At 37.8% G+C, this 144179-nt stretch overlaps 2 protein-coding genes across 3 annotated transcripts; one reads left to right on the forward strand and one right to left on the reverse strand.

Annotated features, from left to right (window-relative positions):
• The first annotated feature begins 4954 nt into the window (after positions 1 to 4954).
• LOC140153632 (pecanex-like protein 1) lies at positions 4955 to 82427 on the forward strand. Of its 2 annotated transcripts, none has more exons than XM_072176427.1 (37): positions 4955 to 5221; positions 34326 to 34600; positions 35354 to 35453; positions 36271 to 36475; positions 39384 to 39512; positions 40537 to 41880; positions 43172 to 43324; positions 43826 to 43960; positions 44657 to 44833; positions 46601 to 46750; positions 47537 to 47693; positions 48341 to 48709; positions 49855 to 50008; positions 50703 to 50735; positions 51375 to 51528; positions 54632 to 54742; positions 55543 to 55634; positions 56984 to 57093; positions 57513 to 57615; positions 59007 to 59099; positions 60180 to 60330; positions 60830 to 60965; positions 62089 to 62296; positions 63713 to 63821; positions 65292 to 65421; positions 66535 to 66593; positions 67397 to 67612; positions 67899 to 67958; positions 68642 to 68835; positions 69971 to 70201; positions 70776 to 70879; positions 71392 to 71542; positions 72581 to 72732; positions 73982 to 74060; positions 75765 to 76173; positions 76727 to 76962; positions 79338 to 82427. In XM_072176427.1, the coding sequence occupies exons 1-37, from the start codon at positions 5069 to 5071 to the stop codon at positions 79605 to 79607; spliced, it is 7092 nt and encodes a 2363-aa protein (XP_072032528.1). In that variant the 5' UTR covers positions 4955 to 5068; the 3' UTR covers positions 79608 to 82427. The 2 variants fall into 2 exon arrangements, with proteins under 2 accessions (XP_072032528.1, XP_072032529.1); XM_072176428.1 differs by having other exon boundaries at positions 47576 to 47693.
• Positions 82428 to 98125: 15698 nt separating this feature from the next.
• Positions 98126 to 125717, reverse strand: LOC140153633 (uncharacterized). Its single transcript, XM_072176429.1, has 4 exons — positions 125519 to 125717; positions 112827 to 113145; positions 110326 to 110484; positions 98126 to 99957 (listed from the first exon to the last, which is right to left on the reverse strand). The coding sequence occupies exons 1-4, from the start codon at positions 125593 to 125595 to the stop codon at positions 99841 to 99843; spliced, it is 672 nt and encodes a 223-aa protein (XP_072032530.1). The 5' UTR covers positions 125596 to 125717; the 3' UTR covers positions 98126 to 99840.
• Positions 125718 to 144179: the final 18462 nt, after the last annotated feature.

Genomic DNA, 144179 nt, shown 5'->3' on the forward strand with positions numbered 1-144179 from the left:
TGACGATGATGTAAGCATTATGTCACAATGGTATTTTCTAATTGCCAGAGAGGGCGCTTTTCACTTGCACAATTTTTTTTGAGACAGGCTGTATTTGCCTTCTTAAAGTCATAATGTACGATCTTATAATATGAATTTGGTTAATTTTTTCAAACCTGATTTTTTGGCATATTTGTAATGTTTACACATGTCACAACTTGCACCTAAATGGAATCAGCCAAATTTGTTGTGTTTGTAGGTAAACAGAGTTAAAGTTCGACATAAAGTCATAATTCAAGAAATTATGACTTTATCTCCGCCCATAGAACTGCGTGTTAAACGGCCAAAATAACAAGCAAGTTCTTTCACGTTACCTCGTTATTTCAGCTCAAAATGGACAGAAACCATTCCCGATCATTATTACTAGTATTATTTCAGCATTTTGAGTATATAATGACAAATTTAAAATTTGAAGGAAATCGTACATTAAGCCTTTAAAGACACGGACGTTTTTGGAGGATTTGATATGCTCAGGAAGTGAATTCCATAACGGATGTCATTATCTTTAGAAGGGGGGTCATGAATAATTATGTCGGTGACCGGAGTTTTATGTTTTATGACCCCTCTATTGCAGGCTAAAAATTGTTATGCCCACCCCCTTCGCCAGACAGGCTCAAGACAAATTATTTGGACCTATGGGCGGAACTTTGATTGTAAGTGTGAAGAAAGTGCGTGTTACTAGCGTGTGAAAATATTAGTATTATAACTGGCACACATTTTGGTTGTAAGTCAAAAGGAATTTTGAGTTGCCAGCCCTTAGTAGTTTTATAACCCCCTATTTTTGGTGTTAGAAAATTATGAACCCCTTTGGTATAAAAATGCTATGATCCCCAGTATATTCATGACCCTCCCCCCTTTCCGAAGAAAATCATGCACAGCCCCTAAACGCGGTGCAGCTACTGCACTAAAAAGATCTGTATAATAGGCCCCCTGTTCATAAAGAAGATGGAGCGCATGGCAACTTATTCAAACTACCTCTCTTTTGTTTCTTCCTTTTTTCCGCTCTAAATTATTTATTCAAACTTCCTCTCTCTCTCTCTCTCTTTTCCTCTTTTTTCTCTCAAACTTTTGCACCTCAGATCCTGGCCCCTGGGCCCGGGCCCACTACCCGGCCCCAAACTCAACACAAAAGTTGACAACCTTGAGAGTTACCAAATCTTTCAAAGACCCCCTTTGCAATGATTTTTCATCAAATTTACCCCCTTTTTCATGCAAAAGCGAGGACAAAATTTGACCAAAAACAAACCCTTTTTTGTAGTTTTTAATGACCAGAATTTCAAACACCCCTTTTCAATGATTAGAATTTCAAACACCCCATATCAATGACACTAAATATTGACATAAAATTTCTGGGTTTTCTCAAGTGCCCCTTTTATCCAAATTTCACGGACAGTGCAAATTAAATACCCCTATTTTGCTGATTTCACTGTCAAATTTCACGGACATTGCAAATTAAATACCCTCTATTTTGCTAATTTCGCGGTCCTTGCTACTGGTAAAAAAATAACCCCTTTTCTGCGCAATTTGGTAACTTTCATGGTTGTCAACTTTTGTGTTGAGTTGGGGGCCGGGGCCCACTAGTGCCCTGTAGGCATAGCAAACCCGGCCATGGTATAAAAGTACAAATGAAAAAAAACCCAAAAACAAGCAAAAAATAAAAATAAGAAAAAACCCATCCCAATGCTTCCAAAGCATAATGCACAATATAGGGAAAAACAAAAATTAATTAAATATGTAATGTAAAAGAGTGAAAAACTCACTCCCAAAAACAGTGATTCACTTATAAAAACCACTAAAAAAAGGGGTTTTTATACTTAATTTAAACCACTCTAAAAGACTGAAACCATTCTAAAAGAGTGATTTCAACTCGTTCACGGAGTTAAATGCATGAACACGTTTTTAGAGCTGTCCTTCATTTAATTTCTTGAAAGAGTAATAATTCACTCTTATAAGCTCTTATATAGTTATAGTGGTTTTCACTCTTTTTAGAGTGGTTTTAAAGTTAATAAAAAACCCACACATTTCACTCTTTTTACTAGGTGGTTTTATAAGTGAATCACTCTTTTGGGGAGTGAGTTTTTCACTCTTGTACATATAGAGAGAGATGCAATGCATCGTGTGGTGCTGAAATAGGAAATTTGCCGGGGCAATTTGGTTTGACTCATAGCTTCCGCACAATATTTTTTGACTTTTTCTATATTATCTGATACCGCACTGCAAAAAAAAGTGTTCTGAATTAGAACACTAAAAATTGTAACACTTATTGAACATATAAAAGTGTACTGATTGTGAACACCAAGTGTTCCAGACTTTAACACAACAGTATAATTTGTGAACACTTGTGTTCACCTTTTGAACACTTGATGTTAACATATTGTCGTCATTTTGTGAACATGGTGTGTTCATGTTTTGAACACCTAATGTTAAAACTTTGAACACAAAGTGTTCCAAATCCTAACACATTTACATGTTCAATGCCATGTAACACTTTAAGAACACATTTACATGTTCAAAATCAAATGTGTTCAGCTTTAGAACACTTGTGTTCTAATCATTTAGAACACTTGTGTTCTAATCTTTGAACACTGAGTTGTGTTCACAAATGTCATACACTTAGTGTTCAAGTCTGGAAAATATGACACTTAGGCCTACATATGTTCAATAAGTGTTACAAAAAGGGATGCAATACGCCTACTCAAAGCAAAGTACAATGGGTCAATGTATAAATGTACACCTTTGTCCGAAATTTAATTGTAACAACAGACTCAGTAGTAAATTACAGCAAACCTAGGGCTAGGCCTATGCATGTTTGACTAGTGCAACATCGCAATTACATCTATTCCATCAGGCATGCCATGGCATGAAATCGACCCGCATACTGACCAGTTGTAAGACACACTCGTCAGAGGTTTAGGCCTACAGTATAATTCACATTAGGCCTATATCAAATTGCAGATTTGCACACTGTCTGACCATGTGACTATTGCATGGTCATGATTGATAAGCTTACTGGGCATTCATTAATGCACTAAAACCACGCAATACAAAAACGATGAATTTACATTTTTAATCTCGTTGTTCTATGATATGTGGAGAACACGTTCGATATATTTGTTTTTAAATAAAATGGTATTTTGTGGGTAAAATCTCACCTCCAAATCCCCGTCCAAATCGCGGTTTCTCACTCCGATGACATCGTCTGTTCTATTATACGGTGCAACGACGCATGCGTGGCCCAGCACGTGGTAAATATAGCCTACATACATACAGTGTTCAAAACGAACACATTACATGTTCATTCAGTGTAAAAGTTGTGAACACCTTTATGGGCGTGCACCCAGAGTTATTTGGAGTGTACGGTATAGGCCTAAATTTCAATATTCGACGTTCTTTCATTCCGTGCAAGCTGCAGGCCTGTGTAAAATAAAATGAGAACAACTGATGATCTCCATAAATAATAGTAACCAATTATAAAAATGGTTTTACAATCAGGTGAGCATTTTATGCTAGGCCTATATGCCTATTAATAGTGTTGTGAAAATTGTAGATTAAACATACAGTGTTCATTTTATGAACATTTAGTGAATGATCAAACACTATGTGTTTAAAAGTTTCCTCTGACGTTATGTTACGAACAATAAGCATTACAAAATTGAATGCAGTATGTCAAATAGGCCTATATGTCGAATTTGAACAGGTGGTGTTCTAATGCTGAACATTTCAAACACTATGTGTTAAAAGTTTCCTCTGACATTATGTTACGAACACTAAGCATTCTGAAATTGAATACAGTATGTCAACATTTGAACAGGTGGTGTTCTAATGCTGAACACTTCAAACACTATGTGTTTAAAAGTTTCCTCTGACGTTATGTTACGAACACTAAGCATTATGGTTACGAACACCAAGCATTATGAAATTGAATACAGTGTGTCAAATTTTGCACAGGTGGTGTTCTAATGTTGAACACTTTTTTTTGCAGTGCGGTAATCTGAGACCTACATGTACATATTCAGCTGGATGCCACTGTGGCACCTTTGGGCATTTTGAAATAAATGACCCCAAAATGACCCCTATTAGGGTTATTATGACCTTAAAACATTTAAAGTGTTCAAAATATTACTTCAATAGGTCTCAAAAAACAAACAAAGGTCTCAAAAAACAAACAAAGGTCTCAAAAAACAAACAAACGTCTCAAAAAACAAATAAACGTCTCAAAAAACAAACAAAGGTCTCGCTTGTTTGTTTTTTGAGACCTTTGTTTGTTTTTGAGACCTAACATACCGTTGTTTGTTTTTTGAGACGTTTGTTTGCTTTTTGAGACGTTTGTTTGTTTTTTGAGACCTTTGTTTGTTTTTTGAGACCTTTGTTTGTTTTTTGAGACGTTTGTTTGCTTTTTGAGAATTTTGTTTGTTTTTGAGACCTTTGTTTGTTTTTTGAGACCTATTGAAGTAATATTTTGAACACTTTAAATGTTTTTTATAAAAGCGGTACCCTGAAAATTATTGGTCCAAGGGGGGGCTGAAAAATATGTGATTTTTTTTTTTTTTACATCAGGCCCACGCGACGTCTAACAAGCGTTTGTGTTTGTGAACAGTAGGCCTAACTAATGATTGGGAGTGCAAGTGCTTCTCAAAGCTTCTCAAAAAGTCCCGGGCCCTTCTTTGCTTTAAAAAAAATTTATTTCTTGACTATTTTTTCTTTTTCATATGATCTATGGTGAAATCAATCCTAAACCCTATTAACAGCTCCTAACATGTAGCTGAGTCAAGTTCATCTGTATCATCAGAGCTTTCAGCTTAGGGTCAAGTTTACTGTCAATCAATTAACCACGTTCTCACGGTCTCGACCTCAGCAATGCATTGTGGGTATTTGACAAACAAGGATATTGCGATCTATGGTATCCTGTGTAAAAATATGGCCGACTATGTTACACGACGAACGTAAATGGGTTAGCAATGAACATTGAAACAGAGCGGAAATATCAGTGGTATAACTCCAATTCTCCGCCTAGAATGGTGTACATACGATGGGGTCACATACTTTAGAAGTAGTACGACAGGGTTTATGGGGTTCTATCACTGGAGGATGGTATTTTGACCCACATCAGAGCATCTTTTGCAACACTCTTCACTTGTATCTGTGGCTTTTCCTCTTGTGTTTCCCATTGGCACTGTATCTGGTAAGTATTCGATTCTCGTTTTTCAGCTTTAAACTAAACGTATATTGAACCATATAAGAAGTTAGTTCGTAAAAACAGTGTACTAGTTAATAATAATGACATTTATATTAACTTGCATAGTTGTCAAGACTTTTCTGATCGACTGTCACTGTGCAGCTGAAATTTATTTCAACTGACAACTCAAGCAAAAAGCATGCAATTGCAAGATTGATCAAAATACAAATTTGAAAAACCTGAAATTACGGTACATGTAATCTGCAGAGTGAGATACTCTCAGTCAGACTGGTGTACCGGGACAGAATCAATTATTGTTTGCCGATTTGTTGGATGCATGGGCAAAACTACAGTCACAATAATAACTAAATTCATACACATGCTATACATCGCGCGCAATTGGTCGAGAGCCGGGCATAAACAGCGTTTATGCCCGGTGTCCCGGATGTGAGATCACCGGGTAGGAAAAAAAAGGAAAATTGTGTTTTTTAATATAATGTTTTTCCTGGCAGTTTTTTGTTATTATTTTGATGAAATAAGAATCACAAAATGTTCTGGTACCGGTATGTACATGTGGGCAAGAATGCTGGACGGTTCGCACCCTTTCAATTTCGGACCCGTGCACTTTCGCCCCCTTTCTATTTCGCACCCGTGCACTTTCGCCCCCTTTTAAACCACGGGTATTGTGCTGCTGTTGATTGATGCACGATCGATTGCTTGAACTCCGGCGGTGCGGCGTAGTATGTTTATAGTGCTGGGCCGTCGGGCATGCACTTATTAAGTCATGATAAACCCGGGAAGGAAGGAAAGAAAGGATATTTTATAACAAAATAGAGGAACGATTTTTTTTTTCTCAGTATAGGCCTATATTACAGGCCAGATATTTTAGCAGCAGGCTTACCCAAAATAATGAAATAATTAGAATTCAATGATAAAATTGTAATAATAATAAATAGTAAAAAAGAAGCTAAAAGGGAAATGTAAGGGAGAACAGAATTAGAAAATAATGAGAACGGCTTTTGACTAACACAGCGTCGCGTCACGCCACGTCACGTCACGTCACGTCACGCCACGTCACGTCGCGTCACGTCACGTCACGTTGATATCTTCTTAAAAGTTACAAACAAGTCATACGGTTGAGATCCAATTTGACCTTGACCTCTATCAAACTGGGGGCATTGGGTGAATGCACCCGAGGTGGGCCACATAACACCCGCCCAACGAACTGGGTACCGTTGGGTCCCTCAATTCTCTGTTTTCAACTCCTATTTTCCTATTTTATTTTTATTTGATAAAAACTTTCCGGAAACTTTTTCCCTTCGCCACTTAGTTTGTATTTCTTTTGCCAATTGAGAATGCTTGACAACCACCTGTATTTACTGCCTTTTTGACAACCCGATCCAATCACCCAAAACAAGCCAGAACTCAACATGACCCTTGTTTGCACCCCAATCAATGTTTCGCTAGCACATACCATGAACATGCACTAGGAACTTCCATTGAAAAGACCCGATATGAATGCATGGGATACGCGTGGCTATTTTTAAACTGTGGAAAATACCCGGGCCGTATTCTCGCAAAGGGGCTAACACCCGTCCCAGGACACACCCGCCCCATAGAAAAACCCGCAGACGCCACGAAACAAGAAATGTCATTAAATAAGCCAATGCCTCGAGGTTACCAGTGGGCACCTTTTGTTATTAGTTAAGGAGACACTTATAATGCTAGCTTTAAGGTAACGCTATTGGATATAGATTTTTGTCTGATTGAAATATGTGAGTCCATTCTCTCCTGATTACAAGACTGAAAATTTTATTTTAATCGGATATTCGGTTACCAAAATATATGGCCTGTCAAAATGGCGCTAAACCAAGAAGTTGGCGACAAATTTCTTTTATTTTTGATATGCAATGATGTCAGGTAGGCCTTATTTTCTAATTATATATGCAAGAATTGTACAAAGTAGAATGTTCAGATCGGCTACAAAATAAGATATAAAACCCATGAATGTTTTTCCATGCAAATTTCCATTTGCATAATTAATTAGGGCCCTAATCAACTTTTCTAATAAGTGGCCCAAATTAATTATGCAAATTGAAATTTGCCAAAACGCTAACCGTAATTTTGTAGTAGGTCTACAGTGTGTGTTCTACCCATGTACCATGCCTCAGTAGGCCTACTATAGCTCTTTTAATTGTATCTGAAATCTTTACTTTGCATAATTCATACATGTAATTAGAAAATCATCTGGCAACTGGACTTGTCAAAAATATAGAAAAAAAAGAAAGTTGTTGCCAATTTTTTGTTTTGGGTTCGCACCATTTTGACAGGCCATATCTCAAGAACCGAATGTAATCTACAGGGCATAAGCTTTAACATATTATTTAAATAGAAAGAAAATCTAAATTTGTGCATTAGCCAATAGGGCCACGGTCACCTAAAGCCATCTTGCAATCTTGCAGATAATTCTGATGTATGAAATAAGACCTTCAAACTTTCAGATATGAAGAGTTCCAGATCCTATCAAGAGTCATTTCTCGTGGATTTTTTGACTGAAAATTACGATTGTAACGTTTCAGATTTTTTTAATGCTTGTTTATTATATTTTGTATTCAGGACTAAAATAATATTAATATTATTATATTTAGGGGGTCTTTTTATAGGTCATTACTCTTTTGTATGTGTAATTGAATAAAAATAAAAAACATTGTTTTGTTTTGTTTCCTTCATTTGTGCTTTGTCTTGCATCGAAAGGGCCAATATCAACACCTTGTTTGTAAGAAGTATTGTGTGGGGAAAGATGATTCTTGCATTTTATTTTTGATTTTTATCTTAACAAACAAAAAGCAAATTTCTCAGTCAAAGTCTTGAAACGGTCATGGGTATGCATGCAAAAATATTGCAACAGTACTCAGTAGAACATAAAACACAACCACGCATGGGAATTGGGGAAGCAAATACTTTAAAACGAATTATTCTGAATTATATCAAAGCAATAAAATTGCAATACTTTAGTACATGTATTTGAACAGCAATGCCGGGCAGCAATGAAGCCGCCATAGGCGCGGCTAGGCGATATCATACCATACATTGCAGTTCAAATGCATCGGATCATGATTGTGGCCTAGTCGAGCCTAGCATGCATGCCAGTCGGCCTGCTGACTCGCCGAGGCACAAAAATACCTCCAATTTTGCACAAAACAATCCATGATGTCAAATTATCACATCCAAAGTGTCGCCATGAACGCCAGCTTCAACTTCTCCAGCCAAAGTTTTTGCATTTATAATCAGGTTTCATGTAATCATGAAATTAAACCTTGTTTGAGGTGTATTCCCATTGCCACAGCATAACGGGTTACCAACTTGTCTTCAACGATAAAGCTGCTGATCACAATCGAAGGCATTGAGGTGGTGTGGCTGCTGATGAGCGCTGAGGTACAACCTATAATTAAAGACCGAATTAAAAAAGACTAGTTTGCGCCTGACGTCATGACAAAGGCGCGCCGTGATTGGTTGCTGACCTGCGCAGTATGGCATTTTTGGTCTGGTTTACAGGACGGCATACGCAAGCTAGTCTTTTTAATTCGGTCTTCAATTATACAACATATGAGCCTGAAAATATTCTAATGCATAATTCATTAACTTGATAGACCCACGCCATTGGCGCCACGTGCTAAGCGTTTCTAGAAGCCCTCTAGAATAAGATTAATTTTAATGCTAATTTATTGCACATGCTGAGGAAGCGTGATTACCTTTTTGAACATTCGGAAATGGCGATAGGCGAATTTATGTATGGCGCAAAGAGGTGGGGATATATATTGGGCTCTCGATATTGGGCGGAAATTAGAGTACTTGTCAGAATATAAATTTGTACAATCGGCCTACATGCCGCGCAATGTGCGGCATTTTAGGTGTAAATTTCAAAGCATACTACCTCCTGCGGAGGCAGAAAAATGAACAACACAACCGCGCAATAACATGACCCAGCCCACCCCACCATGGCCAAAGAGCCTCCCAGGCCTAAGGTTGACCCGTCTTCAAGAATACGACCTCAGAGTTTTCAATGGAAAATTCCATACAGCTGTGTTTGTTTTACTTGGTCACGTTGTTGCACACGTGTTTTCCATGGCCTGCTCTATTGCATATGATACACACATGCTGATATCGACAGCTGAACGAACTTGCACCCGCTGGGCCTGTTGAAATCAAAACAAATCTTTGCCGGGGGTCCACTCTTGCAGTAGATGGGGCACTTGGGGTTCTTTTTAGACGGTATTGGGAGCCTCCGTGAGGGTAATTTGTGGAGTTTCCTGGGCCTGATTGAGTGGGATTTTTGAACCCAGAGAACCCATTAAATGGGGTCGGATTTGACATGAACATTACTGCAAGAGTGGACCCCCGGCAAGATTTGTTTTGATTTCAACAGGCCCAGCGGGTGCAAGTTCGTTCGCTCATGAAGATATCAACGTGACGTGACGTGACGCGACGTGACGCGACGTGACGTGACGTGACGTGACGTGACGTGACGCGACGCGTGTGTTAGTCAAAAGCCATGAGAACGGGGTTAAATAAACAAATAACATGGAAACGGAAAATCATAAGCTAAGCAGAAGAAACTAAAAAAGAAAATGTAAGAAGAGACAGATTTAGATAAATAAAATGTACCTTTTCAATGATTCTACCTGTTCAGTAATTCTTCCTGTTATAGTGAACGCTCCTATTTACTCATCTAGCGGGGACCCGCGCGAAGCGCGGGTATCCCGCTAGTAATAATAAATTTATATTTAATTATTAATTATAATATGTATAAAAACAGTGAAAATTTGTTCCAACTGACGACCAAAGGATGGATCCAAAAGGATACAAGTGTCAACAAGCAATGGATAAAATTAAAAACAATGAAAGTATGACACAACGTCCAATGGGGGAGTAACACAAAACATATAAACAAAGTTAATTTAATAATATAATATGATGATAATAATAATAATATGATAATAATAATAACAATGTTAATAATATAAACAAAGTTTATTTAATAATATAATATAATGATAATAATATGATAATAATAATAATAAGAAGAAGAATAACAATGATATGAGGATGAATGCAGATTATTTTTATCATATTCATTTATTATAAATTTTTTGTCTCTTAGTGAAATATTGTATTAGTCTATGTACATTTTGCATTATAATTATCTTTTAACAAACTTTTATATTTTATATTTTAGTAATGTTTTAATATAAACACGGACATGTGGAAGATCAATATTGTATTGAACATGTTTTACCGTGTATAAATAAAGTTATTATTATTATTATTATTATTATTATTATTATTATTATTATTATTATTATCCCCTCACTTTTCTCAAAAAAATTGAGATTTTTATACCACTGGAAACCTCTGGCTACATAATGTTTATGTCCAAAAAATAATTCTTGCAGATTTAATTCGTCTAGCAAAAATATCGTCAATTTTGAATTACGTTCTGGTGTACCAGAACGAAATTACAACAGTGGCCTATGGAGCAGTGTAATACACATAGTCATGCATAACTCGCATTTAAATGCAAAATCGGAATCAACTGAAATTTTGGGAATAAGATTTTTTATCCAAAGAAATTAAGATGAACTGAACAAATCTAATTTATAGAAATAAATTGATTGTTTAAAACTGTTTATTATGTGCAGCAACATCCAAAAACAAAACAGGGTTCAAAAGACAAAGCAGCTTTCTTGATTTAAAAAAAAAAAGGAAAAGGGCACTATAAAAACGAAAAAAAAGGAAAAAGAAAAGAAAAAGAAAGAAAGAAATGCATCTCCTTTACACGATCTTTATTATCTCAGAAATAGATGCTATATTACATTATTATTGACATCTTCGAGTTCAAACATCCCGCCTTAAAATTGTCGGCATATTTAGCAGATTAAGATATAAGATGTGCCGTGGTGTTAATAAAGCATCGTCATAATGAGTCCGTGATTGACAGGCCAGTAAACAAAATGAATCATGAACACATAAATGTCAATCATTTACAATGCAGAATTGGATAGCATTTTTTCCACAAATTTGTTTATTTACTTTATGTTATTTATTAAAACCATATTTATACAGGGCTACCTTTCAGATAAATCTGCTATTACAGGGGCTCTGTGTCATAAAAACAATATACATGTACATAACAATTTGTAGAATTATACATAAGCCTATTATGTAAGAATTTTTTAAAAACATAAATGTGCATAAACATCAAAAAATCATACATCAAATATATCAAAATTCATTAAAAGTATTTACATTTCTTTGTTTTATACAATTTACGTAACACTTGTAGAAATATATATTAAATTAATTAAGAACACAGACAAAATACATATGTACATCATTCATTAAAAGACATAAAAGTTAAAACATTTGGTTCATTATTTACATTTCTCATTAAAACGAACAGAAAACTTTCCTGATTAATAATATTTTACGATCGTACATCAAGAGGCATATGGCACTTTTGCGTGTCTGTTTACGGTACCCTACCATTGATTGGACCCACACCATACCCGGCGCTTTTCGCGTAAGTCATTCATTACATAATGGGTTGAAGGAGTCACACTTTATACAATCACGCGGCAAGCGTGGCCCGGAGACTTGTCAAGTAATCGATCCGGTACGGGTGTGTTCTGGGACGAATATATGCGTGCTACTGCCTAGTCACCGTAGGCTACAATTGCATTGATTGAACCCATGTCACGCCCGGCGCTTTCGCATACTAGTGGCAGCTAATACTCGCGGTGAAGAAAGGTGGTGAAAGTCGGCACAGCATTATCGCAAAGCTGCTGCAGGCATTTGTTTTGCTTGTGCGCATTTGTCTTTGAGAAATTTGCTAAATTTTTTTTTTCCATTAGTGTCATGTCAAAGAAGATCAATTCGGCAACATAAAGATGGGATAAAATTATAAATTATAAGCCATCATATTTTTGGCCATATCAATATTAGGCCCTAGAAATGTTATACTTTATAGGCCATAAATAATTGAATACTAAATTATATAGCCTATTATAAACTACTAATAAGGTAACATAATTCTAATAACAATAATATAATAATAATTAATATAATAATAATAATAATAATAATAATAATAATAATAATAATAATAATAATAATAATAATAATAATAATAATAATAATACAATGAAATAATTAATAGGCTTAAAATAAAATAAAATAAAATAGAAATGAAATAAAATAAAATAGGCCTAAGTAAAACAAAATAACAAATCAAAAACATAATGAATACCAATCTTTAGTCGAAGCACATTTAGATCGTAATAATAAAGGCCTATTAAATTCAGTCGAACCGGAGAGTCCATCAACATACTATTTGCTTTTGTACACGCTGGACCCAGTACCGGTACTGCAAACACAGACAATCAACACTCAAAAGTCAACCAATACTATACACATACAACACCCCACTGTACCGCCGGGAGTTGAAGCGATCGATCGTGCATCATCAATCAACAGCAGCACATTAACCGCGGTTTAAAAAGGGGGAGAAAGTGCACGGGTGCGAAATTGAAAGGGGGCGAAAGTGCACGGGTCCGAAATTGAAAGGGTGCGAACCGTCCTGTTTCCGTGGGCAATTCCAAGCAAAAGTGGACATGACTCAAAAAAATGAAATTGCCAATATATATTTCTTTTAACTTTTATATTATTCCAAACAGATGTAAGGTTCAAGTTATAAACTTTTTTCGGCATTTTTCTAACATTTTGGTTTTTTTTTAAAAGTTTCTATGGAGAGTGTATTTTAAGTGAAAAACTCCTGTTCAACTTGGATATTTTCCAAGTGGGCCTATTTTATTAAACATGGGCACTTTTCTTTTAAATTTGATACATTTTATATCTCTGAAATATGGTCTTCAAGAAACATCCAACACATTTTAAATAATCCCCCACTAATTTTTTTTCTTTCATTGCGTTTTCATAGCACTAAATATGGCGTGAAAGCACGAGTTACCGAAAGATGCATTTTTTATGTATTTTCAAAATGTTGGCAATGTAATTGATGCCACTTATTATTTTCCTTCTACTAGTAGTGCCTTGAGTAAAAATAAGAAATTAATATACAAAACACTATCCATCACATAATAATGAGCCATTAAAAACTGTAGCACGAGTTACCAGTAGCACGAGTTACCGATGTAGCACGAGTTACCATAGCCCACTTCCCCCTGTACCAGCAAAGGTAATGCAAAATCTACCACTTGGCAGCAATAGAGGATCTCCCAACTACATGAATATGCATTTATATGTGACCATGGTATTGGTAACTATTTTTTTTCTTTCATTATGCGTTTTCATAGCACTAAATATGGCGTAGCACGAGTTACCGAAAGATGCATTTTTTATATATTTTCAAAATGTTGGCAATTTAATTGATGCCACTTATTATTTTCCTTCTACTAGTAGTGCCTTGAGTAAAAATAAGAAATTAATATACAAAACACTATCCATCACATAATAATGACCCATTTAAAACTGTAGCACGAGTTACCAGTAGCACGAGTTACCGATGTAGCACGAGTTACCATAGCCCACTTCCCCCTGTACCAGCAAAGGTAATGCAAAATCTACCACTTGGCAGCAATAGAGGATCTCCCAACTACATGAATATGCATTTATATGTGACCATGATATTGGTAACAGCTTTCAGCAGCAGTGTAGCCAGTGTGGGGGAGCCTGCCCCATGACAAACTAGAATTATGCAGTTCGTAATTAAGGTGCCCATACACACACACACACAAAAGTGTGTAAATAACAAAGGTTTGTAAAGAAAAAATAATATGCAATATGCAAATAAGCTCATTAATATTCATAAATATGCAAATAACATGACACAAAATTATACAGCACATTAGGCCACCATATCCAACCAAACCAAGTTTGAAGTTGATTGGTTATTGTGTTTATAATGCTGCAAAGTGGATTAATGAAAATGTAGGCAAAATTTGTAAATAAGCTCATTAATATTCATAAATATGCAAATAACATAACACAAAACTACACAGCACATCAAGCCACCATTATTCTATCACCATACCGGTACCAAGTTTGTAGTTATTGTGTTGGAGCTGTACAGTGGATTAATGAATTTGCTTCCACCCGGACAGCCAAACAAAGAAAGAAAGAAACAAACAACCAGGCAACCACACATGTGTGGGGCCAAAAATTAAAGGAAAAGTGACCTCCTGTCGCAGGAAAATTAAAGTAAAAATATGGAAGGCAAAGATAGAGATAAGATTCAAGGAGCTAGTTTCCACCCCGATCATGTGCCAAAATAGTGTAAATTTATTTATACCAAATTTTTGCACACACCAATAAAGTCCTTTTTTTTTAAGCTCAAAGACTTTACATTGTACAGTCTCTCTAAAAAAACATGCTATTTAGCATATATCCCACTATCAATACCTGGTCAAAATGATGCAACCAAAATTTTTAGCCCTCCACCCCCTAGGATCTAGCCTAAGAACCAATCAATTAATATGGGCCTCATGGAAGAACAGAGGATACCTTAAAACATCCACTGAATGAGTAACCGAGGCAAAAGAAGAAATAAAACAAACAAAATAGATACTGGAAATCCTGAGATTAACAGCCACAGTGACATTGTTGATACTGAGATTGGTATAGTTCTGAGATTTGTATTGGAAATTGGTTTGTTGTTGAGTGTAATGAGGCTCATTTTCCAGCTTAGTGAAGTGATTGAAATCGGGCAAACTAGAGTATTTGCACCAAGCAGGAAATGGTCTCAACCAAAAGATGACCAAACATTCTATAACTCAGAAAGCAATTTTAAAAAACTTACAGAGCAAATAACCATGAACATTACAAGTTTTGTGAGGGAATTTAGAGTCAAATAACATGGAAGTAAAAGTTTTATCAATTGTTGACTGTTCAATTTAACTGTTTAAATTTAAGCCCTAGAATAAAATATCCAAACAGGATCAAGCAAAGGCGTATGTAAGGCTGGGATGTTTGTATGTAATGTGTGTGGTACATTGTATGCTGGTACATGCACTGAATAGTGTTATTTGTACATAGATGGGTTATTTGGGGGGTTATTTGTACATAGATTGAGTTATTTGATCATTACACCAGTTGTTGAGGAATTGTTATCAAAAAAAATTGACATTTAGATGAACAATACCATTTTATATATGGCGGACAAACTGTAGCACGAGTTACCGTAGTACGAGTTACCATGTTTTTGCCAGTCAATGTAAAACTATGAGGGGCACAACTTTTTAAGGTATACCAAAACAAACCTTATTACAGCAATTACTTATCATATAATCAATAAGGCTTTAGTGTTTTTGTTTTAGCACACCATCAAAATAAAAATGAGTGATTTTTAAGCATGTCCTCTGCTCGTAGCACGAGTTACCGATTTTTACAGCTGTCCCATACATACAAAAGTTGATATCCTGAATTAGCAATACTATGAGGATCTAGCCTTGAATGTTGGGTATTAAAATACAAAAAATACATATTCCAATCAAATCAATTTAAAAGCTGGAGCACAAAGTATGTAAAAGGACGCCATAAAGTGTAGCACAAGTTACCGTGGAATTGCCCATGTATGAACAGGGTTCATTCATATATATTTTCATGACTGAACGCCAGTGAACGGTTGTTTATGCCCTCTGGCCGCTCGGGCATAAACAACCGTTTAGTCATGAAAATATATATCATTATATGAATGAACCCCGAATTAGTAATGTTTCGAATTTCAAATTTCGAATGTTTGACTCATGGGGACTTGTTCTCGAGTCAAGTCAAGTTGTAGGAAGTGCTGGGGTGTCTCCAGTGAACTACAATGTAAACTGTTTTTGTTAGTATTATGTCACAAAATATTAATATTGACAATAATTGACAACCTGTTTGACCTATCCATTGCTTTATCTGCATGATCTGTAACATTGTAGTGTGTGATGAAAAATGATTACAAATGTGTATTTTGCAATAATTTGCAGAGCAAAGATTCCCTCGTTACAACAGGCCGGCGGCTAAGTACAAATGTCTATAAAGTGCACACTAAACCATGGCGAATGGCGATAGGCCTATACACAGCACTTCTTGGAACTCCTGGTCGGAGCCGGGACGTTTCAATTATTGTAATTACATCAAAATGCTTTTCAAACAACAAACAATACACTTAGAAATAAAATCCAATGTTAACATAGTGCGCAAGGGCATGAGTGACTGGCTATCTTTTATGGTGATGCTTTCAGGCTTTTGTTAGCAACAAATGAAAATCGTCCCAACCCCAAAGTAAAGATTTAAATTGTGAAATTGATCGCCACATCTTAATGGATTCACAATCCTCTGGCAGAAATTAATGTCAAACGTCTACATGCTAATGAATACCGGTACTGTAAAAAGTGTTAAAGTACGGTACTACATATTTATCCAAGAAATTTGGGGCTTGTGCATTACAAATGTACACATCTCAGCATGTGTGTATTATTTTGTACAATTTCACTCCCAACAAGTGATATGCACTTTTATTTAAAACCCATGGTTCCCACACGTGACACAGCTACAATAGTCTATCGACCCGAAATCTTGGATCATTTTATCGTCCACACTTCAATGGAAGACGGTACATATGTATACATGTACCGGTACGTAACTTAAATGGTGAGCAGTCAGAAATTTTGAGCCATATTATATTATGGTGAACTATTTTAGATTTATGTCATCAATTCATGATACCATACATGTGTATTGACAGTGCAATAATGTACATACAGGGTTGCCAAAACTTTTTAGCCCAAGTCGCGGGTATTAGCCATGAAATGTCGCCCAAATAGCCAAAAAAATCGCCCAAATTTTTAAAGTCGATTTAGGGGGGTTCTACACCCCCGTTTTATTTTATTTTGAAAATGTTGAAATAAATTCTAAAAAACAACAAAAAATGAAAAAACTGGAAAAAAATAAAATTTTAAAAAAGTTGAAGAAAAATTTTAAGTCGATTTGAGGGGGTTCTATACCCCCCTTTATTTTGGAATTTTTGGGAAAAGCTGAAATAAATTATAAAAAACTAACAAAAAATGAAAAAAGTTATAAAAAAAAAGAGAAAAATTTAAAGACGGCTCAGGGGGTTCTACACCCCTTTCTTTCTATTTTTTTTAATGCTGAAAAAACTAACAAAAACTTATTTTTTGTTATAGGCCTAGGCCTACTGTAAGGAAAATTTATTTGTGAATGTTTGCGGAAATATTGAAATAAATTATAAACTAACAATAGGCCTATTGAACAAAAATTATTTTAAACTGCAAATTGAAATAATGAAAAACTAACAAACATTTTCAAAAATGTAAGAAAAAAATTAACTGCAAGGAAAATAAAATGTTGACTTTTGACGAGGTTCTGCACTATCTTTTTAATTTTTGGGAAATGCTGAAACAAATTACAAACAAAGGAACAAAAATTATTTTAAAAAATGCCAGGAAAACAAACATAGGCCTACAAATATTTGCCTTCAGCTGAGTGATAACAACATGTACATGTACTATTTTTAATCAAATTCAAAACGGCCGGGTTTTTTTTTTGATCATCATGCCGTTTTAAAAGAAAATGTGCGATAGGCCTAGGTGTTTACACATTTTTATTTCAAAAGAACTGCCAACGAAAAAAACACACCAAAAACTTATGTTGAGGTAGACTGAACTTGGCACCCCGCTGACACTAAGAAGCTACTAAAGTCGAAAGTTGTCTTAAACCACTTGTGAGTATTTAGATGGGAATATTCTAAGGATAATCCTCCAGCTCAAGTGGTCTTTAGTAACAACATGTGATACGATTAACCAGCCCCCTCCCTGTGCGTCTCATTGTCATAGGAAGCACACTGACCACAGAGTGTTTTGTAACTTTTGCTTATTGAATTACCGTATTGGTCCGAGTATAGTCCCACCCGTTTTTTATGTGAAAATTTTTCACAATTGGGGGTGGGATTATACTCAATTTCAAAAAAAATTAAAAAAAAGATGCTAGGATCATTCATGGTTGACCTAAAAAAATAAAATATAAAAAAAATTTCAAGAGATTTTGTATTTTTAATATGAAAATTGATACTTTGTTTTCATGTCATACTCTATTAATGATTTCAAAATGCATTCAAATTCAATGCATTTTGAAATCATTAATAGAGTATGACATGAATACAAATTATCAATTTTCATATTAAAATACAAAATACAAAATTTTTTTTTAGGTCAACCATGAATGATCCTAGCATCTAGGTCTAGGTCCAGGGACACTCCAAAACCGAAAAAAATAATGGGGGGTGGGATTATACTCGAACGTGGGACTATACTCGGACGAATACGGTAGTTGTTTGTTGCTTTTGTTGAATGACCATTGAAAGAATTGGCAATCATGATCAAAAATTAAGTTTTCAAGTCGGCTTTGTCACAAATCGCCCAACATTTAATACATTTCATGGGTGAGATTTTCAAAGTAGCCCAAATGTCGCTAAATCATGGAGCACTTTTTTTGTCGCGGGACGAAGTTGAAAATCGCCCAATTAGGCCCCGAAATCATGGGTTTGGCAACCCTGTGTACATACATGTATAATCCTTATTTTGGTCATGTGACGTAGTAGCAAACTATATCCTACATGTACGGCTAGCCAGGATTCAGGTTACTGTAGTGACAGTCCTTTTAAAAAAAAAAGCAAATTATTAAGGGATCTGGAAGGAGCGTTTTGAGCGTTTCGACAGTATTTTTTTGTGGGACATGAGAGCATATCAGACATATCGAATTGCATTCTGAATACGAAGATTCGAAGAATATCTTTCTGATATCAAATAATTTTCATTTTTGGCTCTTAGCGGAGCTAATGGGCCTAAGGACTCCAGCTCGATGGTAGCCATATTTTATCTCATTTTTCGGCAACTTCCGGCGCTGCTTGTTTATACTAAGGCTTTTTGTGTGTGTGATATTTAGATATCAAATTGGGTTCTAAGCTTTGCTGAGTTATTTTTCAATCGATTGCACTCCTTTAGAGGTGAATTTGGAGTGGGGAAAGTACTTATTTTGAAGTGAGAAAAGTCAAAAGTCGGCACGAGAAACAAGTCATTTCTATCTTTTGCTTGGTTCCCTGTATGCGCTAGAGATTATTTTGGTCTGAGTAATTTAAGTTGCGAGATCATGGCGGGAATTGACGGATTGCACTATTTTTCTTTGGGAAAGTGACCTTTTATCATGAATTTTTGCGGTGATCTCACATGGCTAGAAACGTGATTGGATGATTCCTTTGTCCAGATTGTTTATTGAGTTCTCGGGAGTTTCGTCACCATGGGACAACACTTCAAAATATTTAGAGACCAGTGGCGTAGTAATTTAGTTAAATTAATGCTAAATAACCAGGGTTGCCAAAAAAAAATCAGCCCGAATCAAATAATCGAAAAGTCGCCCAATTTTTTTCTTTACCCTTTGTATTCTATGGGGCAGGAAATTGTCCCGGTTAAAATCTTCAAAAGTCGCCCAATTGGGCTACCAAATCGCGGGTTTGACAACCCTGAAAACAACGTCTCGCCAGCGAAGGTCACAGCTGGCATTGTTTGTGTGGCACGCTTTCTTCCAGCGTGGGGTTGGGAGTTATGAAAATCTGTAAAAAGGGTGGGGGTTAAAATTTTGTGGAATAAATGGTGGGTTTCTAAAAAGCGTGGGAGCAATATATAAAGCGTGTGGGTAACGCTACCAATTGAAAAAATATATATGATAAAGTAATTTGATGATCTGTTGAAAACATTCATATTTTCTTCATAAATCTCGAAAGAAAATGTCGGAAATTAATTTGCTGCTGTTTTCAATTGCATGCGACGTCACCCATAGTAGAATCGACGCTACCGTGAATTTTATGAATGAATCAGGAATGAATATAATTTTCAGTCTCTACACCAGCCGCTTTGGTCCGCTCGCTCCACACTAGAAGTGAAGGGACCGGAACCACAGCGGCTGTGTAGAGAGTGATGACTGATGAGCATGACGTAATGCAATTAATTCAGGATGTCAGCCCTCTACCATTCGCACATGTGTTCACAATAAACAATTCTAATGGCGAAAGTCGTAGTTTTTGGAAAGATTAAATTGCAGTGATTCAGTTGTGCAAATAATGTCGCAAATGTTTCAGATGAAGAAGAAAATCATGAGTATTTGTTAGATGAGGATAAATTCTGCATCAATTCAGATTCTGAAATGGATCAATGGTGCAGATGTAGATAAATGGACCCGGAAGTGACTGTTCAGTCTTCCGAATTTGATTAAAGTAATTTTATAGGTATCCCAGGCAAACCTTGGTTAACACATTTGCTAGTCAGCGAAATTCGCGAGACCGGAGCCCAAACACAATGCATATTTACATAGAAATTTGAATTTTTTTCGAGAATAGGTCGGTGAAGGAAACCTACATAAATATGTTTTCTATACTTCACTTGACCCAAATATATGATTTTTTATGGTGATAATCAAGTCGCACATGGAATTTTAGAGGTATTTTGATAGCAGTTCCATTAAAAAAAGCTGCTATCGCCATGAGACTAAAATCTAGAAACACCCCCGAAACGCCGTTTTGGGGAATTTTGCTAGCTGAATCTTTTTGATGAAAGTCAGTCTTTGACAAGATGTAACTTTGCTACGGAAAGTGCTATGAAAAAAAGGTTTTTAGTTTTGGTTTGTTTACTCAAGGGCTTTAATTTGATATATAAAATGATGCAGTTTGATGGCAAATTTGAATAAATGTAAGCATAAGCTTTGGATACAAACACTGCAAAAGAGAGGGTTTGATTTTTGTCTCGTCTGGTCTATGTTTATATCTGGTCTCATGTACCGATACCTCGTTCAGGATGGGCCTTAGTAATCACTATTTCTGTCTGTCCGTGTGTGTGGGGGAGGGGGCGTGTGTCCGCCCGGAGCTGTATCTGGGGAACCGTAAGACCTGCGGGGACATTACTTGGTGGGAGGAAGCATATACAAGTTTGCTCCGTAACCGTATGTTTTCGGTGGATGCAAAAATCAGCATAAATTGATAGCAAGATCTGAAGATCCGTTGGGCGCATGGTAACGAAACCTGGTGGCAGGAACGATTAGGGGTATAGCGTTAGGTTGCTTTTTGGGGTCCCGGACCCACCAAAATAGAGTTCGGACCACCTATTTTTAAATTTTCTGCAAGTTCAGGGGTCCCTGCAGATCCCCAGTTTTTTCAATCTAGCGCTATTGCAGGCATATTTATGCTGCATTTGTGCAAGTCGGACTCACCAAACTCTACTCCGGACCCCCTACTTTTTAATTTTCTGCAAGTTCGGGGGTCCCTGCGTACACTGGAGTGTTTAGTTCTAGCGCTACCCCTGGGAACGATACACACCTGCTGATCACCTGGTTAGTTTTTTGGCAAAGATTATGCGCATTTAGTTGTTAATTTGCATAATTTATGCCGAACACTTCTACAAATATGGTTGGAAATCTGAAGAAATCCGCCTTGTGGAGCTGTATATGGGGATCCATAAGAACCCTTAGCGCTATGATGATGTAACTTGATAGGAGGTAGCATGAATAGAGGGTCTCGACCTGATTCGATTTTGAGCACAAAGTATGGTTATGAAATACTTAATCATGCATAATTTGTGCATTACAGGCTAAAACCTATTTTCTCAGAGACTGGGGTCACACATTCTTCAAACTTGGTGGGTGGGGGCATCTTGACCCCAGACAAAACAAGTGTGTATTGTTTTGTGGGTCAAGGTCACCCGAGGTCATCCAGGGGTCATCTGAGGTCAAATTACTAAAAACTCGTATGGGCATGAAACTTGGTGGGTACAGTCAACATTTAGAGTCAAATTTTTGGAAAGTCATTTCGGGGTCAACCAAGGTCATCCAGGGGTCATCTGAGGTCAAATTACTAAAACTGTCGTATGGGCATGAAACTTGGTGGGTACAGTCAACATTAAGAGGCAAATTTTTGGAAGGTCATTTCAGGGTCATCCGAGGTCACCAAAGGGTCATGTGAGGTCAAATCACTAAAAACTTGTATATGGGCATGAAACTTGGTGGGTACAGTCAACATTTAGAGTCAAATTTTCAGAAGGTCATTTCAGGGTCATTCAAGGTCACCCATGGGTCATCTGAAGTCAAATTGCTAAAACTGTCGACATTGCCATGAAACTTGTTGGGTACAGTCAACATTTAGAGTCAAATTTATGGAAGGTCAATTCAAGGTCATCCAAGGTCACCCAGGGGTTATCTGAGGTCAAATTACTAAAAACTGTCATATGGGCATGAAACTTGGTAGGTACAGTCAACATTTAGAGTTAAATTTTCGGATGCTCATTTCGGGGTCATTCGAGGTCACCCAGGGGTCATCTGAGGTCAAATTACTAAAACTGTCGTATGGGCATGAAACTTGGTGGGTACAGTCAACATTTGGAGTCAAATTTTTGGAAGGTCATTTCAGGTTATTCGGGGTCAACCAGGGGTTATCTGAGGTCAAATTACTAAAAACTGTCGTATGGACATGAAACTGGGTACAGTCAACATTTGGAGCCAAATTTTGTGGGGTAACATGTTCCTCAAACTTGGTGGGTGCATCTTGACCCCAGGCAGAACAATTAAGTTTGTATTGGTTAGTGGGTCAAGGTCAACTGAGGTCATCCAGGGGTCATCTGAGGTCAAATGAGCAAAAACTGTCGTATGGGCATGAAACTTGGTGGGTACAGTCAACATTTGGGGTCAAATTTTTGGAAGGTCATTTCGGGGTCATCTGGTGTCACCTAGGGTCAGCTACCAACCTGTTAAGCATTCGACTTCAAGAACAATTGCTTTCCCACCAAAGAAGCGTAGAGCCACAGTACCATTGGTGCTCTTGTTTGAAATTCACGTAATAATACAACTTTTATGACAAATTATTAAAATTTGAGATTTTTCACATTTTCGATATATAACAGTCCTCGAAGTAAATTTTACAAATCTAATGACATGTTCTTAAAGTGTGTGTAGCTGGGAGGATAAGCCGACGATCAATTGAAAATTTTGACCTTTCATATTGAAGATATGGATTTTTTTCCAAAAAAGACCTAATTTTTGTTGGTGTTTTGGGAAATAAAATCCATATCTTCAATACGAAAGGTCAAAATTTTCAATTGATCGTCGGCTTTTCATCACACCTACATACACTTTAAGTATAAATCATCAGATTTATAAAGTTTACTTTGAGTACTGTTAAATATCAAAAATATCAATTTTTAATCATTTGCCATAAAATGTGTATTACATTGCGAATTTCAAAAAATCTAAATTATTTGATATCAGAAGGACATTCTTGGTATTCAGAATGCAATTCGATATGTCTGATGTGCTCTAATGTCCCACAATAAATACTGTCCAAACGTTCATACCCCATCCCTTAAACATTTGATCTTTCCACAAAAATATTAGTTTTCTCTGTCAGATACATGTTTTTGGTCCCTTCTTAATTTTAAACCGAACAGACACATCAAGCCAGGCAAAAAGAAAAAGAAGAACATTGATACATGTATGTAATTCTTGCGCAAATGGCATGCGTGTCACTCAATATTTGTTGATGGTGACTGACTGTACTTTTTGATGTCCTCCCTGCACGCCATGCACGTAATATGGACAATTGCATGTATGTGTTCGACTAATATTTTGATCGTAATTTAAATGACGTAATGGTATACGATAAATAAACAGTACTAGGCCTGGCATTTTCGGGTAATTTTGTACCTGGGTACCAAATTAAAAAAAAACAAAACAAAAAAAAACAATTTTTTTTTAAGTTTTTTATTTTTTCGGTTTTGTAGTGTCTCTAGACCTAGACCTAAATGCCAGGATCATTCATGGTTGACCTAAAAAAAAAAAAAAAAAAAAATTTCAAGATATTTTGTATTTTTAATATGAAAATCGATACTTTGTATTCATGTCATGAATACTCTATTAATGATTTCAAAATGCATTCAAATTCAATGCATTTTGAAATGTAATCTCGGGCGGGTACCCGTTTACCCGCCCGAAAATGCCAGCCTTAAACAGTACAAATCAAAATTTTGAAAAATATTGAGGGCGTCCTCCTCAGCATTTGTTACAATTGAATACCTGAGTGGAAGAAGGGCCCAACTCCATCAAAGCTGTTTTTGAGATATTAAGAAAAAACTTAATATTTGGAAAAGTTTTATAGACAGAATATTTTAATCTTCAGGGACCTTTAATACATGAACATACAATATTACAAACATTCAAAATTATATATGATGTTTCCATAGCAACGGTACAGGTCTTAATACGAGCTGGAGTTGGGCCCTTCTTCCACTAATATACTGAAAGTGCCAGTTCCGTTAGCAAATGTGTTATAAATAGCTACAGAAATCTGGTAATTATCCATTAATTGCACAAGTAGAAGCATGTAAATATGTTAGCAAGAAAGTTTATTGTAGTGAAAAGCAGATTTCATGGATGAACAAAATTCCTCTTTAATCCAATATTTGTGAAAGAAGGGCCCAACTCCATGGAGTTGGGCCTTTCTTCCATGAAAACCATGATTAAGTGTATGTGGAAGACTATTTAGAGAGTGGATTTTGGCTCATCTTTCACACACAAGGAAGAACAGTCTGCTGGCAATAAAATGCTGTAAAAAACTGGAGTTGGGCCCTTCTTCCACTCAGGTATTCAATTGTTTTAGTGTTAAACTGAGTGATGACTGGGCGCTTTCAGCCTCCACACGTTTGATTGAGAAGTGTTCTGCGCCCTTTCTAGATTGTAAGTAAGATGACATTGAATGTATTATGTACAATCTTTGACTCATTGTGGAATTGTTTCTGTTGCTCATAGTTATGATAGTATATATTTGAATACTAAACCTGAATATAAAACCCACCCAAGTCCATGGAAAGTGATTTAGAGAAAACTAATAAACAAATGTGTTTCATACCATAGTGTGCAACCCATGCTTTCTTATAAAATCTTGAATCTTAGAAAATGTGTGGGTTTGAGTATTGTATCACTTTTATGCATGTTATAATGCGTGACTTGAAAAATAAAAAGCGTGTCGATCGCCAGCTGGATGAAAAAATAAAATCGAGTAGCCTATAAACCAGTAGTGTCACCATTTGAGCAACCTGTCATGATTTTCAGTGCCTTCACACCAGGCCCGTACGCAGGATTTTTTTTGGGGGTGCTGATTTTTAAAAAGTGGACTTTTTTCCAAAGGGGGGGGGCAATTTTGTGAAAAGTTGACTTTTCCCCCCAAATTTGGACCTTTTTTGACCAAAAAACATTTAAAAACCTGATTTTTTTGCTCGCTACCCTCACAAATTCTTAAAATTTGGGACTTTTTGTATAGGGGAGAGCGGGGAGTGTTCGCCCTATTTTTTTCTGACCAGCCTGGCGATGTCAATTTTCTGGTTAGGGATGACCTGATAAGCCCATGTGAAAGCCCTATTAGATTAAGAGTTAGATTAAGGTTTTATAATGGGATTGAAATTACACAATGACAAACATGGACAGGTTGAAGTAAATTTACACTAGTAAAATAATTGGAAATACTCATTTCATGTGTCTTTCTCACTGCTTTGTACAATAAGTAAGAATTTGATCATTTATAATCACTCAATATTTAATAAACAGCACATGGTGATAGATTTGCCTTGGGCTGCTAAGAATATGCAATTTTGGAGGCCAAAGAATGCACCCCGATCTGTGATTTCCCGCCAAAACGCTAAATCTAAAAAAAAAAAAAAAAAATTAAAATTTGATTTTTAATTATTTTCCAAAATGTCAAAAAAAAGCATTTGGAGCCAAAATACGCAAATCGTGCAGCGAATGTTGCAATTGCGTATTCTTAGCAGCCCTAGATTTGCCCCTTGTGCATTGACAAACTTGGAGATGGCAAGGAACCATGGACCCAGTATTACTAAGTACTTTGTCAATACTCTCACGTACAGTGACCAGCGGTTTTAACTTTGGTGTTCATCTTGCAATCCCTGTTCAAGAGCCCACAAACCTGTAGTATGCATGCTGCAGAATATTTTTTGATCAATCTGGTGATGGTCAGATGCGATCAAGCTGAATGAGTCATTTATCAAGCAAAATCAAAATACTGTTTTAAATTTCTCTGTGTGCCATTTTAAGAGCTTTATGTCAATGAAAACTTAATCACAATTGGACTTAAGTTTTGAAGTTGTGGTTATTTAACGTTGCTCAGAATAATAAAATACAAAAGAAGTTGAATACTATAATTGGCTATACATCTCATAAACATATTAGGCGGAAAAAAGACTCATTTAAAACCTATCACATTTGGTAGGCATATAATAGATTAGTAGGGCTTCTCTGGGTTAACATTACATTTTATTATAGCATGTACACATCCTTTACTGTAAATATTAAAGACTGTGAAATGTTTGCAATTTAAGGAACTGGTCAATATTTATGCTGAGGGGTAAGGGGGGTTTACCATTTTCAGTTGTAACAATTTGCGTATGTTCCACTTGTTATACTCAAAATATTCTCATTTAAATTGATTAGAGATTGAATTCAAAATTTGTATTAAATTGACCCAAGATTGAAGGGTTTTGTTAGAAAAGAAAGTTCTGCGAATGAATACCTCCATCAATGCAACACAATTGTCCAAAACTACATACAAAATGACAATACATGCAGCCAAAATTCTACCATATTGTTATGACTACAAGGTACTAGTGATGTATATAATTTCTTCACACCGTCATCACATTCTCGAGTAGTGTCATAATAAGAAGCAATTTTTCCCCATATAACTTGTAAATTTCATTACGGTACTGATTATTGCAAATCACTGCACATCTACTATCTAGTATGCCAATGGTGTGTGTTATCAAATACTACATGTTTCTATCAATGATCATGAGAGATCATTTTCGCATGACTAATTATTTGTGCTGCATTGATTGGATTCACCTTTATATTATGGCTATAATTGAATAATTAGTGGTTAGCTTCATCAGCGTCTATTTAACATGCTAATGATAGTAAAAAAAACCCTGGAAGTTATGCCAGAATGGAAAGAATATGGAGCATAACTAGTGGGTTCAGGGGCATGCCTTAAAATACATATTAATTTTATTTTATTTTGGGGTCTATTGTTGAAGAAATAGAGCGGTTATCGCACTATAGCTGAACTATGGGGTCAGAGGTCATTACCTTCTTGGGATTTCTAGACATCCAAAATAGAGTCCCTCAATTTTTGGGGGAAATCGCCTTTAGCCTCTATCTATTTTAAACCCCAGTCAAGGGTATGCGCTACCTTGACAACCCTCCCACCTGCCTTTTTTTAGGCTACTATGCCACTCCCAAAAACAAAACCCCCTAAAATAAATTTCAGCTTGCTTCAGTTCATATCAGGGATATCAATGGTTCCTATGCACCCATTGTTTACCACATGTACCATATTTTTTCACTGAAAAGACTCACAGAGCATTTGTGTTGAGAGAACTCAAAATACAGTATTAAAATGAATAATCTACTTTTAAAGATATTGTACCATGCTGATAAATGATATTTTTAGACATAGTAATTGAATCCAGAACCCATGGTGTCAGCCAACCAACTCACCTAATCAACATTAATGTTCAAAGCAGTCGTTCAAAACACACTAAATTATTTTTCCCTTAGAACATTTTATACAATTTATTCAAATTTGCATCTCTGAAATCATCCTCAATATTGCTGTCTTTTTTTTTTTGGTAATCCCTGCTAGAAAGAGAAACTAGATATTTTTTTAAGCAAATTTCATATTTATCATTTCATACATTTTCATTTTTCAAAAGCTCTCATAACCCTGTAACAACGACTATACATAACAAAGGTGCATTTTGAAATCTGCCTCTCGGTAGACACAGGCAAAGCAAATGTTATAACTGCTGTTTTCTAATGTAATCGGACTGTAAAGCATGCCTCCTGGAAATTTGTTCCCAATGACCGTAAAATGCGCTGCTTCACAGCACCGCTCAGCTATGCTGTGGGTAGGCCATGTCTACCTCCTTCCTCCCAAAAAAAGTGCCTGTCTGCCTGCAAGGGCATTTGTGTTATAATGGCTTCCACAAATTAAGCAATATTTTTATCTTGACATTTGTTGGGGTGATGTTCGATAATGTGTGTGATAACTGATATTGAAATAACAGAACGGATGGAAAACATAGAACTACTGTCACCAGCACTGGTACTTTCACATGATTGTTTGCTACACATAGAAATATGAAAACATGATAACAAAGCACTGTATCAGGCATTTCATTATGAAATGCCATTTTCAAATCTATCAAATTGTTCAAGTGTCAAGATGTAATACCCATATTACTGTTCATTATACTTATACATACATGAGTACAAACAGTGTAAATACAGCTTTAGGGTGGTACTACACCCCTTGATAAATTTGTGACTAATTTTGCATTTTGCCAAATTTTGTTTCAAAGGGAATCCGGGGGAGGACATCATAAAATCGTAAAAAATTTGCGAAGGCAACGGCCCTAGCAACATACACAGAAACGATGCATTATTATGACGTAAACCTAAGAATGAATGTTTTGACTTAAATTCAGCTAGTTTCATGTAAATTATTAAGGTTGTCATCAGATTTTGTTACTTTCAACTGTTGTTTAGCATTGAAGAATCTATAAATTGAAAGTCGAAAATGACTTCCGTGTACACATCTACCGCAAATGCAAAACATTTAACGGATGCGTTAGCTTAACGGTACATGCGCTTAACATTCCCATCCATATTATCCATTATGTTGAAAATCCAAGGCAGACCCTGATCTTGAGGCCTATACAGCCTACAGGGACTGCCTTTTGAGGAGAGCAATCACTCTCTACTGCTCTCCTTTAAAAAATCTGATATAGGAGAGTGACTTTTAGCTCCCCTTAGTTGACCATTCTCTCCTTACATTCTATTGTAAATATACTCTCCTGCGAATTCCAAAAGACAGTCCCTGCCTATATTAAAAATGCACCATCTATTAAATGCCTGTAATACAATGTATACAATGTACATGTAGGCCTAGTTTTAAGCCAACAAAGTTGTTTTAAATTTATTGGAATTTGGGGTTCCATAGATTTACAAGGGGTCTGTTTTACACAGTTTTATAAATATAATATGTTTGGACATAGGGTCAGTCCATGTCAAAACAGGCTGAGTGTACACCCACCCTCTTGGATTATGCTCTCCTTTGGCTCAGGGGTACCTTTCATGGACCCCTAGGTGAGGTCACAAGAAAAAATTGAATTCAATTTCGTTTCGAATGGCGGGCCATCTAAGTTTAGCGACCTTGACCAAAATTGGGAATTTAAGGTGTCCAAATGACAAAGCGCTCTCTTTGAGAGGCATTTTCTTCTTAATTAAATCAGTTGTGACCCTCTTTTTTTTTTTTTTTATTTACTGACTGTGTCTGAAATGCTTAATGCCAATAAAGATAGCTTTCGGAATTTCGTTGGGATTTCAGAGGGGGTCAAAATCAGCACTTCATACTGTTCAATCAAATTATCTTTGATTTTGAAGGACCCATGATAATGCCACAGTGCACTTATAGGTCCTAATTATGTTCAGAATGGATTAACCATGTGCCAATGTCTATGAGCAATTCAAAAAAAGAGAAATTTCTAGACCCCCTACAGAATTTTAGGCCCCCCCTAAAGTGGTTCAGCCTTAAAATCGGCAAATTTTGACACCTAATAACTTTAGGTGTACACCAGATATGAATTTCTAGTCTTTTGCATCTGAAAGAATGTAGTCTAATGTTACTAGGAACATAAGATTTGTTTTGTATTTTTGTGTTTTGATACTTTCAAAAGGTCGTTGACCTATGAACATTTTTCGTCATAGCGCCTCCTGAAAGGTCTGACACATAACAAACTATACATTTTGGAATCCTCATGACCATACGAGTAATTTGATATATTACTTGACATAATTGGGAGCATTCTGAAAATTTGACCCCATAACCTGTACTTTGCATGTGCATCGTTGCCAGGAAGTGCATTTTTGACCCCTTAAAAATCCATACAGAGGATTAGAAAGTAGTTTTTCTTATTACTTGACTCAAGAGCAACTTGAAATATCAGGATAAATAATACAAATGGCTATAAAGTGATCAAAAATATAAAAAATATCATACTAAAATTGGCATTTTGTACCGTATCCTGTATGCATGGTATGTTAGGCAAAAATGACTATTTTTGAAAGCGTCAACTTAATACTAAAACACAAAAATACAAAACAAATCTTATGTTCCTAGTAACATTAAACTACATTCGCTTAGATGCAAAAGACTAGAAATTCATATCTGGTGTACACCTAAAGTTATTAGGGGTCAAAATTTGCCGACTTTAAGTGCCATTTGTGGCTGAACCACTTTAGGGTGGCCTAAAATTCTGTAGGGTCTAGAAATTACTCTTTTTTTAATTGCTCATAGACATTGGCATATGGTTAATCCATTCTGAACATAATTAGGACCTATAAGTGCACTGTGACATTATCATGGGTCCTTCAAAATCAAGATAATTTGATTGAACAGTACGTGCTGATTTTGACCCCTCTGAAATCCCAACGAAATTCAAATCTATCTTTTTTGGCATTAGGTATTTCAGACACAGCCAGTGAGTGACCACATTCAAAAAGAGGATCACAACTGATTCAATTAAGAAGAAAGTGCCCTCAAAGAGAGCACTTTGTCATTTGGACCCTTAAATTCACAATTTTGGTCGAGGTCGCCAAACTTTTATTGCCCGCCATTCGAAAACGAAATGGAATTTGAATTTTTTTCTTGTGACCTCACCTAGGGATTCCATGAAAGGTCCCCCTGAGCCAAAGGAGAGCAAAATCCAAGAGGGTGGGTGTACACTCAATCTGTTTCGACATGGACTGACCCCATAGTGATATTAAAAATAGGCATATTCTTGAATCAGATTTTTTGTACATTATTAATATTTTATGTAAATGAAAACAAATCTTATGATTGTTTTATAAACATTAAGTTTGACATTTACTCATGTCAGGAAAGTCAGGAAAAAAAGTTTCCTGGGAAAGTGGATCAGATAAGCATATCTTGTCCTTCGATGTGAAGGTCAAAATGTTGCATGAGTAACAACATTCACTCAAACAAAATTCAACATGGAATACCTTTTGACCTGGGTAGATTTTGAAAGATTCATGAGTGTCGGCCTACAAGTACCATACCAAAACTATTGATAATGTTTATTGATACTATCAATAAAATCATATAATCCTAATGATTTTAACGGAATTATCGTTCTAAAATTGACCTTGAATAAACGCCCCGCCCCTTGGGAAAATGTAACGCCCCCAGGGGCGTTTATTTGACGAAATACGGTAAGTTCATAAAATTGCAGTGTGATTTTAACCCACCCTTTTATATTTTTAACCCACGCTTTTTATGAAAACACCCTTTTTACTGAAAAACCATAACCCACCTTTTTCATTTTCAGAAATAACATAAGTACTACCATGCTACGGTACTTTTATACAACTGATCATGATACTTTGGTAAGCTTACGATCATATTCTGCTGCCGGCGGCGGCCCGGCGATTCGTATGTCCATTGTTGATTCAGAAATCCATACAGGGGGGATTTCTGCTTTTTCTATTGTTACAATTCTGCCCAGTGTGTTTGCAGCAGTCCAACCCGTGCTGAAATCTTTAGAATCTGTGTGCACCGGCCAAAGGCGGCCATTATTGTTTTTGTTTTTCAGGTGTTTCCGGCGATGCGCCGCACCGCTGATGTAGCATCACTGTGAATTCCCTAATCAAATAACGGGAACGGGCCTTATAGTCAAAGACATGATAATTAACTTCTACAAACATTGTCACACCGTTCCGGCGATAAAAGCAGCAAAATCCATGGATGGTGTCATTGGTGTGAAAATATGTGAAGTTTTACACTATAGGGGCAGTAATTATAAACTGGTAGTGTTACCATTTTGCAACATGTCACAATTTTGAGTGGCAAAACACAATGGTGGATTATCTTTTGTTCTGTCTTTGTTAATATTACTAGTGCACCTGCAGCTGTGAGAGCCCTGATGCTGTGAGAGCACTGGCATGGTAGCGATACTGTTTGACCCCAGATGACCTTTGACCTCGGTGTAATTTTTTTCATGCTCCCCTCATACGAAGGATTCCACCTATCAAGTTTAAGCCCAATAGGGCAAACTTTAAATTTAGCCCCTACATGACCTTTGACCTCGGTTGACCTCTACATGACCTTTGACCTCGGTTGACCTCAATTTTGTTTTGCCCATATATTCCCCTCGTATCAAGGATTCCACCCACCAAGTTTGAGCCCGATAGGACAAAGTTTGACATCCATGACCTTTGACCTTTGACCTCGGATGACCTCCATATGTTTTTCATGCTCCCCTCATATGAAGGTTTCGACCCACCAAGTTTGAGCCCGATCGGGCAAAGTTTGAAATTTGACCCCCTCCGTAATGACCTTTGACCTCGGTTGACCTCGACTTTATTTCGTGCATTATATTCCCCTCCTATCAAGGATTCTACCCACCAAGTTTGGGCCCGATCGGACAAAGTTTGAAATTGTGACCTTTGACCTTGACCTCCGATGACCTTCAAAACCACATGGCCAACATGCTTTTCCCAATACCTATCTATATCCCAAATTTCAGCACGATGCGTCGAAGTGCGGCGAAACGCATAGCCGGACAGACAGACAGACAGATAGATAGATAGATAGATAGACAGATAGACAGATAGAGACCGCTTATTATTTTATTAGTATAGATGTAGGGTGATTATAATGAACTGGTAATACATGACACAAATGGTGACACTTTTCCCAATGTCCAATTGCAATCAATAATCCACTTGATGATCATTCATATCTGTTCAAGTGATCTATTGATTTACACCTTAGGATGGCAAAATTGGGTGAGAAAGAATCATGATTTGTGTCTCCTTTTTAATTTGATTTACTAGTGCACCTGCAGCTGTGAGAGCCCTGATGCTGTGAGAGCACTGGCTGACCTCAATTTTGTTTATGCGCATATATTCCCCTCAGACGAGGATGCCACCCACCAAGTTTGAGCCCGATAGGACAAAGTTTGAAATCCATGACCTTTGACCTCGGATGACCTCCATATAATGTTTTTCATGCTCCCCTCATACAAAGGATTCTACCTAGCAAGTTTGAGCCTGATCGGACAAAGTTTGAAATTTGACCCCTCCGTAATGACCTTTGACCTCGGTTGACCTCGATTTTATTTTGCCCCTATATTCCCCTCGTATCAAGGGTCCCACCCACCAAATTTGGGCCCGATCGGACAAAGTTTGAAAATTTGACCTTTGACCTTGACCTCCGATGACCTTAAAAACCACACGGTCAACATGCTTTTCCCGGCACCTACCCATGTCCCAAATATCGGATCGATGCGTCGCAGCACGACGGAACGCATAGCCGGACAGACAGAGACCGCTTATTATTTTAGTATAGTAGATTTCAGTAACAAGTTAATTCCCCATTGTGTGAAGCAGGCCCGTATGCAGGGGGGGGGTGCAGGGGTGCGACCGCACCGCCCCAAATTTGCAAAAGTAGGGGAGAGCAGGGAGTGTTCGCCCTAGGGGCAGGTTCGCCCACCCCTTGTTTCTCAGCACTACGGTTATCGGGGAATTTGGTGATGGCAAAATTAGGTGACATAGGTCATTATAAACTTCTCATAACTGCTACGCGACATATAGGGACGTGTTCATCGAACTGCAGCCAAAACAAAAAACTTACATCAAAACGTAATTTTTTCTTGCATTCATAATGTCAAAGATCTAACCTTAAACCCCAATGTTACCCTAACCATTAACCCTAAACCATAGCAAAAAATTTATTAGTGGTCCAAATTTACCAGGTACAATCTAACTGCCAAGAGTAAGGTGCACTATAAGAGTCAAAATCACCAAAAAGAGTCAAGACATTTCAAACATTTTGCTAATCATTTCATGTTACTTTGTATTTTGAATGCAGGCATTCCCACCTACACCAGCAGTATGGGTAGTATACAGTCTCACCATAGCCCTCATGTTTGGGGTCGTCAAAGTCATCAACTTTCGCATGCACCGAATGTTTGATGTTGGCGAGGAACCACCTAAGTCCAAAGATGATTCCAAGAAAGGTAACAGTGAGGCGGGTGATGCGGAGACGGCTTCTGATGACGAGGGCGGTTTTAGACGTAGGAAAGATGGAGATAAGACAACCAGTAGTGCCTCAAGTGTACCAAGTCAAGCCAAGTCAAAGTTAGGGTAAGTGGGAGGTGCAGTAATGTGTAACGAATGTGCACATAGAGCTTATAGCTCAGTAAATTGCAAATTTTCATATTAACGTACGTACATGTATTCTGTCACTAACAGAAAAAAATTCACATAAGTTGCATTTTAGGGTCAATTCCGTGTCACCGTATTCCATTTTCAGTGTATTTCTTTTTATAAACAGTTCCAAATATCAAAAATGTCTTCTATGGTTTGTACAAAATTATGCAAAATTCTCATTAATTATTTGTATTTTTTCAATTTTTCATTTACATTTATTTACTGAATTATCAGAAGGAGATACAGCAGTAATGGGCTTTACATGAATGTGTTGTTCAAAAGTATGACATGACAAATTGACAATAATGTTCATGGTTTGATGTTCATGGACAATATTATACACTTGCAAGTAATGTCACATGTTCATGTACATACAATTCATGTATGCAATACATGCACTATTTAAGAACTCACAGCACATAATTCCAGAAAAGGTTGATCCCATGTGACTGTGCAAGTGAAACAGGGGTGAGTTCCCATGGCATGTGTAATATTATTGACAAGTTTGACATCATGAACTGTGTCTTGTTTTCAGTGCGTGCAGGGTGTCTTAATCAAATATTCTCAGTAATTGTATGCACACACTATTCTGGGAAAATGTGCTGAGCTAGGAGTTCTTCCCAGATATATCATAAGAAGCAGCATTGCTATTATTGTAATCATTATCTTTTATTTTGACACTTGCAGCGAACCAGATGATTCCATAGAATTGGAGGAATTAAATACTAATAAACGAAGCATAACCCCACCCATAGGTCACAGTTCACATATCACCTATGCAGAGAAGGTAAGATGAGACACTGAAATAGGGGGGGGGGGGTTGAAAGAAGGGGGGATTGAAAGAGGAATAAATCATGATAATTAATATGTTAATGACCCATTTATTACAATGTTATGTAGATTATTGCTACCAGGAATTAAGGTTGTACTATAAATATATTTTGTGACTAATTTTGCATTTTTCTCAAAAATAACTACACGCTGATAATAAAAGTTATGTATATTATAGAGTTAAGGAATCTAATTACTTCACTGAAATTTCAGTGATTCAAGACAAGTGGTTCATTAGACATGTTAAGAAATGATGTACATTCTAGTGGTACCTCTTTTCTTATCATAAATAATGTACCGCTTGTCTTGAGTCACTGAAATTCCAGTCTAGTAACTGGATTCCTTGCCCCTATATGAGAAAAATGCAAAAATAGTCACAAATTTATCAAGGGGTGTAGTACCATCTTAATATTACTGTCTATGTGACATAACTGACATCAATGCATTTATGGCATTCCTAAGTTGGCTGCAGTTTGACAGAAATATCTGATTGCTGCACATTGTTTTCAAAGTAACAACCAATGAGTAAAAACAAAATGAACACTTGCTTAACATGTGATTTCTTTCTATCAGGTACAATTTGTTTGCATTGAAATAATTCTATGGTTATGTTACAGAAGTGAAAGAAGCACAGACCTTTGAAAACAGTTTTCATTTTCTGTGATGAAAAGCCTTGGCTATCTGCGTATGTGGTCACATTGATGTTGATGACATTATACATGATAAAATGTGGTTATTTTATGTTCATATGAGTTTGTTTCGTATATTTTCAGCCTGGTACTACCGATGCTAATGGTAACCATGCCAGCAGCAGCATCCAGGTTGAAATCCATCCTCAGAAGGCAGAGTCATCCAGCTCAGATGATAACATCCTTAAGGCTCTCAGCACGTTAGATACCATAGAAAAGAACCTGAATTTAGATAGTTTGTCCTCATTGGATGCCGAGCTTCCATTGCCATCAAAGTCCACAGCAAAAGGTGAGAGAGAGACAAGAAGGAAGAGGGATGACTGTAATATGTAGTCTTAAACACTTAAGGTTCTCTTTGCAATATCATTGTTTCCTGAACACAAATGATAACATCCTTAAGGCTCTCAGCACGTTAGATACCATAGAAAAGAACCTGAATTTAGATAGTTTATCCTCACTGGATGCCGAGCTTCCATTGCCATCAAAGTCCACAGCAAAAGGTGAGAGAGAGACAAGAAGGAAGAGGGATGACTGTAATATGTAGTCTTAAACACTTAAGGTTCTCTTAACAATATCATTGTTTCCTGAACACAAATGATAACATCCTTAAGGCTCTCAGCACGTTAGATACCATAGAAAAGAACCTGAATTTAGATAGTTTATCCTCACTGGATGCCGAGCTTCCATTGCCATCAAAGTCCACAGCAAAAGGTGAGAGAGAGACAAGAAGGAAGAGGGATGACTGTAATATGTAGTCTTAAACACTTAAGGTTCTCTTAGCAATATCATTGTGTCCTGAACACAAATGATAACATCCTTAAGGCTCTCAGCACGTTAGATACCATAGAAAAGAACCTGAATTTAGATAGTTTATCCTCACTGGATGCCGAGCTTCCATTGCCATCAAAGTCCACAGCAAAAGGTGAGAGAGAGAGACAAGAAGGAAGAGGGATGACTGTAATATGTAGTCTTAAACACTTAAGGTTCTCTTAACAATATCATTGTTTCCTGAACACAAATGATAACATCCTTAAGGCTCTCAGCACGTTAGATACCATAGAAAAGAACCTGAATTTAGATAGTTTATCCTCACTGGATGCCGAGCTTCCATTGCCATCAAAGTCCACAGCAAAAGGTGAGAGAGAGACAAGAAGGAAGAGGGATGACTGTAATATGTAGTCTTAAACACTTAAGGTTCTCTTTGCAATATCATTGTTTCCTGAACACATGTGATGTGGTATCCGTATGCCAAAAGGAGGCACTTCGCTCTGGGCAGGGGTCAATTTGAGGTTTTTTTACATAAACACATCAAAAGAAATAAGTCCCCCTCTGAAAATTTCGTCATAACATCGTAAAGTAAAACTTTGTATCAATAAAACTTACTTATATAATAAATAATTATATGATTGTTTATTAAGTGTTTTGTGAAAATGAAAGATGTCCATGACTTCATGGCTGAATGAACCCAAATTGAAGACAAAAACTGCCCTTTCCAAAAGTCACAAAGTAGGCCTATGCTTGTTAACTGCAAGGCGTATTGGGACAAGGAATGGAACTGGCCATCTTACAACTCACTATGCTGAACTCTGCACCAAGGGGATTTGCATGGCTGAATGATCAAGAATCAATACACATTACTGTAAATGTTCACTTGGTGAAGATTTTAAACTGCACTCAAACACATAGGGTTTTCCATTAGTAACAAGCCATGAATCAACTTTTGTGACAAGCATAGGCCTACTTTGTGACTTTTGAAAAGGGCAGTTTTTGCCTTCAATTTAGGCTCATTCAGCCCTGAAGTCATGGAAATCTCTCATTTTCACACAGCACTTAGTAAACAGTCATATAGTTATTTCAAAGTTAGTTTTATTGGTACAAAACAAAACCTTACAATGTTATGACGACATGTTCAGAGGGGGACTTATTTCTTTTGACGTGTTTATTATTAAAATGGAGATAATTTCCTTTTCAACACTGCTTTGTTTGTTGAAATCAGATATTCCTAAGCCAAGTTATCCAATTCCGATTTTTAAAACAAAAAATGAGATATAGTCCTTAAAGTTCAATGTTTTGTGGGAAAGTGATCAAAGTTTACATCTTAAAAGTGAAAAAAGAATGCATGTTGCAGAGGAAGTTTCAGTCCGAAACTTTTAGACAACATTTTAACATTAAATATTAGCATCACCAATTTGTAGAAAACTCAAATTCCATAAAAATCATACCTGGCTTGTTTTTTTGGGTTTTTTTTGGCTGTTTCTCCATTCACGGTCTTGCCCAGAAGTGCCTCCTTTTGACATGCCACGTCACATATGTTGTATGAGACGTCACAACAGCGTGCTGCTCAAACCAATTGGATGCTTGCAGTGACAACAAGACTGTTCATTATTGATTCCACAGGCAAACTCTAGAATTTAGTTCTGTTTATTTATTTTATTTAATACTAACATCTTATTTGAATTTTAATCGTTAAGGGGTGAGAATGCATGCATTGTTTTCAGCTGCCATATTTAGCCAGGCCAAAACCTAATGGTTTCATAGTGTTGTATGAGACAATAGATGGACAAGAGAGGCTAAAATGAATACTGGTCTCAATTCTATATTAGCAATAAGAGGCGCCGCCAGCGGATTTGCGATGTAATCGTGATGTATCATGGGAAGTTTGTCAAAATAAAGGTGTTACACGCGAATCGATACTCAATAATACTTAATAATGTGATTTGAAATGTGCACAATTAATTTTTTTTTGTCGAAATAAAAGGTAATACCGAATCGATATTGACAAACTAAAAAATATTGTCACGTTAATTCCTATGTAATAGCATGGTAATATTCAGTTATTGCGCGGACTTGATGTCGACCTTTTCCCATGATACATCACAATTTTCCCATGATACATCACGATTACATCGCAAACCGCTGGCGGCGCCCTTATTGCGAATAGCGAGAATTGACCAAGATATACAACAAGACAAAAAAAATGGGTTAACCTGTTGTAAATCCTGTAACCTGTTGTTTCGTGTCTGTCACCTATGGGCTGATTTATGGTGCGGTTTTCTCTCTTCTCTGACCAAAGCTCTGACATGGCCTAGCTCAACTGAAAATAATCATACCCCTCCTTATATGAGTATTACTGCAGTCCCTAATTTATGTGTCAAATTTTCTTATGCAGTGAAATTACATTTTCCTTTTTTTTTCAGAGTCTACAGTTGATGGTTTTAGTGATGCAGTGTTAAGTAACATTACTGAGCCAATAGGTCTTGGTGATGATGTTGTCTTTAAGCCCTCCAAAGCTACTACTTCACGTTCAGAAGAAACTAAATATACAGGTAAAGTAAATTATGCACAGAGGAACACATGCATTGGTCTCAAAACATTTGCTAGCATGAAGTTCCCCTTTCCAATCGTACAACTAACCAATTTGGTTAATGGTCATTTTCATCCGGTGAATACTGATAGAGAAAGTACATATAATACTGGGAAGTTATTCACCAATGCCTTTCATTAAGGGCTGGGGTATGAGCGTTTGGACAGTATTTATTGTGGGACATTAGAGCACATCAGACATATCGAATTGCATTCTGAATACGAAGAATGTCATTCTGATATCAAATAATTTTGATTTTTGAAATTAGCAATGTAATACACATTTTATGGCAAATGATTAAAATTGATATTTTTGATATTTAACAGTACTCAAGTAAACTTTATAAATCTGATGAGTTATACTTAAAGTGTATGTAGGTGGGATGAAAAGCCGACGATCAATTGAAAATTTGACCTTTCGTATTGAAGATATGGATTTTTTTCTCAAAACACCAAAAAAAATTAGGTCTTTTGGGGAAAAAATCCATATCTTTAATATGAAAGGTCAAAATTTTCAATTGATCGTCGGCTTTTCCTCCCAGCTACTTACACTTTAAGAATATATCATCAGATTTTTGAAATTTACTTCGAGGACTGTTATAATATCAAAAATGTGAAAAATATCAAATTTTAATAATTTGTCATAAAATTTGTATTATATCGTGAATTTCAAAAAGTGAAAATTATTTGATATCAGAAAGACATTCTTCGTATTCAGAATGCAATTTGATATGTCTGATGTGCTCTCATGTCCCACAAAAAATACTGTCAAAACGCTCAAAACGCTCATTCCAGATCCCTTAAATGATGCTCCTCCTTTTAGTACATGATGCACCTTAACAACTGTGTTTGCGTGGTCTTTTTCTTATTTCGGTTGCACTTTGACGGCTGCCTTGGTAATTTATTTTTGCAAATGGCTTAATAGTAGTAGTAGTACATCAGAATTGCCATTGTAAGCTTTGATGATTTTTTTTTTGCTGTTTACAGAAGTGTCAGAAGTGCCAAGTAAAGAAACCAAGATCAAAAAACACAAGCAGAAATCTCCTCGTCACCACTCTAGACCCACTGGAAGAAGAAGTGCCAAAGTCCAGGCAGCAGCCACCGGTACTAATACTCACCCCAGCGATACTGATGGATCTGTACCATCGGATAGTGCCAATGCTTTGCAAGAACCACCGCCAGACCTTATCAGGACACATAAAAGACTGGAACGGGAAGAAAGATGGGTGGCAGGCCCCGATTTGCAAGATCCAGGCTTCAGGAGGAGATCAGCAAGTGCGGATTCTGATCACCTGTTTCGCACAAGTAAGCCAATGCAACTTGATGTGGATAGTAGTAGTGTTAGGCCCAAAATGAGCAAAAGAGACTTGGAAAGACTGTCTTATAAAGAGAGTATATCAGCCAAAACAAGCACAGACTCGGATTCACTGCTGGCTATGATTAAAAATCACGGATTACCAAGAGAATCGACCAGAGATCCGAATCGAAAGGGGAAAAGGCGGCTGTCGTCAAGTCGCAGACGTAGTCAAGATAGGGGCTCGCCCAAACTATTACGTAGTGATGTTAGAAACTCTCCTAAAAGTGCAGAACAAAGAGCAAGAGACAATAGAAGAGGTAGGCAAAAGTATGCTACAGTAGAGCCTGCCCCTGAAACCAAGGTAGAACTTTTGAGTATCAAAGGAGCCGAGGTTTTAAGTATAGACGAGCCCGAACACGAGCCACCCGAGAGTTCGCAGAAGAGAGGATCTATAGGCTCCATTGAATCTCAATCTAGTCTCGTTAAAGAGGTGCTTGGTGATAATTTTTTCAGTGGTACCAGTGAACCATCGTTGCCTTCCACTAGAATACGAAGAACTAGGAGTACACCATCACACGGTAGTGTACATCCATCAATCAGGAGCAAAGGTGCTATACACAGATCCTTGCCTAAATCAAACACAAGTTGTAGCGATACCGCTATGATGGATAGTGCCCAGAAGAACGACGATGAGTCGTCCATGTTGGATGAACTTGGGCTTGATAGAAAGAATTCATCTCTGAATAGGACAGAGTTGGGTGAATCTTTTGATAACCTTATGAGAAACATGCTCATTGGTGGGGTTCGCATTGAGCCTGAAGAAGTCTGCAGCTCCAGTCACACTTTGACATCAACCCAGAAGCTGCATTCTGATAGCTCGTCTAGCACAAGCTCGGAAGATGATAGCACACTGGTGTCGGAGAGATCAGCCTTTTTAGGGTCGGACAGAGCACTCAGTTCATCTAGGAGTACTTCAAGTTCAACAGGGCTACAATGGCTATTTGGTATTGAAGGAGAAACCCCACTAGATCAAGGTAATGTACTACCAGTCTTTTTCTGTGTTATATTTATGTTGGCATTGTTTCCATAGTTTAAAATTAATACTACTACAATGTTTTTAATTTTGTTGAGTGTGAAGTGTATAATTCATGTGACATGAGGAAGAAAATAGCGTACCTTAGTTTTGTTTCATATCCTCCTTTAGTATGTTGTTGCTAATTACGCCATCAGGGGTTGATTAGTCAGTAGCTCTTTATAAAATGTTTACCATAAGCCTACCTGTTTAAGCAAAGGAGCCTTAAACTGGGACATTGTAAATGTGGTCTATGATGTTGGGTGAAAACCTCTGCCTTTCATGTGAATTTCTGCATAAAGACGACAACACATTCAGTTTGTATAGCCCATAGCACACTATTTTGTCCTTCTTGCAGGTTCCTCCATAACGTTAAAATAACTTAGTTGCAAAAAATGATGATTTAAATAGATTGTTAACTAATCGCACTTCAAACAGTCCAAAGCAAATTTGTGCATCAGTCATGACTTATATAATGTGTTTTCTTCCAACCAAAATCAGAATAAATACTGACTTCAAAAACAAATTGTTTTTTCCTGTCACCTGCAAGTTTTTAACAATTTGAATGTTATTTCCTGTTGATAATAAAAATTACAACAAACTTAAGGGCTTGGATAGCAACGCTTGCACATTATTTTTGTGCGATACGAGAGCACATCAGATATATGGAATTGTATTCTGAATACGAGGAATGTCCTTCTGATATCAAATAATTTTTTGAAATTGACGATATATTATAAATACTCTGCAAGTGCAAACGTTGCTATCTGAGCCCTTGATACCAAATGGAAACTAACATCAACAAATTTGTTGAAGAATGCACATACCGTATTTCGTCAAATAGTCGCCCCCTCCAATAAAACGCCCCCACCACTTTTTTCAACCAAGATGTTTCAAAAATGCCGATATTTCTATGCTATCTTGTGTAGTAAGCTTACCAAGTTGCTCACATGGTCGATAATAGCGTCACGTTTTGGCGAAAATCTTGATTGGAAACCCGGAAGTGAAGCAGTGTTTCTAGTTCATAGTTCGTCATTTTAGCGTGAGTTTTAAGTTTACCTAATGATTTTAACGGGAATTATCATTCTAAAATTGACCTTGAATAAACGCTCCCCTTTGGAAAACGTAATGCCCCCGGTGGCTTTTATTTGACGAAATACGGTAATCAGATGCACCAATATGCTTATTATCCTGTTCTGCATTTACGCATGTACCCATTTCTAAAATGCAACTATATAAAATGTTTGATTTAGACAAACTAAATAAAGGGGCGGCTAATGCGGATGATGATTTGACCCCAACCCAAGAAGGTGCCATGGCCATACCAGACTTGAAACACGATCCCAGGAACAGGGCTCGCGAGGGCGCTATACCTAAGAGAAGACCGACCCTCAGTAACAGTACTAGTGAGTAGTGGGAAAATGTCCACATGTGGTGGTTTTGATGTGAACTCGTCTCCCCTTTGTGAAAATTTTCTACCCACAACTAAATTGTTGATGAAGTGATTTTAATAACTAATTTTTGTTTATTGAGTAACTAGCTACTTTTGAAAAAATCACCTGAATTTAACTTAATGTTTTGAAACTTGATTCACTTTGTTGGATCGTTTCACACCTTTTAGAAGTGAACTTAAATTGTTGGGCATTATTCATAGTGAGATGTTTCAGTAGGTATCTGTAAATACATAATGGTTTTGTTACTGGGTCCGAGATCTTTGAGATAGAAACATGTTCAATTACATTATAATCCAAAAGGTGTTTAGTTACTCTGAAATGTATAGGTAACTTTTGAGGAACATCATAAATTTAGAATGAACATAAAGTCTTTGTGCAATTAAAAGTAATTTGTTTTAAAAATGCATAATAGTTTAGTTTTGAGTGATTTTGTTGTGACTTTGCATTTTGCAGGTGAAGATACCAGTCGTGAAGATGACATTGACACAAGTCAGGACAGTGGGGGTAGCACCAGTAGTCGTCTCCTTCAGAGGATGATGCGTAGGGTCATACGAGAAGATTCCTTGCGTTCTCATTTTGAGGAAGCAGGTAAGGGATGAAATCAAAACTCGACCGGCGGTTGACGGTCGGTTGACCGTCCGGTTCCCATTGTTTAAAACAATAACAACCGGATGGAACTGGCGGTCAACTGCCGGTTGAGTTTTGATTTCATCCCTAAGCTGAATTCCTTTTTATATTAGATGGAGAAGCATAAAAATCCTTTTTGATGTCATGACAGTATCTGCAACTGGAGAGGGGTTCCCGGGACCAAAGCGATCAACCCCCGGGATCAACCCACCACCGCCGTCCCAAGGGGGGGGGGGCAGTTGCAGTAGACTGAGTGAACCGACAAGAGGATGTAGTATATATCCTGGGCTTGATAATACTAACACCTTCAAGACTGCACATCCTTAAAAAAACATTAAGCCAGGTAGCAGCCACTCCCGGCCATGATTTTCAATCCTATTTAGCTTGAGACGTTCTAGTAGTTTTTCTGATGCACAAAATGTATTGCAAGTTTACACAGGACTTCTATCCCCCAGCTATTTCACTGTATCGATGTCTATCCGTCACTTCAACACTAGTGGTACCCTTTAGCAAATTGAAAATACCCTGGGTGGGCGCTTATTGGGGCATGGGCGCTTATTGGGACGAATACGGTAATTGGTTGTGTATATTTTAACTTCTTGCTAGAAATTTCACTTAGAAGAAAACTGAACAAGTTTGTATCAATGTTTTTTCCAGTTAACCCAAATATCCGAAGGCGTAGAAGACGTCAGGCCAGGTACTTGAGTCAGACCAGTCAATCAAGACAGAGGCATCGATCAGGAAGTCAAGAAGATGGAGGTCCTGCCAGCATCTTACAGAGAAGAAGAAATAGGACAGTGCAACTGGATAGCTCCAGTAGTATAGAGGGAAGAGGTATGTAGGTTGCAATGGTTTTAATCAAACCCTAACCTTAAGCTGATTCTTTACCTTGATCCGAACACTTAAGGTGGTACTGTCACGGAGGTATAAGTGCGTTAGTGTTATAGACCTGACGGGGAAGTCCTCTTTTGGTCTATACGCTAGCGCGCTCGCCTCTTATACCCAGGGTTGTGGGTTCGAGTCCCGGCATGACCGGAAGTGGCTCGAGAGGCGCAGGATACTTCCGTGAGGGATTTGGTGACATAAATGGTGGCAGCGGTGGTCCCTGGTGTTTCTTAACACCAGGGGGATCACCCATTGGAAAGGGTTAGGCGTTCACAAAAATGGCTGGCCGAGTATTTCTTGTATCAAGGACAACCAGTCTGGCCGAGTATGCCTTGTATCAAGGACGACCAGTTTAAACAGAGGAAGTAAGGCGCAAGGATGCGCCTTACGAGGAGGGGGAGCATGTCACGGAGGTATAAGTGTGTTATAGACCTGACGGGGAAGTCCTCTTTTGGTCTATACGCTAGCGCGCTCGCCTCTTAAACCCAGGGTCGTGGGTTCGAGTCCCGGCAGGACCGGAAGTGGCTCGAGAGGCGCAGGATACTTCCGTGAGGGATTTGATGACAGTACTACACCCTTTGATAAATTTGTGACTATTTTTGCATTTTTCTCAAAAAATAATAACACACTGGTAACAAAAGTTATGTATATTATAGGGGCAAAGAATCCAGTCACTACACTGGAATTACAGTGACTCGAAACAAGCGGTACATTATTTATGATAAAAACAGAGGTACCGCTAGAATGTACCTCATTTCTTAACGTATATAATGAACTACTTGTCTTGAATCACTGAAATTTCAGTGAAGTAATTGGATTCCTTGCCCTATAATATACATAACTTTTGTTACCAGTGTGTAGTTATTTTTGAGAAAAATGCAAAATAATCACAAAATTTATCAGGGGTGTAGTACCACCTTAAAGCCGTGCATTTGTATTGTACCCGGTATGAGCTTAATGTTTACACATGTGCAAACTTGCACCTAATTAGAATTAGCCAGATTTGTTGTCTTTGAAGGACAACGGAACAATTTTTGAATTAATATCTTCTTGGTCATAGAGCTCCACAGTTAAGCTGCCAAGCTAGTAATTGGGGTTTTTCTTTCATTTACCTCATTATTTTGGCTTAATTGACCAGAAAATCGAGTTATTTCTTAATTTTTGACCTAACGGCCCAATGAAAGTTTGTAAAGGAAATGCGGATTGAGGTATCTCCTGATCCCACTTTCAAACAAGGGTTATTCCACAGTATATTAGCTGATAAAATACACGGGGATAGCTCAGTTGACCTATAAAGTGTGCACAATGGGTTATTTTATTTGAATTTGATATCCATACACTCCATATTTTGGAAGATATTTAACCTTAATCTTTAAAACAAGTGTGAATTTGAACGGGTTACCTGAATGGGCGACTCCATTTAAAATCTACAACCTGTGTGGGAGATTAAGATCATGTCTTCCAAAGGGTTGTGTGGATTTCAGATGGAAATCATGCATAATCAGCCCATTGTACAGTATTAATAGCCATTCACAACCTCTCATCTCAATCCCTTGTTGAAGTGACCATTTTTGTCAATCCTGGATTATCCACCAAAAAGACCACCATAATTGCTCCCATATAGGTCACATGCCTCTCTAAGGTTGACGATTACCTGATTGTGATTGGTATGTGACACTTTTAGTAAATCACTTATTTTTATGGTTTTATCAACAGAATCTATGCGTAGAAGATCTCCCGTGCCCCCGTCATCAACACCATACCTTGCAGCTTTGGCATCTCTTACCAGAGGGGAAGGGGCATATATGGCGTCAACTCATGAGGATACATCACCCGGGTCTGTGCACTGCTTTCAAGATGAGCATGGTAAGAGATGAAGCAATAATGAGAAAAGATGAAAATTGCTAAATGCTCTAGCATTTTTGCAACAATAAATTTTTTTTTAAATTCATCACCAAATTGACAAGATTTAAACGACTGCATCGTGATAATGTGTGACTCGGCCCTACTAAATGAGGCACATTGTGGCAAATACCAGTTTGATATAATGAACACCCACACAAATGTGGAATAAGGTCAAAATAGGTTACTTCCATGTATAAACTTGGATACATATAAGGAAAAAGTCACAGGGCACAGAGATGCCAGTTTTCAGGCAAGTTGATTTCTTACTTTTTGTTACTCCAATTTCGACACTTTTATTAATTTTCAGCCCGTTTTGGGGCTTTATAGGCCAAATTTGTGCACTTTTTCAGGCAGTCACTTCAGGCCACCGGCATCCCTGAGGGCATGTTGATGGTCAAAATTTTGACTCGATTACAAAAACCTGTGCTTGCATTCATGGGTCTGAGTTTAAAAATTCCTCCATACAGCCGACATCTGAGAATTTCCATTCCCTATATATCCAAGATGACACTATGGCATGAAAGTTGTATTAAATTATTCACGATGCAAAGTTTGGGTGAATTTCAAAACTGCTTATCAAAGAATAAATATATTTGAAGTAAACTTGTGAGTTGAGCTTAGGACACATTAAAATCAATATGCCAAAGATGAGGGTAGCAGTGTAAATTTCAGCACATGTTTGACTCTTGTATTGACTTGTACCAAATCAGTGTTCCTACATAATTTATATCACCGCCTGACTCGTAGGACTGATGAGACTGTTACTACGTGCAATATCAAATACAGGTAACTGGATGACGTACACGTTTGATGAGAACAGCGCCGGCGTCGCCACTCGTCTGGAAGCCGAAGCGAACGTAGACCCTCCTGTATGGACCAAGGCTAGCACCACTAAACCTGACTGGTAAGTCCAAATTACTCGCTATCTCTTTCCACTTGTAGGGTTCAACTTTGAACCTGGATATTTAATCAGTGGTATAGGTGGTATTCAATGGAAAACATGGATATGCAAAAGAATTTGAGGAAGCCTCAAAATTAGTTTGAGCGACAAAATAGCTCATTTTGCCTGATTATGTTGCAAATGAGTCCAAATGTAAAGACCACTCATAAATCAATCATAAATCAATATCAGCTATATTAATTTGAATACCACCCAACATCCAGTAGTACGCGGAGTGCGCGCCTGTGCAATTATACAATATTAATGTACTCCGAGTATTTTTCTAATGGATTCTCTGATTGGCTCTGTGGTTCTAGAGTGTATGAATTGTTTATAATGCACAGGCGCGCACTCTGCGTACTACACGCAGTGCTTTCGGACGCATTCATTTTTCTTGTGGGTTGATGGATTTATATTTGCTTGTATTTTCCAGCATTTTAGTGTTATAGAAATAGCAAAAATCATGGATTTTTTTCTTGTGTATGAAATAGGTGTATCACTTGTTGCTCGAAAAAATAATGCACTTGTACTTAAATGTTGATGCGTCTAATGATTTATTTTCATTAAAATATTAATTCTTTATCAACTTTTGTATGCACCTGTTTTTGCAGGGATGAAAGTTCCAGTTGTCATTCCGACTCCACCGTAATAACACTACCAAAGTACAACACCAGACCGGCAAATATAGTCCTACCTGGCTCCATCCTAGAAAACATCTCCTCACAACCAAGAACTCAAAATTGGGATCTTCCAGAGGAGTTCCTCAGTGAACTCCACTTACAGAGTATGCTGGAGAGAAGACAGAATAACATTGGTGAACTTGAACTGAGTCTAGGGGAGGAGGCTCATAGTATAATTAGTATGGAGAGGAGGAGTCAAAAGAAGGCCAAAGTGCTGCATAATTATAGGTTTTGGATTTTGCCTTGGAAGACAATACGAATCAAGTATGATAGACTAGCGTTTTTGGCTCTCTTTGACAGGTAAGAAGGAATGAGGAACTAATCTCTATGGTCTATTTGGCTCTCTTGAGACAGTAGCGTATGTGTGTGATAAATATATGATTAAAGGCAGTTCATCAGTAGGGGATGATGCATTGCGAAGTGGTGGTGCACTACAGACACACCGCCTTTGATCACATGACACATATGGATGCTACTGGAAGCCAAATGGACTATAGTTATTTGTTATTACATTGTGTGCTACTTGATGCACCTGTTCACAACAAATGTAATTACAATTACATTTAACTGTGTTCAGAAGGGGTTTAATATGTGGAATTAGGGTTTCTCTACCGGAAGACAATTTGTGCTGAAATTCCTTCCCACAATGCAATATGCATATTGCATGACAAAGAATATTGATTAACTCCAAACTGTATCTATTGTTATGAAAAACGCTTATTGCATTGTGGGAAGGAATTTCGGCACAAATTGACTTCCGGTAGAGAAACCCTAGATCCGCGTATAGAATCAGCAACATAGTTTCACAGAGGTAATTGGATGGAGTGCTGTAATTTTGCAATGCATGATATTTCCCATACTTGCATGTTCCTGATGAACTGAACATGCTCTCTTTTGTACCTTGTTCCAACAATGACCAACAAATACATATATTCCACCATTTTTATTTTCATTTGATGATGTAATTTTCATTTATTTTTCACTCATCAAATAGCAAAAAACTAGAATACATACAAAATCACAATACAAGTGAGAGTGAAGAGATATTGTTTTCTTGTACGTACCAGTGATGCAATCCTGATGCAATTCATAGTAGGTGACAATACTGCCTTTTACCCATTGTACTTAATTCGATGACAATAAAATGGTTAATGGCTGAGTGAAATTGCTCAATTCCAGTTGAAATCCATACTCCCCCTATGGAAGACATGATCTTAATCTCCCACACAGGAATGTAGATTTCAAATGGAGTCGCCCATTCAGGTAACCCCATTTGAAATTTACACTCCCTGTGTGGGAGATTTAGGTCTTGTCTGCCATAGGGGGCGTATGGATTTCAATTGGAATAGCCCATTGTTACTTGTATTTGGTGTGTGCATGCTTCCTACTTGATATTGATGTATTTACTAATTGACCCACAATTCTGTGTTTTTGTTTGTTTGCAGGAATCGTACCATTCCTGAGAGCTGTTTATCAGTACTGCTGGCGGTGCTGGTAGCTGTTTTAGGATTTTTTGTTCTCAAACAAGACTTCTTGTTTGACTTTTGGGTGTTCTGGTTTTGTTTTGTTATTGCAAGCTCTCAGTATTCTCTATTGAAGGTAAGGAGCAATTATAAGACTAAAAGACAATGAATCTCACAATCTTATAAACCTAGATGATCATTGGTTTGTGAACAACTTCAGCAGTTACAATACTTTTGCTATTTTACTGCTAAACCTTTTTCAATTAGAATTAGGTGAAATTTACAACATGGATTGATAGATATAAAATGGTGGATGTGCAGTCTGACACAACATCTATTCCAAGTGTTCTTTTGATATTGGGATACCTGGTATTTCCAAATCGTCCCACTGACAGATCCAAAATATTGTTTGCCGACAAATATTGTTAAATGTTGAGACTGCAATTTTTTTCACAAGGTTGCTCAGGAATTTTTCTCTTTTTTTAATAACTAGTTTAAACCATATTGCTATGCAATACAACGACAAAGTTCAATATCAACAATCAACAGCAATAATAATAATAAAATGTGCCTAAATTATAACAATTGTGTGGCCATTACAACTATTTGTCAATTTTGTCCCTTTAATTTTTCACGGTCTTTAGAGCCTTTTTTGTTTTAGTATTTCGAGGAGAACTTTTCCCCCATCCCACCCCTGGTCGGTACACCTCTGGGGTATTATTGATGAGAAAAAACAGAATGCTTTTCACCTGTTACTAGTGGAACAAAGTATACTTGATTGGATCAGTCATATTTATATAACATGATGATGTTTTATCTTTACTTTTCAGAGCGTACAACCTGATGCAGCTTCACCTATGCATGTAAGTGACTAATTTCATCAGGGTTCTGATACTGCCAAAAACCTGTTTTTCCCAGTTTTTGCCTGGTTTAAACCGGCAAAAATATTGGCAAAAACTCACATATAGTCAGTCAAATTTTTGTCTCATCAAGTCCTTAAAGTGAAAAAGTTCGCAGCCTTTCAGTTAAATGCACTAGTGAGCAATGAAAACCCATTTCTTAATATCTTACCTATAATTACAAAATATGGCCTTGTTACACTCAGGAAAGTATTTTTGTAACTTAATAATTTGTTGTGAGATTAAAAAAGTAAACCATTTATCACTTAGTTATTTTTTGCCATTTCTGCCGGCAACAACTGTTTTTGCCAAGCTGTTAAAACCATGTTTTTTTCCACCTGCGAACCCTGAATTTCGTGAGACGATAAACAATGTCTTGCTGTTCATTCAGGCCCAAACAACTTTTTTTTTGTGTGATCCTAATTTGATGTTACCTGTGCACTGATGTATGATGACAAAGTCCAGCGGTTTCTTCTTTATAGAACTGTTATTTGGGTTATGCCAATATTCATGTATAAATAACAGTGTAAATGATTATAATTGGATAATGAGAGCATTGTTACTAATCTAGATTCTCCCGTATGTGTTCTTCCTCATTCACAGGGTCACAACCAAGTGATAGCATACAGCCGGCCCATCTATTTTTGTCTATGTTGTAGTCTTATATTGTTATTAGATTATGTTAGTACTCTGGCCATTCTCAACATGTCTTCTATCTCCGTATCTGCTCTTCTGTTTGCAAGAGATCTCATGCTAGGTGAGTTTGAAAAGAATTGGTTTAAGGCCAGAGTAATGGAAGACACATTCGTCCACGCCCGAATTTGAGATTGCTTGATATTTATCAACACTAAGATGTATTCTTTCACTTGAAACTGATTAAATACAACTTTTTGCTTAATTTATTTCACTCCTTTCAACTATAAAAAGTCACATGGCTCAAGACAGCTTAGTAAATTGGCGGGAAATAATGAGTCAGAAATGCGCGAATGCGAAATATTATGATTACGCGCGCGATTCGCAACTCTGCGTGTATGTCCAACGTAGTCAAGGCGCAAAAACCTTCCCTAAGTTCATGTTTCTTCTTCATGAAAAGCTAACTGAATTTTTTTTACTCCGAATGGATTTTTTTCTAAGTTGTCACAAAAAAATTGGGGTAAAAAAGTGAATTTTTGTTATTTTTTCAAAAACTCGAGATTTTTGAACAAATCTGACGTCACCATGGGATTCCTTGACTCATTTCCTTTCCAAAAATGTATAGTTTTATATACTTTGGACATACAATTCAGAAATAATGATGCTCGAATAGGTCCATGTTCTCTCCCATTACTCTGGCCTTAAGTGTACTCACCATACCAGAAAAATACAGCACTAATTTTTTTAGATTAAAAAAAGATCAACTTCTGCCAAACGAAATACAGCTCAATCCTAATTATTCATTTATACTATTCAGCAAAGTACTTCAGCTGGGTCCGTCTGCTCTGTCTTATTATCGCGTAAACTAGGTCATGTGATGCAACGCAGCTTGTCCAGCGAATGAGGTGCTAATGCGATGATGACGTAATTCAATTAGCCAATCAGAACCCCACTTCCGTATACACCATAAACTGCGCCAAATTTGCAGACCTCTGAGGTTCTCTGCTGAAAACTATAGTCCTAACTAACAATAAAAGTTAAATGTCACTATTTAGCCAAATTTATGAATTAGGGGCCAAAACATGCAATTTTAGGGTGTTTTTCACATGCTGTACGTGACAATGAAGTCTTAAGATTTTAATGCTTAGACTTGTACCAAGTCTTGTTTTTTGTGACTCGATTGTCAGAGAACATGCTGAAAATGAATGTTTTTGGCTCCTTTTTCAAGAAATGAGTAAAATAGTAAACTTTTTCTTTTATCTCCAGTTAATACTAAATAAATGATAAGGATTGAGCTATGTTTCATTCAGCAGAACTTAATAATATTTTTTTAATCCCAAAAAATTAGTGTTGTATTTTTCTGGAATGGGGAGTAGGTTTTAAACTAGCCTTGACAGCAATTCTTATGTGTCATGAAGGACTGTAAGTTAAGTATACTGTAAACATTCAAGTTGTTTCTCACTCATTGAAAATAGATTAATGATAGCAGGATACTTTTATTCAAAGGACCAACAGTTCAATTCTTTCCAATGTTTTGTAGGCAACATTGATTGGAATTATTTGGAGTACCAATTATATTTAATGATATTTATCAATTTATATAATGCTAATAATCAGTGGGTGATATGTTCCGTTTATATTCAAAGCTAGTGGTGCCTGAGAAGTTGTAAAGGAGTTCAGGATTTGTTGCAAATAAAAATCAGGCATGTGATTTTTCCGCGGATTCACGGAAATCCGTGGATTTGAGACCAAAATCCGACCCCCCTGAGATCAATGTAAATCCGTTGAGACATTGGGGGGGGGGGGGGGGGAGGGCCCCCTCTAAGCTGCTGAACATTGGCAAAGAGCATCTCTCTCTTTTTTAACGAACTTCTTGTTTCGGCTGTGTGCGCCGTGGTTGCCAAGTCGTAAGGCAAATACCTGCTGAAAAAACACGCAAAAATTCGCCCAATGTGTTTTTCCTGCGAACATGAATGGGAAAACTGCCGATTATTCATGAATTACTATTTTAAAAGTCGCCCAAAGATGGTTTTATAGCTCGTATGGCAACGCTATTGTAATGATTGGTCCATTTTGACGTCACTTGCCGATATAAACCAATCACTGATAAGCTTGCGTAACAGCATTCTATCGACATATGTCGGCCATCTTTAATTTTGACAACTGATATTGCGTGATCGACAGGATTTGTTTATCGGTATCGAACCAAAATCAAGATGAAAACGCTTCAGAAAAATGATGCGAACGTCGGCGTAGTTGATAAAGATCTGAAAAGTAAGTTCCGCTGGAGCTGGCTGGATCATGAAGTGAAAGTAATACATGTTAAAGATGGTCGCGAATTGAGCGACCGGTGGAGGAAAATGGTATCAAAAAAATTGCTGTCGCCGGTAAAGCTTATTGCTCACTGTGTGGGGACATGATATCTTATGGAGCCAAGGGAAGAATTGCTTTAACGGACCATATTACCAAATCTACAAAACATAGAGAAAAGTACTCGGCACAAGTAACGACTGAAATAGTGTCTCCTAAAGTGTAATTTGTAGAAACCCTCTGTAATAAGTAATAAGTGAGGTTAAGTATTTGATTTGCACTCACATTGTACTTAAAAAGTGGTATTTTTTCATTCAAATTAAACATTTTGTCTTCATTTATGTGTCTTTTTTTCCTGTAAAATTGCTCTCCTGAGAGGGCCTCAATAGGGTTTTTACAGTGTAGAAGCCCTCTGGCTTCGGGGGACTTCGCCCCTGGACCCCACCAGGGGCCCTTAAGCGGGCCCATGGACCCCTGGCCGTGAGGGGCGAGAGCTTCACTCGCTATGCTCGTTCCGCTTTCGCAAGTTTCCTCCATTCTGGGAATTCCCTAATCACATGCCTGAAAAATTCAAAGAAATTCAACCAAAATGCATTTCATTATGTTTATACAGAGTTTGATATAATTTGAAATTTGGGGAATACATCATGTAGTAAAATCTACAAAATTAGCTTTTTAAAGGAAATGTGTGGGTGGTTGGATCCTTAGTTTTAAATACCACATTATTCATGATCAGGCCCCTAGCCAGGATTTGTTGTGGGGGGGGGCTGTGTTTTTGTTGTGTACCCTGTTCCAGGGTGGGGGAGGGAATTTTGTGGAAAGTGGACTTTCTTCCTCAAATTTGGACCTTTTTTGACCAAAAAACCTGTAAAAATCCGCTGTTTCTCACTCATTTATATTCTTCTATTGTCTTTCAGTTTTTGTACTATGTTTTCCCATAATATTTCTGGTTGGACTGCTTCCTCAGTGCAATACATTTGCTACATATCTACTTGAAGTTACTGATGTACATATATTTGGTGGAAATGGTAAGTTCTTTGCTATAAATCTTTTTAAATCCAATCTGACAGCGGTATATATTTTGTAAAGCGCCGAGGCGGTTGTGTTTGCTCATGTTACGGCGCTATATAAAAGCTGCTGGTTGTTGTTGTTGTTGGTTCATCAGCAATATTCTCATGTCGGTGCTCAAGTTCCGGCTTCACGGCCTACGTTTGAACTTGTGTATGGAAATGAGAGGGCATGATACCTGGGAATTGTACATGACGTCTAAAAAGAAAATGAAGTGCTATCTCAGTCGTAATTCAGTCAGTTGATAGTACATTTTGCTTTGTTAACTTGGTTGTATGTCTGGGACCCTTTCTCACCAGCAAAGTTTCATGTTGAATTGTTCAATCTCTTTTTATGGATTAACCCCATGAGAACTACCTGCCGATTGGCCAAGATGAATATTTTGTTCAGTTTTGAACCAATCAAGGAGGGTATTAATAAGATCATTTGCAAATGCAAGTTTGACCATAAATAGTTTAAAGCCTAGTCATAATTGGCAATTGAAATGAGCATTTGAAGTTATCAACCAATCAGAAATGCTGTTAGATGACCAGTAGTGTCCAAAGGGTTAAGCCTCCTAGACACACTTCCCGTGATATTTCAGGTTTTAAATTGGAAACATATAGCTTTTCTACTGGTTACAAGATCTCTATTTTCATGATTGAGACAGAGGGGCTGGCAGCTGGGATATTGTGGAGGAGGGGAATGGGATACTAGTAGAAAAATTAGTAATCCAATTCAACTGATATAATTCTTGTCATTCTCTTATATTTTCTTATAGCTACCACTGGTCTTGGGGCAGCCACGTATGCTGTATTTAGAAGTATATTAACAGTACTCGCACTCTTTGGCTTTGCATATGGGGCTCTGAAGGTAAGTTGATGTGAACAGGACAGGACAGGACAGGATTTATACTTTGCTGCTGCCATTCAGATTTGTTTATTATAATTGAATGATATTATGAATTTTGGATGTTAGGCCATATGTGTGACTAATTAACTATTGATAAGAGTCATGTTAATCATTTGGATCATCTGAAAGAGCTTATCAACAGAGACTATGATGTGAAATGTACAGATATGCACCAATCCGACTAGGCCATTACTGCGGTGTCCCGACGTAAAACTACTGTGTCCCAAGGTCGGGGGTTCCATCAATTACTTGTTAGTGTGCTATACAGAATTGTACCCAACAGTGTTTTTCAATACAAGATCACGATTTGATTGAACAAATTGAATCGCCCGTACTGGTACATCTGTGGTTCCGTCAATAGAGGGCCAAATACAGTAAACGCTACTCATATTGGTGTATTGAAATTGCTAATTCTTTGTATAAGTATCATGATGTCCATATCTGTACAGCATATACTACAGTTTTAAGCTTAACACCACTACTAATATGAAGAATATCTGAATAAAAATTGTGGGAATCTTTGTCATTGCACCCACTTGTGTTACATTCTTCACCTTTTGTACAATTATGTATGGATGTACAGAATATCACAACAATAACAATAGATAGATATTCACAGGCGGCAGATGACATGATCGAGCCGGCAACTTGTGAAACCGCCCGGCCGTATGGCATTTTCCAATATAGTCGGTTAGTTTTGTGGGGTTCATTATCGAACCCCAACAGTTTTAGCTTGTATTTATATTATTTATCAACATAGGCCTATTTCGTCGGTCGCAACACATAGTGGCGTACGTGAAGGACAAAATACATCTCCGAGCAAAACATTTTTGAAGGATATGCTACTAGTAACAGAGTCGATACTCCTCCACTGTTATCTCTCAGCTGCCCGATACCATTTGAAATTGAAGTTTAAGATTCAACCTATTAAACTGTATCTTTAATAGTTAACAAGGAATAATTATTATAGGATAATAGCTAGCTCTAAACCTATAAGCCACTATGTGAAACGGAAAATTTGGAAAATCACTCTACGCCACTATGTGTTGCGACCGACGATTTGTTTGTGATATTTCAAGCGTTTTAAAATTTCAAAAGAATCCCATTCAATTACACGGTTGACGATGAAAATTTACTGAATTTAGAGAATGCAATGCGGCCACCACCTGGATATTCATATTGTATTTTGACATAAGTGTTATTAATGAGTTTCAAAGTTATCCAGCCCTCAATTTCATTTGAAGCAGTAATGTGGCGGATCTAATATGTTCATCAGCACTCATGTCAGCTTTGTTTTTGTGTGTTTATAGGACCCAGAGTTGGGGTCATCACAGCATATGCTGTTCTCTGTATTTTGTGGCCTGCTGGTAGCTGTAAGCTATCATCTCAGTAGAAGTGCCTGTGATCCTAGTGTACTTTGGTAAGTACAACCCACAAGTAACCATTCGTAAAAGGTTCTAGTATATTATACTACGTGGGGAATTGGTTCTTAACAGGTCCTATATTATGAACAGAAGCATTAATCCACTCCATTATCTTAACACAACAGCAGATGAACTTAAATCATGGTAGGGTGAATGAGCATGACATTTCTGGTGCTGTATGCTTCGGTTTCAAGTTAACCACATGAGTATAGAATTATATTTTCGATAACCTAATTTTGACCAGTAACAACATTCAAATGGATGGAAAAGTTTAAGGTTATCAACTATATTGAAGTGTTGTGATTTGGTAGTTCACAGCATCTTGCGAATGGTAGTGAGCTTTGGCAAAAATTGCATTGGATCATTTCATAGGGATTATGTAGTGTGTGATAACTTGCTGACCTTGTATTTTCAGGTGTCTAATCAAGCAGCACATAATGCCTGTGCCTACCAATGCTCCAGAGGGGGGTGAAGGCGAGATCAAAGATCCATTACCAGAAAAGTTACAGAAAGCTGTGGTAAGTGCAAGGTCATCCTTTGAATTGAGTTTATGTAACTCTGTTGTCAGCCAAACTTCACTAGCTTCAGTGCTTCTTGCAATGCACTGCAGAGACTTAACTATCCTACCTTATTACCCTACACAATTGGAATTAAGTATTGAAGGAATATTAAAGTGATTTCTATGTCTGAGTTAGATACTGTGTAGTCCTTGCCCTAAATAAAAAGATCAAGTTTGATAGCAACAAGAAAAAACGTGGAGTAGTGTTCAGGGCATGTGCATTTTAAATTGCCTACCACATTTCATATAGAACAAGAAAGCCATTGAACAGTGTAGCGGTTCATTCAAGCATATCGATAGACCAGGCCTTCGCCTTTGTTGATAAACAATGATGCCAAGTGGTCTATATATCCTTTGGGCTTTAATTGATGCTACACATGCATGTGCCACCAACATTTGTCCAATGGGTGGAGCTAGGCTTGGGCATCGTCGGTCTTTTGCATATCGCAGCCAAAAACATATCGCGATATCGCCATCTGACGATATTTTTATCCATACATACATGAATGCCATATCAGAAGTTCACTGGTATATGGGTGCAAAACGGCCCGGCAAACATGCAGTGAAGCAATTACAAATAAACAAGTACAAAACATACTTATTCAATCCACTGCCATCGTTCAAAACAGCTTCTTTATAATCCGAAACATTATTAAAAACAGTATGAAACCATTTGCTGCCATTATAATTGTGCATGGTTTCCGCTATTGCATTGCATGAACAATAAGTTGATTGTGGCATGCTGAGTGGATGGGAGACCACTGCTGCCCTCATGCACATTGAACATTTAGTTGATCGTGGCCTGCTGAGTGGATGGGAGACCAATAAATTATAAGTATATCGCCTGTCACTATTTCTACATATCGTCATCGCGATAAGGATTTAATATCACGATATATCGCAGGGTGCGATATCGCCCAAGCCTAGGTGGAGCTTTATATAATCTGCCACCTATTCGCAGATTGTAACACAGCCAGTCAGCACATGAAAATATGCTAATCTGGTGTATGCATGATCTATAGTCTATATATCTACCTCCAGTCAGCGGCACTAGCTTTGGAGTTAACATGTGCTGCACTGGCTTAGCGTTGTTTCTTGCGTGTACATATGCGCCACTTTGATTGCGCACATAAAAGTATGTACACACATCAAGTAACGCTAAGCTAACATAGAACACGCTGAACTTCAAAGCTATTGCCGCTGACTGGAGGTAGATATATAGACTATATAGCTTCAAGATTTGGCTGTACACATTTCATTTCACTTGTAATCTCATAATCAAATAACATTTATATGTGACAAGTGTCCAGCGATAACATTGCTTAGTGATAACTATTGTTTACATTGCAGACTGAAAGATTACAATCTGATCTGATAGTGTGTCCTATCATTGCGGTGCTTGTGTTTGGTGTTCATAGCAGTACACTCTTTTCAGTACTAGGGGTAAGTCCGTATATTCACACCAATACTTAGAATTGTTGATCAGTACCCAGTACTCAACCCATTGCCAAATAAAGCATTGATACTATGTTAAGGGATCTAAAATGAGCGTGTATTGCGTTTCGACAGTATTTTTTGTGGGACATGAGAGCACCTCGGACCTATCGAATTGCATTCTGAATACGAAGCATGTCTTATTGATTTCAAATAATTTTCATTTTTGAAAATCACAATATAATAAATTTTATGACAAATTATAAAAATTTGATATTTTTCAAATTTTTGATATATAACAGTCCTCGAAGTAAATTATATAAATCTAATGATATATTCTTAAAGTGTATGTAGCAGGGAGGAAAAGCCGACGGTCAATTGAAAATGTTGACTTTTCATATTGAAGATATGGATTTTTCCCAAAAGACCTAATTTTTTTGGTGTTTTGGGAAAAAAAAATCCATATCTTCAATACGAAAGGTCAAAATTTTCAATTGATCGTCGGCTTTTCATCCCACCTACATACACTTTAAGAATAAATCATCAGATTTATAAAGTTTACTTCAAGTACTGTTAAATATCAAAATATCAATTTTAATGATTTGCCATAAAATGTGTATTAAATTGCGAATTTCAAAAATCAAAATTATTTGATATCAGAATGACATTCTTTGTATTCAGAATGCAATTCGATATGTCTGATGTGCTCTGATGTCCCAAAATAAATACTGTCCAAACGTTCATACCCCACCCCTTAAGGTGCCTCCAGTATTGTTTTGCACTGTTTATCACACTTGATCAATGACAAATTTGTCCTTACTTGAACTTATGATGCCAGTTGGTTGTAGTTTTGTCATAAGGGACAGCACCCTCAACTGGGGGGGTGGTATTGGGGAGAAATATGGTATACAAAGGCAATTGTATGAAGAGTACTTTACAATGATGTTCTTCTTGAAGTGAATATTAGAAATACTTTTCTTAAAATTGTTGCTTAAGACCAACATAAACATGAAATCTTAGAAATCTTATCTTATGAGTCTTATCACTTACTCTCTTAATTAAATTTGTTGTTTTTCTGTCCTCCTGCAGCCTGAATTAAATTATGCATTGTATGCCGTCACTGCCGTTCTGGGCTTTGTACTCCATTACATCTTACCCCAGCTCAGGAAAGAGCTGCCATGGCTCTGCTTCTCTCACCCACTATTCAAAAGTCAAGAATACCACCAATTTGAGGTCAGAGGTCAGTATTCTCAAGCTTGTCTTTGGATATAGTAAAATAGAAGTAACTGTATGATAATATCTGACAAATTTATTGGCTATCTTGCTGATTAACTGAGCTAATAGTAGGTGTGTTTAGATTAAACTATTATGTTTTAACATATTTCGTAAGCAGTTAATAGTGTTTTTATGTGCATACATTTTATACAACCAAATTGAAAAGTAGGCATTGTCAGTTTTGACAAAATTAATGCACAGAAGAAAAAATAGAATGGTAGAATAAATCTCAGGAATTTAGAATAAAGAATAGGTTTTTAGTTGTTTTGCGTCAAAGGTAAAAAGTGAAATACTGGAATTTCATTGCCTTTTTGTTGGTTGTGCGACTGCACAGGTTGTTTAAATATCGACCTCTTCTGGTAACTCTCAAAGAGAGTTCTGTTTTGCTTAGCTAGATAGGCAGGCGGTGTCAATCTTAAATTAATTACTCCACTAATAGTTACCTTGATATCCTTGTTCCTCAGATGCTGCACAAATCATGTGGTTTGAGAAGGTGTATGTGAGAGTGAGTTTCTTAGAGCGAAATATACTCTTCCCTTTGGTGTTTATTAGTGGTCTTACTACCTCAGCTCCAGCCATCGCTAATGACTTTGGAGCACTGTAAGTCAACAAAATTGTTTTTCTGTTGTTTATATATGTATTTATAAGTGATTATTTGAGATGTAGGTGTAGTGGGTATGTGCAGCGGACTGAAGCTTATATTCATCTATTGTGTCTGATTTGAGCATTGACATATGGGAAAATGTTGCCAATCAATATTTAATGAAGGGGTTCAAATAACATCTGTAATCGGACAATTAGGCAAATATTGGGGCTGAAGATGTCCAAGAGAATACTGGATGAAAGCTTCCTCTCGGTAAGCAATTTCAAGTTTGTGAGAAATAAGAAAAGTTAAACACAATTAGGCAACTTGATTATATGTGTTTGTATTCTTACATTGGGATGTATTGAGCTGTATTGTTGGGTCATAGTGTGTTCATTCATTTTATTCAAATTAACATCACAACCCACTTCGGGCACTGCCTTGGAATTCTGTTGGAGGATTTGTGTGTGTACAACCAAATTGATTAAACTCACGCACACCCTTGGGATGTGTCATAACAATGGTACCGCTTTGACTTTGTCATTGTCACTTATTGATATGCTGTGTAAATCGTTAATATGCTGTGTGGTCAGTTACCAATTTAATGACCCTTTGGTTTGAAACGATGATACCACTTTTATGAATAGCCTGTTGGCAAATCAAATCAGCATCAAAAGAACAATGTGTTACATAATCTATTTCTTCTCGAAACATCTAAACCAAAATGTGATAAATGAATGAATGTTCTTATATATAGTCATTCAGTAGTTGTAAACAAGAGCTTGGAAATAACTGGAATACCGTAACTTACTCTTTGCAACTTTGCTACGTTGCATCTGGAACCACCAGATTTCATCAGGCAAATGACCCGGTGGAAGTGTCACATGATAGACAGCTAGGTATCATCATGATGGTCCATCACTAAACAAGAGAAGGGAGTCTGCTTTAACTTACCTCATACGTGGGACTGGGTTAGCTGTCTATCACATGATCAGTCCAGTGGGTCAGTTGACTGATGAAGTGTGTTGGTTCTAGATGCAACGTAGCAAAGTTGAAAAAAGGAAGTTACGGTATTACAGTTATTTCCAAACTCTGTTTGAATTTGATAACTTAGTGAATATTTTCTGTATTCCTTTTCAGTGGTGGTGCAGTAATTGTCACCATCTGCGGTATAAAGCTCCTACGAAGTGCCTTTTCCGAGACGGGACGTCAGTTCCCCATACTGGTGTTCACTGTGTTATACTTCTTATTTGATGCCCAATCAGAGGATGTGTCTGAGGATGAGATGCCCATGCTACTCAGATATTTTGTTATTTACTATTTTATTATGTCTGTACTACTTACTAAGGTAAGGTCACATCACATATTATCATACTGTAATTGTTTGTGTTTAATTATGAAAACTAAGAGTAGCTCTAATTGGGGAAAACAAAATAACAGTCAGAATAAATGTTGTTCCCCTTGTCAATCAAAACAAAAAACTTACAGGGATGTTTTGTGATCCATTGCCTCGTCCCCCAATTTTCTCAAAAAAAGTTGAGATTTTTATACCACCAGAAACCTCTGGCTTCATTACATTTGTGGGCAATTAATTTGCTCCAGAAAAATATTGCCAAATTTGTATTTTACGTTTTGTTAAGGGAAGGGGTATGAACGTTTGGACAGTATTTATTGTGGGACATTAGAGTGCATCAGACATATCGAATTGCATTCTGAAATTCGCAATGTAATACACATTTTATGGCAAATCATTAAAAATTGATATTTTTGATATTTAACAGTACTTGAAGTAAACTTTATAAATCTGATGATTTATTCTTAAAGTGTATGTAGGTGGGATGAAAAGCCGACGATCAATTGAAAATTTTGACCTTTCCTATTGAAGATATGGATTTTTCTCCCAAAACACCAAAAAAAAAATAGGTCTTTTGGGGAAAAAATCCATATCTTCAATATAAAAGGTCAAAATTTTCAATTGATCGTCGGCTTTTCCTCCCAGCTACATACACTTTAAGAATATATCATTAGATTTATAAAAAATTATTTCGGGGACTGTTATATATCAAAAATGTGAAAAATATCAAATTTTAATAATTTGTCATAAAATTTGTATTATATCGTGAATTTCAAAAATGAAAATTATTTGATATCAGAAAGACATGCTTCAGATTCAGAATGCAATTCGATACGCCTGAGATGCTCTCATGTCCCACAAAAAATACTGTCGAAACGCCATAAACGCTCATTCTAGATCCCTTAACAGAGCAAAATTACAGCACAGTGGCCTATAGAGTAATGGGATATACATAATCCTGCATAACTTGCAAAAGCAAACTTGGAATCAAGTGAAATTTTAGGAATAAACTTTCTTGATATCATAAAAAGAGCATGCTAGAATCATAATATACGCTGATAACTCACACAGTAATCGGCTGCACCAGTACTGTGATAACCGAAGGCGTAGAAATACTATGACTTATTACACTTTTAATGGAAATGGTGCAAAAAAGCAAGAATTTTCAAGAAATTTCTCGCCACAAAACAAGCTATATCACTAATATTGCACCTCATCATGTTGCTTCCATGTATTTGTATTTGTAGAAGATCATAAAAAGAAAATGCACAGACAGAAAATTAAGTTGCTCACATAAGTATGCATTCCATGTATTTTTGAAGTAGCATGTTATATAAAGAGTTTTCACAGGTATTTTCAACAGTTTTATAACCTAATCATGTTGTTCTCTTTCTATTATTTTTCTTTCAGTTGTATGAGTGGCTATTGAAGCTTAAGTTTGTGTTCACCTACATAGCCCCATGGCAAATCACATGGGGTTCTGCATTCCATGCTTTTGCTCAGCCTTTCAGTGTGCCTCGTATCCTTTGTTATATCAATTAAACTTGGTTTTCTTAAATTGTAATTGTATGGTATTAGGTGGAATTAAATTACCGGGTCGAGGAGGGGGAATATGAAACTATCTAAGATAATTTGTGAGCTGTGTCTTGAATGGGCTATTCCGGTTGAAATCCTCACTCCCCCTGTGGAAGATTTTGGAAATATCTTTCACAGGGGGAGTATGAATTTTAAATGGCATTAGCACATTAGGCAGCTCCATTTGAATTTCATACACCCTCTGAGAAAGATTCAACCTGAATCTTCCACAAAGGGAGGGTGAGTTTCAAATGGAGCTGCCTAATGGGCTAATTCTATTTGAAATTCATACTCCCCCTGTGGAAGATATTTCCAAAATCTTTCACAGGGGGAGTGAGGATTTCAACTGGATGAGCCCAATGCAATAGTCTGACTCAAGCATTGACAGCTTGACCGGTGCACATAAGATATATGTCAAAAGTCTTAAGAATCTAACACTTAGATGAATGTTTCAATGAAAATCTTCAGGCAACCACTCATTTTGGTGATGTCATAAGCCCTTTGTCAACAGACCTTTTTGTGTTGTCAACTTGTCAATGGTTTAGCCTGGTTATTGCATTAAAAGAGACTTTGTTCACGATGCAGTAATATTGAATCAAGATTTCAATCATTCTTAATTCAGCCAATAAAGAGCCTTTACTGTAGTTGCACAATAGAGACACATGTATTACTTGGGAAGGATAATGGAAGTAAAAAATTTTGATTTTGACAGCACTGGTTGTAGCTATTATAGTTCAACTAGTTCTAAATAGGTGGAAATTATTCATTAAAAAATAATCTATGCACATAAATAAACAGTGCTTACACAAGCAACCTTTGGTTAAAGGCCCATTCAGTGATTTGCTCATCTGGACAATCGTAAAAATCATCAAAATTCAAATTTTGGTACCTTTGTCATTGTCATAGATGTGCTAACATAGCCTGCTGGTGGTTCAGCCGAAAACTCTGTATTTAAGACAAAAGAAGACATATTACACGTAATTTATATGCTGTCAGTATATAAATTAGCTACATGTATTTGAAAGGAGCTTCAATTTCGTCAATATTGCCGTTTTCTTTGGTTTCTGCCAAATTTTTTCATTAATTCAAAAATACCAAATGACAATTTGAATGACTTATCCTTCACTTTTTAGCAATAAACAATTTAAATTTGTTTACACTTTCGCTGGGATCAGTGAATGAGACTTTAAGTGCTGCCCATCACTCATATGTACGTACTGTACCTGTTGCGCTTGTGTCGCATCTGTACCATTATGAGGGCTGCCTATTTGGTACTGATTAAACTGTAATAGACCCTGAAATCTGTAGGACCATTACTTACAAAAAAAATGTTACAAATGTTGCCGATTTGTGATGAATTATTATATCTGTAAAATTTGACATTAATTTCTTCCTTGACTTGCCTCTGTGTCAGATTCCGCTATGCTTTTCCTGCAAACTCTTATCTCAGCGTTCTTTTCTACTCCCCTCAACCCTGTACTAGGCAGTGCAATATTCATTACTTCCTATGTTAGACCCATGAAATTCTGGGAAAGAGACTACAAGTAAGTAGATTTTGTTTATATCCAATTGAATACCTGAGTGGAAGAAGGGCCCAACTCCATCAAAACTGTTTTTGAGATATTAAGAAAAAACTTAATATTTGGAAAAGTTTTATAGACAGAATGTTTTCATCTTCAGGGTACCTTAAATACATGAACATACAATAGTACATACAGTCGCAATTATATATGATGTTTCCATGGCAACGGTACAGGTCTAAATACGAGCTGGAGTTGGGCCCTTCTTCCACTAATATACTGCAAGTGCCAGTTCCGTAAGTTATGTGTAATAAATAGCTACAGAACTTTGATAATTATCCATTAATTGCACAAGTAGAAGCATGTAATATGTTAGCAAGAAAGTTTATTGTAGTGAAAAGCAGATTTCATGGATGAACAACATTTCTTTTTAACCCAATATTTGTGGAAGAAGGGCCCAACTCCATGGAGTTGTGCCTTTCTTCCATGAAAACAATGATTAAGTGTACGTGGAAGACTATTTAGAGAGTGAATTTTGGCTCATCTTTTACACACAAGGAAGAACAGTCTGCTGGCAATAAAATGCTGGGTCTAACTCATTTTTGTAAAAAATTGGAGTTGGGCCCTTCTTCCACTCAGGTATTCAATTTTATATTCAAACACAAAATGTATCTTAAATAACAAGTAGCATATCGTCACTGGGCGTAAAAAACCTCATATGTACTTTTGCCTCTTGAACATGGATAAAGTCTTGTAGGTGTAGACTTTATATTGAAGAGGTTGCTTCATCCATGTTCAAGGGCAAAAAGTACATACAAGGTTTTTCCCGCCCAGTGACGATATATGTAAACTCAGCTCTTATTCAGACCTGCCAACTGTCCCTAATTTTGAGGGACTGTCCCTCATTTGGGGTTTTCCAAATTGAAAATGAGGGACAGTCCTGCTTTCTGAAAATTTCAGTGATGGCAAATTTAAATGTGAGAACAGCCGAAAATGATGCAAATTTCACTTTAAAATTTTTCTTTAGTCTAAAGTTAAAAAAGCACCAAACAAACAAACTCCCCACCCATCCCACTCCACGCACACACATGCTTTTGAACTAAACCTAATAATATGTATTCAAACTTTTTCTTTCAGTACAAAGAGAGTAGATCATTCAAACACTAGATTGTCAACTCAACTAGATAAAAATCCAGGTTAGTAGGCAGTATTTTTGTCATGTTTTACTCTTAATTTCTTGTAAGATCATATCACAGGCAAATAACAGTTGTGCGGTTATGCTATTAAGATGTCCCCCAGCAGCCTGTGGTTCAGGAATCAGGATTGCTGTCAAATGACAAATGTGTAGTCGTCTTTGTTGTTTTTCCCAAAATAATACTTTTCACATCATTGGACCAATCCAGTGCAGTGTAACACAGTGAGGACATATTTTATGTACTGCAGCAAAAGGCAGCGATAAACTTAACAGCACTGCAATGACAGTATTAATGCTTAAGCCCTGGTTCTGGACCAGAGATAGTCAAAAGGTCTTAAATGAAATATAGACAATTACAAAAGTGATCTTACCAGATGCTACAATTCTAAATGTGCGGGGCACGTTGGCGCAGCAGTACGGCTCTGCCTTGTAATCGGTGGATTGCGAGTTCGAACCCCAGCGGTGCTGTCGTGTTGTGCTCTTGGGCAAGGCGCTTTACCTTACTTACCTCTCTCTACCCAGGGGTGAAATGGGGAGCTGTTATGAATATTGTCCATTGAGCGCTGCCCAAAGGTATGAGCATGCCTCGGGCATTGCATGGCAGCTGACATATTCTAATGACAGCTGAATAAATGTTTTAACACTTTGGTACATGTACACATGTGAAAGGCGCTGTATAAATACCAACATTTATAATAACCATTCTCAGACCAGCCTAGAGAACAGATCACGGTTTATATAAATACTTATATGTTTAAAGTTTGCATATAAAGCTAAACTTTCCCCCTCAATTCCTCATTTCAGGAGCAGATGACAACAACCTCAACTCCATATTCTATGAGCATCTGACACGCTCTCTACAAGAGAGTTTATGCGGTGATCTAACCATGGGTAGATGGGGTACTGTCATGTCAGGAGATTGCTACATACTGGCATCAGATTATCTCAATGCATTGGTACATATCATAGAGATGGGTAATGGACTGGTTACATTTCAACTCAGAGGATTGGAGTTTAGAGGTAAGTTTCATGGTCAGAGTTTGCAACAAGGATTGAAACTTGACATGGTCCTTTCAAGCAAACTGAGGACAGCATCAATAAAGTTGCTTTTGACTTGCATTCAGATCGATATGTGTTCCTGCAATCGTTTTGTTGTATAACTTGGCCAGAACAGGTCACGTTTCAATAGAGGTAATCGACTACCCAACTTCAAGGGGGGGGGGGTGCACCTAAATCGTGATGAATGGGTTTGATGTTATGATTTGTTTTTGATTTTATTTATGTGTGATTGTTGTTTATTTTACAGGAACATATTGTCAACAGAGAGAAGTTGAAGCCATCACAGAAGGTGTGGATGAAGATGATGGTAAGTTGGAATTATTTAAACAGCGTAAGATTGTAAAGAGCTTGCAAGCTTAACAGTTTGAAGCATCACAGTGCTTGAATTACGTCAGTAAATAATGTGGCAAAATGAATCATACACATCTCATTAAATAGATTGTGGTGCCCTTTTGTGTTTGTGAAAATAAAACACAATTTTGATAATTTTATATATAAAACCAAAATGTTGAGAGAGTAATGTATTACAAACATTCTATATTATTTTCATGTCATTTTTCACCATAATGTGGCAGTGATGTATTGTGTATTTCATTTGGCAAGGCTTCAAATTGCTAGCTTTCACTCAATGTGTTGCATACACAAGTACACAATTGAAGACTCCACAAAGTGGGTTGCGTGAAATAGCCGTCTCAACGTATTGACGTCACTGCCACATTAGGGTGCAAAATGGTAGAAACAATGTATTTGTAATGAAAAAAAAGGTAACGGTAAAGGAGTCGAACCTGCATTTACAGGACGGAGTGCCCATCTCTCTTTCGTTAGAGATTAGGCCAGACTCCAGCGTGAAATGTTGCTGTGGGGGTCGCTGGGGCTTGAACCCGCAACCTTCTGATTATGAGTCGGAGCCCGTTCCGCTTGACCACCATGCTCCCTATGAATATTGTTCATTGCAATTAGTAATCATGTGATCATGTCTATTGTTTTCAGGTTGCTGTTGTTGTGAGCCAGGACACTTGCCTCATTTCCTATCAGCTAATGCAGCATTCAGTCAACGTTGGTTAGCCTGGGAGGTTACTGCCAGCAAGTATGTCTTACAAGGGTACAGCATCTCGGATAACTGTGCTGCCTCAATGCTACAGGTGTTTGATCTACGCAAGATACTTATCACTTACTATGTCAAGGTAGGCGGATGATAGATACTTGTAAAAAATGTGTAGTTCTTCACTTAAGGGATGGGGTATGAACATTTGGACAGTATTTATTGTGGCACATTAGAGCACATCAGACATATTGAATTGCATTCTGAATACGAAGAATGTCCTTCTGATATCAAATAATTTTGATTTTTTTAAAATTCGCAATGGAATACACATTTTATGGCGAATGATTAAAAATTGATATTTTTGATATTTACCAGTACTCGAAGTAAACTTTATAAATCTGATGATTTATACTTCAAGTGTATCAATTGAAAATTTTGACCTTTCATATTTGAAGATATGGATTTTTTCCCAAAACACCAACTAAAATTAGGTCTTTTGTGAAAAAAATCCATATCTTCAATATGAAAGGTCAAAATTTTCAATTGATCGTCGGCTTTTCCTCCCAGCTACATACACTTTAAGAATATATCATTAGATTTATAAAATTTACTTCGAGGACTGTTATTTTTCAAAAATGTGAAAAATATCAAATTTTAATAATATTATATCGTGAATTTCAAAAAATGAAAATCTTCGAATGCAGAATGCAATTTGATATGTCTGATGTGCTCTCATGTCCCACAAAAATACTGTTGAAATGCTCAAAACGCTCATTCCCGATCCCTTAATAAAATGTATTTTTTCTAATGCTTTGCTTGTGTTGTATCATCACTAATGGAGGGAAACATGCACACCTCGTTCAACCCTCTTGGCACATGCCTGCATTTTACCTTACCAGCATTAAGTCCATACCATCTACCAGGTTTCAACCATCTGTACTAAGTTCAAGTTTATAATCCCGCACCACCCTGCTTTTTTTTTTTAACCCAACAGTTATTTTCATTGTTCAAACTTAGCCATGAATTTCTAGGACTGTTTGTACGTGTGACCCAGTGCTAGCATTTAGTATATTCTCATGAATAGGCTATTCGAACTTTGTCTTGACCTGAGATAATAGGAGGGAAAAATAATATTTACTCATAGCAATTTTATTCAACAACTTGTCATATGTTCTAATGGATCCTAATTCTGTCTTACAATTTACTCTTTCCTTGTGTGAAAAGAAGAATAAATGGATAAATAAGCATATTTTGATTTGATTTTGGTTCTACAGAGCATCATCTACTACGTAGTACGATGTGTGAAGCTAGAGCAGTGGTTAACTGATGAAGCCATCAAGACTGCATTGGAGCCATGTACGGCTGAAAACTACTCGGATTGTGACCCAACGTTTACCCATAAGATTGATGAGGATTACGATCTTGGTCTTAATGGTATATCAAGGGAAAGTTTCTGTAGTTGCTACCTTGGCTGGGTTCAGCATTGTGCCAGCCGAAGACAACAGGTAAACACAGTCTGCAAGTTGCAGCTTTCTTTTTCAACAATACAACAACAATAATAAATATTTATAAAGCGCCAATAAACAAAAAGGAATATATAAACATTATGTTGTGATGTGCAGTTTTCAAGTATTGAGAAGAAGAAGTGCATACTTTCATGGTATATTTGATATACTTTGAGCTTATTTGACGAGCAGTGTTAGAGGAATTTTACATAACATTGACGGCCAATAACCATGTTAGAGGAATTTTACATAACACTATTTTTTTGCATGTTACAGAATAGTGCAAATAGCTCAAATTTAGTGGGCAGAATTTGAAACTTGGGCAATATTCTTTCTTATAACTATGCAGTGCCTTCTTTATGTTCTACTTACACCCAAATTTACATGAACTGCTTTTAAAATTGGAATGCTACAGCGTAAAGTGTGGCTTGTGTTTGGTCTAAACCTTACAGGTGTTTTGGATTAAGGTTTACATACATAAATATCTATGCTCTATTTTAAGAGAATATGATAAGAATATCTTCTGTTCTTTGATTCCTTTGTTGATGTTTGGTTTTATTTATTTTCTTTACAGGATATAGAGAGCGGTAAAGAGTCTGATCTGGTGACATTATGTTTTGCTATGTGTGTGTTGGGTAGGAGAGCTCTAGGTACAGCATCACACCATTTATCAACAAGGTAAGAGTTGATCACTTCACTGTATGGAACCAAAGGCTGCTTCTTCAGCACTGTTTGTTGAGCGAAGCTATAAACCCATCAAATGTCTCTGTGTTATTCTAACATCATGTAGTAATGGCAATTTAATTGAAAACAATGCAAAACACACAAATTAAGTTCCTCTTCTCAGCTTGCAGCCGATTCAGATCATTATTATGTTTTCAGGGTTATTAGGAGTAATGATAATATTGGATGGCTTATTTTGCATGATACCATAACATATCAGATTCGTCATACAAATATTGAACTCGCCGTTGGCTCGTCCAATATTTTTATGACTCATACGATATGTCATGGTATCATGCTCAGCCATCCAATATTATATCAATACCTGTACATGTGTTTGGGGGTGTGTAAGGGTATTTTTGTGTCTCTGATTGTGTGTGTTTGTACTCTTGTACTGTTACAAATCACAATTTTAAACAAAAGTAAATAAATCAAGTATGGAATTTCTTTTGTTGTTTGTATTTCAGCATTCTTGAGTCATTCCTCTTTGGTCTACATGCATTGTTCAAGGGAGATTTTCGTATCACTTCACCAAAGGATGAGTGGGTATTCAATGATGTAGAGATGCTGAGACGATGTGTAGCACCAGGAGTTAGAATGTCTCTCAAATTACACCAGGTAGGCTCAATACAAATTATTTGATGTTCAGTGACAATTTCAAAGGAATGAACACAGCGTGACGAACGTCTGCATCCTCACCACTTGACTATGACAACGCTCCCACAGGGACATTACTGAACATGTACCGGATGTAGCGGACCCATGTAATTACATGCACATCGAAAATAGCATACTGCTCATCCATTTGAAATTCACCTTCTCAGTAAATCCCATAAGCTTTTTGGGTAGATCTGAGATGTCAAAATTTTAATGTCACGCCCATGTGTACATCGTTTTGGGAACATCTTTACTGCGCGTTTATAAGCCATGAACGATGTGCGTATCTGTGTGACGACATCACAGGTCTACCCGCAAAGTCTTATGGGCTTTATCGAAAAGGTGAATTGTCACTGTAGATTGGACTTGCTCTTAAATAAGGTAGTCTTTGTTTTACATACACATGGAGAGTGTGAGATACAACAACACTGCCAAATATAGTGGCATTTCTTCACTAGACAAGGGACTGTAGATTTGTTTGTATTAAAGGGGCATTTCGTGATCCACAGCCTCATCCCCCCACTTTTCCTCAAAAAAAGTTGAGATTTTTACACCACTGGAAACCTCTGGCTACATAATGTTTATGTACAAAATATTTCTTGCAGATTAATTAGTTTAGCAAGAATATCGCCAAATTTGAATTTCGTTCTGGTGCACCAGAACGAAATTACAACACATTGTCTATGGAGCAGTGTAATACACATAATCATGCATAACTCGCAAAACGCAAAAATCGGAATCAACTGAAATTTTGGAAATAAGCTTTTTTCGTGGATATCTACTGAAAAATGTCATAAAAAGAGGATGCTAGGATCACGAAATCCTCCTTTAATCTATAAATCAAAATGTAATGGGAAAAGAGCAGGAAATTATTTATGCAATTTTCCTTGATATAATTATTTATGATGAATATTTGATTATCATCTGCTATTATTTGGTTGTATGGCTTACCAAGTTGTCGGAAAAGGGATAATATAATATAGTTTCCTTGTGTTCCAGGATCACTTTACCTCCCCTGATGAGTATGAGGACCATAGTGCATTATACGATGCCATCACAGCGCATGAACAGAATTTGGTCATAGCACATGAGGGAGATCCTACATGGAGGAATGCTGTTTTGTCAAACACTCCGTCATTACTAGCTCTCAGGTAGGTCAAAATGACTCTATCAATCAATAAAATGAATATTACTACCTATCATTGAAATACATATTCACATTGATACATTTACAGCGCATTAGTATAAGGAACTTAAATGTTTTCCTGAATTATACATGTAGTTGGATGCTATCAGTCAGAAGTATAAGACTATTACCATACGGGTATGTGTTGAAGGAAGTTTACACAGTAAAATAGTAGTCTCAGGATCATTTGATTCTGAACCCTCAGTCTATCAAAACACCAAAAACGTTGTACATATACTTACTTTTAGACTGTCCATTTTTCATGTTTGATCATCTTGCCTAGAAAGTCAAATTTAGTGAAACTTAATCTCTGTACAATCTTATGCAAGTCCACATCGCGCATTCATAACCTCATTAATATATGCGAAGCCTGTAATCCAATCAAAAGAAATTGATTGCCTGACCGCGCACTAATTGCGAGGTCATTAATAACTCACAATGACTCCGGACGCGCAACAATGACTTCTGCGCGCGCGTGCGTGTATAAGCTACGCGTTATGGCAACGCACACGCCTACGCGATGCCGTCGCGCTTCTGTGATTGATAGCTCTTGTTGTCGGCGCGAATGTTATATTCGCCTGGTTGATTTTTTTTGTAGGGTAGGTTACAACAATGATTAAAACTGGTTATATTTAACAGCGTTTTATGGCATAAAATAACATAAAATGCCATTTTGATTTGTTCAAAATATTAGATACGACGGTAATGAATGACAATAATAACTTTGCACCATCTATTTTGAGGTCATTGTGTGAAATTGTCGGGATTTGTTTTGGGCCTCGGTATTTTTCCTCGGGAGCTACCGCTCCCTCAGAAAAATACCTCGGCCCAAAACAAAACCCTCCGATTTCACACAATGACCTAAAAATAGATGGTGCGCAGTTATTATTGTCTAATCGTCCACATTGTTGAGTTATATCTTATTCTGCAGTTTGGCTGGTTCTCGCAAGTGTCACACACAGCTATAGATTTAAAAAAATCGGGGATCATCACAACATAAACAGGATTAAAAAGACTGTAAACTTAATGGCAAGCAGTCAAAAATTAAATGAGGATGTGACGCATGGGAGTGTGGTTACATAATATGATGACAGGTTGGTTACAAGCTACGCTAAAGGGTCCAAGTTCATATGTGACATGATCTGGTCCATGGGGACCAAAGTCGGCAAATTATAAAATTATTATGTAATCGCATTGGGATTTTGTTTTTGCAGACATGTGCTAGATGAAGGAACCGATGATTACAAAATCATCATGCTCAATAAGAAATTCCTCAGCTTTAGAGTTATTAAGGTAAGTGACATAGGAGCTGGTTTTTTGTATTATGTTGCATTTTTCTGTATTAAGTTGCATTTTTTTTAAATTGAAATCTTCAGAGATGTCAACAAGTCATTTTTTGCAAGTCAAGTCCAAGTCACAAGTCCTTTTGTCCAAGTCCCAAGTAAGTCAAGTCATTTTGAAAAAGTTGCAAGTCAAGTCAAGTCACAAGTCATCAAATGACAAGTCAAGTCACAAGTAAGTCACAATTTGTCACAAGTCACTACAAGTCTATTCACCAGTTGGTCATGGTAGGATTTGTTGATCGGGTATTCAATATGGCGGAAATCGGAGTACAGTATTAACGAAGTCTGATGCACTAATCACTATAATAGTGAAGCTTAATTATAATTATATACAATGGTCACATTGGTAGTTCAAGAACAAGTTTTAAGCCTACTAATATTCACAAATTCTACGGTACATCCATAAATTTCAATTTACAGGAAAGTAACCTCAGACTTGCGTTGGTGACAAATCATTTTTGTCAAGTCCAAGTCCAAGTCATTTTGTCTAAGTCACAAGTAAGTCAAGTCATTTTGCAAAAGTTGCAAGTCAAGTCACAAGTCCCAAAAATAGTGACTTGAGTCAGACTCGAGTCCAAGTCACACGACTTGAGTCTACATCTCTGGAAATCTTATAACTTATTCTACAGTAAATGTACGGTTTCCCTTTATTGTGTTTAGGTTTGATGAATCAGTCAGGAAATTAACAATGATTAAGAATAGATCAGGATACTCTTGCGGTTGGAATCATATTTAGTTACATCGTGATACAGGCACATTACACTGCATTACAATCTTTGCAAGAATTGACATAAATGTGAACATAGTGGTTGAGCATATCAGAGCTCTTGTAGCCACTTGTGTAACAGGAGAGCAAATGTAGACCTATAGAACAGGGACCTGTAATTTAATCTTAACATCCTTTTCAAGCACTAGTGCTAATGTCCATTCGGCTTTCTGGAGCCAGTGATGTCAGTACTTTATTGCTGTTACTTTGTGTGTGTACAGATGCATCGCCTTTGATCAAGTATGTAAACACATCAGTTCTTTGAGTAAACGCACACAGTTTAATACTGCATCCACTGGAACATGCACTGATGTTGCTGCCTCAAGGAAGCCAAACAGACAGACTATAGACAAATCTCATTTCACACATTCCTACACCTCACTGGCAGCCATAACTGGGTCCCCGTCGGCTACAATACACCCAAAATGTGAAATGATTCGGCCTTGGCAGGAATTCTAAACTGCATTCTATCACCCGTGGTACACGTAGACAAAAGAAAGATGACAGTTTACAACACAATACAATATAACATCGATTTTTAAAGCGACTTTAATTCTCCCAATTGGGCAGTCACAACACCAGTTTGGTGCAGCGGGGACCCAGTAATGGCCGACCAAATCCTGACCATGACTTGGCTCGTGAGATTCGTCTATAGTGTGATTTTTGAAAATGAAGTTTACGAGGATTAAATGAAGCCTACATTCATTTTTGAGTGTATCTTATCTCCCAGGGTCCACTTTCAATAATAGGGGGTGTGCTTATGCTGAAAGTATGCTTACACCCTTACAATTACAGTGTTTGAAAACATCAATTGAGCACCTGCAGCTCTTCAATTGCAACATTATCTATTTAATATCAAAGTTAAATATGTGTGGTATTCCTCTTCAGGTAAATCGTGAGTGTGTGAGAGGTCTGTGGGCAGGTCAACAACAGGAGCTCGTATTTCTACGCAACAGAAACCCAGAACGCGGCAGCATCCAGAATGCCAAGCAAGCCCTACGCAACATGATCAACTCATCCTGTGACCAACCTATCGGCTACCCTATCTACGTGTCCCCACTCACCACATCGTACGCCGATTCCAGTGCACAGTTAAGCCACGCTAGTATCATAGGTGGACCATTGAGCTTCCATAACATCAGGGACTGGGTGATTAATACTTGGACCAGGACCAAGATAAGATGTATTACAGGGTGTAGTAGTGGCGGGACAGGGACAGATGCTGGTGACAAGGATGATGGGGACAATGTGACGGTGGGTGGAGGTAGTATTCACAGAGAACCAGTTACACAACAAGGTATGATACAAGTATAGTGTTTCATTATGCATAGAAACACTTGAGATACTTGTTGCCACAAGATGAAAGTGTAGTATTTATATTAACCATATTCTCCCTGACAAACGCCCGGTCGTGACATTTTCGAAGGGGGTGGCGTTTATTAGAAGTAAATTTTGGACGAAATGATTATGCTGTGTAAGCTTAGAAATCAACAAAATTCAGGTCAATTCCACTTTACTTCCTGTTCTTTAAGTTCTATTTTTAGCGCAAATTACTTTAAGGTGTGCCACTTCTGCTATCATGACACCTAAACAACTGCAAATTTTAAGCTTACCTCATGCTATGACATGGTTTGTTGAGAAGGAAAAACACAAAAATTAATATTCCGCCAAAATGTGCACTTTTACAGTAGATATTGTTTGCCATCATATCTGGTTAGTCTCTTGTAGTAGACTTTTGACAATAAAACAGTCACAGTTACAATGCAGTCACATATGGTTTAATCATTATGATGACTACAGTTTCATTAATAAACAGTTGACTAATGTTTTTTATACGTTTTTTTTCCCAGCTCCACCTGGAAGCGACGGTCATCACCATCCTCACCATATGCAACATGGAGGGGGCCAGCCACCGGACAATCCGTCTCTGCTGCAGACACCAGGTCATAATAGACATAGCTTAACATCTAGTACAGGGTCTGGATCACTTGGCAAGGTGTCCATGGGAAGAGTGCCTTTGGCTAGTTTAGGTTTATTAGGGGAAACTGGCTTATCTAAAGATATAAATATTGCACATCGTGTCAGGGTAAGTTACTTTAAAAACACTCTTTTGATACATTAAAGGAGGATTTCATGATCCAAGCATCCTCTTTTTATGACATATTTCAGTAGATATCCACAAAAAAACGTATTCCCAAAATTTCAGTTGATTCCGATTTTGAGTTTGTGAGTTATGCATGATTATGTGTATTACACTGCTCCATAGGCCACTTTGTGGTTCAAGTGTACCAGAACGAAATTCAAATTTGACCATATTTTTGCTAAACAAATTAATTTTCAAGAATTTTTTGCACATAAACATTATGTAGCCAGAGGTTACCAGTTGTATAAAAATCTCAACCTTTTTTGAGAAAAGTGGGAGAGGGGATGAGGTTGTGGATCACTAAATGCCCCTTTAACCTTTAGTCCATTTGGTGTCCTCAAGACAGTGGCGTCTTTGTGTGTAATACACACAGTGTCAAAGTCAATATATCTGTATGGCGCAGTCGCTTTGCGCTACATACTTTTATCCATTTTGCTTAATGTGTACTTTTTTTAATGTCATGTTTGGATTTAAATTTCATAATTACTGACTTTTGCCTTAGAGAGGACATCCAAAATGGTTCACTGAGCTCAGCCAAGGTTTGAGGCCTTCGGTAACGCATTCTAACGAAGGGATACCCGGCTTTTAGCAAAGCCCAAATCCATGGAAGCTTGTAGAAAACTGGCAGGCTTCGCTGAATTTACACACATCGCTCCGATACCACTGTTGACCAAAAATCTATCAAATCTAGTTTACGACCATGCTTGAATTGACAACCCCTTGACACCTAATTGACTTTCTATTGACCGCAGACGACAACCCCAGACACGCTTGTTTAATGATCACTTGGGCATTTGATGAGTGGGTCATTATGTACTTACTGAACACAAAGGAAATTGATTATAGTTGTGTCATTGACCTGTGTTTATAACCCTGCTGCTTTGCTGAAATATATCAGCAAACCGGAAAACAGTTCGCTTGTTAGTATTGAAGGCTCCAGCGAAGCTGAACCATCAGTGAAGGCAGGCAGCAAAGCTTGGCTGAGCTAAGCAAACCATTTTGGCTGTACTCCCTTATCATGTTGCATATCAACTAAAGGAAGAAGAACTAGACTTAGCTGTGGTCTAAGACCACGAACACAGCCGTGTTTTGACGCCTTAATGACCTTTGACCTCAAAATATATAAACGCCCATAGACATTGGCTAATGTCAATGTATGGGTCCAAGTGGCACCACTTTGCTATGTTATTTGTGGCAGAAAGGGGCATTTTGAAGGTTTTTCGTTCTCAGACCGGAAGTGACCCCTTAATGACCTTTGACCCCAAATGAAAAAATACCACATGTACAATAGGTAAACACAATTCACGTGTGAATATACCATCACGCTCCAATGTTTTTCTTAGCAAATAAAAAATTGTGAAGGTTTTTCGTTTTATACCGGAAGTGACCCCTTAATGACCTTTGATTCCAAATTTGTGAGGACCCCATAGACACTGGGTAATAACAATGCATGTGTGCAAGTGGCGCCACTGTCATACGTTATTTGTGGGAGAAGAAGCATTTTAAAGGAATTTCGTTTTATACCGAAGTAGCCCTTAATGACATTTGACCCTAAATAAAAAAAATACCACATATGGACAGAGTAACTACAATTTATTTGTGAACATACCGTTACTGTCCTATGTTTTTCTTAGCAAATATAAATTTTTGAAGGTTTTTCGTTTTATACCGGAAGTGACCCCTTAATGACCTTTGACCTCAAATCTATGAGGACCACATAGACACTGGATAATAACAATGCATGTGTGCAAGTGGTGTCACTCTCCTACGTAAGCTGTGAGAGAAGAAGCATTTTGAGTTGAAATCACGTTTTTGACCCCTATGACCCCTGCTTGACCTTTGACCCCACGAGTTTCATATGACATGTAGGGGCATGGTCAATGATGTTTGTGACCAAGTTAGGTCAAAATCGGTGTAAGCATGTAAGTGCTAGAGCAAATGTAGTGGTCGGCAGAAGAAAGAAAGAAAGAACCTGTAAGAAAAAAGACACAGCCGTGACTAACGTCACGGCTGTGTAAAGATTATTCATGATAAACAGAGATTTTACTTGATATTTCATCCCACATCCATGGGATTTCATCAGAAAGTGAGGTGGAGCGGTAAACACCTGGTCATGTGACCCACAGGGTAACCCGGGGTCACATGACATGATAATCGGCTTGTAGATGCTGAGTGGCATATGTCTCCCTTGTCTTGGTTAAAGACTGGATCCAAGGAGGCTATGTAGTAGGCTTCTTTGATTATTCATATTTTTACCCTTGATCACAATTCTGGTAGAATACTAAATTTAATACTTACAAACGTTTTCATATCAACAGATAATTGATCCAGGATTAGTGTACAACAATTTAAACAAATTTGTCATGTGGCCTGACGAGAACATGAAACAAAATGGCGGACGCAGCGGATGGAAAGGCTGGGAACCGGAGGAGGGTATGGAAGGAACTGTTATCCATTCCTGGATACCGTGCCATAGAGAACAGCTACGAAGGTCTCACCTGGACAAGACCATTTTACTAGTGCAAATCGAGAACAAATATGTGCCAATCAATGAGCTTGGAGTGCTTGATCTTGGAGCAGAGGTATAACACACGGAGATGGGTTGGGTGGGGAGATTTTACATGATTGTAGTATAGTCGTCATATATATGCAGAAACAAGTTGTTGGTGTGGAGGATATTATTATGCGCATATTAATGTGGTAGCCATTTGGATAAAAGTTCACGAGGATATCTCAATGCAAGGACAACAGAAGAGTAATGGATCAAGTCATCGGTCATTGAATGTTGATGTTGAAGTATCACCATATGTGACACGATGAAGGGAAATGAGTCGGATGTCACTAATATCGATTTTGAGATATTGGCAAAGAAAGTGTTAAAATGCTTTTGTTTTATATTGTTTTCAACAATTGATAAATTGACGTAACTTTGCAACAATACGTTATATCAACATGAGGTTTTCAGTTTTTGAAAGCTCTAAATGTCCTCTTTAGAAACATATGCAAAACTCATTTTCGACCAGGATCTACATGTGACTCATTCCCTTTGATCATGTCACATATTGTTAAAATAAGGGATTCCATCACATAGCCATTTGCACTCCAACATTGCCTGTTGCGATATGTTTTTTTAAGTGGGGTGCAAATTTTTTTTAACAATAAGCATTCTATTACACCTCATCCTGCCATGTTCAAATGACATTGGGATATTCCACTTGAAATACATACGCCCCCTCTGGAAGACATGACCTTAATCTTCAATGTAGGGAGTGTGAATTTCAAATGTGGTTACCTGAATGGGTGACTCCATTTGAAAGCTACACCCCTTGTGTGGGAGATTAATGTGATGTCTTCTATAGGGGGTGTATGGATTTAAACTGGAATAGCCTGTTGCACCTCAACTTTAATAAGAAGCAGGGTGCAATTTGTCGACACATGTTCGAAAAATTATTTGAGGCCTGATTGCAAATATGATCATGTTGAATAGTTGGAAAAGCAGGAAAACTGAGCAAAATACATATCTGATCAATGCAATCAATATTAAATGAGAAACTTGAGAAATCAAGTTTTTCAGCTATATACTACCAAAGTTTTGTTTTCATTGGCCATCGTTGGTTATAAGGGCTGGTTATCCAACCCTTACACCCAGAGGTTATTTTTTATAATAAAATAAATCTTTGGGAAATAGTTTTCCTGCTCCACAATTTGAACAATTAACATAAAAAGTTCATTTTGCACAGTTTGTTGCATGTTAAGTGTGGTTTCCAAGTAAGATCTGTTCACCCCAAAATACAATTTCCAGCTTAATTGCTATATAAGAATATGAAGTAACATTCAAGTGTGGACCAGTATCTTAGCTAGCCGCCTGTCATTTTGGACAGAGTTTGCTGGTCAAGAATGGACGGACAAAATGGATACCTTTGACAGATGCTAAAATGATAATTAAAACTTGAGAGGAGATCATATTTACATTAAACGGTCACAGATCAACACATTTGAACTGTTTTAACCTCAATAGTCCATTGAGCTTTTGAGTAGACATGATTGTGTACCAAATAAGGCCATTGGGCTATTCCAGTTTGAATCCATACACCCCCTATCTAAGACATGACCTTAATCTTCCACACAGGGAGTGTGAATATCATATGGGGTTACTTGAATGGGCAACTCCATTTAAAATCTACATTTCTTGTGGGGGAGATTAAGGTCATGTCTTCCACAGGGGGTGTGTGGATTTCAACTGAAATAGCTGATTCCTACACGCAATTGAAAGCTCTTTAAATTCCCAATAGGCAATTTTATTGAAATGAAAGGCATCCCTCAATTTCTCGCAAAGGCTGGTGTAGACCCGCAGCAACAGATCTTTGTATGCAAGTCAATACAAACCATTCTATGACACATTCACTCACTGCTCTTACAATTGAGTTTGGAAAAAAGAAACACTAGTTTCTTTGAATTTTGAATTTCTTCTTAATTTTATTGAAATGAAAGGCATCCCTCAAATTCTAGCAACGGCTGGTGTAGACCCGCAGCAACAAATCTTTGTATGCAAGTCAATACAAACTATTCTATGACACATTCACTCACTGCTCTTACAATTGAGTTTGGAAAAAAGAAACACTAGTTCTCCATTTCTATATTGCAGTGACTTTTATTTGTTTGCAATGTAGCAACATGAATATTGAATGCAATATATGAATTTTGCAGGACAATGTTTCATCATTTTTATATGCATTCATGATAAATTGAAATATTGATTATATGAAATAAGCCACTATTTCGTAATCTGTAACTTTGATTCAACTATTCAGCTATAACTGAACAAATGTTGCACATTGTATTTTCTGTTATATGCTTTAGAGTAAGGAATCCCGATATTTACAAAGTGAAGTGTTTCCCATTTTGATACATTAAGTGAATTATCTTTTGAGTAAATTCATAAAGGTGCTCCATAAGCAACAAATTATAGAGTCCTTGCGATTTCCAAACGTATGTATCAAACGCTCGTGCATCTATTCAAAATCCGGACACATGAGAGTGATTTTAAATAGATGTACGGGCGTGTAATAAGTAAGTTTGGAAATCGCAAGGTCTCTACTAAGTGACTAATTACCCACATGCCGAATTTCCTGCATAATATCAAAGCTGATTGAAATAATGCCGCAATGTTAAAAAGCCTCCTGTATAGCTCTTGGTTGACTGCACTCCATTTCCTTTTAAGTGGAACTATCAAGTTTTAGCATTAAAACAGCTGTTGTGTCAGAGGCAATGTATCTGATGCTTTGGAATTACCGTGCTGACCCCCTGATCTGCTCTGATGAGGTCACATGCTATATATACCTATTCGTAGTGGTATGAAATGAATGTAGATTGATGTGGACCTGCCTCGTCCATGATATACAATAAAGATTATACAGTGGAAACTCGTTAATACAAGCTCTGATAATACAAAAAACCTGATAAGACAAGCTTGATTTTCAGGTCCCTGGCATTGGAATCCCTATGTAATATGTGATGGATAAGACAAAATCCTGATAAGACAAACTAAATTTTGTGGCCCCACAAATTTCGTATTAAAGAGTTTCCACTGTAATATGAAAGTACCCATACTTATTTGTTATTTTTTCGTGACCAGATTTGAACAGACATCATGTAGGCTTTACTCAACAAGTAAATATGTAGCTGCGACTCTACCAAATAGTTCAAATGTCTATATTTTTAGACAAATTGATTTGATTACTGGTCTTCCATTTCATTAAATACAAATTTAAGTGGTGTAATTTGTGATCCTTTGTTAATAGATCTTAACAAAACCTGCTAATGTGGTTTGGTTTTTATTGCATACAAAGATTATGAACAGCTTTATTCTACCAACTAAATCATTTGAATTTAAGCTAGCTGTAGATTTGTAATCCATTTTTATGAATTGGTCACACCAAGTTTTATTGGGCTATTCCAGTTGAAATCCATACAACCCCTATGGAGGACATGACTTTAATCTCCCACACAGGGGGTATAGATTTCGAATGGAGTTGCCCATTCAGGTAACTCCATTTGAAATTCACACTCCCTGTGTGGAAGATTAAAGTCATATCTTCCATAGGAATATCCCAATTCTAATAGTTAATATCTTCTAAGACTCTTTACAAGAAACATTGTACCATGAAGAAGTCATGCAGGGACAGGCGATTTGCGCGGAACTTTTTTTCCGCGCAATCTCTGCGCAATTGGCTATTTTTTTCCTATGGGCAGGGATACATGATTTGCACTGAAATAAAGTTCCGCACAATCTCCGCGCAATTTGCTATTTTTTTTCTGCGCAAACCGCCTGTCCCTGGTCATGAGTAGAAAACAGCTACATGAAAATGAGTAGAACAAATCCTTTGTGGTAAAAAATTGCTGGTATTTTTTCAAACATGTTACATTAATTTGCTCATTCCACTTAATTGCAGCCATGGCTATGTTTATTGTGCAATAATCAACATCTGCTATTATAATTGGGTAAAGAACAACTTTCACAAGTAAATATTTTGATACCTGGAACTTGGCTTGTTGGTCATTGATCCGAGGCGCTATCTAGGTCAGGAGCAGATAAATTATCCGGTCGATGTCATTCCTGCTTCGCTTCGTCTAACACCTGTTTTTTATATGCAGCCATTATAAAGATGAAACTTGATCGTCTTGATTACTGCAGCATACAAAAATAGTTTTTTATTTAGAAATCTACATGTAACAATGTATCAGTATCAGTATCAGTGCCTGTGAATTTTAACCCCCAGAGCACTACCTGGCTACCTGCCAATCTAACATTGCCTCTGATTGGTTAATTACATGATAGTTTCACTTTAATCACCAATCAGAATGGAGCTTTGCAAATAATTCACCCCAATTTTTTGGTGTGGTGAAAATTATTCTAACAATGTTACAGATTGGGCCAATTAATAATGAAAACTTCTCTTTGGCCAATCGGCAGGTAGTTCTCATGGGGTTAAACAAGCTTTCAAAAGTGATGTTCCCTTCCACAATATATGAAGAGATGGGTGAAAAACACATCAAAAAATGACAAACCATGTAACATGATTCAATATTATTTCTTTGCATGATACTTATATAGGCTGTATCGAAATGATTATTCTCCTGTTTTTTGTTTTTGTTTTTGTTTTTTGGAAAGCCTGTTAAAGTATTAAGTTGTTGTTAGTGGTGTTGAGAAAAAGGACTATTCCAGTTGTAATATACACCCCCTATGGAAGACATGACCTTAATCCCCACACAGGGAATGTGATTTTCAAATGGGGTTACCTGAATGGGCGATCCATTTGAAATCTACACCCCCTGAGTGGAAGATTAAGGTCATGTCTTCCATATGGGGTGTATGGATTACAACTAGAATAGCCCAGTGGCCACACTTACTACACTCCCCATACTATTCATTAGGCCAAAAAAAAAATATTGTTGTGTTGCCCTCAAGTGGAAAAATGGGAAAGTTGGGTCGGGCGGTCGGATTTCTTTTTTTTTTTTTTTTTTTTTTTTTTAACCTTCAGATTTTAACAAATCCCCTCAAATATTAAATAATGCTTCTTCAATTAGGGGACATTTGTCAATTTTGACTTCTGGATACCTGTTAGACATCAATTAAAGACTAGTCTTTCAATATAATATTAATTTTAAGTGAAAAACATTTTTGAACAAATCTGTAAAATCATCATTCCAAAAAAAAAAAATTGCGACCCTGATTTTTCAGGATTTAGGACCGGACGGTTTAGGGCAACACTTTTTTTTTTTTTTTTTTAGTCAAAATTAAGAATGCCTCGGACAACAAATTTCTGCCAAATAATACTAGTAGTATCCATTGTGTGACATCTGACAATTATGTAATTATGATTTACTATGTATACCAACCATGGTCTATTCCACTGATCAGGTAGACTAATAAAGCATTGTTTTGTGAAATCACTAAAACACTGGTAACAAGTCAGGTGAGCATGCACAATCAATTAAGGAATTCCTGGCATAATGAGTTTGATATCTGTGACAATCATTTCTATTTGAATGTTCTTTTTGTTTTCCCATTTGTTATTAGTTCACCACCTAGAATTTCTAGTCGCATATGTGTGTATGTATAATAATGCTCAAAGTTGTGATTGTTGACTCAGTGTTTGCGTTCAGTGAATATTCAACCCACATGGCTAGAAAAGTAATTAAAGATGTTTTATACTGTGCCTTGAATTTTGGGGTATTCCAGTTGAAATCCATACGCCCCGTATGGAAGACATGACCTTAATCTTCCACATAAGGAGTGTGAATTTCAAATGGGGCTACCTGGATGAGTGACTCCATTTGAAATCTACACCCCCTGTTTTGGAAATGAAGGTAATGAAGGACCTTAATATCTCACACAGGGGGTGTAGATTTCAAATGGAGTTACCCATTCAAGTAACTCCATTTGAAATTCACACTCCCATGTGTGGGAGATTAAGGTTATGTTTTCCATATAGGGGGTGTTTGGATTTCAACTGGGATAACCCAATTTAGTCTCATGATGTGACATTCCAGTGTACCCATATTCTGCTTACCCTTCGTCAGATCATGATCTGATTATTCGCTGTAGAAGTGAACTACCATAGCAATAGATGAATACAATTTTTGAATAGATCGCCCTGCACTACAAGCAGGTTGCACTCATCACCTGTGTATGTCTGCAATCATTGATTGAATCAGGGGTAGCACTAGCAGGTTAAAACAAGGGGTCATGGATGACCCCTTTAGGGATCTGGAATGAGTCGGAAAGTCGCACAGGTTTGACGCACAGGTTTCACCGAAACAAACTTTTGTGCGTCAGAAGCTTCAGTTAGGTTAGTGCGACCCTTGGATTGAATACAATACCGCTCTTTTCAATACCGCTCTTTTCAAAGATACTAATCTTACGAGTGATTAGCATTTCTTTGACATCTATGGTTCAATGCATAGGTATTGTGTGAACGTTGTAGTGCAGGGCAATCTATTCAAAAATTGTATTCATCTATTGCTATGGTAGCCTTACGTCACTTCTACAGTGAATTGCTTCTGAGCAAGATTTAAATATCAGCCTGTCATGCACAGGTGAGTAGCTTAGATTTGAATATACATCTATCAATTAATGCAAAATTGGCTTCTCAGCTTGATGATTGTGCTATACTTTTTGGAAGAAAAAAATGGCACTATTTGCACATGTAGAGTTATTTAAATGTGGCCAATTTATTTTTTGAACAGAAAATTCACAATGTATTTTGTTTTCTCCTGTTTCTCAAATGAAACTTGATTTTTATTTGGCAAGCTTAATTTTATTGATTTAATTTCGTTTAAATTTGACAGAAGATAATAGTACACTTTTTGTTGTTTGTAAACTTGTAAATACAAGAAGTATTATAATACAAGAGCATCTCAGGTGACTCGACTGTATAAAAAAAATCAACTTATAGGGATGGAGAGGAGGAAAAAAATAACGGAAAGTGTTATCTATATGGTATTAATCTTGTTTTGTACCACACTATGTATCAGTACTGTGTTTTGTACATAATTATTATTATCACTACAAGAAATAACAGCTTAATTGATTTTATCACAATTGCTGGGGCTGATAGTAAATTTCACATCAGAAGTTGTCGAACATACCGTATTTCGTCAAATAGTCGCCCCCCCACAAATAAACGCCCCCCCCTCAAATAAACGCCCCCACCACTTTTTTCAACCAAGATGTTTCAAAAATGCAGATATTTCCATGCTATCTTGTGTAGTAAGCTTACCAAGTTGCGCACATGGTCAATAATAGCATCAATAATTGGCGAAAATCTGGATCAGAAACCCTGAAGTGAGCCAGAAGTCAGTGTTTCTAGTTCATAGTTCGTTATTTTAGCATGTGTTTTTAGTTTACCTAATGATTTTAACGGGAATTATCGTTCTAAAATTGACCTTGAATAAACGCCCCCCCCCTTGGGAAAATGTTACGGGGGCGTTTATTTGACGAAATACGGTAGGTGTTAATGCTACAGTTTTTCAGGTTCACAATGAAAGTATAACTGGTGATTGTTTCAAATATTTTCATCATTACTTATGCTTGGTAGCATAGCAAAGCTACTGGTATTATTTGTCATTGATGTGCTTATTAAAAACTGGTGTGAAGTTGGCTTCATTTGTTGATGATGGAAAAATTATGTATGTGGTCAGCATCCAACAACGCCTACTGAAGCAATTTTCCTTTACTAACAGTCAATGCTGACAGTCCCACCCTAGTGATTATTTTGTAGTTTGAAATCTTGTACATGGGAGTAGGGACTGATGCATTTATTGAACTATGAAATTAAACCAGTTTTATGGATATCCATAAAACTGGTATTTACAGCCTCGATTGAAAAGGCAATTTATATGTTTTTATGACAACAGAAATATTTGTCTTTTGTTTTGTATTTGCTCATGAACATATACAATGAAAGCAATATGTCTGTGATATAAGCAACTATTTTTGTTTCTCTGTAATTTTTTAACTTAACATTTTGATCCAAATATATATATGAATTTATTTGTAAATGCTGTAAATAAGAGAGAAAAAAAGATGGATTTATTGGTGGGATTTTATTAGCATTGTGTAATTAGAGCTTTTGCTCCTGAATTGATCTCAGCGGAGGTGGTTAGCAAATAATGGTTGGATCACTAATTAGAAGGGGATCGTGATTTGATGCAACTTTAAAATCGGATACATGACGCCTGTCATACGCCCTCTAATTTAATATTTTAACAATAGGCTGTTCCAGTTGAAATCCAGACACCCCCTGTGGAATACATGACTTCCACACACAGATTGTGAATTTCAAATGGAGTTACCTGCCTGGGACATTAAGCTCAATAAATTCTTCCATAGTGGGTGATTTTTTATTTCAGTTGGAATAGCCTAATGGTGCTTATTCTTGGAATATAGTGCAGCTTATTGGCTGGTGTGTCTTATTTCATGGGACAAATTTGACCACAAGTTGCGATTTGCATTATCCTTTACTTTAGCTGCATTTCAGACCAAAATTGACCCTGAGTTTTCCCTAGGACCAATATACTTGTGTATTTTCCCAGTTTAGAACAATTAAGAAAAAATTTCAAATTTTTGTATGCTGGTTAGTTGAACAATATTTTGCAATGGGGTAGTCATTTTTGGTGTTATCTTATTTATTATCATTCTATGCATATAATTAGAAAATAATAATTATTGATTTTGATGAGTTAAAACTGGTTATTTCTTCATGTATATGATAATGGATAGCAGTCGTAGATATTTATCCCCAAATATCATCACAAGAAAATAATCTTATACTTTTCCTCTTGCACTACTATGTTTTTCCATATGTGATGCGATCAAGCAAAATCGGCAATAATACATTTTCAGTTTCCTATAGAACAGTAAAAAGCATTTACAAAGCTGGATTTTGCAGAAAACCCCATTGAAATTGAACAACTAGTTCCAAAGATATGTGCAATTAAAGAGTTTTCAAAACAAAAGGAAGCAAAAGGAAAATTTTCCTTTGTTTGGCTATATCTCAAAATCAATATTTCAGAGTTCCGACTGATTTTGCTTGATCGCATCACATATTATGATATTGCTAATTTTTTAGCAAATGAAAGGACTACATGCAATGCAATTATCAGTGTAGTAATTAAACAAAGAGCTTGTTCTTGTTGCCAATAGAATTTGCATAGGTTGTGTTACTGGGTGCATAGATTGGAAGTATTATCTTGCACTTAATGGTAGTGATGCAGTTACTGCATAACCTAATGTGCGTCTTGTTCATTTTGCAGCTCGCATTTGTCTTGCAAAAATTGGCCTATAAATTTATTTTTTCCCATTTTTTTTACACTATATATATGTTTTAAAAGCATTTTGTAAGAAGAATCGTGTGATTAACATTAAAACTTGAAATTAGTGAAAATATTTCATTATGTGTTTAAGAATGTCAAGTTTTGAAAGTTTTAGGAATCCCAAACTTATTTTGACTGAGTTTGATATAAAAAAAGAGAGGGGGCTGCATACAGCATTAGATTTCAAAATCTTTATTTTGCCTTATCAAACGAATATTGAAAAGTTCATTTGGACTGTTCCATTTAAAATCCACACTATCTCTATGGAAGATTTTGGAAATATCTTCCACAGAGGGAGTATGAATTTCAAATGGAATGAACACATGAGCAGCTCCGTTTGAAACTCACTCTCCCACGGTAGAAGATTCAGGTTGAATCTTTCTCAGAGGGTGTATGGAATTCAAATGGAGCTGCCTAATTTGCTCATTCCATTTGAAATTCATACTCCCCCTGTGGCAATTATTTCCAAAATCTTCCACAGGGGTAGTGTGGATTTTAAATGGAACAGCCCATTTTAATGAGATAGTTAGTCAAACCATTAGATGATTCCTCCATCCATCCCCGAGTGAAGATGCTAATTGATCAACAAATAAATCTCACCTTAAGCTACAAATATTGTTTTGTAAACAATTTTGTTGAAATATTGTACACCGTTTTTATCATTGATACAGATGCCTTTGTAAACTCTGCTTGTTTGCTATTATTGTAAATATCTGTTAATTTATTTCTATATGTTTTTTATGCTTTATTATTATGCTTTATGCAATTTATGATAAGAGAAATAATGTGAATGTGCAAATGTCCATGGTTTAGTTTATTTTGATTATGTAACTTGCAGATTGATAGATATGTCCTTCTTTCTTTTAGATGTTCTCAACTCATAATTGGTTAGGCCCAAAAAAAGGTTTGTCTCAAAACGTTTGTAAAATTGTGTGGTTCCAAAAAAAAAGTAATGCAGAATCTTTTTTATTTAAAAAAAACCAAATCAACTTTTCTTGAAAATTCGGCGAACATCAGCTTTTTTTTCTCAAAATGCCATAAAAATACCAAGTCTGGAATTAAAAAAAAATTGGGCCTAAAAAAAAAAAATTGTTTGATTACGTAACCCGACCTACCCTAAAATTAGACCCGACCCTAACTTTTTTTATTGTTTTTTTTTATTTTAAATAAATAAAATTTAAAAAAATTAATTTAAATAAATAAATAAAAGGAAGGTGTAAAAATTTTGGCTCCTCTCCCAATAAAAGCACGCTATTATTCAACTCCACACATTATTTTCCATTTGTAGCTTAATATGACTTAAAATATAGGATACTTTATTTGTTATGAATTAAGGAGTAAGCAATTAATTAATTAAGTTTAATGCAAAGGTCAGGGAACTTTATGAGTGTTAAAAGTTCATTGACATAGAGTAACAAAAACAAAACATATCACTTCTCACATCACACAGTTTATATACATGTATGTACATGTAGTGGGGTTTATATGTCAAACATAGGGGTATTCCCTGTTCTGCTTTAGTATGTGGAATGTCAAATTAGAGTTGCTTAAAAAGGGACATTGGTCAGGTTATTGCACAACCTTACAACATCAGAACCAGTAATGTTGGTAACAGAGCTTCATGTGGGTTATAAGGTCATTCCTCCCAGATTGCCCAACAAGTTGAAACAGTAGAGGAATTTTTGTTTTAGAGCAGGGATGTGAGTCGTGAGTCAGAGTAGTTGCCTGTACTGAATAATTTAAAATGAAGGCAATCATTTTAATCCTTAACACAGTGATGTAGACAGGATCACAGTGTTTCACTGGGGGGGGGGGTCCAAGGGGAAGGGGGGTATAAAATTTGTTTCAGAGGTGGCCTGGGCAGACAAATATTTTTTTATACATTACATTTATACACAATCCTTTAGCCCCTACAGTTTTGTAGACAGGATCGTAGTGTTCAGAGGGCCCCACAGGGAGGATTAGGGATATATAAATTTGTTTCAGAGGAGGCCCAGGGCAGGGGGGGGGCAAGGAAATATCTTTATTATTACATTATATAACCTGGTATTTTTTTACATTTCAAATGTCGCACCTTCTAAATATAAGGGCTGTGCAATAATTATGAGCCTCGACCCGCCAAAAAATCTTTTCCCCCCACCCCTTGCACATGCCAAATTTTTGGGATCTCAATTTGCAAACCTTTTAATGGTCTATATACATGTTGCGAGCGCAGCCAGCAGGAAAATTTGCATATTTCCGTGCACGGTTTGCCCTTTTAGAGCGTTTTTATTTAAAAGGCGCCCCAAGAATGTGTGCCAAAATCGCTTGCCCCTCCTCTTGGCTTGCCAAAAATGCTTCCCCTTTTAGCTCGCTAAAATGTCTTGCCCCCCCGGTGACATGCACATGATGTGCGTCGCAACTTCCAACATGGGGGTCTGGGGGAATTGAGGGAAGACTTTACAAATAAGTTCTTCGGGGGAAATTCTTAATTCTAAAAATTTCCAGGTAATAAAATTATTATAGGATAAATAATCAATCTACACCAAGACACAATCATTACCATCACCGTCTACCATAAATCACTCCAGTTTACTAACCGCTCCAGTATACTCAACTAGCGGGGACCCGCGCAAAGCGCGGGTCTCCCGCTAGTTTTAAAAAAAAAGAAGAAAAAAAGTTCCAAAGCCTTTATCAAACGAAATTTACAGCTTAAAAAGTATTAAAAAAAAGAATCCCGACCTACCTACCCTAAATTTTTTTTTTTATATTACGCTAATCAAACAATTTTTTTTTTAGGCCTTGCATTCAAACCACTCGTGAGCTTTGAGACCACCTTTTTTTATGCAGTGGCGGATTTAGAGGGGGGCGCACGCGGCGCGCCCCCCTCTATTTTGTGCAGATCGGGGCGTGACTGTGTATTTTTGCAGAGTGGCGTCTGACTTTGTGTGGGCGCCGAGCCGCGGCGGCGGTGGCTTGGCGCCCCCTCTATTGAAAATTCCTGGATCCGCCCCTGTTATGGCCTAATGTTTCTGTTTTACACACACTGCTTTCAGAATCCCGGCAGATTTCCACGTTGATGGATACTGGGGTGTGCCAATCAAATGATCTGATACCCTAGATGTGCGGGTACGTTTTTCATAGAAAATCTTTTGATAGGGTCCATGTTTTCAGTAAAAATTACTCTTAGAAATGGGGTAGAGTTTTTTTCAGTAAAAATGACTCTTAGAAATGGGGTAGAGTTTTGAAGCTTAGGCTGCAAGCTCGTTTGCTAAATGAATCAAGTCAAGTAACAACCTGAGCCAATGTTATTATTGATGAAGGTGAGGACAATATGTGACCATCCACCACAAAGTGGTAGTAAAGTCGGCTCTAGATCATTTTCAGTTTATTGCAGATTTTGAAAGAATGTACTTTCAGCTTTACAATGACACCTCAACCAGCTTCATCGGACATCTGGAAGTGAAGTTATGGTTCATCGAAGGTCAAATTCCTAATATATTTTAAATAGAAATCCATATACTGTTTTTGATTGTATCTCAAAATGGAAAATGCAGACTTTACGACCAGTTTGTGGTGGATGGGCACATATCATCTGTCAAAATCAACACTAGGATAGTTGCATGTCAGACCCAGTTATTGGGCCTAGTTCATATCAAAGCCCCACAAACTGTAGCAGTGAGGAAGGTTTTCTATTATGAATTGATTAAATTATCAGATTTAAATTCATGTGAATGAATTGACATCTGAACAGTGATGACTCAAATCAGGAGTTATATTGGTAGTTGAGTGGCTCATTTTTCTGCAGTGGTGCATTGAACACACAGGGCCTCTATGTTGGGACATCATTTGGTGAATTGAACCAAAAAAAATGTTCCAAAAATTTCAGAATTGAAATTTAAAAAATCTTTTTAGGCTTAGATGTGCTCTGTGGATTTCAATTGGAATAGCCCTGTATGTGTACCATGTATAATTATTATAATCAAATGCAGTAAACCTTTGACGCGATATTGTAAGTATACATCACGTATTTACTGCGTTGGACGCACTTGTCTCTGATTGGCTGCTGAGGCGATCTGCTGTTGCCGAGTGGAAATTTATGAATGAACTGTCAGTGTGACTGTGCTAGCCGACGCTGCTTGTTAGCTCTGAATTTGCAACATCACGGTAGTCACGCCAAAGGTTTGCTGCATTTGACTATAGTTGGCAATTTTAAATTCCAATTTATTTCACATTGGTAGAAGTTGGTGACAATTCTACACAACAGAGAATCCACCGCACCAAGTAAGAGTTTCAATTTCAAGTCCTGGAGTTGCTTGCAAATATAATGGATGCAATTTTTTTCAAATGAAATATTTGTTTTCTGTTCATAACTCTCACTCCCTTATAAATATTTGCTGTTAGAATTCCTGCCATGTGCAATATGTGCTGTATAAGGCCAAAAAAAAAATTGTTGTGTTGCCCTCAAGTGGAAAAATGGGAAAGTTGGGTCGGGCGGTCGGATTTTTTTTTTTTTTTTTTTTTTTAACCTTCAGATTTTAAAAATCCCCTCAAATATTAAATAATGCTTCTTCAATTAGGGGACATTTGTCAATTTTGACTTCTGGATACCTGTTAGACATCAATCAAAGACTAGTCTTTCAATATAATATTAATTTTAAGTGAAAAACATTGATTTTTTGAACAAATCTGTAAAAATCATTCCAAAAAAAAAAAAAAAAAAAAATGCGAAACTGATTTTTTTTTTTTTTTGACCGGACGGTTGAGGGCAACACAACAATTTTTTTTTTTTTTTTGCCTAATGTATGTGTCAGTCGGTCGGGGTGGGGTACTACGATACTCGCCATGGTTGATGTTATGTATACTAGTCTGAAACCATTGTATAACCTCATATTTATATATGTGCCTTGATACAAGTTTGGTACCAATTTTGTACAGTGCTCTGGTGCATATAATATTCTGTTAATTCAAGTTGCAGATGTGAGATTAAGTATCAGTGAGGTCAACTATGTAAGCTTAGCAAGAAATGAGCATTTCAACAGACACTGTTTGACAAATGTTGAGTTCATGGTCAGTTATGGGTGTCCAATCATTTATTCCTTGTCCTGGGAGGAAGGTGATCGGATGTAATATTATGTTTTTGTATCAAGGCATAAGGCAAATAATAAGTCAATCGGAAAAAATAAAAGCATGTGGCTCATACCAAACTGTCATATTTTTTCTCTCTCACCATTTTATTGTATAGTAGGATATTTCCGTTTTTGTTGGGATTAAAGCTAATTAGCTTATTGCACGGTTCCACCATGATGCAAGGAGAGCCTCGAACTGGCATGACATGAAAGGAAGTATTACATAACTTTACACAATGTTACTAAGTATACGACTGGTTCAATTCCCATTCATACATGCTGGCAGATCAAGGCTCTCCTCGCCAAGGCCGTAGCAAGGTTGAAAAATGTGGGGCGGCCATCACAAATGTGGGGCGACCAAATTACAAATATATGCCCAAATTGAAATAAAGATATAAAGAAAAACATAACAAATTTCTCAAAAAGTAGGGCGGCATGGCATCCCCAACCGCCCGCTTACTACGTGCCCTGCTCCTCGCACATGGTGGAACCATGCAATGGGTGAATGGGACTTAAAATTTGTGTTCTGAAATTAACTGTGAATATATTATAGAAACCTCACAAACATTTCCTGCTATACAGTACGGTTGAGATCAAGAGTGTACATCATTTTATTTTATATTTTAAAGGAGGATTTTGTGATCCTAGCATCCTCTTTTTATGGCATTTTTCAGTAGATATCCACGAAAAAAGCTTATTTCCAAAATTTCAGTTGATTCCGATTTTGCGTTTGCGAGTTATGCATGATTATGTGTATTACACTGCTCCATAGACAATGTGTTGTAATTCAAGAAGCAATGTTACAAGCAATTGATTAGACGAAGGTACAGTTTTAAAAGTGACAAACTGGTCTATTCAAAACTCCACGGACTAGACATCTGGTTTGAGCTAATTTGTGCATGCCTTTAATTTAAAACAAAAGTAACAAAAGAAAACTGAAAGAAAAGAGCTGACAAATAAAATGAAAGTTATGAAAAGTACAGAGATGTAAAAACTGAAATAAAAACTGCTTTGAATAATGCTTCATTGAAGAAACCGTGTTGTCTCTTTGTTGCGCTTTGTTGGAATCTTTTTGCGCCTTGTATAGGCCAGTTTGTCACTTTTAAAACTGGACCTTTGTCTATTCAATTGCTTGTAAATTTACTTCTTGAGGACACATTGGATTCAATGTGGTGTCATAATGTGCAGGATTAAATAGTGCATCTATTAAAAAAAACAAATTTACCCCAATATTGTTCAGTTTTGAAATTGTGATTATTTTTCCAAGTGTAAGGATACTTAATTGGCGCAGTATATATGAGTTTTTGTACCATATGATGAGAATATCTTACTTATTTTGTTAGTGCTGGGTGTTTCAGTCGATGTATGTAAACTCATTTAGCCTTTTAGTGTGATTGGTTGTGGCAACTGATGGGTGGATAGTAGTGAGTGAAAGGGGGGTACAAAGTGGTGTGCATTGACTATATATAGGATTATGATGTGGCTACTGATATTTTGTACTAAAATAAAGAGTTATATCTGCTGGCAGAATTAAACCAATAAAACATTCTGGAGACATCTATCAAAAAGCAAAATGTCGTTCAAGTGTCATTGTATCAAGCATTCATGCTGAAATTGATATACATGTATAATAATTGTATTATTATTTGTAGGCCAAGTAAAAATAAAACTATGTTTCTCGTCCAAGTTTTCATAAAAAACAAAGGAGGATGAGGTTTTTATTTTTTATTGAAAAATAGGTGTGAATACCCATTGTACAGTAAGGTCCTGTATTTAACATAATGCCTGAAAAAAGAGGCCTTTTTTATTTTATTCTTCTGGTAGTGATAGGTATGCCCCTCTAATGATCACAGGACCTTCCAGAAGTGTTTCTTGTATATCATTAGCAGTGGCGTACCGTGGCCGCCCCAACCCCGGGGGGCTGAAGAAGAAACAATTTTGCCGCCCCTTCCTTAACAGCCCGAAAAGGTTGACCCAATTTTTTCACGGTCGTTTGAAAAAGTGAAGAGCAAAAAAAAAAAAAAAAAAAGCGGTTTTAGGCGCTAGCGCCCTAAAAGCAACCTTTTTCAAAAATTTTATGCTTTTTCAATTTTTTGCGCCCTTTTTATTTGCTAATTGTTTTGCCGCCCTCCATTTTTGCCGCCTTACTATGACCCGGGGCTGGGCCTAAAGCCCCCCAAAATACGCCGCATGATTAGCAAGGCTATAGAAAATATCTCAACTTCCTACATGTAGTTATCTTTTTCAAAACTTAATTAAAAATGCTAAATGTAAAATTGTAGTGGCCTCAAAAAAGGAAGCGGGAAGGAACGAGAAACATGTTTTATTTTTTACTTAATATACATTTCCACTGACACTGCACGGTAGATACAAGGCACAGAATTACTTGAATTCCATGGATTGTAGATAATTTTCGTAAAAAGCACCAACATTTCAAAAATTGGGTGCTTTTGAGGAAAAACATGTACCGGTATATTAATTGCAAGCAGGCCTTTCATGCTAAAGTGCAGAATTATATAGAATATATAATAATAATTATTAAAAATTTACACAAAATATACAAATTAAACAAAACAGAATCCAGCAAAGTTCTTGAAATACAACAAGTTGAGTAGTAAAGATGGAATTTATTAAAAATACATGTACAATATTTATGCATATGTAACAAACTTTTATACAAGATCTTGGGCACGTTTTCTGACTTTCAGCTTGCAAAATTCAACTAACCCTGAATTTTTTGATGTGTGACGCATCAGAAGCAGAGGCGTACCAAGCAGGGGTGATTCAAGTTACCCCATCACCTGACTCAAAATACCAAGACAAAAATGCTTTAAGTTTCAGGACAAGATTATAACCCAGACAAAATTGCAGAAAATTTGTAATGGCTACAGTACATATTTTGGCTAATTTTAGCATTAAAAGTATTAAAAAAAGCAGTAAATCGGGACGGAAAAAATTGGAGGAAAAATAGCCCCCACTTTTCTGATTATCAAGCACCACCATATTTGGGGCCTGCTTTCTTGATTTGGGGGTACTCTCTATCATCCTCTGGTCCAAACCCTCATGCAGAAGCAGAACATAAGACAGAATCTTGATGGAAAGCCACAAAAGTTTTGGATAAGAATGATAGAACCCCACTCATTTGACCAAACATCCACAAAAGGGCAAGTTCATAATAACTAAGGATTTAAAGCATTTTAAATGTGTGATTTCCATAAAGAATAGATTCTTACTTGTTTTCCACAAAATGTTTGCTCAATTTTGAGCCGAACAAATGGGACATATAAATTTAACTATAGCTGTTAAGCCAAAAAAAAAAAAAAAGGTTCGTCTCAAAGCTTGCGCACGTTTTTAAAATCCCAAGATTTAACAAAAAAAATGCGGAAATTTTTTTTATTTCAAAAAAAAAAATTTTTTAGTTTTTTCCAGAAAAAATCGGCGAAAATCAGACTTTTTTCTCAAAATACCATGAAAAAAAGTCGGGAATAAAAAATAAAAAAATCGCATATCGCATTTGTTTTTAAATTTCTCGTGAGCTTTGAGACAAACCTTTTTTTTTGGCCTTATTTGTATTATTTTTGATTATAAGCAAGCACCTAGAAGTTTACTTTTCTCAAAAAAACCAAAAAAAGATGGATGGATGGATTTCTATACCACCAAAAACCTCTGGTTACAAAATGTTTTTGTGCAAAATATTTCTGGCAGATTCATGCACTTGGCAAAAATGTTGCCAGTAACGCAGTGGCCTACACAAATACAGTGGCAACTCATTAACGCAAACTCTAACATGAAATTTCTGACAACATGAAGTGTTTTTAAAGTCCCAAACTTATATTCTATGTTATAATGTAACCTGATAACACAATATCCTGTTAAGGGGGTACTACACCCATATGGTAAATTTGTGACTATTTTTGCATTTTTCTCAACAAATAATTACACACTGGTAACAAAAGTTATGTATATTATTGGGGCAAGGAATCTAATTACTACACTGAAATTTCAGTGACTCAAAACAAGCGGTTCAGTATATATGATAGGAAATGAGGTACATCCTAGCGGTACCTTATTTCTGATCATAAATAACAAACCGCTTGTCTTGGGTCACTGAAACTCCAGTGTAGTAATTGGATTCCTTGCCCCTATAATATACAAAACTTTTGTTACCACTGTGTTTATTAGTTTTTGAGAAAAATGCAAAAATAGACACAAATTTATCGAGGGGTGTAATACCCCCTTAACACAAACTAAATTGTGAGGCCCAGTCAAGTTTGTTTTAATGAGTTGCCACTTTATATGGAGCAGTTATCAGTATAATGCATAACTCGCAAATGCAAAACCCAAATCAACTAAAATTTCCAGAAAATTTTATAAATACCTTACATTTCATAATTAACAAAAGTTTCATTGCTACACCTGAATAATACCAACAGCTATCACACTAATAAACTGTATAATTATATACACATTATATTTTGTAGCAATTTTTAACATAGATTTTCATTTCTATATCAAATAATTCATCTTTTTCTGCTTTTTTGCGGTAATTTTATTCTTTAAATTGCACAATTGTGTGCAAATTGAGGGCGCTATTTACATATATTTAAAATTTAAATTAGCCAAATAATATGAGTTATACCGTACCTTACATTTCATAATAAACAAAAGTTTTGTGAAAATTCCCTTGTCATTTGTTAGTCTTTTTTGTTAAATGTTCTAATACCATTATACAAGCGTCTACCCCTTATAAGTATGCAAACAAGATTTAAGATAAATAGCGCCATCATTGTTCAAATTTTCTTAAAAATTACGCAGTTTTACATGCAATCAAACAACCATGCAACTTCTCGACAAAAAGGCAGATGTCATTATGTCTGCAAGGATGCAGAAGCTAAATCAAGGTTATCAAGTCATTCTAGATGGATTAGTAACTTGCAATTTCTTTCATAAACCACACATTTCAATATAGCAGATCACAATTTGTAGCTAGATGTGACCATTTGTTTTGCAAGAAAGTCAAACTTTACATGTACAATGTAATAATCTGGTTTTGAAATGTAAAATGTAAATTCATTGCTTCTCACTTCAGCTGCTACTTGCACAGTTGAATCTTCAGAGTACATGATTATTTACTGTGTTAAACAGTGCATGCAGAGAAGCTGGATCATCCCACATTATCAGATCTGTTTCAGAGATGTTATACTCCTCCTGACCACCTTGATTCTGCTTCTGCACTTTGATGAGTACAAATCCATCAACTACTACCACAAGCCCATACATGAGATCCTGATTGCAACCAAATGCTGCTAGGCATGACTCAACACATTGCTCCACATTTGGCTTGATATGATCAGTCAAAATAGCTTTTACCTTTATGTACGAGGCTATCTTAATCACGAGTTTTACTACACACTCTTGTCTTATGCAACCAGGATAATCTGGATCAGGCACAACACTATTCTTTATTATCAAGAGTTCTGGCTTGTGAGATTCAAAATAGACATGGAATTTTTCCCAGTTCACAAGATAACTATCATTGTTATCTATGAGATCATTTATCCGAATATTTCTTAAATTTGGGTTTTGTGGATCATGCACATTCTCATGTAATTTTTCATCATCATATATATGAGAGTTTACAGGGGAGCGGACCTAGACCTAGAAGTATCACCACTTCTTTTTGACAACAAGAATCTATGTTCAAGATCTCTATTTGTCGGCCTACCTCTTTGTGGTCGCAGTTGAACTGCTTGGAATCCGTACATAAGGCAACGTACAGCACCATCTTGTAATCCACAATTATGTGCTGCACTCACGACAGGAATAAATGATTGGTTTATATTCTCATTCTCGCTTGGCTTGGCAGGAGGTACAGAAAAACTTTCCTGAACGCCAATTCAGGGTTACACAGCCCACCGCAGAGTGATCCAATCCACTCCTTCATGATTGGGTTCTGAAATTAATATACATAAATAACTACCTTTACTGCATGTCAATGGTATGCCACCAAAAGGCCCTAATCATGGTAACTGACAAGATACTAACTCATTCACGACAAGTTCGGGGGCGTCGTCAGAGGAGGGCAGGGGCCCCTATGATTTGCAAAAAGAGGGGGAAAGGGAGGAAAAAGAGAAAGAGAAGAGGGAGGAAAGTGAAAAGGGGAGGGGGACTAGGAGGGAGAAGAAAAGGAGCCATTACCCTCCCCTGGCCATGACTAGTACGTGAGGCAAAGGGGAAGCTCCCCCTCACCCCTTCGAACATCTTGCCCCCCTTTGGAATGCCGACCGCCGCGGTTTTAAAGCTTTTTTTTGTAGTATTTTTGGGCCCATTTTTGGCAAAATTTCCCCCATGAAAGTCACCTTGCGGCCCCTCCCCCCCAACCCTCAACCCCTTTGGAAAAATCCTGGTATAATGCCACTGCACTGGTGTGGCAACACTACTCGCAAGTATGTGCCAGCATCTTAATCATAATAATTATACTTTCAGCCTGATATTTATTCAGAACATTCAACCTCTACGGGGTTTCATCACATTGTAGGCCTATAACCGCCTAGATCCAAAAAGTATGCCTCTTTCGGAAATAGTGTACAAATGGTGCACCAATAACCAGTTTGCTTCATTACGGCTTTCATTTTGAAAAAATTTCAAACTTTCAGACACCCCCATTCATATCATTTTTATCTTCTTACTGCACAACTTACGGACGCACCATTGGATTCTCGGGGGGGGGGGGGGAGCATGGGAGTTTGGGTCAGTGGAATTGTTTTGGTGTGTTTTTTCGCCGCAATTTTTTTTTCTTTTCAATTTTAACCCTAACGCCCTAGCTGCTTTTTGGCGAGGGGGGAGGAATGGACGAAGGAAGAAAGAAAGAAGAAGAGTAAACCGTTTTCTCGGGTGGGGTTTCAACCACCGACCCCTCGGTGCCAGACACGTGCTGCAGGCCTACCTTGCCACGGGGTGTAGCTTTGCCGCCAAGCTTTCCGTGACCATATGACTGTTCGCATGATGACGCAAGCGCATCACGTGGGATACCCGCCCGTGCACATGCTTTGTGAAGTGTGGTTTTGTGATGTTTAGTACTGTTAGGGTTAATATGCACATGTATGCGGAAAATTAAGGTGTTCTTAACCCTAACGCCCTAGCTGCTTTTTGGCGAGGGGGGAGGAAAGGAGGAAGGAAGAAAGAAAGAAGAAGATTCAAGCCTGAAGAAGTGGACATATTAAATACAGACTCTAGATGGTTCCAGCGGGGGGTGAAAGAATCCATATACATTGCTGCTCACAACCCGGATCTCAATAAGGACAGGGGCCGCCACCACCTACCAGCCGTCTACCAACCTGTCATCCTGTCATGTGACTCTGACGTCATATCTAAGTCACATGACCAAAATCCCGCTCCAGTCAACCACTCTTGAAAAAGTCTCGTCGGATGACGGACGAAAATTTGAGTAAGTCAAATTTTTCTTAAGTTGTGTGACCAGTTTAAACTTACCTCAACACAGAAAGAAAGAAGAAGCAGAGAAAACTTTTTTTCTCGGGTGGGGTTTCGAGCCACCGACCCCTCGGGTGCCAGACACGTGCACGGGCCTACCTTGCCACGGGGGTGTAGCTTTGCCGGCCAAGCTTTCCGTGACCATATGACTGTTCGCATGATGATGCAATCGCATCACGTGGGATACCCGCCCGTGCACATGCTTTGTGAAGTGTGGTTTTGTGATGTCGTACTGTTAGGGTTAATGTATACCTTTATATAGCCTTGTTCAAGGCCCTCTTAGTTTCCTCCCTCATGACCAGTACTTGAATCCTGATCACTACTTTTGGGCTCCCCAGGTCCATGATATGAGGGCCACGCATTGCGGCTGCTTATAATCATGCGTAAGTTGAACTATCGAACTCGGGTTGAGTCTGCGAGCCCGATAGGGCGAGACGAGAGCCTTGTATAAATTGCCACAATTCTGTCACTAATTTATGCAAGTGACGTCAACATTGATGGAAATCAGTGATCTCATTGGCCACCGGGTACTTGTGCGCCCGCCCGCTTGTCACGTCAATCAATCTATATAAGGAAAGTACAAATGAATATTTATTATGTTTACTGACTCTAAGACCATAATTTAAATATCAAAATAAACAAATGCACACCGGCACGCGAGTTTTAACTTCGTCACTGTGATGAATTTCGTTGCAATTCGTCTCGGGTTTTTGTTGTTGAAAATGGTGTTATTTGGATCATATATCTGGGCTAAGTTCATGCACTGGTTCAGACTTCCTTTTTACGATATGGAAGGTGTGCAGAAGCTGACTCCAGTGAAAGAAGTCGAAGTTCCAGTCCCCCGGTCGGATCAAGAAGCTTACCACAATCAAGAAACCCACCATGGAAATGGTGCATGATATACCCGGTACAACAAAGTTTTGGACAAGAATAATTATTCGTCTGTGCATACATTTCGGCATGGGACTCCTCTGAAATGATCCGACTTGGTCGTGTCCTTGGTCACAACAGTTAAAGCCATATTATAACATTTGCTGAGGAGGACGCCCTCACTGAATTTTTTTAATTCATTTTTTTACACGATTAAATTGTACTTTATTAAACCAATATAGCCTGCAAAAATCAAGACTCTAGGTGCTGTAGTTTTGTCAAAATCAGAGATTTTGAATAAAAGGCTGATTCAGCCCTTTATTATTACGATGGAATTGTTAGTTGAACGCATACACGATGTTCATAACACACAGTATGTACGGCGTGCGCGACGGTGATGTACACAACAAAGGGTCGTACCACAACATGACCGAAGGAGTGGTACGTATTACGACATATGTGCGCTGGTAGTAAATTCAATTTTCTTTTGCTTTGCTGTAGTTGTTCGCTCAAAAATAAAGGGATATATCTGACAGTAAAAGCTAACATTTTATGGCAAAGAAATGCTAATCTATTTTGTTTGAAAATGTTATAATATTGCTTTAAAGAAGTGTCACCTAATTCGTACACGTTGTAGACTATGCATTTTGAATGCGAAGAAGTTTGAACATGGACTTGCAGCACATAGTGCAGTTATGTCCACGGCCAATACAGTGACCTTTCCAGCCATAAACCCGCTTAGTGAAGATTAAACTGTCTCATATCCCTGGTACTATAAACCATTATAGTAATAATCTATTGTCCAACACACCACTCTTCGTCATACATTAATTCTCCCAGCCACATTTCCCTAACATAATATGAATGTTTTTTTTTTTTTTAAAAGGGAAATTTATTTCGGCAGAGGTGGGGCTCGAACTCACGCCGCACCACTATCGTGAAATCTGAATGAGCCTAGCGCCTTAGACCACTCGGCCACATAACTTGTTGGTATCCATCTTGAAACTTTTTTGAACATATAATTGCAACTTCAACATAGGCTTACCCCGTGACAAGCAAAGACAGAAAACGTACCATATTTTGGAATTTTATTTGCTTACAAACATTAATGTGTATTAATCATGTTAATAGCGCTCAATTGTTAATAACTGCGTGTTCTACATACAGAAATCCGATAATAAATGGGCCCCTTATACATGCACATTGCACAATACATTATATATCGATTTTGACTAGCCACGCGGCTGCACATGGTAACTCCTATACGCTGGCGAAGTGACGTAGATAAGAGGATTAACTACCATAGCAATGGATGAATACAATTTTGAATATACCGCCCTGCACTACATCAATTACGCGGTACCTATGCATTGAACCATAGATATCAAAGAAATGCTGATTACTCGCACCTGTAAGATTAGTATCTTTCAAAAGAGCGGTATTGTATTCAATCTGAATTTACAGACATACACGGGTGATTAGTGCAATCTGCTTGTAGTGCAGGGCGGTCTATTCAAAATTGTATTCATCCATTGCTATGGTAGTTAATCCTCTTATCTACGTCACTTCGCCAGCGTATATACAGGTGTCAGTTTTAAATGGAGCCTACCATTTTTCATGTAAACACGGTCTGGATTTTTGCAATTTATAGGAGTAGTCCACATAGGGCCCCAAAAGTTTCTTCCAGATATTGGAGATTAGATTCCCATAAAGACGAAACAGTAATTTTTAGTGGGGACCTATGTAAAAATTACATAAAATTGTCACCATCAATTCAGTGTTAATTTCCACTAGATTCAGAAAATATTTTGGCGTATATAAAATTGAAATATAATTCTCTGCTTTCTAAACCACATAAATGTAGCACCATTGGGTACCACGAATCGTCATATATGATGTACAGTTAATATTCAAATATTTGTTTATACATTATGATGCTTCAGCTTTTACACAAAAAATATTTCATTGAAAACCCTCCCACTCGGCAATTTTAAAAAGGTAATCGGGCTTCCTCAGCATGTGCAAGAAAATAGGATTAAAATTTGTCTTATTCTAGCAGCACTTTTAGAAATACTGGTGAATGGCGGCCACTGCTGTAACTGTCCAATGCAAATTTATTACCACGTGATAATATTAATCCAATGAGCGATCGAATTGTCCGCTACGGATCGACTAATCCAATCGATAATGACGCTTATTGACATGTACGAGCGGAGCTCCACTGACCGAGTTTTGGGGTATTTTTCACTGGTTTGCTATCATTTACTCATCAAGGCGTTCCCCCGTTATTATAAGGACTATGCTAATTATTTAAAATTGATCAGTAAAGAATAAACCATACTTGATTGACAGAAAGTACTAAATTTGTACCTATTACGGTTTCGTGACACCAATCTTCCAAATACGATCAAGCCAGGGCTGCCCGATGAGGCAAAATGTGCATTGGAATAACACAGGAGTTTGGATAGAATGGCAGGATTTCTTTCTCATAAAAATGTATGTTCCCCGTTATTAAAGCTTGTACCGGTTGCAAATCCAGACATTTTGAAAAGAATAAGTAATTGAGATATAGAGCAAGTACTAAAATCATAGGTCATATACTTTTTGATATATGATGCTAACTAGTTGTCTTCATATACCTACAACACAGCGCTACCAGTAGAGGTCAATTTCCTATTGTTAGCGCCTCTGTGTTGTAGCATACGGGCAGGCAACAATAACTGCATGATGACAAACAAACGTATGTATAGGGCTGTTTTAAAGGGGATGTCATTTTCTTGCAGGGGGTCATGAATATGTCGGTGACCGAGTCAATTTTTACTGACCCCCCTCCATCGCGGGTTGAAAATTTTTACGACCCCCCTTCCGCCTATAGTACACACTCAAGACAAATCATTCAATGCCCGAAGTAAGATATGGAACTGTCAAAATCTCAGAGCGGAGTGCGCGAAGCATGATAAAAATTTTGATCGTAAGCGTAAAGAAGGCGCGCAGAGCACGCAAAAATCTTGCATTGTATAACTAAAGATTGTGCACACATTTTGGATTTTAAGTTAAAGAATGCGCGTGCTGCGCGCTAAAATTTTGAGTCACCAGCCCTTAATAATTCTATAACCCCCCCTATTTGGGTTGTTAAAAAATTATAACCCCCCTATTTTTGGTCTCAAAATTCTATGACCCCCCCAGTATATTCATGCCCCCCCCCTTCCGAAGAAAATGACAGCCCCCTAAAGACCTCCCTTTTCAGCATCGCTCTGTCACCCAGAGACCCCATCTCGAACACATGCACTGTCACCCCAAGACCCCCTTTTTCATAGTTTCCATAATTTTGTTCTGTCACTCAAAGGCCCTTATTTTTCAATTTTAACAGCAACTTTCATTTTGAGCTGATTTTGTTACTTATTTTGAAATAAATCCATTTGGAATTAGAAATTCAATGTTTTCACCCAAAAATTAGATTCCCCTCATGCAGGGATTGAGTTTGAAGTCGTGCGAGTGCGATCGCACACCTAAAATCGCCTGTCTGAGTGCGATTTATAGCACAACTCAATTCCTACACCTGAGTGATAGCCTGCCTTAACATTTCCAGAAGTGCTATTTGTAGTCAACTCAACCCCTGCTAAATTAGGTCCAAATGGGCTGCCTCTCACTCAATGACAATTTACATTTTACTCTCACCAAATGTCACATGAGAGACCAGATATCAATAAAAAGAGTCTATCGCAGTGCGAGACTATTTGGGGTGGAGTAAATATCACGCAAGTGTACTCAGGGAATGAAATGGAAAAATCATGCTCTCACCATACTTTTTATATTTTGCTCTCACCGAATGTCCTTACTGTTAAAGTGTCAGCCCCACACCTAGATCCATTTCATATTGAAGCCCCTGGAAAATAATGCCTCTAATTTTGTCTTCTTATATTTATTTATTCAAATAGTAACAAAAAATAGAGAAGAAGAATCAAACTGCTGCACCACTAATATTAAACAACAAAGAAAAGGCAGCATGATAAACAGGCAAGAATCAGTAAGCTGTTGCAAGACCCTTCTCTTTTCTTTTACAATTAATTAGCTACAATTATTCATAGAGACAACTACATCACCTGTCCCACCCCCTCACATCACCCCACACAGTTGACACTTCAAAGATGCAACCAAACAACCATAACAATAACTTGACACTGCCCCGAAAAAGGTAAAACCTGACATTATACACATGAACAGGTAACTCACAAGGTAAAACTATACATGAACTAGAGTCAGCAGAATCTGAGACAAGCCGCTGGTCAAGAAATAACGTTAATGGGTCAATTTTGACCAATTTTGAAATTTGACCTCTGACCCCTAAACTTTGATCTTTGGGGTCATAAATATTGTTGACATGTTTAGAATGTCGTAAGAATATTTCCTGTTGAATTTGAGCTTGATTGGACCAATTATAAAATTTGATCTTTGACCCCTATAACTTGACCCCTGGGTCAAAAATGTCATTAAATGCATTTTTCTCGTGCTTAGAGTGTCACAATGGTTATTACTATCGAGTTTGAGCCCAATCCAAGCATGTCGGTGATTTAACCTTTGACCTCTATAACGTGACCCCTGGGTAACGGATGGGGTCAACTGTATTTGTTTTGTGTTAACGATGTCACAAAGATTACGCCTGGTGAATTTCAGCTCAATCGGAGCTTGTTTGTAGATTTTGACATTTGACCTTGAACTTTGACCTGTATGGGTTCAAGACTATTATAGACCTGCCCTAACATTAATGTTGCATCACTGTAGCAATAACGGGCCATATCCGTCTTCCATAGGCTGAGATACAGCCAATTTGGCTAAAATTTAAGCATTTTATCGAGTGTCAGAAATGACCTTAGATGACCTTTGACCCAAATCTGTGACCCTGCAGTGAACATCAGTCAATGGCCATGCATGTGTGCAAGTGACATCACCTAGCTATTTCACACATAGCAGATATGAATTTTTGAAAGTTTTTAGACTTTGACCGGAAATGACCCCTTAATGACCTTTGACCCCTTATCTGAGCACACCCTATAGACACCGACTAAAGTTGAGTCACATGACTAAACCATGTCATCATCGCATGTAATTTGTGGAAGGAGTAGCATTTTTTGTGAAATCACATTTTTGACCATTATAGCTAGGTCAAAGGTCAGTCAGGTCAAAGTCAAATGAAACGTTTGGCCTAGTCCAGTGGTCATTTGGCTCAAGTATGGTTGAAATCTGTCAAAGCATAAGAGAGCTAGGGCGAAATGTGGCAAGTCACGCAAAATGTCACGAGGTTGCCAGAAGAAGAAGAATTGAGAAGAGACAGCACAAGCCGACGTTTGACGTCGGCTTGTAAGAAGAAGAAGAAGAATTGACGGAAGACAGAACAAGCCGACGTAAGACGTCGGCTTGTAACTACATGTATCAGATAGGGGTGTGTGTATAGGCGTCAATCCCTGTTATGTGTGCCATGAGTTGCGAGACATTTTTATTTGCTAATAGTCTCGTCAATGTAAACAAATTAGTGGTGTCACTCACCACTAATTGCAACAGAATTTTTGTAACTTTTATACATTTAAGAGATGTCCCCTGAACATCATACCAAAAATATACTAAAATCTACTTGGTGGAAAGGTAGTTTTTGGCGGGAAAAGGTCATACAGGGGTCAAATTTCAAAACTGCTCCAATTATTTTAAAAACTATACCATATTATTCCTCTAGTCATAAGGATTCAGAAAAAGTATAGTTTGCCATACCGTTCTCAAGTTAAAATTATTTACACCACGAAAAGGCTTATTTGAACATTTAAGGTGGTACTACACCCATTGAATTTTTTTGCGTGTTTTTTGCATTTTGTGAAGAAATGAGAAAAAAAATTGGTCAAAGTAGTATGCAAAATGAAGGGGCAAATCTTCTTGTTCTATTGGTGGCATCGGTATCAATGTAGCTTACATACTTTTAAAGATAGAAGTCAAAAGGTGGTACATCACTGATGTTTTAAATTTACTTCATTTTGGAAAGCTTACTATCAACGGATTTCGTTAAAATTTTGGATACGTGTTGCTAACGCATTAGAGAAATAACGTTGATATGTAAAATGGGAATAAGTGGTTCTTGATGACTTCATGAACTTAGTGATTTCAGTGCTCCATACCTATCAACAAACGAACTGGTTAAAATGCTTCTATTTTCAATGTTGAGCTATGTTTTGTATTTTTAACTAGCGACATTATTTCACTGAAACCTAATTAAGCCATAGGTAAAAAGTTTCCACAACCAAACTAAAGTTATGTTGAAAAAAATCGCATTTCTCTTCACATATACCATCAGATTAGGTATTTTGCATAAGCTTAACTTTTGTGATTTCGGTACCAATTTTAGCTCTATTTTCTTGGATTTTCTTCAATCCATTTCAACTAGACAATATAAATTGTACTCACCATTTACATCCATTCCCAAGAAATATTATTTTCTCCATAATATTATTATATATCCAGTAAAAGACAAACTAGACAAAATATCAAAATTGATACCTCATTATGCTGTGTTGATATTTCACATGTATTCAAAATGGTTGCCTAAATTTGACCTCAACAAGGTGACCTTATAACCTGACCCATGATGAACTATTAGTGATGATGAACTATTATTTAAAAAAATTGAAATCGTATTTAGAGGTTCATTTATATTATGGTTGCAGTTTGCAAGCACTTTGAAAATTTACCTTTTTCAATTTGACCAAATTCCATTAACTTGTTAAGCTATGGGAGGTTACCCTATACTACACAAACATACAAAGACAGTTTTTCAAAGGCATTTGGTCTTTATTCAGGAATTGCTCAAAGTGCCATTGCTCGACTTGCACGGTTCTTGACGCAAAGCATCGGTGCAATTTCACTTGGAGCTGCCCATCTCTAGATGACAGTTAAACTTTTTAAGAAAAGTGTAAGAAATTCAATCTATGGCGGATGACCCCAAAATGACCGTCACATTTTTTGTCTCGCTACAGAAGATGTTCCCACCAAATGTCATGAACCTGGGACAATCAATGGCAATTTGACCCTGGATGACACTGAATGACCCCCAAAATGACCTTGACCTTTATTGACTTGCTACCGTGATCATTCCCACCAAATTTCATGAACCTGCAACAATCTGTGCCGATTTGACCCTAGATGACCCCAAATGACCTTGACATTTTTTGTCTCACTACGGTAGTGTTCCCACCAAATTTCATGAACCTGTGACAATCTATGGCAATTTGACCCTGGATGACCCCATATGACCCCAAAATGACCTTGTGATCTAGCTGAAAATCTAATCAGATCAAGAACCTCTGGCCGCACTACTCACCACAAAGTTACGTCACTGTACCCTATATGGATCTCCAGATAATCTGTTCACAAGGTTTTTTGCTCAAAATACAAAAATGTAATGGAATTTGAAGACTGCTAATATCCACCCTCTACCAAATCACATGACTTTGCGCATTACCAGTTCCGAGAAATTGCAGCACTTGCAACCTCGGACGGACAGACGGAATGACGGACGGACAACCAGGAAACATAATATGGTGGAGGCATTTTTCATGGCATTTTTCCTCATGGCATTTTTACGTGGAGATTCAGAGATGTTGCAAACAATATATTTTTAGTAAAAAAAGGTCAAGTATCACCACAAACTTGAATATATTGATCTTTAATAAAATAAAGAACACACACAAACTGTATTTTGGTGGATATATTGGACTGTTTAATCAACAATGTGAGTTTGGGCAGTGTCAACACTAGTGGGCAAATACTTCTGAGTGGCAATGTAAAGTAAGTAATACAAAATGTACATAACATATTAACACATCACACACACATACAGAAAGAGCCTTCTTTCCAAACTCATTCCGTAGGGACAATACAAAAATATCTTGGACCCATTCTACACCAACAAACAACTTACCCAATTTGCTCCAGCTCCAATATCACTGCTGATTTGTTGCAACATTGGCAAAGTATCATGAAGTGATAGGTCATCTCCTGGAGCTCCTCTCCACCTCTCCTGAAGTAATCCATCCAACAAATACACAGGCTGCTGCCCACCTGCACCTGCAAACGTCATCTAAATAGAGGTACAAATTATGAAAAAAAAAAATCCAAAATAAGACTTACTCATTAAAGTTTTTTGGAAAAATGTTTGAAAATTAACCATACCTGGCCATTTGTCACAAGTTGGGACCCTCTTTTGTGCCCCTCTTTTGTGCCATGCTATTTTCATAGGTGAAAACAGTCAGTTTTAAGATAAAATGTTATAACTTTTTATTTACCAATAGGTATGTAAAAGTATACATTGCTGGAAAGCATAAAGAACAGATTACAAAGCTTTACAATGACCTAGACTTGAAATCATTATTGGTTCATTAGGCCTAGTCTTTTGCACCAATAGAGCTAAATATAGTTGACTAAGTAGGCCTACCTTCAGAAGACATTACATATGCAGCAGTTAGATAGTTAATAAAAATATCAATGTGCGTGAACCATCTGAAAGTCAAGAGAAAATCATTTCGGAAACCATCTTGTAGGCCTACTAAACATGTTAAATTTTTTTTTTTTGCATGCATCATCCGAAAGTCGGCAGAAAGACGGTATAGGAAACCATCTTGTAGGCCTATTCTTTTGCACCAATAGACCTAAATAGTTGACTAAGTACCTTCAGAAGACATTAAATATGTAACAGATACAAATGTACAAATGAAAAGTGTTCATTTGTATATTTAGCCACTGAATAACGGCCGCGAAAATACGTAGGCCCTATTTCCGACTTTCTTTTCCTCGGATTTTTCTCCATCGCAAAAGACGGATTTTGATCCCCTTTAGCTTAAAAAGTCGTAAGTGCCCATTAACAGATGTTTCTAAGCAGCGATCGGGTGATTGAGGGGATTGTCAAAATGCCAAAACAAGAGAGAAAACTGACCTCGAAAAAAGGCAATTTCTGCCCTTTAGGAGGCTAAAGGAATATCAAATTGAGGGATAGGAAGAAGATTGCAAATATCTATTGCTACAATTTGAAGAAAAAACGGGAAAAGGGAAGCATGTGTACATACATGTACCAGTGCAACTTGCACGAGTCCAGGACTAGAGTTTATTTTTGAAAGTGAGAGGGTCCCCATCTCGACTGGCAGATATGTTTATGCAGTTGTTTAGGGGCTGTGCAATAATTATGAGCCCCCCGGGGGGGTAAAATTTCCAAACGGCTCGCCAAAAATCGCTTGCCACTCCTCGGCCTGACAAATATCGCTTGAACTCCACTCTCGGACCAAAAAAAATTCTTTGCCCTCCCCCCTTGCGCATGCCAAATTTTTGGGATCCCAATTTACAAACCTTAAATGGTCACGATACATGTTGTGAGCGTACCGTAGCGAGCAGGAAAATTTGCATATTTAAGCGTTTCCGTACTGTTTTCCTAAGCCTTTTAGAGCGTTTTATTAAAAAGGCGCCCCATGAATGTGTGCCAAAAATCGCTTGCCCCCCCCTCTCAGCTTGCCAAAAATTGCTTGCCCCCCCTTTTGGCTGCTAAAATTTCTTGCCCCCCCAATTTTACCCTCCCCAGGGCTCATAATTATTGCACAGCCCCTTATGTTACCGGAACCACCGGAACTTACCGATACTGCAGTAACTGCACACGGCTATGGTTAGGTTATGCATAATAAAAATACTGGCGACAAATTTAATGGAAGAGGGGAGTTTTTACTACAATCGCCATCATTTTTGTCATGATTTCTTCTGAACATTTCAAGATTTATGCAATGCATTTTATATTAAGCTTACTGAGTAACAGTAAATACATGGTGCCTCAGGGACAAAAAATGTAATTGGGTATCGCAGTAAAAAGATTCATAACAAGTAGACCGTCTAACGGGTCTTACGCTATCTTGTGCGGTTTGTATTGCATGGAGATCACTGGCTTGCACAATGCAATGTTGTGCAGTTTATATTGGAATAGGAATGTTGGCTCGATTTGGTGTGTGCTAGGAGTGCAGGTTGACAAAAAATAGTACCGTTACCGCAGTTCTTCGATGTGATACATCGCTTTTGCCTGTTAATAATGTTGGTATTGAATGAATATTAATTATTATAGGCTATTTGAAGTTGCGTTGAAAAAATTGTGAAGATTTTATTTTTCATCCCTAATCCCCTCTCCCTCCCCCTCCCCCCTGACTTTTTAGATTCTTGAGCGCTCTGGGTAAAAAAATTACGGTCAACAATTTAAAATTTCTGTCGGTTTGGAAAAAAAAATTGTCGGTACATTTACAAGTTTGTGCCCCCCCCCCAGAGTTTCAAAAACCTAGCTACGTTACTGTTATGGACCATTTTGTGCCACACAAAAATAATGTAAACAATGTACACAACTATTTGTTAAAATAATTTCACCAACTTGCGACATTGCTAAAATATGATACTCACCCGATTTAGCATAGCACGCTTCACATGCCCCATTGCATCTGTAAATTCTTGCCACTCTGGTGCCACTCTATTGGCTCGAATTTGGACTAAATCAAGTCTATTGTGCAGGTCTCTGATGACTTGCTGTCCAGCAGCATCAGCAGGTGCAGGAGGAGCATCTTCCCACCTGACAGGTAAAAAGCTATCAACGCGAAGGCCAGGTTTCAACCTTCCAGTGTCTACCTTTTGAAAGCACATTCCTGTTACTTCACCTTTAGCATCATCAAGCTCATCAGGAGTAGTAGGTCCAAGTCCCAAACATGGTACTTTTCCTTCAGGCCTGGAATACAACCAAGGAGAAGAGTAGAGTAAATTGGAATTATTTTCACAATTCAGTGCAGGTGGTGTATGACGTGCATTCCCTAAATTCAGTAAATTTTCATCACAACCGTGTAATTGAATGGGATTATTTTGAAATTTTAAAACGCTTGAAATATCACAAACAAATAGGCCTATGTTGATAAATAATATAAATACAAGCTAAAACCGTTGGGGTTCGATAATGAACCCCACAAAACTAACCGAGTATATGGAAAATGCCATACGGCCGGGCGGTTTCACGAGTTGCCGGCTCGATCATGTCATCCGCCGCCTGATTCAGTGTGCACCAGGTTTGGATATTTAGTTAATAAGCATACTTTGCCATTTGGGTCTTTCCATGAAGTTGAGACACAAAGTGTGACATAGCAGCCATTCAAATTGATCTAAGATCAGTAATTTGGCAAGAAGATTCTGATACTTTTATTCAACATTTTCATGAGTTTTTGTCAATCCCATAAACTCCCATAGAGTTACTGTAAATAAAAACAGGGACACAGTGTCCCTGTTACATCGTTACTTATTGCATCGTTGCTTCAGGAGCATTATTTTGCCTACATGCAGCACTAAAGTGGAACTTTGACCGGTAATAAAAATGTGAGCCAACAAGATCCCATGTTACTTTTTGGATGATTGGCTAGAGGGGCTTATAACTGATATCAAGTGAAAAAAAAAATGGGATCATGTGGGCGCACTAATTCAATAGAGGTCAAAGTTCATACTTTGTGCCGAAATGGCATTATTTTGCCTATGATCCCACTTTTTTCACTTGGCATCAGTTTTTTCTAGTAAACCCCTTTTATAGCCAATCATCCAAAATACAAGATGGGATCTTGTTGGCGCACTTTTTATTACCGGTCAAAGTTCCCCTTTTGTGCTGCACGCATAGCTAGGCAGAATAATGCCAATTTGGCACAAAGTATGAACTCTTTATTACTGGTCAAAGTTCCACTTTTGTGCTGCACATACATACGGGCAATTCCACGGTAACTCGTGCTACACTTTTGGGCGTCCTTTTACATACTTCATGCTCCAGCATTTAAACTCATTTGATTGGAATCTTTATTTTTTGTATTTTAATACCCAACATTCAAGGCTAGATCCTCAAAGTATTGCTAATTGAGGATAACAACTTTTGTACGTACGGGACAGCTTAAAAAAACGGTAACTCGTGCTACGAGCAGAGGACATGCTTAAAAATCACTCATTTTTATTTTGATGGTGTTCTAAAACAAAAAACACTAAAGGCTAACTCCACAGAAATGGGACATTTGCATGAATTTTTAAAGTTCATTCAATGCTTCCAAGTTATTGTTTCCTGTAAAGTAGACTAACAAGGCTTTCAGAAACCAACCTTGTTTTTTGCCTCGCATAATTTTATACATTTTTATGACAATTTGAAGTTTGGGGAATTGGAACGGGTTTGTGTATCACTAATTTTGCAGGAAATTGTTGATCTTATGAGTATTGCTGATCCTAGGGTACATGCACAAAAGATATGTATTAGTGGTTTAATTTCAGCTTTGATATCTTTACTGCAATTCCAGAACAAAATTTAAATCCATCAGTAACATTATAAATGTATACTCGGCCTTCAAATATGAGTATTGAAATGTCCCGTCTGTCACAGAAAAATATCAAAAAGTTGTTTATTTTCTATATTTTAATATATTTTTTGTTCAAAACTTAATTCCTATCTCCTATCAAGTAGGCCTCATATAAAAAAAAAAAGTAAAATTGTTCACTGACTTTTAGTATAGAAAATATTCCATCTCAAAATGTGTCCGTCTGTCACGCTTTTAGCATTCTTACATGTACAATCAAATGGGGGGAAATTTTCAAGTCAGAAATTTTTGGTTTTTTACTTCATATTCATATTCTGCACTAAATTTTGGCCAATGAAAATGATTTCATGCTCATGTTGACAATTAAAATTCCATCTGGCAGTCAAACCATTGTAAACTCTAAAATTCGATCATTTTTATGGGTACTGGATGTTTGAGGTTGACTCCCCTCGCATAAGAGGCCTCAAATGATGTTTAAGGTAATATTTTATCATGATTAGATGTTGTTTGTAATTTCTGTGTGAAAATAAATCCCACAAAGTATATTTGAGCAACTCGCTATTGCTCTAAAAAACATTGTAAAAAATGTTCAAAAATGGTCCCGTCTAACAGTATAACAGTTTGGGATATGTTTTTTTGTTGAGGCATTTGAAAAAAAAGACCCTATCTAAATGTCCCGTCTGTCACGCTGGAGTTAGCCTAAAGCCTTATTGATTATATGATATGTAATTGCTACGATAAGGTTTGTTTTGGTATACCTTAAAAAGTTGTGCCCCTCATAGTTTTACATTGACTGGCAAAAAACATGGTAACTCGTGCTACGGTAACTCGTGCTATGGTAACTCGTGCTACAGTTTGTCCGGCCGTATACAAAATGGTATTGATCATCTAAATGTCAAAGTTTTTTGATAACAATTCCTCAACAACTGGTATAATGATCAAATAACTCAATCTATGTACAAATAACACCAAAAATAACCCATTTATGTGTAAATAACACCAAAACAGTGTATTTTATCAGCATACAATGTACCACACACATTACATGTACATCCCAATGCCTTGCTCCATCCTGTTTGGATATTTCATACTTTCAACATTCAAATTGAACAGTCAACAACTGATAGACTTTTACTTCCAGGTTATTTCACCCTAAATTTGTTCACAAAACTTGTAATGTTCATGATTCTTTACTATGATCGACTCTGTAAGTTTCTTTAAAAATTGCTTTCAGAGGTACCGGTACAGAATGTTTGGTCATCTTTTGGTTGAAAGCATTTCCTGTGATTTCATGCTTGTTGCATTACTGAAATACATGAATACAGGATGGAGCAAGGCATGCTGGGATGTAATGAAATACTGAAATTATTGAAATACAGTTTGCCCGATTTCAATCACTTCACATGGAAAATGAGCCCCATACTGAACAACAAACCAATTTCCTATTCAAATCTCAGTATCAACAATGTCACTGTGGCTGTTAGCTAGTCTCAGGATTTCCAGTATCTATTATTCATTGGTTGGTTCTTGGGCTAGATCTAGAGGGGGAACTAACATTTTTGGTTGCATCATTTTGACCAGGTATTAGTAATGGGATATATACTATAGCGGTTTTTGAGAGAGACTGTATAAAGTCTTCGAGCTTCAAAAAAGGGACTTTGTTGTTTTGTGTGCACAAAAATTTGGTATAATTTTGGCACATGATCAGGGTGGAGGCTGGCTCCTTGAACCTTTTCTCTATCTTTGCCTTCCATATTTTTACTTTCATTTTTCTGTCAGAAGGGCACTTTTCTCTTTAATTTTTGGCCCCACACATATCATGATATGTGTGGTTGCTTGTTTGTTTATTTCTTTGTTTGGCTGTTCGGGCAGAGGCAAATTTATTAATCCACTGTGCAGCTCCAACACAATAACCGATCAACAACAAACTTGGTATGGTGATAGGATATGGTGGTTTGATGTGCTGTATAGTTTTGTGTTATGTTATTTGCATATTTCTGAATATTAATGAGCTTATTTGCACATTTTGCTTACATTTTCATTAAGCCACTCTGCAGCTTAAACGCAATAAATAATCAACTTCAAACTTGGTGATTGGATATGGTGGCCTGATGTGCTGTATAGTTTTTGTGTCATGTAATTTGCATATTTATGAATATTAATGAGCTTATTTGCATATTATTTGTATTTGTTTCGGCCAGAACGGTGTGATCAGAATGACGTTGCAGTCTTCCCTGCCGATCTTGGTCACCACCCTCGTGAGTAGTGAGATCGGAGGGAATGCATACGCTGTCATCCCTTCCCAGTCTACGGACAGAGCGTCCACAGCGAATGCTCGGGGGTCCGCGCCCCTTGAGCAGTACACCGGCAGCTGATAATTGCGATGAGAAGCGAACAGATCTATCGAGGGGTGATATATCACCTCGAAGATCATCTGAGCGACCTGCGGAGCAAGGGACCACTCTGTTGGTCCCGACACCTTCCACTGGGACAGATCGTCTGCCAGGATGTTGGTGACGCCCGCGATGTGTATCGCTCTCATCGTAATCTGCCTGTTCTTGCACCACCCTATCAGGCGCAGTGCGTACAGGCATAACCGTGGTGACCTGGTGCCCCCTTGTCTGTTGAGGTAGGCTAACACGGTTGTGTTGTCTGTCTGGACAACGATATGTGATCCCACGATCACCTCCTCGAAGTGGTGGAGAGTTCTCTCCACCGCCCAAAGCTCGAGGAGGTTGATGTGGAACTCTGTCTCCTTGGCCGACCATAGGCCCGAGACTGAGTCCCGTGGATGTGCCCCCCAGCCCATCTTTGACGCGGGTTGTCACTCGTGACTCACCGGGGTGCAGGAAACCTGACACCCTGGGTCAAATTGGGCTGATGGGTCCACCACCAGAGTTCCTCTCGCGCGATCTCCGACACCGGAACCGCGAGGGATATTGGGTGACGACTGGGCCTGTAAAAGGCTAGAAGGTGCAGTTGGATAGGTCTCATGTGAAAACGGCAGTACGGTACGAGGTCTACCATACTGGCCATAAGGCCTAGCACCTTCATCCATGCCACAGCGGGTGCTACCTGTGACTCGGCCAAGAGTCGGGCACACCGCGCCATGTTCATCACCCTCTCGGGTGAGGGCGCCGCGATCCCCTCCGTGAGGTTGATCTGGGCCCCTAGAAAAAATGGTGACTGCGTCAGGACCATGTTGGACTTCTTGAGGTTGATAAAAAAGCCAAGGTCCCGCACCGTACGGACTACCAACTCCACGAGACATTGTGTCTCTAGCGGAGAGGGTCCGTAAATGAGCCAATCGTCCAGGTAACAACATATGTTGACACCCCTGCGAAACAGGTACGCTGCCACCGCTCTGACCAGGAGTGTAAACACTCTGGGAGAAGTTGACAAGCCAAACGGCAGGCATCGAAACGTGTAAGTTTGACCCTGTACCTTGAAGCGCAGATACCTCTGATCTTGAGGGGAGATCGGTACATGCAGATATGCGTCCGAGAGATCTAGTGATGCTGCCCACATGCCCTTGATTGGGCAGGCTAGCACCGAAGCGAGAGTCTCCATCCTGAACCTCTTTGGTTTGATAAACTTGTTCAAAGGCTTGAGGTTCAGGATTGGTCTCCAGTCCCCGGTCTTCTTTGGAGCTAGGAAAAACGTGCTCCAAAATCCCCTCCTGAAGGGAGGGTAGACCGGGCAATCGCCCGCTTCGTGAGAAGCTGTGTGATCTCTGATAGTAGTGCCCGACGCTGGGGGCCGTCTGACGGCACTACCGTGGACCTCTGATTGCTGGTCACTGAGGGGGGACTGGTGAATTCCAGTCTGTAACCCCCGCTCACCACTGACATCACCCACTTGCCCGGGGAGATGGTTTCCCACCTCCGGGCATAATGCAATAAGCTGCCGGCCACTGGAAGATCCTCCTGTGGAAGATCCCCCTGGGGAAAGTCCAAGGCCTGCCGGCATGGACTGTCGACCGCCGTGCCCTCAGGAGCGATCCGACTTGCCACCCTTGGAAGACTTGCTCTTCTTCGGGGGCTTGCCAGAGGATCCTTTGCTACTCTTGCGCTTCCTCTTGGGTGCAGCAGTAGTAGGCGCGGGCTCGGGTGATGATGGTGCACGACCTGCTGAAGCCGGAGCAGACCCAGATGCACGCTTGCTAGAAGACTTGGTGGTCTTCTTACGCTTGTGCTTCTTGGTCTTACTGCCCTTCCCCTTGGTCAGGGCAGTCTCCGTCTTCTTCAGAGTGCTCTCATTGGCAGCCTTCTTTGCTCGGTCCTCAACCGTAGCGCAGAAAGTCTCGCCAAAGAGAAGGCCCTGTCCCTCCGCATCAGATCTCTTCATGGCCTCCGCGAACTCGGGCCCGTAGAGAGACTGGAGGGACAAACAGGCGTTCTCCCGACGCCGCATGGACATCCTATGGGCTAGGCCCATAGAGCTCTCGTTGAGGTTAGCTGTTAGCACCGCTAACAGGTTCACCTCGCGGAATAGCTCAGATGTTGGCCCGTGGTCTTTCGCTACCTGCCTGCCGTGGTGTTCAACAACAGTAGTAGCGACGCTAGACACCCGTATCAAAGCGCGAGCGCGCTTGTCTACGAGTTTTAGCTCCTCCTCCCACTGGGGGAGTAAGATCCACAGCGTCTTGGCATAAGCGGTAGACGTTTGGCTACATCCGGGTACATCTCAGGCACCCGTAGGTAGGTCTCGTAGTCCTGCTTCGCCACACGAAGAGGAAGCGTGCAAGCACGCGGTAGCGAAGCTCCTCCGAGCTTGGCTGCCCTACGAAACCTACCCTTCAGGTCTGCCGGGAAGGCGAGTGCAGGCGTCCCCTGTGTGGAAGCAGAAGCTGGGCATCCTACTGAAAAAATCCCCTGATCCTCCTCAACAGACTCCTCCCGAGTCAAAGCCAGGCCCAAACCTTGGGCCACACGGCTAAGCACCTCGGAGGTGTCCGGAGGAAGACCAGTGCTAGTGCTCTCCTCACGGGGCAGCGGGGGAAGGAGACCTGTGGCGGTGTCATGAGACTCATCAGTCTCAGATCCGCTACTGGTTTCAACTTCCAACTCCTTTCCCTCGGTCTCGGTCTCCGACTCATCCTCTGATGAAGAAGGTAACCGAGGGTGGGCATCTGAAGGCTGAACAGAAGGCAATACCGCCTTGTGGCTCACCGACTGCCAGCAGAAGAGGGAGTGTACCCACTAGGCCCTGGGGTACCAGCCATGGTACCACTGGGCCCGCATGCTCTCGCAGCCGTCACCCTAGCGTTAGCGTCCCGGGGCCTACCCTGATCACGATCTGGGTTAGCCCTAGGCCTGCCTGCCTGAGCAACAGCTGATGGTACTGCATTACCATCGCTAGGCGGAGCATGCCACGGCGCTAGGCCGTGGTAAAAACGACCATGCGGCGGGTACCACGGGGCATACCCAGCCGGTAGCTGACCCTGAAAGGATCCGCCACCAGGGTAACCCCACGGTACGGCAGTACCAGTACCGCCTCCCCCCCCTGTTGCCACAGAGACTGTGGAAACCAGGGTGGGTACTGCGGTACCGGTGCGGTAACAGCGTGGGCACCCGCGAGGGTTCCCTGCCGCATACCACTGTACCCATAGCTCACTGCGTTCCCCGCCAAGGGATCAAGCTGTGAGCTGCTCACTGCGTTCCCTGTAAGGGGATCAAGCTGTGTACTAGGGTACCCCGTGTTACTGGCTGTTCCCTGGCTAAGGGAAGCTTGCCGTGTATCACGGGTACCTTGCTGTGTATATCCACCCATTACCACTTCACGCCTATTCATGCTAGATGAATAGGGTGCACTGACCTGTGAGGACAAAGCCCGGTGATCAGAGGGTAATCGATAGGATAGGACCATCCACGCAAGGTTGCCTCTCGAGGACAAAGGAGGTGTGTTGAATAGGCTGGCTATTCACACGACCCTCTCTACTCTGAAATTACGCCGTCTGTGGGGGGCCACTAACAGCAAATCTCGGCGCGTGCAGTGTGGACACTACTGAAGTATGGCCTGAGCCTGCCTCGGTTGTTACCACAGAATGCACGGGGTCTGTTATCCCGTGAGGGACTACTGACCCAACCCCTGAGTAAACGCTAGCCAGTCCCGGAGGACAGCCTGTATTTACTCTAGGGCCCGGGGTATCACTCGGAGGTCCCGCCACGGGACGGCTCCGTATGAACTCCCCAGTTGGCTCTGCACTAGCTACTCCAACGGTGTTACCCGCTGTTTCGCCTATGCTGAGCCCTTGTACGCTCCCACTCAACCTGTGCCCTTGCGAGCTCGGGGAATGAGAGGCGTACTGCGTGCTATGGCTCGACCCTGGCAAGCCAGGGGTTCCATTAGCACGTTGCATGCTATGGATCAACCCAGGCAAGCCCGGGGTTCCATGACTATGGATCGACCCAGGCAAGCCCGGGGTTCCATATGCATGCTGCATGGTAGGGTTCGACCCGGGCAAGCCCGGGGTACCCGTACCATGCTGTCCGTCGCTGGCTACTGCCTCGGGTGGTATCCCCTTAGCTTCGCCTACAACGGACGGGTGTCCTCCTGCGGATAACCCCGAAGGATTACCGCTGGTGGACTGGCCTCCTCCTGCTACAAAACCTGGTAGGTTTTTGCTGGTGGATGCCGCTCTGCTGCCTGCCTTTTTAGGGCTGGCTGCTGAGCCTTCGGACTCGCCAGCAGTCCCATTAGGAACCGCCTGCTTGCCCAGGGCCGGAGCCCCCATAGCAGACGTGCCGTGGCCCATAGGGGCTGCCACAGCAGTATCTACCGTATCGCTCTTACCTGCAGCGTTCTTGACTGCCTTTTTCTTGGGCTTATGACGATGTCTTAGTCCAAGTCTTGTAGTATTTTCAAGGTCGTCGAAATGGACGTCCGAGAGACCTATACAAAATGACATACAAGGGTTATTGCGAGAACACTCCCTGTGAACGTAACAGAGTGGATGTGGGTCCCACTCTGCTACCAGGGAAGGGCAAGCACGACATTGCCGAGACATTGGTGTCTAGTAAGGCGATCCACCACGATCCCGAACACTTAACTCGGCTCAGTTAAGCAGACCCTGCGCGGCGGCTGGTCGCTAAGTGTTAGTGGTATAACGAGTATAGACTCTGCGCTTTAGTTTATTATACTATATAAATCTGTCAGGCGGGTCCGTACTCAACTCCACCGTCTAATCTCTTTTATTAGCACGTCATCGGACGTCAAATAACTGAAAGATATAACGATAGAGAACAACCATAAACATAGCAACAATAACCTACCGTGTACAATGTGCATGAACAAACATATATTGTAACTTACAGGCTGCAATGATGTTTACGTGAGAACAAAAGAATGACGCCATTGAAGGCGGCCATTTTGAATTGCATGAGTGTGTCCCGTATACTGATGGAAACACTGTTTTGTGGTTAAGTTTTGGATCGTTTTTGTCACTTTTTGTTCCAGAAAATGTCGTCAAAACTATCCCTAACCGAGCAATACTGGTTTGGCTTTACCTCGGGTGAAAGAACAATTCACCGTATTTCTCTATAACGACTTGGTAACGATAACGAATCTGGAGCTAGCTAGCTGCACGTCCGTCCTGTCGGATACCAAGTTGGATAAGGGGTGATTATCTGGTGTGACGTCACCTTTTGGGCGAGTCCACCGGTGGGATCGGGTTTTTTTTGTTATTATTCATTTATGTGGGACAAAATGACTATTGGTTTTTTCCGCATCTCGGATCGATATGCAAGAAGTATCTTAATCAACATCGGAAAGGGAAGATCGTCCGGTGTTGGAGTCTTTGCCTTTTTAGGGGTCAAAATCCAATGTGGCTAATTTTAGAATTTCATTTTTATTGCTTTATTTTACAGCGAAAAGTGTCTTCTATAATTGACATCATTTCCCAATGATGGTATTTGCCTCCTTCATATCAAACGAGATGGCCAAAGTTGACACAAAAATAACTGATTTTTAGCCTATAGTTGCCGAATTTGGCAGCCTTTCACTCCAAATTTGCAAAATTTGATTGTGTAAATATTTTTTCAATGGGGATCACCTGACATGTCACATAGAAACATGTGAGAGTGCATTTCAGATGATGCTGATTCCTTCTACATAGAATGTAATGGTGATAAAAAACCCTTTAAAAGGGAGTGCTCAGGCATGATTGGAGCACATGGTTGTCCAATGTAAGTCAGTGGTTGTGAATAAGGTTCTGTTTCTTATTTCAATTATGTGCGGGAACTTTCAGTGAAAGTCAGAGATTATGATAATGCTTTGTTTGTTTTTCTACATACAATTATAAGATCATTTCTTCACAATGCTTGCAAAGTGTAAGAAAAGTTGCGCTTTAAAGGTTACAATGATCTAAAATTATGACACTCGTAGCCTCAAACCGGGCCACAGGAAAATTTCTATTACAACGGCAAGTTGCCCCATCCTCTCAAAATATCGGGACCAATACCGGGACCAATTGACCACAAGTTGTAATGGGCATTTTCCTTTGGCCCGGTTTGAGGCTACGAGTGTCATAATTTTAAATCATTGTAACCTTTAAAGCGCAAAGTTTTTGTTTGAATTCCTGTTTAAATGCCTTTTTACATATTTTGCCAAGAAAAAACTTGAAACACACACAGTCACCCATAGGAAATGTACATGCCGCCACATCCTCCTCCGCCACATCCTCCTCATCCACCCCTGACTAATTAATTAGAGTTAATTCGCTGCTGTAATTAATTGGTGTGCATGATTTATTTTTTTGTTTGTGGTACTTTTCGACAAATAAATAGGCTCTAATTTAAAGGCCTATTCAGTGATTTGCTTATCCGGACGATCATAAAAATCATCAAAATTCAGATTTTGGTATCTTTGTCATTGTCATAGATGTGCTAACATAGCCTGCTAGTGGTTCAGCTGAGAGCCGTGTATTTAAGACAAAATAAGACATTTACATGAATCTGTAATTTCTGTACTGACAGTACATAAATTAGCTACATGTATTTGAATGGGGCTTCAATTTCACAATACTGTTGTTTTCTTCGTTTTTTGCCAAATTTTTCATTTCAAAAATACCAAATGAATATTTGAATGACTTATCATTCACTTTTAATCAATTTATACACAATTTTAATTTTTTTATACTTGCGCTGGGATCACTGAATAGGCCTTTAAGCCCAAATGTGCATCCCTGCTATGAGGGAAACATTCAACACAAGTCACCGAAAACGTGACAAATCCACCTTTTTGGGGGTACCAACTTAAAAAATGTGACCAAAACTGACAAATACTAGGTATATTTCTTGATGCCTGAACTTAAACGTACAGTGCATCCCTATGTACCGCTGCATGACTTCAGGCCAGTAGATGTCATTATGTTTATGATAAAAGACTGAAGTCTTGCTGGCAGGACTAACTAACTGGCTTTCCTAGTTTTGGCCATATCCAGGTACATAAACACTGTTAAAGTGTTATTTTATGTACATGGACCCTTGGCCTTATGTTTTAATACATTCATTGAATCTATTCACATTTCAACACCAATTAATCTCTGTCTGCTCAATCGTGCCTGCATTTATACATCCCATGAAGAGGAGATTATATAAAGTTTATATAAATGCAGTATTCACCAGAATGCAGAAGCTCCAAAACCTAGTTCACCACGTAAACTTGTATGGCTCAAAATTCAGACCGCTCGCCATTAAGTTTACTGCTTTCTGTGTTTTGAAATTTGCTGACGTTTTAATGATCCCCGATTTCTGGTCGATTATTTTAGCTGTGCCGCGTCACGTGCATGACGCTAGTGGGTACCAGCCAAACTTCAGAAAGAAAAAAATCACGATCGCCGATAACGATGTGATATGGGACTTACATAGGATTACATAGAGATATTTCTTGCCAAAATTTGACCATTTCTAGGTAGCTTTGCCCTACTTTGTCTGTGTTATATATATGAAAAAGGACAGTCTTAAGTAAGTAAATGTGCAACGCTTTTGATGTTTTGGGAGACTGGGAGGGATCAGAACAAAAAAATGATGGAGCCTATTCTTGACTGTGTATTATTCCTTCAGCACATTACCGTACGGTAATAGCCTTATACGATGGACAGATAGTATCGGTTTGTGAATGAGGACATCGTATAAGTTCCTTGTACTATCCAAAACCCATCCACCACTTTGAGGTATTTCTGAACACTCCCTTATTGCACTTCTTAGCAGCATGCAGCATGGGTGCAAGCATGACAAGCATGCAACAAGTCATTCATTATGATTAGCACCGAGTCATGTCAATTTTACAAATCCTTTTAATTTTATATTCCCGTATTCCCTATTTTTGACATACTACAAACTAGTACAAGGTAACAATTTTACCCATGGGGCCCGTTCCCAATTGCCACATTTTGTACTGATGTCATCATCATGCATCATGATCATGATAGTCAGTGATAGACCAGACCAGGGTGCAGACTGCGAATGCAGTGCAGGACGATATTGACGCATCGGCCATCGCACAGTCATTGACACTGACAGTACACAATGCCAATGGTACAATGTACATGATTCAAGACCACTGATGACGACAATTTAAACAAGTACGGTATATGTAAGGAGTCAACTTTTAAAATAAGGCAGAGTTCTCGGCCTAGACAGTGCAGTGCAGTGACCTGCCACAACTAGCTCACTGTGTCATCACATACAGTGACATATCTTGAATGTTTCACAACTAAAACGCAGGAACGCGACGTTTGCGTGCTTCTAGTATAGTTGACTAACTTACCGTGATCTAAACGCTGTATATTTACACCTACCATCAACTCTTGGTAGGTTCAATCCTGGGTTCAATGCAGCTGCCATTTACATTCCTTGGTTGCTTGTTTTTGGGGTGTTTTGGGGCTGTTCGTTTCGCACTACGTCATGTACGTGCTCTATATCTTTATTCCATATTTCAACGCGAATCGGCGAATGCGGAAATTAAGGGGGCGCACCACCATTAAACGCGCCCATTGAAATACACGGTGAAAGGCCTACTTTTGGATCTCGTTTTGGCACTTGAAAAACGTATTTCGAATAAAAAGCTTGGTATCAAATTAAAGCTGATTATGTGTAGAATATTATTCTTTCAACGGAACATATTGCTAACCGTCGACTTTTTTTGCTATTTTGCCGCAAAGAAAAAGTGTGCAAATTTAACCCTGAAAAATCACTCAATTTTCGAAACCGGACATTGTCCAAATTCGCGCCAAAACTCCATCTCTGAAATAAAACATTGGGACTTTTTCTCATATTTTGTTATGTACGAACTTGTCGGTAGCAAATGAGCTGAAAACGGGCAAATTTTGACTAGGCCTATAGACCTTTTTCTGATGACGTCACCTAATCGATATTGGGGTCTCAGATGTACAAACAACACGTGCGTTTCCCACATGCCCACAGTGTGAAAACACCAAATACTGCGTATTTTCTCCTCTGTTTTGTCATCTTTCACATTAGCTTCCATAAATGATTTTTTTTAAAGGGAACTGTATACTGATTACCCTTGTTTCAGATTGTTTTGAGGGTACAGACCATGTAGTGTTGTGCGCCCGTAAGTCAATTAGGCGATTAACCAATCACGTACCAGTAGTTAAACACAGCTTGTATGAAATCATAACCTTTGACCTAAAGGGCGCACACCACTAAATAATCTTCCCATTGAAACACGTGTAAAAACACCGGTTTTCTTTGCTCATTTTGAGGCATTTTGGGCTCGTTTTAAAATATTTTATGATGACCAGTCGATTGCAAATCGATGAAAGTTTAACATATGTTTCAATGTATGGGGTTCTTCCATCTCGTTTTCCCGCTAGGAGGCCGCGAACAGCGCCCTCACTGTTTTTGACATGCTCTCAAGACTGCAAACCCGATTCTGCCATTTTTTACTTCGCGGACCTATTTTCTCAATAATTATCAAAATGCGACTTTTTTTGGCGACTCAAATTTATGTATAGGCTTTACACTTTAATTTAAGCTATAATTCGCCACTCTTTCTGATTAATAAGTCTAAAGACCAGCCCAAAATACCTCAAAAAGTTTCTGTTTTTACCGAACTCATTAGGGTTACACAAATGGCGCATTGATTTAGTGGTGTGCCCCTTCAAGGAATAATGATGTTCATAAAATCGAATTTTTTTAATATTTTTATTGAAATATAAAATGTTTTGAGTAAAACACTCAAGGTTTGAGTGCTCTGTGACATCCACATCAAGAGAAATGTCCTATCAAAGATGCATGGTGCATTCCAAAAATGTGCACATTTTCAACATTTTGACCATTTGTGCTTATTTCCCAACATTTGCATTAAATACCAATTCTCAACATATAGTTTTTGACCGTTTATCTGCTAAAAACCGCTTTAAAATGAAAAGAAATTAGGTTTCATAATGGCAAAGGTCTATATATTAATGATTTTACAACAATCACCCTTATAAAATAATTAAGATTTGAGAGGTTTAAAGACTTGTGCCGATTTGTCACCTTAAGACAATTTTGCTTCAAATCTGAGAAATCTTAGTTTTCTCACAATAAGTTTTGACAGTTTCTTTAACTTTGAAGGCCTCTGAGAGAATAAACTTAGCGCGACTTGCATCTAAAACGCATTAAATATATCCACTAACATAAAAACTATCTATTAAAATGTTAAAAAACGCAATTTAATCGACAGAAAACTTCAATTTTGGCTGAATCTCTCAGGAGCACGATTTTACGCCTTGGCCCTTCGAAGGAATAATGATGTTCATAAAATCGAATTTTTTTATATTTTTCTTGAAATATAAAATGTTTTGAGTAAAACACTCAAGGTTTGAGTGCTCTGTGACATCCACATCAAGAGAAATGTCCTATCAAAGATGCATGGTGCATTCCAAAAATGTGCACATTTTCAACATTTTGACCATTTGTGCTTATTTCCCAACATTTGCATTAAATACCAATTCTCAACATATAGTTTTTGACCGTTTATCTGCTAAAAACCGCTTTAAAATGAAAAGAAATTAGGTTTCATAATGGCAAAGGTCTATATATTAATGATTTTACAACAATCACCCCCCTTATAAAATAATTAAGATTTGAGAGGTTTAAAGACTTGTGCCGATTTGTCACCTTAAGACAATTTTGCTTCAAATCTGAGAAATCTTAGTTTTCTCACAATTTTTGACAGTTTCTTTAACTTTGAAGGCCTCTGAGAGAATAAACTTAGCGCGACTTGCATCTAAAACGCATTAAATATATTCACTAACATAAAAACTATCTATTAAAATTTTAAAAAACGCAATTTAATCGACAGAAAACTTCAATTTTGGCTGAATCTCTCAGGAGCACGATTTTACGCCTTGGCCCTTCGAAGGAATAATGATGTTCATAAAATCGAATTTTTTTATATTTTTCTTGAAATATAAAATGTTTTGAGTAAAACACTCAAGGTTTGAGTGCTCTGTGACATCCACATCAAGAGAAATGTCCTATCAAAGATGCATTCCAAAAATGTGCACATTTTCAACATTTGTGTTTATTTCCCAACATTTGCATTAAATACCAATTCTCAACATATAGTTTTGACCGTTTATCTGCTAAAACCGCTTTAAAATGAAAAGAAATTAGGTTTCATAATGGCAAAGGTCTATATATTAATGATTTTACAACAATCACCCCCCTTATAAAATAATTAAGATTTGAGAGGTTTAAAGACTTGTGCCGATTTGTCACCTTAAGACAATTTTGCTTCAAATCTGAGAAATCTTAGTTTTCTCAAAATTTTTGACAGTTTCTTTAACTTTGAAGGCCTCTGAGAGAATAAACTTAGCGCGACTTGCATCTAAAACGCATTAAATACATTCACTAACATAAAAACTATCTATTAAAATTTTAAAAAACGCAATTTAATCGACAGAAAACTTCAATTTTGGCTGAATCTCTCAGGAGCACGATTTTACGCCTTGGCCCTTCGAAAGAATAATGATGTTCATAAAATCGAATTTGTTTATATTTTTCTTGAAATATAAAATGTTTTGAGTAAAACACTCAAGGTTTGAGTGCTCTGTGACATCCACATCAAGAGAAATGTCCTATCAAAGATGCATGGTGCATTCCAAAAATGTGCACATTTTCAACATTTTGACCATTTGTGCTTATTTCCCAACATTTGCATTAAATACCAATTCTCAACATATAGTTTTTGACCGTTTATCTGCTAAAACCGCTTTAAAATGAAAAGAAATTAGGTTTCATAATGGCAAAGGTCTATATATTAATGATTTTACAACAATCACCCCCCTTATAAAATAATTAAGATTTGAGAGGTTTAAAGACTTGTGCCGATTTGTCACCTTAAGACAATTTTGCTTCAAATCTGAGAAATCTTAGTTTTCTCACAATTTTTGACAGTTTCTTTAACTTTGAAGGCCTCTGAGAGAATAAACTTAGCGCGACTTGCATCTAAAACGCATTAAATATATTCACTAACATAAAACTATCTATTAAAATTTTAAAAACGCAATTTAATCGACAGAAAACTTCAATTTTGGCTGAATCTCTCAAGAGCACGATTTTACGCCTTGGCCCTTCGAAGGAATAATGATGTTCATAAAATCGAATTTGTTTATATTTTTCTTGAAATATAAAATGTTTTGAGTAAAACACTCAAGGTTTGAGTGCTCTGTGACATCCACATCAAGAGAAATGTCCTATCAAAGATGCATGGTGCATTCCAAAAATGTGCACATTTTCAACATTTTGACCATTTGTGCTTATTTCCCAACATTTGCATTAAATACCAATTCTCAACATATAGTTTTTGACCGTTTATCTGCTAAAAACCGCTTTAAAATGAAAAGAAATTAGGTTTCATAATGGCAAAGGTCTATATATTAATGATTTTACAACAATCACCCCCCCTTATAAAATAATTAAGATTTGAGAGGTTTAAAGACTTGTGCCGATTTGTCACCTTAAGACAATTTTGCTTCAAATCTGAGAAATCTTAGTTTTCTCACAATTTTTGACAGTTTCTTTAACTTTGAAGGCCTCTGAGAGAATAAACTTAGCGCGACTTGCATCTAAAACGCATTAAATATATTCACTAACATAAAAACTATTTATTAAAATTTTAAAAAACGCAATTTAATCGACAGAAAACTTCAATTTTGGCTGAATCTCTCAGGAGCACGATTTTACGCCTTGGCCCTTCAAGGAATAATGATGTTCATAAAATCGAATTTTTTTATATTTTTCTTGAAATATAAAATGTTTTGAGTAAAACACTCAAGGTTTGAGTGCTCTGTGACATCCACATCAAGAGAAATGTCCTATCAAAGACGCATGGTGCATTCCAAAAATGTGCACATTTTCAACATTTTGACCATTTGTGCTTATTTCCCAACATTTGCATTAAATACCAATTCTCAACATATAGTGTTTGACCGTTTATCTGCTAAAAACCGCTCTAAAATGAAAAGAAATTAGGTTTCATAATGGCAAAGGTCTATATATTAATGATTTTACAACAATCACCCCCCCCTTATAAAATAATTAAGATTTGAGAGGTTTAAAGACTTGTGCCGATTTGTCACCTTAAGACAATTTTGCTTCAAATCTGAGAAATCTTAGTTTTCTCACAATTTTGACAGTTTCTTTAACTTTGAAGGCCTCTGAGAGAATAAACTTAGCGCGACTTGCATCTAAAACGCATTAAATATATTCACTAACATAAAAACTATCTATTAAAATTTTAAAAAACGCAATTTAATCGACAGAAAACTTCAATTTTGGCTGAATCTCTCTGGAGCACGATTTTACGCCTTGGCCCTTCGAAGGAATAATGATGTTCATAAAATCGAATTTGTTTATATTTTTCTTGAAATATAAAATGTTTTGAGTAAAACACTCAAGGTTTGAGTGCTCTGTGACATCCACATCAAGAGAAATGTCCTATCAAAGATGCATGGTGCATTCCAAAAATGTGCACATTTTCAACATTTTTGACCATTTGTGCTTAAAAAATTGGGGTTTTGTCGAGTATGCTAGACCGTATAGTTGTAACTGACTCTGAGATAATTATAACCGAGTTCGGTTAGGCCTGGCAGTTGCAGTAATGTCTGATTTCAATTGTGTGTTTTTTCAGTTGTGAAGCCATCATGGTATCATTGATGAAGTAAAAAAAAGGCACCCTTCGAGCATTTTTGACTATTTACAAGCAAGATTTAAAATCAAGAAAACACCAAACAAGTAAAGCCTTTAAAAGGGATGCTGGGTTTCATTAGTAAGTTCAACTACATGGCATTGCCTATTTGACAATAAATCTGGATATATTAACATTGGTCTCAACTTTTTACATGTATCCTGTGACTAAATTAAAAACATCTGAAAGGTTTAGAAGCAAAAACGTAGGCCCTGCCTGATTATCATATCTTAATGTTGCTATCTTCAGTAGATAGTGCGTGGTTAGCAATACACATGCTGCATTAATTTGAGTCAGAATCATACTTAAACTTGAATTATTTCACTTTTAATTGGTCAAGATATATATATATGGGCGACTTAAAAAAAAATGACTCCAAAGTGGGACATTTTGTCCGAAAATTCAAATTCGCTATCCAAGTGATTTTTGTGTGCTACTTTGAAGTTAGTATGTTAAAGTTTGTGAAACAGTTGAGGGGACAGTCTGAAAACATCTATTTATTTTTTATGGCACATGTACTACAGAATATACCCACTTTGTAAGAAAAGTCACATAAAACTTTATTTGTTTTTAGGTATCTAAAATAATGGTTATCAACACTACTGTAACATTTAGAGGTAATCTGTGACATGGTTAAAGACAAACAAGCCCTTTAAAGTATATCTTTACCATCAAAAACTGAAAAAATATCATTTTTCATATTAAAAATACTGATTTTTACTCACTTGAGGGGCAGAAGTTTTCATTCTCAAAAAAATTAACTGTAGTTAAACTGTTTAACATACCTACATTATAAACAATACCTGTCAGAAACTATTCCAAAAGTTTTAAGTTCATAGCATAATGCATGACAAGGCACTGCAGGATCCAAAATGTATGATACCATATTTGTACATTGGTGTTACACTCTGACGTGCCAACTTTGATAGGAAATTGCTATTCTGTGGATCTCAAAATCCTTGTCTTGTTTAGAAATCAAGTATTTAGATTGTTCAACATATATGAAACATAGAAAAGCTCATTCTACAACAATTATTATGGGTGTCTTTGAAATTTTTTGTCCCTTCTGCAAGAATTTATCTCAAGTGTTGAATATTTTAATGATAATTCAAAACAAATATCAGTAACACCATGTAAACTTGCCTTTAAAATGTCAACATAGTCTTGTTTTAACCATTCTGAAAATGTGGAGCTAATGCTTCATTCATTTCTAAGATAGTTCAACACCAAGATACATAATGTACTTTGTTCACTTTGTGTTACCCTCCTGACACACCAAGAGTGGTAAATACTAGCAACTCTTGATGATCACAAACATTTGACATTGTTTAAAGAAATAACTGTTAGGGATGTTAAAGTAATGCTGACAATCATAAATATATTAATTATACATAAATTAGTTATAAAAAGTACAAATATGTGGCTAAACATAGTGTCTGTTAAGGTACTTAGGCAAGGTGAAGCCCTGTTTTTGAACAGAACACATTAACATTGCCATGATTTTTATTTTTGTTGGTTATTTGTACTTTAGTTTATATGATTACATGATATATTATTGATAATATTGCCATAAATTTCACTTTACAATTGTGCATTGGTGTTGTTTTGTTGTCAGGAGTGTAACTTTAAAATGGTGTTACACTCCTGACAACCAACTTAATGCACAAAGAAGCAGACACATGTAACATAGCATGTCTGTTTCCATCATTATTAGTTTATTGCACTAGATACAACAACAGAAAAATATGATTGCTCAATTTCATCAGCAATAACATTGTCAAAATCCAGGATAAAATTCAATGTTACACTCCTGACATTCTTAGGGTACACAGTTTGAACTCAAATTTATAATAAGAAAATGTAATTTACAAACATCAATTTAGCATTGAATGAAAGGTAACAGAACACCTATTCAAAATATGGAAACTGGAATTTTCAGCTGTTGATTAATATTCTTTCTTGAGTGATTTTATTGCTAAATTAGAATTTGACCCCCTTTTTTGAAAATGTTGACTTCATTGGTAGATGACACATTTTTTGGTACTTACAAAAGCTAAATTACACATATATTTGGTAAAATTATAATATAAGGGTACATGTTACTGGAACAAATATCAGGAATCAAATTGAATAGGTCTTACTTTTGCTATAGCTTACAGAAATTTCATGTTGAATTTCAATGTCCACAAAAAATCGCATTACCCTCCTGACCATTTTTGGCATCAAAAATTCTCATATTTTTCTTTCTTTAGCAGCCATAGAAAAATTTTTCTGGTAATGAAAGGTGGGCATCATAACTCATATTTAAGAATAATTACCTGCTCTAAAAATCATTTCAATTTACAAATATAGGGTGGAAACTGAATGGAGTCATTTTTTTAAGTCGCCCATATGATATATACATCATACATGTATATTTGGCAAGATGTTTTCACCTGAACAATTTCTAATCCAAATATGTGACCCGCTCCGACAAAACAAGGAACAAGTTGCATTTTTGACATTTCATGATTTGATTAAAAATTTAAGCACTAGACAATAAGCTTTAAACTGATACCAAAATTATATAAATAGCATCAATACTTTTTAAGATATGGGTAATTTTGTAAATGATACCTTGATTTTTTGCCAAATTGCTATTCTGAGTAATGGGCAAAATAGTTTTTGTTTTGTTTTGTTTTATTTCTTCTTTTGCCTGGGTTACTCATTCAGTGGATGTTTTAAGGTATCCTCTGTTCTTCCATGGAAGAAAGAGATATGAAAGAACCACAACGAACGCATTCACTTTGTCCACTCCCTTTACCGACAATTAATTGACATTGTTATTCATGAGCATTTACTTTGATCAATACCCAGCGTTAAATAGGTGATTGGTATTGTACTCCATGTATTTGCATGTCTTCTGGAGTGTGTCTGAAGGATGATTTGAACTAATGACCTTCCGTGCAAGCACCCTATAGGATTTTCTCTGGTGACGTGATCATCGGTCATTGATGGCCTACATCTTTTTCTTCCATTTTGCCCAATTTTCCCGAACTTTGATGACTTTTTTCTCAGAGTTGGCAGTCTTTGGCACTGAAACGAGTTAGCTAGTTACGATTATACACATATAAATTATTAAATTAAACAGGTTTTATGTACCGGACTCAACCGGAACATTGTGCATTATTTAAGAACATTTTACATCTATTTTTCATCGCAAAAAGTCACCAAAATCTTACCTTATTTGCTAAAGCTGAAACTCGGCAAAAAAACGGCCGATTTTGATGACCTTTTCGATGTTTTAAAGGACATTTTCTACAATCGATCAAGAAAACAGTTTGACTGTAGATCCCAAAACAAAGCTACTATACATGTTCAGAGCATCAGTGAAATTCCAGAATCTTACTTTCGGGTAGCGTTTGTTTGTTCGTGGATGGGTTTGTTATAGTTTTTTCCAGTAATGATTTCGCCAAGCATCGATCGTGGTAAATGGATCATACATGAAAGGAGATACCATTGATAGCTTTTTCTTTTCATGCGTCAATAGATAAGCGGATTAAAACTTGGCCGATCGAAGTCGTTGTGGTTCCTTCTCATCTCTTTCTTCCATGGTTCTTCCATGAGGCCCAGTTTCTTCCTTTACACAGGATTGAATAGGGATTATAATAGTACAACTGTATTTGAAAGTCTACTTAGTCCCATAGGCAAATACTATGAACTCAAGGATTCCAAAATTTGATTTTTTTATGGGAATGTCATCTTTAAAGGCCTATTTACTCAAAAACATGTTTGGTGACTTGTTCCAGGTTTTGTTTGAGCTGGTCACATAATCAGATGTCATATCATGCCTATGAGTCTGGGGAACTTGAATAAAACTTTGGGGGGACTGTCCCTTGGACAACATAATACAGTAAGCAAAAGAATTAGGTACCAGTTATGTTCACCCATATATATACATGTATCAGTGGGCGTAGCCAGTGGGGGGGGCAGGGGGCGGTGCCCCCACCCCCTGCTCGTCATGGCCGTTGGTTCATGTAAGGCCGTCGGTAGACTGAAGGCATTGGTGAAAAAAAAATTGGGTTAACAATAGACTATTTTATACCCAGGGTGACAGAAAAAAGGGGAGAATTATAAAAAAATGATGAAAAATTGTGAATGAAATTGAATTTTACATAAAAATTGTGGTTTTTTTTCTTCACTTTTTCAAACCATGCAAAAAAATTGGGTCAACAAATCACAACTTCCGTCGGCAAAAAATATTTCCGTCGGTACATTTACAAGTTGTGCCCCCTCCAGTGGCGTACCGTGGCCGCCCCAACCCCGGGGGGCTGAAGAAAATTCAATTTTGCTGCCCCTTCCTCAACAGCCCGAAAAGGTTGACCCAATTTTTTTCTCGGTCGTTTGAAAAAGTGAAGAGCAAAAAAAAAAAAAAACGGTTTCAAGCGGAAGCGCCCAAAAAGCACCACATTTCGATGTATAGTACCATTTTTTTCAAAATTTGCCGCCCTTTTTTGTTTAATAATTCATTTTACCGCCCCTTCGTTTTTGCCGCCCCTGTTTTTGCCGCCCCTTCTTCTTCCGCCGCCCCTTCATTTTCGCCGCCCCTTCCTTTTACCCCGGGGGGCTGCCCCCCCCAAAGCCCCCCCCCAAAATACGCGCATGCCCTCGGTTCAAAAATCCTGGCTACGCCACTGACATGTATGTCCTAAACAAAGACATATATGCCAGGTATTGACTGCTTGTTTTAATTTTAGCATATTTGTCTTTGTATAGGATATACAGGGGTGAACATATTTCTGGTACTTAAATTGAAATAGAGTGGAAGAAGGGCCCAACTCCAATTTTTTACAAAAATGAGTTAGACCCAGCATTTTATTGCCAGCAGACTGTTCTTCCTTATGTGTGAAAGATGAGCCAAAATCCACTCCCTAAATAGTCTTCCACATACACTTAATCATGGTTTTCATGGAAGAAAGGCCCAACTCCATGGAGTTGGGCCCTTCTTCCACAAATATTGGGTTAAAGAGGAGTTTTGTGCATCCATGAAATCTACTTTTCACTATGAACTTTCTTGCTAACATATTACTTGTGCAATTAATGGATAATTATCAAATTTCTGTAGCTAATGTAACACATCTGCTTGTACGGAACTGGCCCTTGCAGTATATTAGTGGAAGAAGGGCCCAACTCCAGCTCGTATTAAGACCTGTACCGTTGCCATGGAAACATCATATATAATTTCAAATATGTAATATTGTATGTTCATGTATTAAAGGTCCCTGAAGATGAAAACATTCTGTCTATAAAACTTTTCCAAATATTAAGTTTTTTCTTAATCTCAAAAACAGTTTTGATGGAGTTGGGCCCTTCTTCCACTCAGGTATTCAATTCTTTGGCTTACTGGAAATACATGTATTAGGCTAAAATCAGGCTGGATAGAATGTCAACTAATGCTCAGCTAAATTAACTTTTTGGACCTCAAATTCACTTCCAATTTTTTCAATGCATGGCCAGGCTTTTGTCCCTGGGAATGACCATGTTGGTTGCTTGCAGGGGCAAATTTTCTTCCCAGTTGTCACATTTTAATTTTAATGACACTACTCTTTGACATTCCCATTTTATCCTTTTTATTTTATCCCCCCTGGCTGCCCCTGGCTCCATCACTGTGGTTGTGCCCCGGATTGCACACCAGTATCACACAAAATCTCAAACATTCAAAAACAGTTGAATGACGAGCAAGAGATTGTTCGACTTTATCATCACTAGCATGGACAACAAGATGCTTTCTCACTTCACCCTGGGTTCTGAAGCTCATAGAACACTGCTCGCATTGGTATGGTTTACCACCTGTATGTCGCTTCAAGTGACGTACCAAACCTCGATTATCAACAAAACCTTTACCGCAAAGATGGCAAATTTTATCTTTGATCCCTGCATGCCGTTTTTCATGTATCTTCAAATAAGTCATCTTCGCGAATGTGGCATTGCACGTTGTGCACTTATATTGTGCATCCGGTTTTGCCTTTTCATCAGCATCTGTACTGTGTGTCTTCATGTGGGTATTGAGCATGTACTTTTGTGGATACGCTTTTTTACAAATTGTACACTCGTACGGTTTTAATCCTGTATGTGTCCGCTCATGATTAATTAATTGAGTTCTGGTTGGAAATTGTTTGTCGCAGTATGTGCACTTGTAATCCATGATCCCAGTGTGGGTTTGCTCATGTGTACGACATTTAAATTTATTAAAATAAACCTTGGGACAAAATTTGCATTTGTGTTTCTTAATCTTGAGATGTACTCCTTCGACATGCATGTTTAATTTACTGGTGCTTGGAAATCTTTTTGGGCAGTGTGGACAAGGTTTCGCATGGGGATTAGCAGCTTCTATGTGCATCCTCATGTGTCGCTTGTAGGTAGACGGCTTAGGAAATGATCTCCCGCATAATTCGCAAAGCGTTTTCTTATCAGGCGCGTGCACATGCATATGATCTGAGAGATCGTGTCTTCTGTTAAACACAAGTCCACATGTGTCACATGGATGCTGTTCAACAACTCCATGAACTTCTTTTCTGTGCGATTTACACTCGAGTACATACCTAAATGATTCTTCACATATTCCGCATTTGTGCGGTTTATTTTCATCGTGAAGACGCATATGGCTCCGCAAAGCTGTGGTAGAGACGAAAACCTTGCTACATATTCCACATTCTTGAGGTTTCTTGTTATGAAAACGCATATGGCTCAACAAAGCTGTGGCAGAGGCACAAACCTTGGTACACACTGAGCAAGGGTGCTCTTTTCGATCTTCATGTTGTTTTTCATGCTGCCTTCTTTTATCTGGAAAGCTTAAAATCTTTTTGCAGATTCTGCACTGCCTGGGATCAACAATGTTACCAGGGCGGAGATGATTTTGAATGTGGGTATTCAAATTTACAGCTTTGTCAGAAAAACCACAGAACTTGCACTGAAGTTTCTCACCCTTTTCGTCATGAGCGGCAAAATGTTTCACAATTGTATTCCAAAAAATAAACTTATCTCCACAAAGCTCACAAGTATATTCTGCTGCTGTTGGCTTCAGATGGACTTTCTCATGTGATTTTAACCATGACGGTTTACTGAAAAATTTACTGCAAACTTTGCACTGTTTCAAATTGACGTCTCTTTCATCTTGCACATCTGCTGTCATACAAATCACATTGCCGTGAACTTTGAGGTGCTCTTCAAAGGTATCTTTTGATGTGTATTTCTTGTTGCAATGAGGACATATATATTGGCTAGTTTTCTTTGACTGATCATGATCTGTTATTACATGCACATTGACACTATTTTGAGGGATTACATTTACCCTTTCATTTGGCTGGACTTTGTGATACATCTTAATTGGATTGTAGCTCTCTTTTGTGGTCTCAGTAGGGTTTGTTATATCAGATGCATTATTATGATGATCCGTTATTAAATGCACATTCATACTATGTTGGGGGATTACCCTTTCATTTGGCTGGACTTTGTGATACATCTTAATTGGATTGCAACTCTCTTTTGTGGTCTCAGTAGGGTTTGTTATATCAGATGCACATGCATCTTCATCTCGACACATCCTTCCACAATATGGAAATCTTTCAACCTCTTTTTTGATGGTCATCTCACTATCACTAGGTTTTACAATGTCTGAAGTTGTAGATGCTAACAGATCATATTCTTTCTTCACACATGTTTCATTGATCTGCTTCTTGGAAATGTTCCCAACATCCATAGTTTTATCTATTACAATGTCTTGATACTCTGTACTGTCACTGCCATTAGACATTACATCACCCTGACTGTAAGTACCATCATCATCATCATCATCATCTTGATGTTCTTCATCCTTCTTATCATCCGACATAGCTTCATCATCAGTATCCGTTATACTATCATCATCTTGTAGTTGAATGTTGTCAGCACTACTACTATCACCCTCCTCTTCATCATTTTCTTCCTTCAGTTGAAGTTGAACATCATTTCTCATTCCTCCATCATTAGCACCATTAAACACATCATCATCACCATGGTAACGAATAAGTGCATCTACTTTGGAAGAATCTGGCATTGTTACATTAGGCCTACTCGTTACTTCCTTCAGTTTAAGTTGAACATCATTTCTCATTCCTCCATCATTAGCACCATTAAACACATCATCATCACCTTGGTAATGAATAAGTGCATCTACTTTGGAAGAATCTAGCATCGTTACATTGCTAGTTACTGAAATCTTAACCTCCTCTGCAGACCATTACTGCTGTTTACATTCTGCATTATGATTGGCTAATGCAAAGTCAACTAGATTATCCCAAGATAGTCCCTTCATATGTGGGCATTTTTCATCTTTACTCTGGGTGTCCGAGTTCTGTTGCTCTTTTGGAGTGATTGAAAAAACTAGATGCTTTAAGGCATCTGATACCAGTTGGTTCACGATTTCCTTGTTGGTATCCATAGCCAATGATACGCCACTTGATTGTGTCACCAAACTGCCAAAAACAAAAGAAAGTGAAACACATGATGAGTTTAGGAATTTGAAATACAAATAGGCTACATACATCCCCCAAACACTTGATTTCAAATGCAATTGCACCTGTTAATGATGTCAGACTCATGCATAAATGGTACCTGAAGTTTAAGGAATGTGGATAGCAACATTTGCACAGTATTTTTTTTGTAGGTTTTCACAGCAATTTTTGTGGGACATGAGAGCACATTAGACACTCCAAATTGCATTCTGAATATAAAGAACGTCCTTCTGATATGAAATAATTGTGATTTTTTGAAATTCACGATATAATAGTATACAAATTTTTATGGCAAACTATTAAAAAGAGATATCCGATCCCTAAAATAAATTTAGTTAATATTACAATAATGATTTGAAATACATTGTTTTAGGCAATACAACTTTTGATGTACCGGTATGTGAAACTTTGTTTTTAAACCATAAAAATGAGATAAATGCACTGCACACCGGCATCGCCTGGCTATTAATTACTTGGTACAGCAGAGATACTAAAATCAATACGGTACCCGGGATCGATACATATGAATGTGCTATGCACGATTTGATATTCAGACGATAAATCTTTGGATACCGGGGTAGAAAATTATGAATATCTCCCGTAAATTCTAAAGAAGCCATATTTATTTCCTTGCACTTGAATATTGTGTTGAAAGGATATGATAGTCGTTAGCTTGCGTCTTGAGAAACAACCGTGCGTCTTGAACTCAAAAACTGACAAAAATTCTGATTTTATATGTGCCGAACTATAGCGCAGTGTAGGACACTCGTGGATGCTTCAAATTGACCCAAGTTGTACACTAAAGCATTTTGGTATCCCAATTTACTTGACTGTGAAACTGATCAGTGACATATAAAAGCCTAAATTATTGATACCGCTACCAGTACTATGTATCAATTTGGTCTTTTAATTATTTTTTCCAAGATGAAAAAGTTACCTCACTTGTTTACAGAAATTATAATATGATGGGATTCAAGATTGACTGTTAATAGCCTAAATACATGTATACCGAATAAAAAAAAAAAAGTTCTGCAGATAAAAGATGATTTATGAATTTAGCCCAGGCCCTCAGCACACAGTAATTTTAATAATTTTTTCACATAAATATTTAACAAAAAGAGGTGAAAATACCCAATCTGTACCTCAAAACCTCAAAATCCAGAAGCGCCCCTGGACCCCCCCATAAAACACCACTCCACCTTACCTGCTTTGCACAAGCGCTACCTCGCAATAGTTCGCAACACAAACTTTAAAAACCAGGCAAAACAGACACATCGTTTATCGGTATGGCATTTTCGTATTGGTGCTGCCCTATTTAAGTTTGCACTGATGTGCCATCTCAGATTTGGTGCGCCGATGTGCATCATGTGCTAATGAATTCTTATTTATTTTGGATAAATAATGAAGTAATAATTACAATTTCAAGCATACATGTAGGCATTTTAAGGCAAGAAGTACAAGAAGCTGTGTAATTAATATTATGACAAACATGCAACTATTAAAGCTACAGGAGCCTTGTATTTTTTAGTGCAAACTTTAATTGAAATCATGCAATTGCGTTGCACTAGCTTTTTGTATGATACACTTCATCCCATACCGTTGTGCAGAGCTATTACTGTAGTGTATGGGTTCCCTGTACTAACCTCGCAAAGTCTTTTCTTGACATCATGACATGTTCACTAAAACTTTCCTGTTGGCACTTCAAATAAACTAGTTGAGAAGGCCTGATTTAGCCCCTAAAATGTACATGTCCACAAGTTGGTGCCCAATATTAAAAGTCGTGGAAAAATTGCAGTGGAAATAACTGCATGATGATGATGATGTAATTGACAGAACTTGAATTTTAGTCATACTCTAGGTATGCCAGGTGAATTTAAATTTGCCATCAAACTGCATCATTTTATATATCAAATTAAAGCCCTTGAGTAAAGAAAGCCAAAACTGAAAACCTTTAAATTGTCATAGCACTTTCTGTGGCAAAGTTACATCTTTTCAAAGATCGACTTTCATCAAAAAGATTCTGCTAGCAAAATTCCCCAAAACAGCATTACGGGGGTGTTTCTAGATCTTAGTCTCATGATGATAGCGGGGATGATAGCAGCTTTTTTTTAATGGAACTGCTATCAAAATCCCTCTAAAATTCCATGTGTGAGTGTCTCATCAGTGACATCACCATAAAAAGCATATATTTGGGTCAAGTGAAGTATAGAAAACATATTTGGAAACATCAGGAAATCGGCGACAGTCGTCCCCGTCTTCAAAAAAGGTGATAGAAACAAACCAGCAAATTATCGCCCAATATCGCTGACGTCCATCTGCTGCAAGCTTCTGGAGCATGTCATCCACAGCTCCGTGATGCAACACTTTGACTCGATTCCGGAGGGCTCACTCCTGCGAGTCCCAGCTGATCACCACCATCGACGACATCGCTCGCAACCTTGACGCTGGGCTCCAAACAGATCTCATCTTGTTAGACTTCTCAAAGGCTTTTGACAAAGTCCCTCATCAACGCCTCTTACACAAACTCCATCATTACGGTATTCGAGGCAGCCTCCTTGGCTGGATTGGGAACTTCTTGGAAGAAAGAGACCAGAAAGTCATCCTGGAAGGAGCAACATCTGCCCAAACTGCTGTCTCATCCGGAGTACCTCAGGGAACGGTCCTAGGACCACTCCTATTTCTAGCATTCATCAATGACCTCCCGGAATGCATCTCCAGCAAGTCATCAGTTAGGCTGTTTGCAGGCGACAGTGTTGTTTACGGACCATCAGTAATGACGAGCGATGCCATACAACTCCAGCAAGATCTTGACAAACTCCAAGAGTGGGAAAAGACCTGGATGATGGAGTTTCACCCTGACAAGTGACAGGTTCTGCACATAACCAAACGTCGCAATCCTGTGAAGCATGTATACAACATTCATGACCATCCTCTCCAAGCTGTTCCATATGCTAAGTACCTTGGTATTGAAGTATCCAACAACCTGTCCTGGAACAAGCAAGTTGACAACATCACCAAGAAGGCCTCGTGTGCCATTGGATTCCTGCGTCGTAATCTGCGTAACTGTCCCCTTGAGGTTAAGGCCAAGTGTTACAACACCTTTGTCAGACCAATAGCAGAGTATGCCAGCTGTGTTTGGGATCCACACACTCAGCGCAACATCACCAAAGTTGAATCCATCCAACGTCAAGCAGCTCGCTTCGTCATGAATGACTACAGTAGAGAGAGCAGTGTCTCCGCCATGTTGGATGAGCTCAACTGGGATTCCCTACAACATCGACGTGCTGTGTCTAAAGTCACCATGATGCACAGAATCACCAATGGGCTGATCGGCATCCCTCAAACCCAGCTGAAGCCATTAGAAACACCGACCAGAGGCAACAGTAGGCGCTTCCACATACCCAACTCCCGTACTTCTATGATGAAGGGCACATTCTTTCCAGACACCATCCGTCTATGGAACTCGCTCCCTCAACATGTAGTCGACTCTCCATCCACAGACGTCTTCAAGGCCAGAGCTGGAGACGTCACCTTCTACTAGCGCATCCACAACATAGTTTTTAATCCTGTATATAATTGTCACTGCACCTACTAGCTCCACGCTCTTCCACATCAATCTTTTTATCCTGTACATTAATGCTGTTCAAGTGGAGCATGTTGTGCGCTTGTATGCTTGCAAATCAACCAATGTGCGTCGATACTCTTTTGAGGTTTTGCACAGTACCGGAAGAAGAAGAAGATTTATGTAGGTTTCCTTGACCGACCTCCGGGGCACACTCACATGTTAAAGTGGTACGGGTATGTGCGGTGGTCAAGGGTCCTTTTTTCAGGCTCTTCGGCAGTTCCCTAAGCCCCACATTTGGATCTGCTCTAGTTCTTTGAGCCTCAAACTCTGACAATTGTAGTTCTTTAAGCTGAAATTTGGAAATAATTTAGAAATTTTTAGCTCAACAGCCTATATTAATTTGGCCCTAATTTCAGTTCTTCAAGCCCCTATTTTGCCCGAAAATCAGTTCTTAGTTCCCAAAGTTTGGCGCTCCAGCACACTTTTACCAAAATTTAAGTTGAGTGCCCCCGGGACCGACCTGTTCTTGAAAAAAATTGAGAAATTTCTATTTAAATATGTATTGTGTTTGGTCCCCGGTCTAGGCGAATTTCGCTGACTAGCAAATGTGAAAACTAAGTATTTACTAATTACTAAGGTTTGCCTGGCATACCTATATCATACTCATATGATATTATAGGCTATATATACGGCTTTTGACTAACACACGCGTCGCGTCACGTCACGTCACGTCCGTCCGTCGCGTCCGTCGCGTCACGTCACGTCACGTTGATATCTTCATGAGCGAAACGAACTTGCACCCGCTGGGCCTGTTGAAATCAAAACAAATCTTTGCGGGGGTCCACTCTTGCAGTAATGTTCATGTCAAATCCGACCCCATTTAATGGGTTCTCTGGGTTCAAAAATCCCACTCAATCAGGCCCAGGAAACTCCACAAATTACCCTCACGGAGGCTCCCAATACCGTCTAAAAAGAACCCCAAGTGCCCCATCTACTGCAAGAGTGGACCCCCGGCAAAGATTTGTTTTGATTTCAACAGGCCCAGCGGGTGCAAGTTCGATTCGCTGTCGATATCAGCATGTGTGTATCATATGCAATAGAGCAGGCCATGGAAAACACGTGCAACAACGTG

Source organism: Amphiura filiformis, chromosome 5, assembly GCF_039555335.1.
Source record: "Amphiura filiformis chromosome 5, Afil_fr2py, whole genome shotgun sequence".
Taxonomy (NCBI): domain Eukaryota; kingdom Metazoa; phylum Echinodermata; class Ophiuroidea; order Amphilepidida; family Amphiuridae; genus Amphiura; species Amphiura filiformis.

What these genes read in the sequence shown, in the direction of transcription:
- LOC140153632 (XM_072176427.1), top strand. Translation starts at nt 5,069, where the DNA reads ATGGGGTCACATACTTTAGAAGTAGTACGACAGGGTTTATGGGGTTCT. An exon ending in TTGCATATGGGGCTCTGAAG is followed by an intron (nt 55,635 to 56,983) that starts GTAAGTTGATGT and finishes GTGTGTTTATAG; the next exon opens with GACCCAGAGTTGGGGTCATC. An exon ending in TTATCACTTACTATGTCAAG is followed by an intron (nt 68,836 to 69,970) that starts GTAGGCGGATGA and finishes TTGGTTCTACAG; the next exon opens with AGCATCATCTACTACGTAGT.
- LOC140153633 (XM_072176429.1), bottom strand. Translation starts at nt 125,595, where the DNA reads ATGGCAGCTGCATTGAACCCAGGATTGAACCTACCAAGAGTTGATGGT. An exon ending in AGCGTGCTATGCTAAATCGG is followed by an intron (nt 110,485 to 112,826) that starts GTGAGTATCATA and finishes ACCTCTATTTAG; the next exon opens with ATGACGTTTGCAGGTGCAGG. An exon ending in TTGGAGCTGGAGCAAATTGG is followed by an intron (nt 99,958 to 110,325) that starts GTAAGTTGTTTG and finishes TATTAATTTCAG; the next exon opens with AACCCAATCATGAAGGAGTG.